Here is a 144179-nt window from a genome sequence, read left to right on the forward strand (position 1 = left end):
GAAGGAGCCCAAAAATGTAATTTGGGATTGGTGCGGTAGTTCAATGATAGTTCTCTAGTGGAATGAATTATCATTGATAAAATTAAGTTGTGTGTTCGGGGCGAACACGGGATGCTTAATTTTATCAGGAGACCAAAACCAACTCCTCCTCTCGGTCCCTATCGTAGCCTCTTATTTATAGAGTTCTATACCCACCTATACCCACCTTCTAAACCCACCCAATAGGGGCCGGCCAAGCTAGCTTGGGAACAAGCTAGGGCCGGCCTAGGTATAATATTGGGTGGCCGGCCCTAGCTTGAACCCAAGCTAGTGGGGGCCGGCCAAATTAGATTTAAAAGGGATTTTAATTTTAATTTTTATTATGTGGAAGAAATAATTTATTAAAGAGAATTAAAATTAAAATATCTCTCTTGTAAAAGATCTACAAAAGATTAAAGAAAGAGATTAGATCTCTTTCCTTATTTGTAAATTGGAGAGATGTTTTATTTTCTCTTTAAAAATTATTCACATGTTGATAAAATTAAAATTATAGAAATTTCCTTTTATCAACCATGAAGAGATTTTAAAGAGAAATTTTATTTTTTAAAATTTCCGGAAACAAATTAGGAAGTTTTAATTGTTGATTAAAACTTGTCCAATTTGTTCTCCAATGATGTGGCCGGCCATTGGTTTTAATTTGGGAAATTTTATTTTATTTTTCTCAATAAAATCATGTCAAGGAAATTGAGGAAATTTTATGGTAATTAAATTTCCTAATTTGCCTAAGCCAAGGAATATAAAAGAAGGGGTAGGGGTGCCTTCATGAGACACAACATCTATTATTTCTCTCCCTCTTTTGTTCCTTGGTGTGGCCGGCCAACCTCTCCCTCTCTTCCTCTTGTGGTGGCCGAACCCTACTCTTCCATTGGAGCTCTTGTGGTGGCCGGATACTACTCGGAGAAGAAGAAGAAGAAGGAGAGAAAGCTAGCATCTCTTGGAGCTTGGTTAGTATTTTGATTTTCTTCCTTGGTGAAGCTTCCTCTTTGTTGGCCGAACCTAGCTAGGAGGAGAAGAAGGTGATTGGTGGTTTCTCGTCTCGGAAGATCGTTGCCCACACAACGTCCGAGGTTAGAAGAGGAATACGGTAGAAGATCAAGAGGTTTTTCTACAAGGTATAACTAGTAATTTTTATTTCCGCATCATGCTAGTTATTTATGGAAATAATACCAAATACAAGAGGCTTACGTTCTAGTATTTCGAATATGTTTTTCGATGTTGTGTTCTTTTGTTTTCTTTCTTTTCCTTGTGATTTGATTGTTCTCTTTGGTTAACCTAAAGTTATTTTAGGAAATTAAATATTAGCTTTCTATTAAAGGTTTTGTCTAGTCGGTGGTGGTTGCTCCTATATCCAAGAAGGTCATGTGCCTCGCCACGTCAGTACTGGGAACCTTTTATGGAAATTAATATTTAATGGAATTAATAACTTAAGGAGACTTGGGTCGAACGTGTTAAGTTCCGCAGGAGATCCAAGTCAAAACCTAAAAGAACAAATAGATTAAGTTTTGGATCAAACGTGTTAAGTTCAGCGATCCAAAATTTAATTTAAAAGAACACATGGTAGCTAGGAAAAGGTTCAGACCTTTGTACAAAATTTTTTGCAATGGAACCTCTAGGTTTTCCGAGTAGCAACCAACAATTGGTATCGAGCTAGGGTTTTGCCTCTGTATTTGGTATTTAGTTTAATTATGCACATGTCATACATAATTTAGGCGGTGATAATAGTAGGATGTGCTAACTTTGTGGACGCAGGATCCAACTATTATGGCTTTTAGTTAATTATGTGTGTGATTGGACCCTTGGACATGTCAAGGGCAATTTATATGTGTGTGCATGATTGTATTAAAATACAGCAGGAGCTGTATTTAGTTTTATTAGGATTTTATTTTGATCTAGATACATGTACATTCCTTTTATGGAATATAGGATCAAAATGTAAAATTCTATTTATGTCATGGATCGAATCTTGCAAAGCGTGGAACCTTCTAAGGACCAGAGGCGCAGCGGAACTAGGAGCAAGATGGATGCGACAGCTAGACCCGGAGGCGGTGGCCAAATATGGCAGCAACTTGGGATGACAACACACGGAGGACAATAATAGATAAAAATTAAATTTTCTATTTATTGCTTTTATATTGTGCTGTGTGTGCATGTTAGTTTACAAGTTTCGTAGGCTAGCATAGTTAAAATTCCTCATTTATAAATAACTAAGTGGGAGAGGGATTTTTAAATAAATCCCATGGTCTCCATTACTGGTTTGTAAGTGATGCAAACAAGCTTGCGCGTTGGCTCTGAGTGCCTTCCTCCATAACGGATGAGCTTGTTTGTGGATCACTAGAACAGACTTCCATTTTGGATGACTATAGGAAATTAATTAAGAGCGTGTGATCTTCCCCAGCAAAGGGCATAATCTTATTAATGGACTTAGTGTCAAGTAATGATATACACTTAGACACATCTAATAGTATCCTCCCCAACGGAGTCACTATTATTATTTGTGTGACCAAATAATACCAACTATTAATTTTATTTGTCAAAAAGTTAGGTTGACAAGATAATAAAATTAATGGGTTAAAACCCTCCTTTTACAAATGTTGAATTTGTATATGTCCACACTAACGTGGCATACAAAATTCACGGTGTGATGAGGTGTTGGTTAATTTAAAATAGTATTGTTTGAGGAATCAATATTATTCTAAATTTAGAGTTCTGACCAAAAGTTATTTGTGATTCTTAGGATGACTTTCAACCCACTGTCCATCATACTTCAACAAAATAGACTTACTGGACCTAATTACATAGATTGGAAAAGAAACCTGGACATTGTTCTGACTGCTGAAAGCTATAAATTTGTACTGACTGAACCTTGTCCTGATGCACCCACTCGTGAATCTACCCAAGAGGAGATTGAATATCATAAGAGATGGGTAAAGGACGATGAGATGAAGCGGTGTTACATTTTGGCTTCAATGTCAAATATATTGCAACATCAAGATTTACCAACATATTATGATATTATGAACAATCTCAAGGAGCTCTTTGTCATCGTGATAGGGCTTCTAGACAAGAAGCTATGAGAAAGATAATGACACCACCATGCAAGAGGGTACTCCGTAAGGGATCATATCCTAAAGATGATGGCTTATCCGAACGAGATATGATCCTTGGAGGAGAAATTGATGGGAAACCCAGATCGATATGATCCTCCAAACGCTACCTAGAAGTTTTGAGCTCACTGAACTATAATATGAATAAAAGGATTTATTCATTAGGGAACTACCGACGGAACAAGCAGCAGAAGGATTATTCGTCACAATTCTCAAATTCACTTTCTTTGAAAATGGTTCTACTTCTAAACCGAAGGAAAGAAGAAGAAGAAACAAGTCGGCTCAAGAAAGAAAGTGAATAAATCTCAGTACGGGATTTAAAGTCGGAGTGAAGAAGTCGAAGGGCAAGTGCTTCATCCGCAAGCAGTCAGGACAGGCGGACTGTCCTCGTAGGAACCAAAACAAAGGTATATCTCATGCTCGTTGTTGAAACATGTTTAGCGGTGTTATCTACCAAGACCTGGTGTGTAGATACGGAGCCACCGATCATGTCTGCAATTCCTTGGAGGGTCCAGGAAACCCGACGACTATCTCAAGGGGAGATTACCGTCTACATGGGCAATGCTACTAAGGTGACAAATGGGAGACGTCTAGTTGTCTTTTAGTAGAAATAGAAATTTGGTTTTAAGAAATTGTCTTTATGTACCCAGTTTTAGAAAGAATTTAATTTCAGTTTCTAAACTGTTTATAGATGGATATTCAGTTTCTTTCAGTAACGATGTAGTTATTAAAAGAAATAAAGTGATTATCTGTTAGTTGGCAATTTGTATATTTTAAATCCAATTTCTTCCACAAAGCAAAACATGGAAATTTATAACTCATCTTCTAATTCTAATAAGAGAAAAGAACCTTCAGAAATGAACCAAGCATATCTTTGGCATCTAAGACTTGGTCATATTAATTTAAGTAGGATTCAGAGGCTTAGAGCCGATGGACTTTTGAGTTCATTAGAGTTGGAAAATTTTCCAACTTGTGAATCTTGCTTAGAAGGTAAAATGACCAAGAGGCCGTTCAAGGCCAAGGGGTATAGAGCCAAAGAAGTGTTAGAGTTGGTTCACTCTGATTTGTGTGGTCCTATGTCTGTCCAGGCAAGAGGAGGTTTTGAATATTTTGTCTCTTTCATAGACGATTATTCAAGATATGGATACATTTACCTAATGCGCCGCAAGTCCGAGTGCTTTGACAAGTTCAAAGAATACAAGGCTGATGTGGAGAAACGATTAGGTAAAAGTATCAAGACACTACGATCTGATCGTGGTGGCGAATACCTCTTAGGAGAGTTTAGGAATTACTTATCAGAGGCTGGGATTCAATCCCACCTGGAACACCCCAACAGAATGGTGTAGCAGAACGAAGGAATATGACTCTTATGGAAATGGTTAGATCGATGATGAGATATTCCGAATTACCCACTTCGTTTCGGGGATATGCTCTGGAAACAGCAGTGTATGTTCCGAACTTAGTACCTTCTAAATCAGTTTCTTCTACTCCCATAGAATTGTGGAATGGGCGAAAACCCAGTCTAAGACATATTCGGATTTGGGGTAGTCCAACACATGTGCTGAAACCAGATGCTGATAAGTTAGAATCTCGTACAGAAGTTCGCGTGTTTGTAGGATATCCCAAAGGAACGAAAGGTGGTTTATTTTATAGTCCTAAAGACCAGAAGGTTATTGTTAGCACCAATGCCCAGTTTTTAGAAGAAGACTATATAATGGATCACAAGCCCAGTAGTAAAGTTGTTTTAGAAGAACTTAGAGAGGACATGTCTACTTCAGTACCAACAGTACAAGATGAAGTACCACAAGAGACTGCAACACGTGTCACACATGATACACAACCACAGACAATGCTTCGTCGTAGTGGGAGGGTTATGAGGCAGCCTGAAAGATTCATGTTTTTGGGAGAGTCTTCGGACTTGATCCCGAGTAAACATGAACCTGATCCCCAGTCATATGACGAAGCACTCCAAGATATAGATGCAACATCTTGGCAAAAGGCAATGAATTCTGAAATAGAGTCCATGTACTCTAATAAGGTTTGGGAGCTTGTAGAACCACCTGATGGTGTAAAAGCCGTTGGATGCAAGTGGATCTACAAAAGGAAAAGAGGGACAGACGGGAAGGTAGAAACCTTCAAAGCTAGGCTTGTTGCAAAAGGGTACACTCAAAAAGAGGGAATCGATTATGAGGAGACCTTTTCACCGGTAGCCATGCTTAAGTCTATCCGGATACTCTTATCCATTGCTGCTCATATGGATTATGAGATTTGGCAAATGGATGTCAAGACAGCTTTCCTTAACGGAAGTCTTGAAGAAAACATCCATATGAAGCAACCAGAGGGGTTCATTGAAAAAGGCAAAGAGCATCTAGTGTGCAAGCTTAATCCATCCATTTATGGACTGAAGCAAACTTTAAGATCTTGGAACATCCGGTTTAATGAAGTAATCCGGTCATATAGATTTATTCAGTGTCCGGATGAGTCTTGTGTATACAAGAAGTGTAACGGAAACATGGTGGTATTTCTTGTACTATACGTAGATGATATTTTGTTAATTGGCAACAATGTCAAAGTGTTATCGGACGTAAGGGTATGGTTGTCCAAACAATTTGATATGAAGGACTCAGGAGAATGCACACAGATTCTTGGGATCAAAGTCATAAGGGATCACAAGAAAAGGATGTTGTGTCTATCTCAAGCTTCATATATAGATACAATCCTTGCTCGCTTTAGCATGCAAAACTCCAAGAAAGGTTTCTTACCTTTTAGACATGGAGTAGCTCTATCTAAAGAGATGTCTCCAAAGACATCAAAAGAGATAGAGGACATGAAAGCGGTTCCTTATGCTTCTGTTGAGGGAAGCCTAATGTATGCAATGCTATATACGAGACCCGATATCCGTTTTGCCGTGGGCATGGTCACAGATATCGAGTAACCCAAGGACATTGGACTGCGAGAAGCATATATTAAAGTACCGAGAAGGACTAGAGATTATATGCTAGTTTACCAAGCTGACGATCTGCTCCCTGTGGGTTATTCAGATTTCCAATCCGATAGGGATAACAGTAAGTCTACATCAGCTATGTGTTTACTTTAGGAGGTGGAGCCATTTCATGGAGGAGTGTTAAGCAAAATTTCGGACTCAACCATGGAAGTTGAATATGTGACCTGTGCAGCGGCTAAAGAAGCAGTATGGCTCAGAACTTTCTAATGGACTTAGATGTGATTCTGGTTTGCCCAAAATCATCACAATTTATTGTGATAATAGTGGTGCAGTCTCGAAAGAACCACGAGCTCATAAGGCAAGTAAACATATAGAGCGCAAGTACCACCGATACGAGATATTGTGAAGCGAGGAGAAGTTGTCATCGCCAAGATTGCATCGGAAAACCTGGCGATCCTTTCACTAAGGCCCTTCCACAAAGCTTCGATCGGCATGTGGAGGAATGAGAATCGATGTATGGTAGAAGATATGGCAGCTTAGTCATTAGTATAAGTGGGAGATTGTTGGAGTGTATCGAAAGCCTAAGCTTTGTAAACATTTATTATGAATAAAGAATCACATTTGGTCTAATTGTCTACATTTGTTTGTAGTTGTTCATTTAATTTATATTGTAGATAACATAGTATGTGGTGTCACATACAGAAGATGATGTTATCAGTACCTTATAAATTATAAACAGTAGCTCACGACCAAAATGGAAAAGGAACAAACCATTAGAAGGTCATAGTGTAATTAGGTATTAGTTTATCTTGACTATATAATTACACTAGTACACTCAGAGTGTATTGAGTAGGACCATTTGAGGTCGTTTCTTTTATACTGATTTTATAAAGGAACAAAGACCTCAGTTATTATGGAAGTGTGTGCTCTTAATCCTAATATAATAACAAGCACATATATTTGATATTTATTTCTTTAATTTATCAATGGGTGAGATTTAGTTCGTTGAATCAATAAACCCGATAAGTTGGGAAATGGTATCACTTATAGTGTGTGTTGTTGATTATAGAAGGAAACTATGTCCTAGAGATACTAGGTTGATAATGTCCTTAAGAGGAGCTCATAAAGATTGTCATGTTAAACCCTACAGGTGGACTTAGTCCGACATGACAATAAGGTTGAGTGGTACTACTCTTGGATTTAGATATTAATTAAATGAGTTGTCAGTAACTCACTTAATTAGTGGACATTCGATATCTTAAACACAGGGAGACTAACACACTCATAATAAGAAGGAGCCCAAAAATGTAATTTGGGATTGGTGCGGTAGTTCAATGATAGTTCTCTAGTAGAATGAATTATCATTGATAAAATTAAGTTGTGTGTTCGGGGCGAACACGAGATGCTTAATTTTATCAGGAGACCAAAACCAACTCCTCCTCTCGGTCCCTATCATAGCCTCTTATTTATAGAGTTCTATACCCACCTATACCCACCTTCTAAACCCACCCAATAGGGGCCGGCCAAGCTAGCTTGGGAACAAGCTAGGGCCGGCCTAGTTAGTGGCCGGCCCTAGCTTGAACCCAAGCTAGTGGGGGCCGGCCAAATTAGATTTAAAAGGGATTTTAATTTTAATTTTTATTATGTGGAAGAAATAATTTATTAAAGAGAATTAAAATTAAAATATCTCTCTTATAAAAGATCTACAAAAGATTAAAGAAAGAGATTAGATCTCTTTCCTTATTTGTAGATTGGAGAGATGTTTTATTTTCTCTTTAAAAATTATTCACATGTTGATAAAATTAAAATTATAGAAATTTCCTTTTATCAACCATGAAGAGATTTTAAAGAGAAATTTTATTTTTTAAAATTTCCGGAAACAAATTAGGAAGTTTTAATTGTTGATTAAAACTTGTCCAATTTGTTCTCCAATGATGTGGCCGGCCATTAGTTTTAATTTGGGAAATTTTATTTTATTTTTCTCAATAAAATCATGTCAAGGAAATTGAGGAAATTTTATGGTAATTAAATTTCCTAATTTGCCTAGGCCAAGGAATATAAAAGAAGGGGTAGGGGTGCCTTCATGAGACACAACATCTATTATTTCTCTCCCTCTTTTGTTCCTTGGTGTGGCCGGCCAACCTCTCCCTCTCTTCCTCTTGTGGTGGCCGAACCCTACTCTTCCATTGGAGCTCTTGTGGTGGCCGGATACTACTCGGAGAAGAAGAAGAAGAAGGAGAGAAAGCTAGCATCTCTTGGAGCTTGGTTAGTATTTTGATTTTCTTCCTTGGTGAAGCTTCCTCTTTGTTGGCCGAACCTAGCTAGGAGGAGAAGAAGGTGATTGGTGGTTTCTCGTCTCGGAAGATCGTTGCCCACACAACATCCGAGGTTAGAAGAGGAATACGGTAGAAGATCAAGAGGTTTTTCTACAAGGTATAACTAGTAATTTTTATTTCCGCATCATGCTAGTTATTTATGGAAATAATACCAAATACAAGAGGCTTACGTTCTAGTATTTCGAATATGTTTTTCGATGTTGTGTTCTTTTGTTTTCTTTCTTTTTCTTGTGATTTGATTGTTCTCTTTGGTTAACCTAAAGTTATTTTAGGAAATTAAATATTAGCTTTCTATTAAAGGTTTTGTCTAGTCGGTGGTGGTTGCTCCCATATCTAAGAAGGCCATGTGCCTCGCCACGTCAGTACTGGGAACCTTTTATGGAAATTAATATTTAATGGAATTAATAACTTAAGGAGACTTGGGTCGAACGTGTTAAGTTCCGCAGGAGATCCAAGTCAAAACCTAAAAGAACAAATAGATTAAGTTTTGGATCAAACGTGTTAAGTTCCGCAGGCGATCCAAAATTTAATTTAAAAGAACACATGGTAGCTAGGAAAAGGTTCAGACCTTTGTACAAAATTTTTGTACAGTGGAACCTCTAGGTTTTCCGAGTAACAACCAACAATAAAATCATGTCTTCACATCAACAGTCGAACGACGACTATAACCCTTGAGTCAGAGAACATCATCAGTTGAATGACGGCTATAAAATTGTATGGGTTATGTAGGATCGAAAAGAATTTAGATATCTCCACAATTGCATGATATTGTCCACTTTGGGCTTAAGCCCTCATAGTTTTGCTCTTGGGCTCTCCCCAAAAGGCCTCATGCCAATGAAGATATCTTCTCTCTTATAAATCCATGATCTTTCTCATGCATTTTCAATGTGGGACTATGTTTGCAACTTTGCAACCCCAACAATCCCCTGTCCGATCCTCAACCCACCAAGCCTTCCTGCCCCTCGGTCTACCCGACATACTAGGACTTCCTTGCCTAGTCGCAACTAGGACTTCCTGCCTAGTTTCTGGTCCTCTTGATCCGAGCATAGGAGCCTCCACTTTTTTTGTTCGAGGTCAATATTGTACCCACATGGCTTAATCAGACCATAGCTCTTGTGCACAGTCGGCGATTAAACCTTCTAGTAGTCCGGGCTCTGATACCAATTGTAGGATCGAAAAGAATTTAGATATCTCCACAATTGCATGATATTGTCCACTTTAGGCCTAAGCCCTCATGGTTTTACTCTTGGCCTCTCTCCAAAAGGCCTCATGCCAATGGAGATATCTTTTCTCTTATAAACCCATGATCTTTCCCATGTGTTTTCAATGTGAGACTATATTTGCAACCTTGCAACCCTAACAGGTTCAACATCAGCAACCGCACGACGATTATTATTGGACCGCTGGGTCTGCTAGAAGGGGGGGTTGAATAGCCTGCAAAATCAAAAAGCAAACGACGCTTCTCGACTTTTCTTAAACTAACACTTGCAAAAATATAAAAGAAATAAAAAAAACAAAAAAGACGAGGCTCACAGAGATTTGATTTGGTTACAACCGAGGAGGTTGTTAATCCAAGGAAAGTGTAGCACTAAATACTCCTTCAGACGGAGAAGCCTCTTACAACGATGAAGCACAGAAAATAGAATCTTAACTTTAAATGAAGGCTTACAAGTGTTGGAAGTGAATTGCTTGTGTTCTGTACAAAGCTTCTGGACCAAGGCTATATTTATAGCATTGGTCGAGGCGCCTGGAAGGATTTCGGGTGCCCTGGGGGGATTAAATTTTATCCCCAACGCAACGGATCGCGTTTGACGTGATCCGGTCAAATATCCAGGTTCGGGTGCTCGGAAGCATTCAGAGCACTCGCAATGGTTTCGGGCGCTCGAACCCATAAAGTCAACACCGGTTGACTTTTTCGTCCGGGACCTCTGCTCCGGTTCAGTTCGCCTCTGTCCAGGTCTTCAACTCTGGCTTCGCTAGTTTGGGTGATCTCTGCCATCCGGAATAGGGTCACCCAAATCCAAGTGCCAACCTTCTCGAGCGGGCTTCCGCTGGCTTCTCGTCCCTTGGAATCGTCGCATGCTTCCTTCTCGTCCGCCGGTGTACTCATCCGCAGTCTTCGTCCCTCGGTCGCACCCCGTGGCAACCTTTTCGCTAGTTGCGTCTCTTGCTCCTCGAGAAATCTTCCGCTCTGGCTTCTTGTCCCTCGGAATCACCACACGCTTCCTTCTCATCCACCGGTGTACTCTTCCGCAGCGCCTCGTCCCTCGGACGCACCGCGTACCGTCCTTCTCGCTAGCTGCGTCTTCCGCTCGACTACTTGTGCTCCTAAGCTCCTGTACACTTAGACACAAGGTTAAAAACACACAGACCCTAACTTAACTTGTTGATCACACCAAAACAACCTTGGGGTTCCAACAGCTATAAACACGGGGCCAAAGGCATTACAACCAAACGACAGTTATAAGCCCTAGACCATCCTTATAGGAAGAAGGAGCTCCAAACCACACCGACTATCCAGTTAGTTGAACTTACAGCCTCCTTCGACTAGACTTGAGGTAGAGGTTTGTGATCCGATAATGACAAGGGGTCCCACCAAGGAGACGTCAAAGTAAGGAAGATTAGCTGACGTGGAAAACAAGGTCAAACGGGGTGATCAAGCATGGCCGAGCGGACCGAGTATGGTCGAGCAAATTGCACACACTTCCCAACCGGGTAAAGATATCCCTTCGAACCACGGAGAAAGTTAAGCAGTGGCTGGTCTTGCTGATCATGCTCCACATTTGGCCAGACGAAGATAACAGATGATGGTCAGGAAGCAAGGAGAATGACGAGCTGGTAGGTCCGAGGGACACTGTCGATCGGGAGCAGAGCAACTGGACGGACTCCAGTCGGTCACGCATAGCTATACCAAATATCTTAACATATCATTTTGGGAGTTTGTGCCGCTAACAGCAGGGCATGTCCAGCAGACAAATCGTACTTTAGAAGTTTCCAGGTTGTCACATCAGAAGGTTGCGTGGTTGATTAAGGAATGATATTAGGGATTTTTTTTGACTTATCTTTTCCTAAGATACCTAGGAAAACGTGTCTACACTTTGAGATGTGTGTATGAACACTACACTACACTACACTACAGTGCTGCTATAAAAGGAGGGGTTCCTATCTACAGGGGAGATATGCGCAACTTTGTTCACTACATGCTCTTGCTACAGTTCTTTATTTCTCTACTTACCGGAAATTGACTTGAGCGTCGGAGGGTCATCGTCGGGAATCTCTTCCTAGCCCGACACTAATGACTTTGCGTTGCAGGCTTGCGTGGAGTCTTCGCTTTGTTAACTTCTCAGCCACATCCCCAATTTGCCGCCATCTCTAATTTCAGAAAAGACCATCTGCAATGAAATAGTATTTGTTCCAAATCTGCAAAAAAAAAAGAGATTTGTTGTAAATTTGCAACGGAAATGGATTCATTACCAAATCTACAATGAATCCATTTTTATTGCAAATTTGTGATGAAAACGTGATTCATCGTTAAATCTGGGATGAAAATTAATATTGTTGTAAAATTGCGTTGGGTGAATTGTTCGATGAATTTTATTTTCATTGTAAAATTACAAAGAATTTGATGGTACCAATAATATTTATTACAAAATTAGTGATGAATTTACTTATTTTTATCGTAGAATTTTATGATGTCTTATTTGTGATGAAAAAATTTTCATTGCAAATTATTTTTGCCACAATTTTTTTTAAAATTCGTTACAAAATGTCTGTTTTTTTTTTTTTTTTTTTGTCGTGGTGCTAAAGATGGTCAAACAAAAGGTTCTCACAAATAATATATTTCACCAAGAGTTTAGGGGAATTGATCCTCTAACTAAAACTAACTTTTGGTGCCAAAAGATTTTATTGAGGATTCAAAAGCCTCCATGGGTGTGTGATGCAATGATAAAATAGTTAGGCTATTTTTGCTGGGAAATAATTAGTCTCCTAATTATATGATTATATTATAAGATTGATTATTTTATTTGAAATAATTTTAAATTTATAATATAATTGATATAGATTGCAAAAGATTTTAAACTTTTACAATTGGGATTATAACACTAATAATATATAGTCTCAATTATATTCTAATTCTAAGATTTAATATACCAAATATATTTCTAATCCATTTCCTGTACCAATCGATCGTCGTCATCGTCGTCGGCCATCGTTGCGATCGAGCCGGCGCCATTGTCAGCGACCTCTCGTCATTCGCCGCCTACCGCTCGCCCGCCAGGTGTCGCCCGTCACCTCCGTCGCTTGCTGCCATCCGTCAATCGCCTACCGCTGTCGGGGGTGCTGCTACCACCGGTCGCGACTGGCAACCGCTCTCCCGCCAGGTGTCGCCCGTCACCTCCATCGCTTGCTGCCACTCATCAATGGCCTACCACTATCGGGGGCGCCGCTACCACAGGCCGCGACCACCAATTTCTATGCGATTTAGATATAAAGTCTAGGAGTTCTTTTAATCTTTGCCCAATTTCTAAAGTGTAAAACATGTTAACAGCAATTCTATTTTGTTAAATTGAATTTATTATTTTTCCCCTATTTTAATATATCGAGAATGAAATTATATATAATAACAAATATAGACTTTATTTATTTGTTAGGAAATAATTTATTTATAATTTTTTTTTTTAAAAATATCAATAAATTTATATCAGATTTAGTGAGTACTATCACAAATCAACACCTATTAGTTTTAAGTCAATTCTCGAGGCTTAATCCTAAATACCAAGAACTAACTACAATCAATATGGAGTGTTGGATCAATATTTTGAGCTTGAATAAAAGAAATTTTTAGTGCTAGAGAAGTTTAGGGGCTTTAAGAATGTCAAAAGGTCGTCTCAAGGTTTAGATTTGACCTTTGAATTTCGAAGGATCGATGGAAATTGCGATGAACTTGGAAACCAACTTTCTTTGAAGATGTGTCGAGAAAAAATAGTCTGTCAATCATTTTTCTTCTCTAGAACATTTTGCTGGTCAAAACTTCAAGTTGGCCGACCGCTTTGTATTGTAGAAACGTATATCAATCAAGCAAAGTTCTATTTTTGATTGACTAACAAACTCACTATTCAAGTTCATGGCCGAGTGGGGATCGCCACTATGTTGATCAGGACTCAACTCGTGTCCAAAGGACATCTAAACATACCATGGGAATAGCAAGGGCTTGTTCAATACCAAAAATAAATTGGGCAGTGTTTGAAAATATTGTTGCCATTTTCTTTGATTGATCCACTAAACTAGGTGCAAGATGCATGGAAAGATTCAAGTATATATATATATATATATATATATATATATATATATATATATATATATATATATATATATATATATATAATCTTGTGAGGTGTTGGTGGTCTTGGCCAAGATTGACTAAGCTCAAGTTAGTTCGAATTACATTTTGATGTTTAATCAATATGCTTGATGCATGGGAGAATGAGATGTTAAGAAAAATGTAGATTGTTGGAGAGGGAGATTGTTAGTACAATTAACTAAGGGTCAAGTTGACCAAGATTGATTTGGGTGTTAGATGATGGATGATTGAGTAAAAAATTAAGTAGGTCAAGATTGAAAGATATTTAATAATGAAAAAAAATCTAAATGAATCACAGTTGACTGAATATTTACGGTTGAAAGTTTAACAAAGAGTTAATAAGGACGAAGACCAAGTGGATTAAGAGGATTAGACACGTGCTATGAGAGGCGAAGTCTAAATGATTTACGAAGGACCAGACACTTGACATGAGATATAAAGTACAAGTAAGTCAAGATTGATTAGACATTTGATAATGATGTAAACCCTAATATGTCATGAGAAATCAGATGTTAGGTGTAAAAATGAAGTCTTGAGGATGTTGGATATAAGAAGGAAAATCAAAACATGTTAAGAGACTTGATGTTTGATAGTGGTATAATTTGACAAGTCAATGTTGACCAAATGCAAGACAATGATAGTCTTGGTAATTAGATGATAGATAATGATAAAGTCCCAGTAAATCAAAATTGACCGATGCCAGACAAACTAGGAATACTATCAAAGTGAATCATTATTCATTTCTCTAATGATGTCATCAATCCAAACAGTGAGAACCTCATCTCATGTGGAAGATCTCTCTGATGCCCCCTCTTAATCCCCACTAGGGATCCTCTGGTCCGCAAATTGCGGACCAAGGGATGATCCACTGCCTGGGAACCATTGATTTGGATGAATCCCACTTTTAAATAGATAGAGTCCATTTAAATCAACGGTGTAAAAAAATGGACCATCCTCTGGTCCGTAATTTATGGACCAGAGGATCCGTGCTCCTTTATCCCCTCCACCCCATCCTTACCTCTAACTGAATAGCCAATTTCGACCTTTCTTCGTATTAGATCTTCATGTACAATTGCTGTTGGAAAATAATGATATAATTCTAACAAATTATTCGAAATGTACTAAGTTTAAAATATTTAATGAAGCAATAATTGCGACTACAAGTATACAATTGAATACCTAAGATAATCTAATACAAATAATAATTAGCCATGCAAAACATTCTAAAACATATTATGACTACATAATCCTATTTTAGATTGTTTATGAGGTCTAATTTTAGTACCAATTTCTCGTTTAATGAGTGGACGCCCTAATCTCAAGAGAAGACCTTTGCCCTTCCCTAAATTCTTTTCCATGGTGCTCAAACAATGCCACTTCAATCTATGCTTTCGGTGCGTTCTTCTTTCATAGACTTTATTCTCTCATATGTATCTTCAATCGTTTACGTATACTTTTGTTTTCGAATCAATTTCTTTGGCATGACATTATGATTTCTTGCTTTCCTATAGAGAGGAGGTTGGTAGATTTTGCATCGAGTACTAGTAGAAATATTCTTCATTCAATTGATGATTATGTTCTTCGATGAGGAAATTTGTTTGTTATTTGATGCTATCAACTTGTCAATCAATGTGTTGCTACTTTGGCATATATGAAGAAAAAAGAGGAAGCTGCTTTTGTATGAAAAAGGTTTCAACTTGACTTGCAAGAGAAGCGAAAAAAGAACGACAAGGGAGACGAAAGGAAATGTCACAACCTATTGAATCTCCCAATAGTTCAAGTTATACCTTGCCAAGCACATCTAAACATTCACCCCCATTTACACCAATTTCACCACCATCCCCAATTGACGAAACTCCACCACCTCCCGCCGGAACCTCTCCACCACCACCACCACCACCATCAGCATCACCACCTCAACCTCTTACCTCACCTCCACCATTGTTATCTCCACCACCACCACCACCACCACCATCACCATCACCACCACCACCACCACCATCACCATCACCATCTCAACCTTTTATCTCACCTCCACCATTGTTATCTCCACCACCACCAACACTACCTTACATATCAAATTCACCACCTCCACCTAACTTATCGACACCCCCTCCTATAGCATCATCCTCATTGCAGCCACCACCACCGCCATTGCCACCGCCGCCACCGCCACCATCCAATTCAAATGCAACTCCTCCACCTCCCTCTACTTCTCCTCCTCCTCCTCCTCCTCCTCAAGCTACAAATCCAAATCCCTCGCCATTGTCAAATGATTCAACTATATCAATTCCACCACCTCCACCTCCTCCAAATCCATCCCCTCCACCTAGCTCACCTTCATACTCAATACCTCCTCCTCCATTAATACCTCCTCCTCCATCAATACCTCCTCCAATGTTTGTTCAACCGCCTCCCATAAATCCAAATATAGCCCCTCCTATCAATAACAAAGAATCGCCGCCGCCGCCACCACCTCCACCTCCACCAACTCGAACACTTACTCCAATTTCTCCATCTCCCCATCATGTGCCTCCACCTTATCCACCAACCATTCATAGTCCTCCTCATATTCATCCTAATGGCACTACAAAATCTAACTCTTCTTCTAGTATTTTTCCTCATTCGAGACATTCAAAGAGTTCAAATGTAACTGAAACTACTGGAACCGGGACTTTAGTTGGAATAACCGTTGCCGGAGTGCTAGTTTTCATTGCAATTTTCTTTATAGTCCTCAGGAAGAAGAAGGGAAGAACATATGGCTCTACAAGTCCATATGATCAATCTCTCAGTCAACCCACTCTACCAAGTAAGTCATAATTAGTTACTGATATTTCTCATCTTTTTCCATATTTTCAGTCACTAACTACATAACCTTCACATCCAGATAACAGCGGTTCGAATAAGATAGCATTATCACCTACAATGCAAGCCTCATACAATCGTCAAGGTCATACATCGGATACCATTGAGCCACCAGGATCTAGGCATTGGTTCACATACGACGAGTTAAAATCCATAACAAATGGATTTTCTCATGAAAATCACATCGGTCAAGGTGGATTTGGGTCTGTATATAAGGGTACAATGTCTGATGGGAGGCAAATTGCTGTCAAACAACTTAGGGCTGGTAGTGGACAAGGCGATAAGGAATTTAAGGCAGAAGTGGAGATCATTAGTCGCGTACACCATCGCCATCTTGTTTCTTTGGTGGGCTACTGCATAGCTGAACATCATCGCCTTTTGGTTTACGAATATGTTTCTAACAAAACTTTGCAGCATCATTTGCATGGTAAATACATGAATAAAGAGTTTCCTTCTCATGGAGATGATAGGTATCTAACAGAATGCCCCTTTAACTATTAGGAGAAGGTCTACCGGTTCTCGATTGGGCAAAGAGAATGAAAATTTCTCTAGGATCGGCTCGTGGACTAGCATATCTCCATGAAGACTGTAAGTGAAATTTAATGATTTTTCTTCGATTTTAAACTATTTTAGCATAATTTATGATTACTTTGATAGGTCATCCTCGTATCATCCACAGAGACATCAAATCGGCTAATATCCTCTTAGATGAATCTTTTGAAGCTCAGGCAATATTATATCTTCATGATCATTTCGAATGAATGAACTAAATTCTTAAATAGTTTTTTTATCATGATTTCTAAGGCTTTGATAGTTTAACAGGTTGCAGATTTTGGCTTGGCAAAACTAACAAATGATGCTAATTCTCATGTGTCAACTAGAGTCATGGGGACATTTGGGTAAACTTTTTTTTTTGTTTACTCATGAAACTTCCCATATCGTCTCATTTTTTCCCCCTTGAATTCTATGCCAATGGGGAAAGTTTATGTTTTCTATTTTACGATCTTAAGTAACTAACACATTGTATGATTTTATTCTCATTTTAGATACTTGGCACCTGAATACGCTTCTAGTGGAAAATTGACAGACAGGTCCGATGTGTATTCATTTGGTGTTGTGCTTCTAGAGTTAATAACTGGGCGTAAACCAGTAGACACATCTCGTCCTCTAGGAGATGAGAGCTTAGTTGAATGGGTATGTTTAATTTTACTATTCAATTTACTGTTGTCAAGTCCAAAATTAGTTGTTGTTTCTAGACGAGATTAGCTTTAATCAAGGCATCTTAAATAAAATACCAATTTCCTTTATCTATCCTTCAAAATTTTGATCAATTCAACTTTTCTAATATAAAACTAAGGGTAACTCATATGCACACCAATTGTAGTTATTATTTGTATTCTAGCTACATCACAACACAAGTTCACTTAATGTACCCTAAACCCTAACCCCGATCACTTAACAACACCACAACACAACTTCACAATCATCACAATAATACCATAAGCAAAATAATAACTTTGTCAGTCTATTACAAACATTCTTTCCCAATAGCATGATTGTTAGGACCAAAAGAATTCACATATCTCCACAATGATATGATATTGTCCACCTTGAGCCTAAGTCATCATAGTTTTGTATTTAGGTTCTACCCAAAATGTCTCATATCAATGAAAATATCTTTCATCTTTTAAGTCTATGTTATTTTCTATGTATTTCCAATGTAAGACTTTGATTGTAACCCAACAACAATATCTCTCCTCTAAGCCTCTTGTGGTCTCGCACTCCTTCCCGTTAATATAAAAAATGACGAGTATTACTCCATGTCATCATACAATTTTTCACACAATGCACATAGCTTTTATGCATATGTATAGATGTCCTATCTAGTGATCAAGACAATAATTAGAGTTGTTTTGGCAATTTATTAGTAGACAATAATAAGTGTTCAAAGTGTAAAAGAAATAAATTGGAAAAGTGATAAAGTGTAATAAATATAATTGTTGGTGTGTGAGTGAAATTGTCTTATCTAGGTAGATTGCCTTTTGTGCATAAACTATATTGAATATCAAAATATTTAATTGAGGTTATTTTTATTGTTCATTTATCCTTATAATCACTATTACATTATCAAATGGAAAGGTTAAAGATTTCTCTATGTATTATTATGATTTTAACTTTATTATACAATTCAAATTGTCAATCCACCAAATCCTTAGCATTACAATGTGTGTAATATATATCTTATATATAGAGTTTGTAGTACAATTTTTCATGTGTATCTATTAAATTATTCATTTCAATCATTTTGCAGGCTCGACCACTCTTGATTCATGCCCTTGAGACAGGTAATTTTGATGAATTAGTGGATCCTAGATTGGAGAACAAGTTTCCCAAAGTTGGAATGCTACGTATGATTGAAGCAGCTGCTGCTTGTGTTCGTCATTCTGCTCCCAAGCGGCCAAGAATGGTGCAAGTATGTACATAAACTCAATTTTTATCAAGCACCTCTTGTTTTAATATTTTTCACATGAGTTTGATCATTTCTAATGTTCAAGTATGGATATTTAGTTGTTAGATAGTTATGATGAAGAAACTTATTGATCATTATATCGAATTATATATGTATTTAAATTTCATTAATTAGAATTTGTGCATGATTTTAAAAGGTATATCACCTATTGTTTTAGGTAATGAGAGCATTGGATAACGACGAAAGCTTGAGTGATCTCTCCAACGGCATAAAATTTGGACAAAGTATGATCTACAACTCTGGCCAATACTCTGCTGAAATTCATAACCTTCACAAAATGGCATTCTCTAATGGAAGCTTTAGCATTGACCATGATAATTCCAATGAGTTTAATCATTGAAGTTTTGGATACAATGAAAGCGATCATTAGATTGATCTATTAGGTGTTATTTTTTATTTTTTTTACTTTGGGTGTAGGGCAATTAGCTTGTTGTGACAATTTTGTCAATTTTATATATAAAAAATCTAGAGTTTTATTTTAGTTTTTTTTACCTAAACATTTCTTTTTGTATTATGTACAGTTGTTTGTGACTATATTGTTTTATTTTGGAACAAAATTTAATTAATTGTATAAAGATCAAAGCCTTTCTAGATAGTCGATTTATCTATTTTCTTTGGTTGAATGAAATTGGGATAAGCCACCAAATTTCTTTAGAATTATGGATTTGAAGAACCAATTTTTGGTTAACTAGCGACCTTTTGTTGATTAAAAACTCAAAAATATGACCATTAGACTACTTTTTAAAGCCATGTTTGAGATTCTTTGGGTACAAGTTAAGAATACGAACACTCTCGTATTTCCTCTCATTATTGAAGTGCTAAAAGATTATCAAGTGGTTTTGTTCTTGCCATTAAAGCTCTCTATGGTAACACCTCTCTTCACTTGTGATTGATTTCTTCTCTTTGGATTTATTCATCGTATCATCGAAGAGAGAGTTGTTCAACAATTTCATTGGTTGGGTCAAGGTTTCATACTCATAAGGTCGTAACCTCGAATTGCTAAGACTTGCTCCATTGCCTCAATGCCAAGGATTGATTTAAATTTTGGGTTTCGACGATTAGTTTTTTGGTCGTCTAATAACCTTTTGGTCAACCAAAAACATAAAAGCATAATCGTTATACCACACTTTAGATCTATTTATGGTGATTCTTTTGATACAATATTAAGTACGAAAATATTCTCACTTTCTTCTATCATTGTTGAAGTGTTAAAATTGTTAGGACCAAAAGTAGCTAGAGGGGGGGGGTGAATAGCTCGTCGCGCTTGCTCGGTGCTCGGCGTTGCTTGTTCCTTCAACGATGTGCAGCGGAAAATACAGAAACAAACACACAACGCTAACACGGTTGGTTTTACTTGGTATCCACGTCACAAGATGTGACTAATCCAAGGATCCACACCAACACACACACCCTCCACTAAATAAAACTTTCCTTTGTGGTAACTACCAAGGGCGGAGAAGCCCTACAATACTCAATACAAGAAGAGAGGGAAAGGATACAAGAAATACAAGCTTACAAGCTTACAATGAGTACAAAACCCTAACCCTAGCTTCTCTTCTTGGCTTTGATCCGCCTCTTGACTTGGAGAGCTTTCAAGATTCTTCAAGAACTGGCGATCTGAGCTTTTGTGAGCGCTGTGGAGGAGTTGGCGAGAGCTCTTGAGTGAATCGGAGAAGAACTTGCCGCAGCCATCGAACGCCTGCAGCTATAAACGACGCCAACGGTCGGATCCCGATCGATTCGAATGTTCCCAATCGATCGGGGAGGCTTTGGATCGATCCACGGATCGATCCAGAGCGTCTCTGTGCTCTGGATCGATCCAGCGCTTATCGCGCGAAGCAACCGCGTCCCAATCGATCCACTGATCGATTGGGACCTCTGGATCGATCCACGGATCGATCCAGAAGCTCTCTGTTCGCTGGGACAGATCTGGATCGATCCACTGATCGATCTAGAGCCTGGATCGATCCACTGATCGATCCAGCACTTGGTTTTTGTCCAAAACCAAGTCCTAAACCTCCCAAACCAACATCCGGTCAACCTTGACCTGTTGGTATGTCATGCCTAGCATCTAGTCACTCCCTTGACCTGCTAGGACTCCCTTACCAAGTGTCCGGTCAATCCCTTTGACCCACTTGGACTTTTCTCTGTGCCAAGTATCCGGTCAATCCCTTTGACCTACTTGGACTTTTCTTTCATGCCAAGTATCCAGTCAATCCTTTGACCTACTTGGACTTCCCAGCACCAGATGTCCGATCATCCTTGATCCATCTGGATTTTCCCTTGCCTGGCTTCACTCACCAGGGCTTTCACCTAGCTTCACTCACTAGGGTTTTCCATCTGCCTAGCTTCACTCACTAGGGCTTTCACCTGGCTTCACTCACCAGGATTTCCATCTGCCTAGCTTCACTCACTAGGGCTTTCACCTGGCTTCACTCACCAGGATTTCCATCTGCCTAGCTTCACTCACTAGGACTTTCACCTGGCTTCACTCACCAGGATTTTCATCTGCCTAGCTTCACTCATCAGGACTTTTCTTCTGCCTGGCTTCACTCACCAGGACTTTCATTTTGCCTAACATCCCAGTTAGGACTTCCCAGTCAAGTATCCAGTCAACCTTGACCTACTTGACTCTTCTTCAATCAATATCTTATTGTCAAACATCTAAACCCAAACCAAGACTCAGCTTGGTTACCTAGGTCAACCTTGACCTGAGGGATATTGCACCAACAATCTCCCCCTTTTTGATGTTTGACAATACCACAATAACACTTACAATCCCATATGTAAGTTAGGCTAATCCCATAGCCTCCTTCTTCATGCCACTAGGTAATGAAAGCATAAATTAAGCTCTTCATTCTCCCCCTAAGAGGGCAAACTCCCTCTAGGTACTGAAAGCCTAACTTACTCCCTTTCATGAGTCCTTTCATTCTCCCCCTATGACCTTCCCATAGGTAATGAAGGACTAAGCTTAACCATACATTCTCCCCCTATTGGCACACATCAACCCATCGTTGGACACACATCAACCTATGCTCCAATTCTGGGCACACTTCAACAAATCCATTTGTTGAAGACTCTCCCCCTGAAGAGTTGCTCATCGTTGTTCACAACATCACTCGTTGTGATCAACACGATAATGAAGGTCCCACACCCTTCATTTATTCTTAACTTCTCCCTCAATGTAGACAACTACCCAACCTTGAGCATTATCTACCACTTGAGTGTCCACTTGAAATAATGAGGATATCCACTCCCCATTTCTCCCCATTTCAAGTTTAAATGCTCAACCTTGAGCAAGTTCACAACAGAAGGTTAACCACCTTCCAAGGTTCATGAAAAATAATTTTCATGTCTTTAAAGAGTCCCTCCCCCTAAAGACATGGTGGTAACTTGTCATTCCACCAACAATGACTTGGAATCCCTAAAACATTAGGAAACCCAAATTTAGAAGTTTTGAGGTTCAAATATTCAAAATTTGAAACAACCTCAACCTAAACTTCTACTTAGTCTTCGTTAACCAATCCATCCTTGTTTTCAACATGAAAACACCCTTTGTATGTATACAAATGTATTTAAGGGGTTTGGAATGGTTACCTAGACTCAAAGAGGTTCAAGGATGCTGACATCGGCCTTCCCACCAAAATCAGCAACTTGGATCGATTGGAGTTGGGTTCAATCGATTGAACCTTTCGAATCGATCCACGGATCGATTCAGACTCCTGATCGATCGGCTGATCGATCCAGCGAGCTTCGCTCACGAATGCCGTTGAATCGATTCATGGATCGATTCAGAACTCAATCGATCCATGGATCGATCGGAGCTCTGATAGTTGCTGAAATTCCATTTCAGTCAACTTCAGAAACCCCTAGAAAATTCTACAAAAATCTAAAAATTATGAAATTTCGTGTAGACATTATTTAGGGCATACTTAATCATGGAAAAATAGCTTTCTATGAAAATACATCATATTTTCAAAGATTGACACAAACTTGAAAACTTGCAAAAACTTTAGTGTTTTTCTTCAAGTTTGTGTCTAACTATTCAATGGTGATTACCATCAAAAGATAGCCTTCACCAAGGTTTTCCAAAAACATTTTTAACAACATTTTCAAAACCAATATCCCATCACATTCCTTGGACTTAATGCACATGACTTGTACATTAGCTTTCCCAATGATGGGAAAACACATAACTATGTGTTTTGATGAACCTAAAACTCAAAAGAATGCACTAAATCAACATCTTGAGTTTTGTTCATCATCCCAACATCTCACTTGTATATAATATGCACTAAAACACATACAAGTCACCTTATAGTCTTTGTGAGATGTAGATTTTGGTTTTTGCCCTAATCTAGGGATCATGCATATCTATCTAGGCATTTTAGAGATGTTAGACATCCACCTAGGATGTCACTTGTCAATAAGTGCCGTTAAATGCCATTTGTCCTTAATTACAAGGAATTAAACTTAATGCATGATTATGTTATGGCATACATCAACAGAAAATAATTTTCAAAAGAAAATACCCTATTACTACATGATGTATGAATGTCATGACATGGTATTTTTGGATTTTTCATAATAAAACATGAATGCAAAAATAGACATGATGTCATGGCATATGATGGGCAAACAATCATGGCAAGGTTTAGCATAAATAAAATATACCTAGATTAACTATCTAAGTATCCTTAAAGTCTTAGCTAAACTTACAACTTAAACCTAGATTGCCCCAAAGTGCTTCAAGAAAATGTCAAAGCCTAAGTTTGCATTTCTTATTCCCTTGATTAATTTATGCCAATTAAAATTAAGCATATTCCTCAAATGTTGGCATATTCCATTTTTCCACAAGAGTAGCACTTTTAAATTAAGGCTCGGATTGCCTTAAATTGCCTAAGAACATACCAAAATCCCAACTTGATAGTTCTTATGAATTTCCCAATATGTGCCATTTAAGATTAAAATCAATTCTTCCACCATTAGGCACATTTTACTCTTTCAAAGAGTAAGTAATAATTCCATTTCATTTTCAAAGGTTAACAAAAACCTTGAAAATGCTCCTTGAGTGTCAATTTCCTCAAAGTTGGGTTAACTACCCTTCTAATCGGAGTTGACACTCTCTAACCCATCTATGGGGTAGAGAAGATGCTCCTAGGTACCCAACACCTATTGGTGCTCCTTGGATGCTCTAGGTACTCACTAGGGATAACTTCCCTAGATACCTTCCTAGTGACCTTGTTGGGCTTCTTAGAAGCCTTGGTCACATTTTCTAGGTCAACTCTAGGGATAGCCTCCCTTGTGACCTTGTTTGTGACTTTCTTAGACTTCTTAGAAGTCTTAGTCACATTTGTTGCAAAAGTACTCTTAGGGATGACTTCCCTAGTATTTTTGGCTTGACCACTAGACCTAGGGTTTGTTCCATAACTATATGGAACTCTATGGTAAGAGGACACTGTTAGAGTGTATACTAAAAGCCTAGCTTTTGGTATAAACATTTATCTAGAGATAAGAATCACATTGGTCAAATGTCTACATTTGTGATAAATGTAGTTGTTCAATTAATTTATATTGTAGATAACATAGTGTGTGGTGTCACACACAGAGGATCATGTTATCAGTACCTTATAAATTATAAACAGTAGCTCACGACCAAAATGGAAAGGAACAAACCATTAGAAGGTCGTAGTGTAATTAGGTATCAGTTTATCTTGACTGTATAATTACACTAGTACACTTAGAGTGTATTGAGTAGGACCATTTGAGGTCGTTTCTTTTATACTGATTTTATAAAGAAACAAAGACCTCGGTTATTATGGAAGTGTGTGCTCTTAATCCTGATATAATAACAAGCACATATATTTGATATTTATTTCTTTAATTTATCAATGGGTGAGATTTAGTTCGATGAATCAATAAACCCGATAAGTTGGGAAATGGTATCACTTATAGTGTGTGTTGTTGATTATAGAAGGAAACTGTGTCCTAGAGATACTAGGTTGATAATGTCCCCAAGAGGAGCTCATAAGGATTGTCATGTTAAACCCTGCAGGTGGACTTAGTCCGACATGACGATAAGGTTGAGTGGTACTACTCTTGGACTTAGATATTAATTAAATGAGTTGTCAGTAACTCACTTAATTAGTGGACATTCGATATCTTAAACATAGGGAGACTAACACACTCATAATAAGAAGGAGCCCAAAAATGTAATTTGGGATTGGTGCGGTAGTTCAATGATAGTTCTCTAGTGGAATGAATTATCATTGATAAAATTAAGTTGTGTGTTCGGGGCGAACACGGGATGCTTAATTTTATCGGGAGACCAAAACCAATTCCTCCTCTCGGTCCCTATCGTAGCCTCTTATTTATAGAGTTCTATACCCACCTATACCCACCTTCTAAACCTACCCAATAGGGGCCGGCCAAGCTAGCTTGGGAACAAGCTAGGGCCGGCCTAGGTATAAAATTGGGTGGCCGGCCCTAGCTTGAACCCAAGCTAGTAGGGCCGGCCAAAATAAATTAAAAAGAAATTTAATTTTAATTTTTATTATTATGTGGAAGATATAATTTAAAGAGAATTAAAATTAAAATATCTCTCTTGTAATAGATCTACAAAAGATTAAAGAAAAAGATTAGATCTCTTTCCTTATTTGTAGATTGTAGAGATGTTTTATTTTCTCTTTAAATATTATCCACATGTTGATAAAATTAAAATTATAGAAATTTCCTTTTATCAACCATGAAGGGATTTTGAAGAGAAATTAAATTTACAAGAACAAATAAGGAAATTTTTGTTGATTGGAAATTTTTCTTCTCTTTAAATTGTGGTCGGCCATATGAATTTAATGGGGAGTTTTTATTTTATTAATTCCTCATTAATTCATATTAAGGAAAGCTATTGATATTATTTTTAATAAGTTTCCTTAATTGTCAAGGCCAAGGCTTATAAAAGAGGGGTTAAGGTGCCTTGAAGAGAGACAATATTTTATTTTTCTCTCCCTCTTTTCTTCTTCTTGTGGCCGGCCCTAGCCTTTCTCCTTTCTTCTCTTTTGGTGGCCGAACCATACATCTCTTGGAGCTCTTGTTGGTGGCCGGACCTAGGAAGGAGAAGAAGAAGAGGAGGAAGCCTCATCTTGAAGATCCTTTGGAGCATTGGTGGTGATCAAGTTCTTCTTCCTTGGAGGTGGTTCTTCTTGTGGCCGAACCTTGCTTGGAGAAGAAGAAGGTGCGTGGTGGTTCTCATCTCGGAAGATCGTCGCCCACACGACGTCCGGGATAAGAAGAGGAATACGGTAGAAGATCAAGAGGTTTTTCTACAAGGTATAACTAGTAATTTCTATTTCCGCATCATGCTAGTTATTTTTGGAAATAATACCAAATACAAGAGGCTTACGTTCTAGTGTTTCGAATATGGTTTTTCGAAGTTGTGTTCTTTTGTTTCTTTCTTTTCCTTGTGATTTGATTGTTCTCTTTGGTTAACCTAAAGTTATTTTAGGAAATTAAATATTAGCTTTCTATTAAAGGTTTTGTCTAGTCGGTGGTGGTTGCTCCCATATCCAAGAAGGCCATGTGCCTCGCCACGTCAGTACTGGGAACCTTTTATGGAAATTAATATTTAATGGAATTAATAACTTAAGGAGACTTGGGTCGAACGTGTTAAGTTCCGCAGGAGATCCAAGTCAAAACCTAAAAGAACAAATAGATTAAGTTTTGGATCAAACGTGTTAAGTTCCGCAGGCGATCCAAAATTTAATTTAAAAGAACACATGGTAGCTAGGAAAAAGTTCAGACCTTTGTACAAAATTTTTGTACAGTGGAACCTATAGGTTTTCCGAGTAGCAACCAACAATTGGTATCAGAGCTAGGGTTTTGCCTCTGTGTATTTGGTATTAGTTTAATTATGCACATGTCATACATAATTTAGGCAGGTTAATAGTAGGATGTGCTAACTTTGTGGATGCAGGATCCAACTATTATGGCTTTTAGTTATTATGTGTGTGATTGGACCCTTGGACATGTCAAGGGCATTTATATGTGTGTGCATGATTGTATTATAAAATACAGCAGGAGCTGTATTTAGTTTTTAGTTTTGATCTAGATACATGTACATTCCTTTTATGGAATATAGGATCAAAAATGTAAAATTCTATTTATGTCGCGGATCGAATCTTGCAAAGCGTGGAACCTTCTAAGGACCAGAGGCGCAGCGGAACTAGGAGCAAGATGGATGCGACAGCTAGACCCGGTGGCGGTGGCCAAATATGGCAGCAGCTTGGGATGACAACACACGGAGGACAACTAGAGATAAAAGCCATAATAGTTGAAAATTAGATTTTCTATTTATTGCTTTTATATTGTGCTGTGTGTGTATGTTAGTTTACAAGTTTAGTAGGCTAGCATAGTTAAAATTCCTCATTCATAAATAACTAAGTGGGAGAGGTATTTTTAAGTAAATCCAATGGTCTCCATTACTGGTTTGTAAGAGATGCAAACAAGCTTGCGCGTTGGCTCTGAGTGCCTTCCTCCATAACGGATGAGCTTGTTTGTGGATCACTAGAACAGACTTCCATTTTTGGATGACTATAGGAAGTTAATTAAGAGCGTGTGATCTTCCCCAACGGAAGGGGCATAATCTTATTAATGGACTTAGTGTCAAGTAATGGTATACACTTAGACACATCTAATAGTATCCTCCCCATCGGAGTCACTGCTATTATTTGTGTGACCAAATGAAACCAACTATTAATTTGTCATAAAACTAGGTTGACAAGATAATAAAATTAAAGGGTTAAAACCCCTCTTACAAATGATTGATTTTGTATACGTCCACACTAACGTGGCATACAAAATTAACGGTGTTTGAGATAATTTTATTTGTCATAAAGTTACGTTGACAAGATAATTAATGGGTAAAACCTTCCTCTTACAAATGTTGATTTTGTATACGTCCACACTAACGTGGCATGCAAAATTCACGGTGTTTTGAGGTGTTGGTAAATTTAAATAGTATTGTTAGAGGAATCAATATTATTTTAAATTTAGAGTCTTGACCAAATATTTGATTAAAGATAGATCAACTATTAATTTTATTCGTCATAAAGTAAAGTTGACGAGATAATAAAATTAATGAAATCTCCTCTTCAATTTTGTATACGCAAAATTTATGGAGATTTTAATAAGTTGATCCTGACCAAATATTTTTGTGATTCTTAGGATGTTTGTCAATCCCTAGTAGTCATACTATAGAAAAAGACTTATTAGTCCCAAATTGTAATGATTGGAAATAGGACTTGGACATTAAGGTAGACTGTCTTCTTAGAACTAAGAACAATTTAGGTGTATTTAATTCATTAGTTGAAACATGTCTAGTGGTGTTATCTACCAGAACCTGGAGTGTAGATACAAGATGCCATTAATCATGTCTGCAATTCATTGCAGGGTTCCAGGAAACTCGACAACTAAATGAAAGGTAAATCACCGTCCACATGGGCACTACTGTAAAAGTGGTAGCTATTGCAGTGGGAGATGTTTATCCTTTGATAACAATAAAATATGGATTTTAAGTAATTGTCTTTACGTACCAAGTTTAGAAAGAACCTGACTTCAGTTTCTAAACTATTATAGATATTGTGTCTATTTTGATAACAAAGTTGTTATCAAGAAAAAAAAAAAGGGAAGTTATCTATTCTGGTATGGTGGTTGACAATTTATAATCCAATAACTCCCACGATGCAACAAATGGAAATTAGTAACACATCTTCTAATTTTAAGAGAAAGTAACCTTCGGAAATGAACCAATTATATCTTTGACATCTAAAAGCTAGGTTATACTTGAGTAGGATTCATTGGTAGCTGATGAACTTTTGGGTTCATTAGTAGTGGAAATCTTTCCAACCTGCGAGTCTTACTTGGAAGGAAAATAACCAAGGAGCTTTTAAGTCTAAGGAGTATGGAACCAAAGATATATAGGAATTGGTTCATTCTGATTTGTGTGATCCTATGAGCATCCAGGCAAGAGGTTGTTTCAAATATTTCATCTATTTTATAGATAACTATTTGAGATACGGATATATTTACTTAATGTGCCGCAAGTCTAAGTGCTTTGATTAGTTCAAAGAGTACGAGGCTGATGTGGAAAAATATCAAGACACTACGGTAAGATCGTAGTGGCAAGTACCTCTTGGGAAAATTTAGGAGTCATTTATCAGAAGTAGGGATTCAATCCCAACTAACTACATCTGGTACACTCCAACAGAATGGTGTAGTAGAAAGAAGGTAAAGGACTCTTATGGAATAATTAGATAGATGATGAGTTATTCAGAAAATTACCAAATTTGTTTTAAGGATAAACTCTGAAAACGAAAGTGAACATAGTACCTTCCAAAGTTAGAACTCTCTACTCATATAGAATTGCTGAATAGGTGAAAACCTATTTTGAAGCATATTCGGATTCGGGTAATCTAGCACATATGAGAGACAATGATAAGTTGGATAGGAGTTCACTTGTTTGTAAGTTATCCTAGATAAACAAAAGTAGGTTTATAGTCTTAAAATCAGAAAGTCATTGTTAGCATCAATGACTGATTTTTAGAAAAGGACTATATAATGAACCACGTGCTCATAAGTAAATTTGTTCTTAAGGAAATAATAAAGGACATGTCTAACCTAGTACCAACTGTACAAGATGAGATACCACAAGAAAACTGCAACACGTATCACAAATGATACACAATTGCAGAAAGTGCCTTGTCGTAGTGGGAGGGTTGTTAGGCAACCTAAATAGGTCATGTTTTGAGAGAGTTTTTGGACTCGATCCCTGAAGGACATAAACCTGATCTCCGGACATATGACGAAGCACTCCAAGATAAATATGCAGCATCTTGGCAAAGAGTAATGAATAATAGAATTAGAATATATGCATTCTAATAAAATCTGGAAGCTTGTAGAACCACCAAGCGGTGTAAAAGCCTTTGGGTGTAAAAGGTCTATAATAGGAAAAGAGGGATAGACAGGAAGGTAGAAACCTTCAAAGCAAGGCTAGATGAAAAAGGAAACTTTTTCACTGGTAGCCATGCTTAAGTCTATTCGGATTCTTTTATCTATTTGGCAAGTGGATGTCAAGACAACATTCCTTAATGGAAGTCTTGAAGAAAACATCTATATAAAGCAACCAGAAGGGTTCATTGCAAAGGGCTAAGAGCATCTTGTGTGCAAGCTCAATCAGTCTATGGACTGATACAAAGCTTCAAGGTCTTGGAATATCCGGTTTATCAAAGTAATCCAGACCTTTGGATTTATTGAGTAAACGGATAAGTCTTGTGTATACAAAAGATGTGATGGAAACGTGGTGGTATTTCTTGTACTATACGTAGATAGCATTTTTGGTAGTTGGAAACAATATCAAAATGTTGTCAGAAGTAGGGGTATGGTTGTCCAAATAATTCGATATAAAGGACTTGGAAGAATATATATATTCTTGAGATCAAAGTAATAAGGGATCACAAGAAAAGAATATTTTACTTATCCCAAGCTTCATACATCGAAAAAATCCTTGCTCGTTTTAAGCATACAAAAGTCCAAGAAAGGTTTCTTACCTTTTCAGGACGCAGTAACTTTATCTAAAGATATGTCTCTGTAGACATCAAAGGAGATAAAGGAAATAAAGGCAGTTCTTTATGCTTCGGCTGTCAGAAGCCTAATGTATGCTATGCATGAGATCAGAAATCTGTTTTGCCAAGGGCATAGTTAGCAGATATCAAAGTAACCCTAGACAAGGAGATTGGACTGCAGTAAAGCATATATTAAAGTACCTTAGAGGCGCTAGAGATTATATGCTAGCTTACAAGGCAGTTAATTTGGTCCCTGTGGGTTACACGGATTTTGACTTCCAATCGGATAGGGACAATAATAAGTCAACCTCGGGGTTTTGTGTTTACTTTAGGAGGTAAAGTCATAACTATGGAAGAGTGATAAGCATAGGTGTTTTTCTGGACTCCACCATAGAAGCTTAGTATATGGCAAACCTCTGAGGTAGCCATAAAAGCTGAATGACTCAATAACCTCAAGATAGACTTAGATATGATTTCTGGTTTGTCCAAAGATTATTACAATTTATTGTAATAATGTTGGTGCAGTAGCAAACTCGAAGAAACCATAAGTCTATAAGGCAAGTAAACACAATAGAGCGCAAGTACCACCCAATACAAGAAATTGTATAAACGAGGAGAAGTTGTTGCCGCCTAGATTGCATCAGGTGATGAGCTATAGATCATTTCACTAAGGTCCTTAAGGCAAGAGCTTTTGATGGGCATGTTGAAGGGTTGGGAATCAGATGTATGGCAGCTGATATGACAACTTAGTCTTTTAGTATAAGTGGGAGATTGTTAGAGTGTATACTAAAAGCCTAGCTTTTGGTATAAACATTTATCTAGAGATAAGAATCACATTGGTCAAATGTCTACATTTGTGATAAATGTAGTTGTTCAATTAATTTATATTGTAGATAACATAGTGTGTGGTGTCACACACAGAGGATCATGTTATCAGTACCTTATAAATTATAAACAGTAGCTCACGACCAAAATGGAAAGGAACAAACCATTAGAAGGTCGTAGTGTAATTAGGTATCAGTTTATCTTGACTGTATAATTACACTAGTACACTTAGAGTGTATTGAGTAGGACCATTTGAGGTCGTTTCTTTTATACTGATTTTATAAAGAAACAAAGACCTCGGTTATTATGGAAGTGTGTGCTCTTAATCCTGATATAATAACAAGCACATATATTTGATATTTATTTCTTTAATTTATCAATGAGTGAGATTTAGTTCGATGAATCAATAAACCCGATAAGTTGGGAAATGGTATCACTTATAGTGTGTGTTGTTGATTATAGAAGGAAACTGTGTCCTAGAGATACTAGGTTGATAATGTCCCCAAGAGGAGCTCATAAGGATTGTCATGTTAAACCCTGCAGGTGGACTTAGTCCGACATGACGATAAGGTTGAGTGGTACTACTCTTGGACTTAGATATTAATTAAATGAGTTGTCAGTAACTCACTTAATTAGTGGACATTCGATATCTTAAACATAGGGAGACTAACACACTCATAATAAGAAGGAGCCCAAAAATGTAATTTGGGATTGGTGCGGTAGTTCAATGATAGTTCTCTAGTGGAATGAATTATCATTGATAAAATTAAGTTGTGTGTTCGGGGCGAACACGGGATGCTTAATTTTATCGGGAGACCAAAACCAATTCCTCCTCTCGGTCCCTATCGTAGCCTCTTATTTATAGAGTTCTATACCCACCTATACCCACCTTCTAAACCTACCCAATAGGGGCCGGCCAAGCTAGCTTAGGAACAAGCTAGGGCCGGCCTAGGTATAAAATTGGGTGGCCGGCCCTAGCTTGAACCCAAGCTAGTAGGGCCGGCCAAAATAAATTAAAAAAGAAATTTAATTTTAATTTTTATTATTATGTGGAAGATATAATTTAAAGAGAATTAAAATTAAAATATCTCTCTTGTAATAGATCTACAAAAGATTAAAGAAAAAGATTAGATCTCTTTCCTTATTTGTAGATTGTAGAGATGTTTTATTTTCTCTTTAAATATTATCCACATGTTGATAAAATTAAAATTATAGAAATTTCCTTTTTATCAACCATGAAGGGATTTTGAAGAGAAATTAAATTTACAAGAACAAATAAGGAAATTTTTGTTGATTGGAAATTTTTTCTTCTCTTTAAATTGTGGCCGGCCATATGAATTTAATGGGGAGTTTTTATTTTATTAATTCCTCATTAATTCATATTAAGGAAAGCTATTGATATTATTTTTAATAAGTTTCCTTAATTGTCAAGGCCAAGGATTATAAAAGAGGGGGTTAAGGTGCCTTGAAGAGAGACAATATTTTTATTTTTCTCTCCCTCTTTTCTTCTTCTTGTGGCCGGCCCTAGCCTTTCTTCTTTCTTCTCTTTTGGTGGCCGAACCATACATCTCTTGGAGCTCTTGTTGGTGGCCGGACCTAGGAAGGAGAAGAAGAAGAGGAGGAAGCCTCATCTTGAAGATCCTTTGGAGCATTGGTGGTGATCAAGTTCTTCTTCCTTGGAGGTGGTTCTTCTTGTGGCCGAACCTTGCTTGGAGAAGAAGAAGGTGCGTGGTGGTTCTCATCTCGGAAGATCGTCGCCCACACGACGTCCGGGATAAGAAGAGGAATACGGTAGAAGATCAAGAGGTTTTTCTACAAGGTATAACTAGTAATTTCTATTTCCGCATCATGCTAGTTATTTTGGAAATAATACCAAATACAAGAGGCTTACGTTCTAGTGTTTCGAATATGGTTTTTCGAAGTTGTGTTCTTTTGTTTCTTTCTTTTCCTTGTGATTTGATTGTTCTCTTTGGTTAACCTAAAGTTATTTTAGGAAATTAAATATTAGCTTTCTATTAAAGGTTTTGTCTAGTCGGTGGTGGTTGCTCCCATATCCAAGAAGGCCATGTGCCTCGCCACGTCAGTACTGGGAACCTTTTATGGAAATTAATATTTAATGGAATTAATAACTTAAGGAGACTTGGGTCAAACATGTTAAGTTCCGCAGGAGATCCAAGTCAAAACCTAAAAGAACAAATAGATTAAGTTTTGGATCAAACGTGTAAAGTTCCGCAGGCGATCCAAAATTTAATTTAAAAGAACACATGGTAGCTAGGAAAAGGTTCAGACCTTTGTACAAAATTTTTGTACAGTGGAACCTATAGGTTTTCCGAGTAGCAACCAACAGACACATCCTTCTTAGCCTTTGGTTTGTATCCCAAACCTCTATGGCCATTGGATGGCTTTTGTACCCCTAAACCTAGGTTATGCTCATTTTGCCCTAATAGGATATTTTCCATCCTTTTTAGGGTCTTTTCCATTTTATCAAGTCTTGACCTCAAGACTTGATTTTCTATCACTAAGTCCTTAGTTTTAGGTTTTTCATTTGATCCATGAGCATTTTTGTTTCTAGGCTTGTATCTTACATCCTTAGGGTTATTGCCTAGGTTTTTACCTACATTCCTAGCCTTAGGGATAGTAGTTTTGGCATGTAGGGCCACATGCTTTTCCTTAAAGCCCTCATGTTTCCTAGTCTTATGGTAAATCGCATTAAAATGATAAAAATTTGACTTAGCATGCTTTTTACCATTTTGCAAGGGAATAGGCTCAATGAAAGTTACCTTCCTTTTTACCTTGGAGGTTCCCCCTTGACTAGTGCCTCCTTGAGCCTTGACCATCTTCTTCCCCTTGGGGCATTGACTTCGGTAATGCCCTTTTTGTTGACACAAAAAGCACACAATGTGCTCCTTGCTCTTCTTTGTCCCGGGGGTGGTCTCCTTGGGCTTCTCCTTGCCCTTTTGTGCCACTTGGCCCTTCTTCTTGGCCAAGTTGGGACACTTGCTCTTATAGTGCCCATGTTCCCTACACTCAAAACATATTATATGATTTTTATTATTAATTGAAATATTTATACCTTTGCTTGTAGGGGTGACATCTTTTTCTTTGGATCCGGAGGTAGAAGCTTCCTCTTTATCGGACCTTGATTCTCCTCCATTTGATTTTTCTTGACTTGTGGAGGTAGAATCTACTTCCTCCTCTTCGTCTCTTGACCCGGATGTAGAAGCTTCTCCTTCCTCTTGATCCGGCGTCACCAAGGATTGCTCCCCCTCAATCCTAGAGGTGGAGGCTTCACCATCTTGAATATGAAACAAGGAGTATGCTCCCTCCTTGTTCCCTTCGTTGCATTCCCTTGAGGATGAAGCTTCTTGGATTTCCTCTTCTTCGAAGGTTGAGCATCTATCAACCTCGGAATCCTCCTTTTGGTCTTGCTCCAAAGAGTCACCCTCTTTGGATTCTTCATGATCTTGTACAGTGGAGGGGATCTCTTCATGAAGCTTGGCCAATTTGCTCCAAAGCTCCTTGGCATCTTCGAATTCTCCAACTCGAGCCAAGATGTGGCTAGGCAATAAGTTGACCAGAAGCTTGGTCACTTTGTCATTTGCCTCGCCCCTTTAAATTTGCTCTGAGCTCCATCTGCTTTTCTTTAGAAGCTTGCCCTTGGAGTTCGTTGGAGCTTTGAAGCCTTCCATTAGAGCAAACCATTGCTCTATCTCCATCATAAGAAAGTTTTCGATTCTTGATCTCCAAGAATCGAAGCTTGCCGATGTGTATGGTGGAGCCACCCTTGTGTCAAATCCAAGTCCATCTTGGAATTGCATCTTGAAGTTGAGCTTGATAGAATCTTGAACTTGAAGAATTTGCTCCAACTTCTTCACCCTCTAGCTTTTCTTGATATGTTTGCCCCTTCCGGCGGTGATTCCGGTGAAGAGCAACCTTGCTCTGATACCACTTGTTAGGACCAAAAGTAGCTAGAGGGGGGGGGGTGAATAGCTCGTCGCGCTTGCTCGGTGCTCGGCGTTGCTTGTTCCTTCAACGATGTGCAGCGGAAAATACAGAAACAAACACACAACGCTAACACGGTTGGTTTTACTTGGTATCCACCTCACAAGAGGTGACTAATCCAAGGATCCACACCAACACACACACCCTCCACTAAATAAAACTCTCCTTTGTGATAACTACCAAGGGCGGAGAAGCCCTACAATACTCAATACAAGAAGAGAGGGAAAGGATACAAGAAATACAAGCTTACAAGCTTACAATGAGTACAAAACCCTAACCCTAGCTTCTCTTCTTGGCTTTGATCCGCCTCTTGACTTGGAGAGCTTCCAAGATTCTTCAAGAACTGGCGATCTGAGCTTTTGTGAGCGCTGTGGAGGAGTTGGCGAGAGCTCTTGAGTGAATCGGAGAAGAACTTGCCGCAGCCATCGAACGCCTGCAGCTATAAACAACGCCAACGGTCGGATCCCGATCGATTCGAATGTTCCCAATCGATCGGGGAGGCTTTGGATCGATCCACGGATCGATCCAGAGCGCCTATGTGCTCTGGAAACGCGCCTGGATCGATCCACGGATCGATCCAGCGCTTATCGCGCGAAGCAGCCGCGTCCCAATCGATCCATTGATCGATTGGGACCTCTGGATCGATCCACGGATCGATCCAGAAGCTCTCTGTTCGCTGGGACAGGTCTGGATCGATCCATGGATCGATCCAGCACTTGATTTTTGTCCAAAACCAAGTCCCAAACCTCCCAAACCAACATCCGGTCAACCTTGACCTGTTGGTATGTCATGCCTAGCATCTAGTCACTCCCTTGACCTGCTAGGACTCCCTTACCAAGTGTCCGGTCAATCCCTTTGACCCACTTGGACTTTTCTCTGTGCCAAGTATCCGGTCAATCCCTTTGACCTACTTGGACTTTTCTTTCATGCCAAGTATCCAGTCAATCCTTTGACCTACTTGGACTTCCCAGCACCAGATGTCCGATCATCCTTGATCCATCTGGATTTTCCCTTGCCTGGCTTCACTCACCAGGGCTTTCACCTAGCTTCACTCACTAGGGTTTTCCATCTGCCTAGCTTCACTCACTAGGGCTTTCACCTGGCTTCACTCACCAGGATTTCCATCTGCCTAGCTTCACTCACTAGAGCTTTCACCTGGCTTCACTCACCAGGATTTCCATCTGCCTAGCTTCACTCACTAGGACTTTCACCTGGCTTCACTCACCAGGATTTTCATCTGCCTAGCTTCACTCATCAGGACTTTTCTTCTGCCTGGCTTCACTCACCAGGACTTTCATTTTGCCTAACATCCCAGTTAGGACTTCCCAGTCAAGTATCCAGTCAACCTTGACCTACTTGACTCTTCTTCAATCAATATCTTATTGTCAAACATCTAAACCCAAACCAAGACTCAGCTTGGTTACCCAGGTCAACCTTGACCTGAGGGATATTGCACCAACAAAAACAATACCAAGGGACTCGAAGGTAAAAGATAAGGTTTCATCCTTGCAACTAAAGATCACATAGTAATATATGCCTTCACCTATGGTATTTTTTGTTAGACAATTTTGTTACCGGAGATAGAGGGGGAATTGCTGAATTGAAATTCAAATGCAACTTCAATTTATCTGTTGAGTGGTCTGAGTGGATAATTTCAGGCTACTAAGCAGGGATGAATGAGTTGCTTGGGTGACTGAATTGCCTTGAAGACTTGGCTGAGACTCGAGGCCGAGATGTCTGCCGAAACACAAGGCCGAGATGTCCACTAAAACACGAGGTCGAGATGTCTGCTAAGACCTAAGGCCAAGATGTCTGCCGAGACTTGAGGCCAAGATTCTGCTGAGATGACTATCGAGACCCAAGGCCGAGATGTCCATTGAGATGTCCACCGAGATACAAGGCTGAGATATCGAAAAAGAAGATATCTAGGCATGCATTTGATGCAGTTATCTTAAAACAGATTTGCCCCTCTCTGACAGTGCTTCGAGATTATGATGAATGTATGTTTACCAGGATACAACGAAGAAACTACGATTGCAATATAACACAAATTGTTCATGGCGAACTGAGAATGCACATGAGTGCTATCACCGAATAACTACCAATCAAAATGAATGGGCAAAGAAGAAAGATTGGTGGATGATTCTCTTTTTCTATTGCATTTATCTGCTCTCAAGGTCATGGTCTCCTCTTATAGGAGCTCTATGCTTTTTCTGCATTGAACGATTGAATAATGATCATTCATTGATTTCGGCCGCTTGGTCATCAATAGTGACCGTTTCAAATCGGGTGTTACAGATTCTCCATTAATCATGGATCTATGCATCCATTACATTTAAGCAGTAAATAAAAAAATTTGCAGCATGAGAAAGAACATCTCCCCATGCATTTGCTTACAGCATCAATGTATGTGATACAATATAAACCAACAAAATTATCTTGAAACTTCCAATATAGGACTAAAGTCTTATTCACAATGGAGCATCTTTCCTCTACATCACTTTTTCATTCACTTATATCTAACAATCCTCCATATGAATGAAAACATGATATGTGATAGAATTCAACAGTTGAGTCTAGTATAGGAAAGGTAGGTTTTACCCTATGAACATTCCCTTGCAAAAATTTGTTTGCTTACTAGCTAACAGTAGATACGATGTCTTTGAATTGTTCTGCCATTTGTATAAGGATTGGCATATCTCACCCATGACTCTTCCTAATACAACTCAGTGTTCATGAGTGTGTTCGTTCTTGGCCATAAACACGCTTGATTGTGTGAGAAGTTTTAAGAATTGTGCCTCCAATTTTTTTTCAAAGCAGCTCCACTTCTTTCTCACATAGGTGATTTTTGAAGAGTATTCCATATTACTCAACTAGATCATTAAAAGAACACAAGCCATGTGCTTAACATCTAGTCTTCACTAATCCATTGGATCATTCCCCTATAGTGAATAACATTGTCGGTGCAGTCAGGTTGTTTCATTGGACCTAGTTCTAGGAATTTCCAGTCTACATAGGTTGGGTTTCCTTTGCACAAATATTTCTCATTGGCATCAAGCCCATCTCTCACGATGAGTTTGTATCTAACTCTCGATTTAATCCTTTGGTTAGTAGATCTACTAGGTTATCCTTTAACTTCACATAATTAACAGTGATAACTCCGTTGAGAGTAATTGTTTAATAGTATTGTATATATGATGTATATGTTTAGACTTACCATTATACAGATGGCTCTGTACCTGACCAATTGTTGATTGACTATTGCAATATATACAAATTGATAGCATAGGTTTTGGCCATCCAAGAACATCAGCTAAGAATTGTCGTAACCTTTTAGCCTCTTCTCTATATCCGTCAAGAGCTACAAACTCATATTCCATTGTGGGTCTGGTTATTACAGTTTACTTAGAAGATTTCCAAGAAATAACTGCACATCCCAAAGTGAATACATATCCACTCATAAACTTCAAGTCTTTCATGCCAGATATCCAATTCGCATTGATATATTGTTCGATCATAGCAGGATATCTCATATAATACGGTCCATATTCATAAATATATTTCAAGTACCTTAGTACTTTTGTTATGCCTTTCCAATGCTCAACACCGGAATTACTCATGTGTTTGTTCAGTTTACTTACTGCGTAGGCTAAGTCTATTCATGTATAACTCATCAGGTACATTAGACTTCTAATTACTCAAGAGTATTCTATCTGAGAGATACTTTCTCTTCGATTCTTTGATAGATATTGACATGTATCTATCGGTATCCATGCCAATACAGTATTACCCGTGGTGAATTTTTCATGAATCTTGTTAACATAATAGAACTGACTAAGAACTAGTCTTTTTGCGATTCTAAAAATTTTGATTCGTAGAATCACATCAACTAAGTTTATCTCTTTCATATCAAATCTCAAGTTCAACATGTCTTTAATGGATTTGATTATCTTATCATTACTCCAATGATAAGTATGTCATCTATATATAGGCACAAGATGACATAGTCATTTTCTGTGACTTTCATAAGACACATTTATCACATTCGTTAATTTTGAATTCACTTTCCTTCATGACATTATCAAATTTATCATGTCACTGCTTTGATGCTTGTTTCAAGCGATATAACAACTTCACCAATCTATAAATTTTAATTTTCTTTCCTGACATAGAACTCAATGTAGATATTTTCTTCTAAATCCTTATTTAGAAAGGTTGTATTTACATTCATCTAATGTAAATACAACACTTCTTCTCCATGCCATCACACAAGGAACCACAATGACAACTTCATGCAGTGTTAGGAGAAGAGAACCTTAGTGACAAGCTTAGTCTTGAAGAGCTGGGAATGCCCAAGAAACCTCCCAAGCGAGCAAAGACCAATCAAGACTGTCAATGAATGAAAATATGGAATTCTTCAATCCAGAATCGCTGAACTTTGATTTAGGCTGTGGAAGATGGATTGTTGTCGGAGGAAGCTTAGTAACATTGGAAGAACGTCGCCTGCATTGCTGAGGTGAAGACGAACCACTAGATCAGAGGAATGCCTCCAATCTGCGATGGAACAGGGAATCATAGAAACGGAATTACCGTCGGGAAACCTCTTGCCGACGGCTCATGATGATCGGAAGCTGCTCGCCGGTGGCTGGAGACCTCAACACTGATGAAGTAGTGCTGGAATGCAGATATGGGAGACGGGATGGGGTTGTGCGATTGCGCGAAGAAGAAGATGACAAGGTGAATAGTAGCGCAAGCCACTGTTCACCATGTCAGAACCTGAGTTAAATACTGTGGTTTGGTTCGGTCCGACATAGTGGACTTGGGTTGGGTTCAAGTGAGATATTTGATGAGAAATTAGACTTAGGTTGAGTTCAATGGGTTGGAATTGAATTGAACACAACTAGAGTTTACGCTTCTTCATTTGGTTGAATAAACCAAGCCTCCCCTTGAATTGGTTTGCTTTCTCTTGAGTTGGCTTGACTCCACTTGAATTATGTATCAATTGAATGTCCTACAAGACCAAATTCAAATTAAGATAAATATATCATGAATTAAGAGGAAAAATACATTTAAACTCAAAATAATTCTTAATTTGTAAATATCTAAAATGCGGCAATTAGAAAATGCAATTAGCTTAAAATCACACAACATCAACCAAAAAGATGTGTCAAATAAATGAATTATCAGCGTGCACTACGGTTAATATCAATCAACAGCATTCACAGTGTGCATCGCATGTTGCGATTAAGAGCATGCGCTGTGATTAACAGCAATCGACAACATTCATAGCATGCACCACATAATGTGATTAAGAGCATTCGTAGCACATGCTGTGGTTAAGAGCAATCGACAACATTCATAGCACGCACCACATGTTGCGATTAAGAGCATTCTTAGTGTGCAGCGCATGTTCTGGTTAAGAGCATTCGACAACATTCACAGGGCACGTCGCATGATGTGATTAAGAGTATTCGCAGCACGCGACACACGCTATGGTTACGATCATTGAAATACCACATATAGATACCACACACAAATTATAATACCATATATAGTACCACACACAAATTATAATACCACATACATATACCATATACAATTATAATACCACACACACACAATTATAAAATCAAAACTCAAAAAAATTATAATATCACATTCAACCATAAAAATCACACTTAAATAAAAAAAAATCCAAACTAGTAATAAAAAAATTCACATAGTAACCTAATTTTTTTTCCTACAAGAGAGTATATGATTTTAAAATAAGTAAAATCTATATCAATCATACAAAACTATAAGCTTAGATAATTGCATCCTCGAAAAAAGAATTTCATCATTTGGTTGAATTAGGTCTGATACAAAACAATTCATGATTTGCAACGAATTTTTATGTCAAATTCATTACAAAAATTTTCTAGGACAAACTAGCGAAGAAATTAGTCTCGTTGCTAATAGCTTGTTGCAAATTTTTTGTGATGGAAAAACAAATTTCGTCCCAAATTTAGCAACAAATAATAACTTTATCGCAAAATTCGTCCCTAATCAAGGACAATTAATGTGTTTTCATGTTGATAAGGAAAATCCTTGACCAATGACGACGTTGATTAGGTACAAAAGGTGGTTTTCACAATCACAGATCTACAATTCTTATCATATACATATATAATACATGTAAACTCAATCCACACAATCCATACAAAGATACATATCAACCACAACAAAGATTCATACAAAATCCATACAATCCAAGTATTGCTACTCATCACAAAGATCAAATCCACATAACATCAATTTACATAATAGTGGCTACAAACTTGCCTCTAAACTTAAGCTTCAATCCCCTGCTTTAATGACTTTGAAAATGGCTAAACCAACAACATACTTGCCTCCGTAAGATGTTGGTGTTTAATTGTTCGACACACAACGAAAGTTGTGAAAAAATAGATTAAATGGATTTTTAATTTTTTTCACAATAAAACAGTTTTGTTTAGATCGAACAAATGATCTTGTTTAATTATAATTTTTTTTACAAATTCTCTTATAATTCAATGTGAAAACATTATAATATTTTATCTACAATTCTACAAAAGAGATTAGAATAATTACTGGATATCTTTTGGATCTTGAGTTTGTGTCTAAGATTCGTAGGTCGCTGAAATTCTTTCAATATCATGATCTTCCTCACCAATTCTTTGAATCAATCGATAAACAAAACTATGAGCTAACTCTCCTAATTTTTCTCACAAATCAACTATAGAATTTTTCACAAAATTTCTTATCGAGAGAGAGAGAGAGTGAGAGAGAGAGAGTAATGGTACTTTAAGTTGGTTTGGTGACCATTGATCCATAATTTTAAGTTCTAATAAATTTAGATAAAATTAATTAAAGTTCTTTAATTAATCATCTAATTTATTAACTCCATGATTATTCTACTAAAATTCAGAATTGAACTCTTGAGAATTATGGAGCGTATTTACTGAAAAGATTTGAATAGTCCATTGATATAATCATTATATGTTGATCAACTCTTCGTTTATGGTTCACAAATAGAGTTGGGTAATGTCCCCTCGGGACAGTTTAGTGGCTAGCACATGAGGTGTTGCCACCATGAGGTCTGGGGTTCGAATCTCGGTAAAGCAAAGATAAATGTCTCCCTTATGTGTTAGTCACTATTCCAAAGAATAGTAGCTGCCTGTGATTTACCTCATCCATGTTTACCTTGGGATGGGTTGGCAGGGCCGCTGGGGGTGAGCGTATTCGCCTTTTGCCACCACAAATAAAATTGGGTAAAATTACTATTTTACCTCTATTTGTATCTAAAACCTCATGTACAATTGAATCTCCAGTGAATAGTTAATTCATAATCTAATTATAAATTAGAACGCTCAAATTGTTCAGTGATAGAATCAACACTCAAGAAAACTATTTTGGTATCCTTTCAGAAGTTACAGATTTTGTATCTATAAATCATATTTCCTGCTGAATATATAACCGAGTCTCCAAAATGTAAGTGTTATGCCTATTATTAAAATAAGGTTTAACAAATAAATTAAGAGACTTGCTAATACAAACAAGGAGTCTATGACTACTCAGAATTTAGATTGATCTACATATGATCATCTAAGTGATGTTGATTCGAGTTTTTGTAATGGTACATTAAAAATAGACTCTTAAACCACATCGGGTTCTTGTCATATATAATCATATTGTATAAAATGCCTTTGCTTAATGTCACTACACTGACTATCTGGATAAGACTATCATAGTCATAATCTCAATAAATTGCATTAATAATTACCAATTAAAGATCCATACTTAATCAATTATGAACATTTTAAATATATTATCTATGATTTTAAACCTCTTGTATATAACAATCTTATATACTAAAATCATAGTTAAAATGGCATATTATGAATTATATATATATATATATATATATATATATATATATATATATATATATATATATAATTCATAATATGTTATTTTAACTATGATTTTAGTATATATATATATATTCTTTTTTATATAAGTAAGCATAAAACAATCAAACAAATAAAATAAATACTTTTTTTATTTGATTAAGCAATTAATAATAAATATCTATTTTATGGGCATATTCCTAACATAAGAATTTTCCACTAAGGGTGAGCAAAAAGTCGGTTAAATCGAATTAACCGACTGAACTGACCTAAATTACAAATTCGGTTCGGTTAATTCAGAAATTTGATTTTTTTTTTTTTAAATATCGGCTATTTACGTTTAATCAGTTCAGTTTCATTTTTAAAAATCCAAAATCGATTCTATTGAATTGAATTGGAGTTTAAAAAATAAAATCCCTAATTCCTTCACAATCTCACTCGTCAGCCTCCTCTCTCCCAACTCGCTCTCGCCGAAGCCCCTCCCTCTCCCATCCTTACTCTCTCTGAAGCCCCTCACTCCCCTCTTGTTGCTCTCACCATTGGTGAGACCGTCGCCGGTAGCCTCTCCCTCACGGCCAGCGAGCGACCAACACTCTAGAAGAAAGATGGGATTGTGCTTGCTTGTTTCAGGGTTCCAAAGAGTTGGGATCAGTCGGAAGGGATTATGAGGGAATGTTGGTTGAGAAGAAGACTGCAAGAGCTTAGTGGTAACGACCGAGCGGAAGCGATGTCTTTATTTGGTACTTTGTCCACTTTCTCTTCAAGCTTCCTCTTCAAGGAGGAGTTTGGAGTGTCCTCTTGAAAAGAGTTTTGAATTTTCTCTTTAAAGAGCAAACTTCCTCAAGAGCTCTGAATTTCCTCTTAGAAAATAGTTCAAACTCCGAGTTCTGAATTTCCTCTTTAAACAGTCTTGGAAAAAAATGTGAATGGAAAGTGGTGGAGTGGATGAAGGAGGCTTCATTGTGCATAGGACTTTAATCCCACATTGGAAGTTTCAAGGCTTAATGGTTGGTTTATATTGTTTCTCAAGCATGTATATTGTGAACAAATGCTTGAGTAGAAGCTTTTTCTTGTGTGTGGGTGCGCAAGGGGATGTAGATCCAGGGCCTGGATTGCATCGAACCAAGTTGGCTTGTGTGCGAGCACACCCAAACAAATTAACTGACATTTTTGCCACCTAAATTATTCTTTTTGCCTTAACGCTTAAATAAGAAATGCACATTAATATAATGCATGTGACGTTTCTTTAGCAACTAAAAAGTAACCTTATGCAAAGCATCCTATAAAATGCCTTGAGCATGAGAGGAAAATGAATAAGGAGAAAACGAAAAATACTCCATCCACCTTCCCCCCTCTCTCTTCCTCTCTGTTGGGCATCTCTCGCTTGGCAGAATACTGGTGATAGCATTCGGGTATTTTTTAGTTCACCGTGACCACCTGTGCTTGGTGGAGATTGTGGTTTACCCGTTGTATCCTGGGAAATGGACAACCCACAAAAACATCAAAGCATCGTGGAGGCGGGACGAATCTATTTTAAGGAATCTGTGTTAAACGCAGACCTCGACTCCTCAATTCCTGTGCACTCTACACGAGCACTCTATTTGGAATCCCGACTACTCAGCGGACATTTGATCGACTTGGCTACGTGCTTCCCTACTCGGTTGACTTGTTTCCCTGACTCGGCCACTTGGCAGTTGGACTCAGTCACTAGGTACTCAGGATTCTTGACAGCGGACTCACCAAAAAGGACTCGGCCCTCAGCCGACAGCTTGAAATTATCAGTTCAAGTCTCTCAACAGATAAGTTTAAATTTAGTTTATAAATTCAGTGTTTTCCCAAAATCTCCGACAACTTCTTTTGTAACAATCTTAAAACAGAAGGCCCCCTCCACCCGGATTGGAACTGTGCCAATCAACCATGGGGAAAGGCCAGAGAAGTTCACTGGAGTGAACTTCAAGAGGTGGCAGCAGAAGATGCTCTTCTACTTGACCACACTCAATCTGGCTCGGTTCTTGACCGACGACCCTCCCAAGCATGTTGAAGATGCTAATGCGCAGATCAGTGCAGTGGAGGCATAGACTCATTCTGAGTTTCTTTGCCGAAACTACATCCTCAACTTCCTTACCGACTCGTTGTACGTTGTGTATAGCATGAAGAGAACGGCTAAGGAGCGCGTGGGACTCCGTGGATAAGAAGTACAAAACGGAGGATGCAGGGGCCAAGAAGTTCATCGTGGGTCTATTCCAGGATTACAAGATGGTTGACTCCAAGACAATGATCAGCCAAGTCTAGGAGCTTCAGGTGATCTTACACGAGATCCACTCAGAAGGGATGACTCTAAGTGAAACCTTCCAGGTGGCTGCTATCATTGAGAAGCTGCCTCCCAACTAGAAGAACTTCAAGAACTACTTGAAGTACAAGCGAAAGGAGATGAATATGGAAGAACTCATTGTTAGACTTCATATCGAAGAAGACAACAAGAGTTCAGAGAGAAAGTTGTTCTCTCCGGCTACTGTGAAAGCCAACATGGTCGAGCACGCTCAAAGCTCGAAACGGAAGAACCCCAAATCTTTCAAAATGGGATCTAGAGGAGGCATCAACAAGAAGAAGTTCTCTGGGAAGTGCTTCAACTATGACCGAGTGGGTTACAACTCTTCGGAGTGCAGGAAGCCGAAAAAGAAGAAGGAGGCCAACCTGAACGAGGGACCAGAAATGAACAACCTCTGCGCTGTAGTCTCTGAGCTGAACATGATCGGTTCAAATCCGCGACAATGGTGGATCGATACTAGAGCCACTAGACATGTATGTTGCAATAAGGAGTTGCTCCACAACTTTGAAGAAGCCACTGGAGACAAGCTGTTCATGGGGAACTCAACAACCTCGGACATCTTGGACCAAGGAAAGGTGGTGCTGAAGATGACCTAGGGCAAGGATCTTACTCTGAACAATGTGTTGTATGTTCCAGAGATTCGGAAGAATCTAGTATTCGGATCACTGCTAAGTAAACATGACTTTCGCATTATATTTGAGTCAGACATAGTTGTATTGTCCAAGAATGGAATATTTGTAGGAAGGGGCTATGTATTTGATGGGCTATTCAAGCTCAATGTAATGACCATTAGACCCAAGATAAATAAAAATGAAAGCTCTTCCACTTATATGCTTGAATCTTCGTGTTTATGGCATGGTAGACTAGGATATGTTAACTACGAAGTATCGCATAGATTAATAAACATGCAAAGCATACCTACATTCCACCTTGACCCAAAATACAACTGTGAGATTTGTGTTGAAGGTAAAATAACAAGGATATCCTTTCAACATATTGAAAGAAGCAACAAACCACTCGGGCTAATTCACACTGACGTGTGCGACCTCAAAGGTACACCAACACATGGTGGGAATAAATACTTTATCACTTTTGTAGATGATAACACAAAATATTGTTATGTGTATCTTCTCAAAAGTAAGGCTAAAGCTATAGAGAAATTTGCTCTCTATAAAAATGAGGTTGAAAACCAACTTAATAGAAAGATTAAGGTAGTTCACAGTGACCGAGGCGGTGAATATGTATCACCGTTCGCTGAGTTGTGTGCTGAACATGAGATCATACACGAAATTATAGCTCCTTATACTCCTCGACAAAATGGAGTTGCTGAGTGAAAGAGTCGAACTCTAAAGGAGATGATGAACGCTCTTCTATTGAGCTCTGGGCTGCCAGAGTTCATGTGGGTGGGGGGGGGGGGGGGGGGCTGTGTTAATAGCTAATTACCTTTTAAATAAGGTGCCCCGGAAGAAAATAGATAAGAGCCCTTATGAGTTATGGAATGGAAGATAACCGTCTTAAAAATATTAACGAATGTGGGGGTGTCTTGCCAAAGTGTTGGTGCCTGATCCAAAAAGGATTAAGATAGGACCAAAGACTGTTAATTGTATATTTATTGAATATGCACACAACAACACTACGTATCGATTTTGTGTGTATGAGTCACACATACTGGAGATACATAAGAACTCGATAATATAATCCAGAAATGCCTCGTTCTTTGAGCATGTATTTTCGTATAAGACCCGAGAGGATGCTAGCTCCTCAAAACGAGTAAATGAAACACAAGGCAAAGAAGAAGATGATGAACCAGTCGAGGGTGAGTTGAGACGGAGTAAAAGAGCTTGGATAGAAAAATCCTACAGATAAGATTTTATCACTTTCATGTTGGAAAGTGAGCCCCAGTGTTTCTCAGAGGCAGTAAGCTCATCTGATGGACCTCACTGGAGAGAGACAATTGCATCTGAGATAGAGTCTATCTTACAAAATCACACTTTGGAACTTACGGATCTTCCTCCGGGAAGTAAACCACTAGGTTGCAAGTGGATCTTTAAGAAGAAAATGAAGTCAAATGACACAATTGATAAGTACAAGGCCAGATTAGTTATCAAAGGCTACCGATAATAACATCCATTAGAGTGTTGTTGGCTATTGCCGCTCTATAGAATTTGAAAATACATCAAATGGATGTAAAAACAGCTTTTCTAAATGGGATTTAGAAGAGAAAATCTATATGGAGCAACTTGAGGGGTTTTCTATGGCAGGATAGAAAAACAAGGTTTGTAGATTGGTGAAGTCATTATATGGCTTGAAACAAGTACCAAAGCAGTGGCATGAGAAATTTGATAATGCCATGAAGAAATGTGGATTCAAGATTAATGAATGTGATAAATGTGTCTACATGAAAGCCACAAAGAATGACTATGTCATCTTGTGTCTATATGTAGATGACATACTTATCATTGAGAGTAATGATAAGATAATCAAATCCACTAAAGATATGTTGAACTCAAGATTTGACATGAAAGACATGGGCCTAGCTGATGTGATTCTAGGAATCAAAATCTTAGAATGATAGAAGGACTTGTTCTTAATCAGTCTCTTTACGTGGACAAGATTCTTGAGAAATTTATCAAGGGTGATACTGCGTTGACACGAACGCCGATAGATATAAGTAAATATCTATCAAAAAATCGAGGTGAAAGTATCTCTCAAATAGAGTATTCTCGAGTGATTGAAAGTCTGATGTACTTGATCAGTTGTACACGACCAGATTTGACCTACGCAGTAAGCAAACTGAGTGGATACATGAGTAATTTCGGTATTGAACACTGAAAAAGGATAACAAGAGTACTGAGGTACTTGAGATATACTCATGCATATAGACTGCACTATACAAGATATCCTGCTGTAATCGAAGGATATAACGATGCTAGTTGGATATCTGACATAAAAGACTCTAAGTCTACGAGTGGGCACTACAAGAAAATTGAGCTTTTACAACACTTAAAAGACAACGCTTTTTTTAAAAAGCGTTGTCATTTTTTTTTAACAACGCTTTTAGTGAAAAGCGTTGTCTATTTCTTTATTTTCTTACTAATAGACAACATTTTTTTAAAAATCGTTATCTTTTAGTGATTTTTATGGGTCAACGACAACACTTCTTGAAAAGCGTTGTCTATTATTATTTTTTTAGTGTTGTCTATTGTTAAGTTCTTATCTAAATTAAATCTAAAATAATACAAACCGTTGGATCAAGTAAGGGGGTGAAAAACCCCTAGGTTTCACTCACTCACTTTTTAAAATCAAATCGATGAAGTTCACTCGTCGCACCTCTCCGCTTCCCTTCCTCCGTTGGCCGCTTAATCCTTCTCCGAACCATCCAAATCCTCGTCGGGGGCAGCGATCGATCGATTCATGGGCGGATTCGGGAGAAAGGCGTACGAGTTCCTCTCCGAGCTCGGTCTCGGCCCCCGCAACCCCGGATGCTTCGTGAACGGCGCCTAGAGAGGCAGTGGCCCTGTCGTCGGCTCCCGCAACCCCACCAACAACCAGGCGAGTACCTTCTCCCCTTCGATGAGAAAGGGGGTTCCTTTTTCCCGATTGATCTTATTTGTTCATGTGATTTGGGGGTACTTAATTCAGGTTATTGCGGAGGTGATGGAGGCGTCCATTGAGGATTATAAGGAGGGTCTGGGGGCTTGCGCTAATGCTGCTAAGATCTAGATGCAGGTTAGGGGCCTTCTAGTAAAGGAAGAACTAGATTTAGCTTCTTACTTGCATGAGAGACGAGATCGGTTAAAAGCTGCGATTTTTGGAGTTTTTTTAATCATATTAAAATGGTTGTGGTTAGAGAGATAGCTGCGGCTAGATATTTCGGCTTGCTTATTGTTATGCACTTTTTGTAGTTACAAATCCCTCAGACAAAGATTTTATTAATTTTTATTGGTACTTAGGACTTGTTAAGACACTGTTCACGCACTCGAATTCACTGTTCATCTCGGGTATGATTTTTAGCCATCTAATTTAGCCGTTAAGACGTGATAAATTGTGTAGGTTTACTGTCACATGTAATTGTTTGCAGATGGTATTTACTTTTTATCAATCTATTATGGCACTAGTCTGAGTTCTCATTTCTTAGCTTGTTTTTTCTGTTTTGAGCTGAAGCGTTTGATTTATAATGTTTAACCAAATTCCAGCACCTAAAAGAGGAGAGATTGTTAGACAGATTGGCGAAGCACTAAGAACAAAGTTGTACTACATTGGTAGACTTTGTTAGTTAGAACCCTAGAGTCAATCATTTGATGATTGTATTATGGACTTGTTGTATCATATTCTTATATAAATAAAGGCATGTGTTTTGGTTATTATACTTATTTGTATTGGTGCCAAATAAACTAAGTATAATAGCGTCCTTAAGTAGAAGGTTCTCACCTATATCAATCGGTTAGTTGAACCGATAGTGAGATGATATAGGGAACACTACTCTTAATCATTCCTAGTCGAGTATTAACATTCAGGGACAATGTTAATGCAATAAGACTAGCATGTAGCTCAACTCGATGACTTGATCTCACAAGTCATGGATATAGAGATATCAAGTTGACACATGGGTATGTATTGGAGAATGTATACTGAATGACCCACCATGAGAAAGTATCATGGATCGTTATATGAGTGTCATATACTTTCTCATGTGGCTATTAGTATGACTACTAGTCCTTAGACCTGAAGTCACCATGGTTCCCTACATAAGAAGTTATGTACTTTGGTTTCGTCAAACGTCACCCGTAACTGGGTGGACTATAAAGGAGATTATTGGGTATGTAACGAATTATGCAGAGGGATGTGAGTGATGTAGATGGGATCTATCCCTCCTATATGACGGGAGAGACATCGGTATTCTTGATAGAGTGAGACCACGAAGTGCATGACCATGCCCAAATGAGTCAATATAAGATATTGAGCTCATTTGTTTTAGTGAGTCTAACTTGGAGTTCAAGATTTAGATTGATCAGAGGATGACACGGTCTATGCCTCACATTGATTAATCTAGATGTCTAGGATAGAAGGGCACTTGCCATATATTGTGAGGAGTCACAATTAGTAGTCACAAGGTGATGTTGGATCTCAACAGTCTTGTAACTTGGGTAGTAATGATGTATTGCTAGATACCGCTCATTACTTATGGTCCTAAATGGGTTTAGGGGCATTGCCAATGTTACAAGAACATATTGGGTCACACACAAAGAACAAGTGGATGGAGATTAGGTTCATATGATGAACCAAGAGGATTAGATTCATGTGATGAATCAAATTGGATTAAGAGTAATCCTAATTGGGCTAATTGAGTTGGACTCAAGTTGATTCATGTGTTCAATGAGTCTAATTTAGATTATGACTCATTGAATCAATTTAATTAAATAAATTAGATTCATTATATTAAATTGGCTTGAATTAAATGGTTGGATTAGATCAACCATGAGAGAGATTAAGTCAAGTTTGACTTGACTTGAGAGGAAGATGAAGAGTCAAGTTTGACTTGACTATTTGCCACATCATTAGTGATTTGGCATTAGGAGGACTAATGATGATATGCCACATCATCAAAGTGTGCCACCTCATGGGGGTTACAAATCTATTATCTTTAATGAACACATTTAATTAGAATGGGGTTTACCTTTTTGGTTTTGACTGAGAATGAATTTTTCATTCACTCACATTCACATCATCTTCTTCCTCAAGCTCTCTTTTTGCTCCTTCTCTTCTCTTGGTCGTGGGTTTCAAGCAAGGGAGAAGAAAGGAGAGTGAATCTAATCCAAGAAGAAAGGTTAGTGAAAGTCACATAGAGATTTTAGAGGAGCGTGTTCTCTTCTTTTCCTTTCTTCTTCTTCCAATCCCATCCGAGAGCATCAAGAAGTGCTAGCACACTTGTGGTGCTCTCTTCTCCATCCTTGTGTGTTAGAGAACACATCTTGTTCGTGTGGATACTTCTAGAGAGTTGTCTACTTTGACAACTAGAGATCCGACATCTCCTTGGATAAGCGGGACTCGCGAAGGGCACGCATCGAAGGTATAAGATTTTCTCCATGTAGATCTAAATGTAGATCTAGGTAAACTCATACTCGTAGTTTTTCGAAAATTTTTCTTTGCACGGATCCGTTGGCTAGGGAGTTTCGGGGTTTTCGCGATGCGAAAAAGCGATTTTCGCGGTCCGAAAAACCCAACAGACTTGTCTCCCTTGAGATGGGGAAGATACTTCCTAAAGGGATCGGGGAAGTTCAAGTAAGGCATATTCTGTTACTATACTATTTTCCTCATGTGTCGCAGAGTTCTAACATAGTTGCCACATGGATTTATAGTATCATCATCAGCTCTAACTGCATCATTGTATGCTAACAAGCATGTTGTACTCCTTGCCGAGAACTAGTTGACAATTGCCACTCTTTTGAATACTCATTATACTGATCTCTCATATGTTAGGGAAACTAAGCATTGGCCTCCGAGCTTAATCAATTCCTTGTAGCATTTCATCACACTTTCCTAACAAGCTCTAATATCTTGCTTGGTTGATAAATGGTGATGCATTAAGTCTTTTTCAATGCAGATGTTAATGGGTCAGAAACAAATTTTGTGTATCACTTCTAAAGGGCATCATATCACAGGTAAATTCTAAAGGATACGTTTGATATGCTTGTTTAAGTTGATTACATATGATTTGTCTTCTTCATTGCAAGTAACTTTTATGTGAGATATAAATTTTCAGTAATATATATATATATATTCTACATTGATGATAACACACATGCCAAACATACAATTTTTACTTTAAGCCTCTTCTCAAGTGCAACGAGAAAGCCACATATAAACATAGCTAAGTGATGCTCAAAATTGCTTGCATGATGCTCTTTGAGGAGACATTGATAAGAGAAGAGGAGGAAGAAGCACTACTTGATCAAAATATGGAGGATTAAGATGTAGAATATAGAAAAATAAAAGTCCATGGCTGCATATATCAAGAGAGAGGTCCGTCATCATTTATCTTCATTCTCTTAGAAAATTGCATGGGTCTAATAACTTTTCTTTTTTGTTAAAATTTGTTTGAAAGCGGAGAGTTCTTAAATAAATCTAATAACTTTGAGTGATTGGTAAGGATGTTGGATATGTATCTATGAGAAAAAAGAGTTCTTTAATGAATCCAAACTTACGTGTTGCTCAAGTATTTTTACCTTAAGCTTTTTGATCTTTCACCGATCTATGTTTGTTTTCTTTGATACACAGGTTTGTTCTACCTTGGTGCAACTTATAGAAGTTCGACCATCATTCCTAGAGGTATGTAAAAAAAATTATTTGGTTTTTAGGTAAATTTGTTCATATTTCTATTGATTGCCCATATTGGTTGTGTGCTTTTGCCATTCTATCTTAGACGAACATCACAATGGGAAGATGTTGTGGAATTCTAAAATAGTAGCATCAACATTTCTGCTAGCACAACCATGACATGGTAGCACATAGTGAAATGTGGATGTTGATTATATAAGATATTGTACATTAAGCCATGAATTTGTTCTCCTTTTTTGGTTTATTAGTTATGTTGTTTGTTGATTTAATGGTAAGTAAATTGTCTTGATTCCTACTTCAGAATCTTAGAGTTTATATAATCCACTAGAGATATTGTTGTTGTTCTATTTTTGTGGGTCATCAAGGCTAACTTATACTTTGTCTTGAATTTTTCATGTGTAGTGCCTTTTCAGATATTTTGAAGGTGAATGGAGGTATTAAAAAACTCGAGCCAAATAACTCGGGTATGGATGATTACAGGAGCAACAACTACATGCTATGTGGCACTGCATCCGAACCTCATGGGTGTGACTGGGAAGTACTTCGACGAAGAACTATCAAGAAGACTTTGAGATTTAAGTGAAAAGATGGTTAAAGTCAATGAGTAAAGAACATTCAAGTCAAGAGGATAAGTAGCATCTATAAAGATCCTTTAAGTTCATGCAATAAGATGTAGATGATAGAAGTAGTTTTCAGTGTCTCCTAATTAAAATTTCTTTGTATGCAAGTAATTATGCTTGTTATAAAGTGTATGGATGATAATTTATATATTTATCTTAGTTGTTTATTTAATAATATGTCGATGATTGAAGTAGATTCATTTTCATTTATCTTTTATTTGTCTTTGGTATTAAAAGATAATAGTTTAAAACCTCTTGGATAATGTTTTTTTATGTGTTGTGAAACTGTTGTCTTTGCTAAAGAGGACAACGCTTTTTATACGTTGTCTTTAAAAAAGACAACGCTTTTTATGCATTGTCTTTGTAAAAAATAACAACGCTTTTAAATAGTTGCAAAAGCGTTGTCTTTTCTACAAATGACAACGCTTTGAAAGCGTTGTCTTTGAGTAGACTTTTAACAACAGTGCTTTTAACAACGCTTTTTCAAGCACATAGACAACGCTTTTAAAGCGTTGTCTATTAGCTTTTTTCTTATAGTGGGATATGTATTCACTCTGGGAGGTGCAGCCATTTCTTGGAAATCTTCTAAGCAAATGGTAATAGCCCGATTCACGATGGAATCTAAGTTTGTAGCTCTTGACAAATGCAGTGAAAAGGTTGAATGCATAAGATAATTCTTAGAAGATATTCCGAGATGGCCGAAACCTGTGCTAGCAATTTGCATGTATTGCGATAATCAATCAGCAATTGGTCGAGCACAGAGTCATCTGTATAATGGTAAGTCTAGACATATACGTCGTAAACATAATACCATTAGACAACTACTCTCAACAGGAGTTATCGCTATTGACTATGTGAAGTCAAAGGATAACCTTACGGATCCACTAACCAAAGGGTTAAACAGAGAGTTAGTTACAAACTCATCACGTGGAATGAGCTTGATGTCGTTGTCAGCGATCAGTGCATAGGATACCCAACCTATGCTGACTGGAGATCTCAAGAAATAGGTTCAAAGGGACAACTAATTTGCATTGACTAGACACACTGTAGGAGGTACCCCAATAAAACAGTGACTAAATCAGGGTAAGTCAATGGGCTTTTAATGATCAAGAAGAGTAGATGGTTACTCTCGAGGGATCACCTATGTGAGAAAGAAGTAGGGTCGCTTCGAAGAGAATTGGAGACACAATTCTTAGAGTTATTCACAAAACCAGGCGTGTTCATGGCCAAGAACGGACACACTCATGAGAACTAAGATATATCAGGGAGAGTCATGGGTGAGATATATTAATGCTTACACAACGACAGAACAGTTCAAGGGTATCATGTCTACTGTCAGCCAGTAAGCAAACATATCTTCACAAGATAAGGTTCAAAGGATAAAACCTACCTATCCTATATTGGCTCAACTACTGAAAGCAATCACATACCCTGTTTCCATTCATGTGGGGGATTGTTGGAAAAAAAAATGTGAATGGAAAGTGGTGGAGTGGATGAAGGAGGTTTCATTGTGCATGGGACTTTAGTCCCACATTGGAAGTTTCAAGGCTTAATGGTTGGTTTATATTGTTTCTCAAGCATGTATATTGTGAACAAATGCTTGAGTAGAAGCTTTCTCTTGTGTGTGGGTGTGCAAGGGGATGTAGATCTAGGGCCCGGATTGCACCGGACCAAGTTGGCTCGTGTGCCAGCACGACTTATGCGCACCCAAACAAATTAACTGATATTTTTGCCACCTAAATTATTCTTTTTGCCTTAACGCCTAAATAAGAAACGTACATTAATATAATGCATGTGACGCTTCTTTAGCAAATGAAAAGTAACCTCATACAAGGCATCCTATAAAAGGCCTTAAGCATGAGAGGAAAATGAATAAGGAGAAAAGGAAAAAATACTCCATCCACCTTCCCCCCTCTCTCTTCCTCTCTGTCGAGCATCTCTCTCTTGGCAGAATACTGGTGATACCATTCGGATATTTTTCAGTTCGCCGTGACCACCTGTATTTGGTGGAGATTGTGGTTTAGCCGTTGTATCCTGGGAAATGGATGACCCACAAAAACCTCAAAGCAACGTGGAGGTGGGACAAATCTGTTTTAAGGAATCTGTGTTAAACGCAGACCTCGACTCCTCAATTCCTGTGCACTCTACACGGGCACTCTATTTGGAACCCCGACTACTCAGCGGACATTTGATCGACTCGACTACATGCTTCCCTACTCAGTCGACTTGTTTTCCCGACTCGGCCACTTGGCAGTTGAACTTGGTCACTAGATACTCAGGATTCTTGAAAGAGGACTCGCCAAAAAGGACTCGGCCCTCAGCCAACAGCTTGAAATTATTAGTTCAAGTCTCTCAACAGATAAGTTTGAATTTAGTTTATAAATTCAGTATTTTCCTAAAATCTCCAACAACTTCTTTTGTAACAAAGAACAAATAGTTCAAGCTTCCTCTTAGGAGGAGTTCAGAATTACCTCAAATAGGTAATACCAATTTTTTTGGGGGAAAACTTTTGTTAACCCGATCGAAAACTAAATTAATCGATATTTTATCAGTTCAGTTTCTTCAATTTTTGGTAAAAAATTTAATCAGTTCAATTGATTTTAAAAAAAATTAGTTTATTCAATTTTGATTTGTTTAATTCAGTTGATTCAGTTTTCAAATAAATGTTTGGCGCTAGTGGCCACCTCCACGTCGCTCTTCACAAAAAGGCTCTCATCCTACATGTAGCTGAACCCTGTGCTTGCCAGGTTGTCCTGACAAATCCAATTTGTTTTTCCCCTTTCTCATCAAGATGATTAAGATCATTAAAGAAAATTGTAGGAACTGATGGATTGCAATCAAGTGAATCACCGTAAAATGGAGGTGGGATTTTTGCAACCCATGTCGATTTCCGAGGCCTGAGATTGGCGTTTAGCAGCTTGACTTCTTGGAAGTTCCTGATGGCTCTACTAGTAGGGAAATATATTATTATGTCCCTCTTATTTTTTATTTTCCCCACTTATGTCTCTAAAACATTTTCGCTTCTATTTATATTCCTTTTCTTTTATTTTTGTTCATGATAATATCTATATCGTTAATTGCTACGTGAATATCAAACAGAAATGACATGTTGTGTAAACATGACTCTATTCTCCCCTGTCATGCGTTTAGCACCCATTGGACCATAGAAGATAGAGATGCTGCCGTTCATGGAGAAGAGCTGGTCGTCGTGCATCGGAGGTTTGGGGTAGCAACTCTCTTCGTTGGGAGCTTTCCAATTTGTGAGATTGCTCCTCGAACTCCACCACACGCTGCTGGCATGGCTCCTCGAGTCTATGAAGTTGAGGTCGTCGTATTGGTTGACAAAGCAAATGGAGTGGGTCTCTTCGATGATGTTGGCGTGGAGGGCGTGCTTCTTGTCTAGGGAGGTTGAAACCGTTGTGTTGGTGTCGGATCATGACCACACCACACCCTTGGCTCTGAAGTCTAAGAGGTCGATGAAACTGGTGTCTCTTCTCATGAACAATATCGCCACCATCAAACACTTGTCGGCGTTGAGAAGTTACCCTATTTGTCGGTGTCTTGGTCACATACCTTGATGTTGTACTCGTTGCAGCGCCCTTCGCAGCTGACGAAGATCTTTCGGTCAGTGTTGATTAAGTTGAGTGCGTCAATAGTGAAGCTCTTGACTTGGTTGTAGTGGGCGATGCGGAAATGGTGACGGAGCTCACTAGTGGAGGTTGAGAAAAATGCCCATGCAGCATCCCCCTTGCCCAGTTACTCGCGGGTAGTGATCATGATGTTGTCGGTGTCAAAGTAGGGGATGCCGTTGACCTACTGGAAGCTGAGGATGATGGGATCCAATCGTAGACGTGGACCATGCTGTCATGGGAGACACATTAGTCATCGTCAGGGCCAACATAGATGGTTGTCCCATCTCCAGGAGTGCAACCGGAGATTGAGCTGGCAAGTTGGAGGTAGTTCCCGTCGAAGGCACCTCATCGGCCGTCGCGAACCTTGTTGAGGAGGCCATAAAAGAGGGCCTCATGGAAGAGTAACTTCTCAGTCATGTTGGGCTGGATGTGGAGTTTGCCGGTGAGGAGGAGATTGAGGAGCCTAGCAAAGCAGGTAGGATTGCAATTAATAAAGTACTCAGCCTCCTCCGGCTGTTGGACATTCCACGAATCATCGAGGGCTCTGAGTCCGAATTTCCAGACATTCCGTTTGATATTCATGGAGCAATTAACCTTGACGTGGTGGAAGTCATTAGTTCAAGCTTGGTTATCCCTAAATCCAATGTAAGTGTTTCTATTTTGACTTGCTCCCCTACCGTGATCGAACGAGAATGCATAAGAGGCTTGTGGGATTGACGTGATAGGGTAGGGATGACTATATTGATGGGAGCGAACTCCAGGCTAATATGAAGCGCATGGATACAAGTTATGCCTTAGAATGAAAGAGAATTCCGAATCCGCTTTATCTACGAACAAGGAAGCTATAAGTAATGCAACTATGAATCTCATGGAGAATTCAATCTAGGCTCAAGATGAATGTTGGTGGTAAGCTTAACAAATGCAAGTCGGACGGGCAGTGATGTTTCCAGTGGTGAACGGGTGAGTAACGCATAAGAACCTGCCCTCGGGAGGGGAACAACAACTGGAAACAATTGCTAATACCCCGTAGGCTGAGGAGCAAAAGCAGGAATCTGCCTAGGAGGGTCTCGCGTTTGATTAGCTGAGCAATTAACGGTAAGGATATTATCAAGAACAAAAATAAAAGAGGAGGGATAAAAATGAGAATGAAAACGTTTTAGGGATATAAGTGGGAAAACCCAAAAAATAAGAGGGACATCATAATGTATTTTCCCAGATAGGGAAAATAGAACTTTCGATCAGAATTGAAGATGTCGAATTCAATCATCCGAAGAGGAGGAGCATGAACTTACAGGTCCACCCTGGAGCCAGAGCACAGTCGGTCATGGAGTTGGGCCGACGTCCGTCCTTTGTGGACTATGATACAACCACTAGAACAAATGTGTCTCTACATCAAAACAACAACAGCGATTGAGGCGCTCGCCGATAGTGTTGACCCTATAGAAAATCACTGAAGGGAGATCTACAAGCGTGCTTCTTGGCCAATCGCGAGCAGGGGAAGGGGAGGGTAGGAGGAAAGGAGATTAAGGAGATCAGTTGCGTGCTTCGCGAGTTAGAGAAAACTGGCGTTGGCAGACGTTTGTGAGTTGGGATCAAGATGGAAAATTAGGGATTAGGGTTGTGAGAGGGACTTATAATAGATCCCTAAAATTAGCGATGAAACTTGGATTCGTCGCTAAATTCAGGGATGAAACCAGGTTTCATCCTTGATTTCAGCTACAAAACCTTGTTTCGTCCCTGAATTCAGTGACGAATCTAAGTTTTGTCGAAAATTTATTAACTCGTTCGTCCAATATTTGTCACGCCCCGGGGGAGTCCCTGTCCGAAGAAATTTCGGCAGCATCTCCCCTGTACGGCGGACAATCTGAAACTTTCTACATCGCCCTCTGGGCCACATATACCTCGGCCAACACGACCGGAACAATAATAGATAATAAAACAATCACCCATGCAGTTAATAATTTAACAAACTGTAACAGTGATAATATGTATCAAAAACAACCCTACTCAACTACACCCATAAAGCTCAAAACATATTCCTACTCCACTACACTCATAAAGCTCAAAACATATTCCTACTCCGCTACACTCATAAAGCTCAAATCCGACAATAAGATCAACTTACCTCTTCTGCCGTCCAGGCAGACATGTATTAAAACAAATCCAAATAAAAACTCATCGATAATGTCCATATAAGATCCAAGTGTATCAAAATAGAACAAGTCTCAACATAGTCTAGTAAATAACACCAAAAGATAAATAAACATCCTCGTGGACTGCAGGGGACTAGCGACTGGAACTCTCTGGACAGCATCAACCTGAAAATAACAACGGAGGAGGGTGTGAGTCCAACACTCGGCGGGTAACAACTGATATGCATAATAAAGAAAATAACAGGCAGCACTAATCATGCGTACAGTCTCCTGATACAAGAAGGATAAACGCAACTGAAACAAACAGGAGAAAACTGTACTAACCAGGACCAAGGTATAAATGCAAGGTCGTCGGCGAGAGTGTCGTAATCACATAAGTATCGATCGTATGCATCAGTAAATCACGAGTAAATCGTGAAACCTGAGCAATAAATGCATCGTGCGTATGATGCGAATGTCATGATCACCCACGGCCGATGAAGTCGTATCACGCTGATGGTGAGACCAAGGTGGGTAAGGTTGTGACAAGTGCACTCCGCCATCACTGCTCACGATGGTGGCCGAGTGGGCGGGATCTTTGTCGGATACACCTATCCTCTACCCCAAATCATAAATGGGGAGCCTGATACTCTAATCTCCGTTACGATGGCGGGGAGGAATCTCTGCCTACCAGCTGCGTCACTACCCGTGGCGGACCAGCGGGCAAGCAGAGTCAACCGCTGGCTACCTGCTACACTAAACTAGCGGGCGAATAGAGTAGAACCATCTGGCTGAGTCACCCGGACAGCCAGCGAAGCAATGAGCTGTCACACACACGATCTACCACTAATCCATGAGTGATGGTGTGTACGGATACATGTAACTGGCAATGTGCTCAACAATAATGGAGCAGACTATCGCACAGCATGCAATCATGCAATATGATGTATGACACTAAACATGGCAATATCCTGAACAATCCATATATAACTATAAAATGTGTACCACAGGACAATGAATCAAAACAAAGGTACACAGATCAGATAAGGTATCAAAAACCCTAGGTCCTGAATATAATATACAATATGGTTGTGTCACTACTTCTATAAGCATGTATGATCAGGTAAATACTAACATGATGTGCATAAAAAAAATAAACAAACAACATGTAACAGGTCGGGTAGTGATCAACCGAAGTAAATGAGAAACATAATCGTTGATATATGTTAAAAACATTATTATGCATATCAAAAGACATAAAGTCAAAGTACCCGCCTCCAATCGAAATGGTCCAATCCGATAATCGAGATACTCGTCTCGTGTCAAAATCCTGTAGTAAATCGTACAGTTTAGCTAAGTTAATTAAACAATTAGCTAAACAACTTCCTAATCCACCAAACATCTAGGGTTAGTTTCATTAACCCCAAAATTACACCATTAGATAAATTCTAAACCTAAGTTAACAATTATTGCTAACATAACTAGCAAATCACCTACAACGAAAAATCAATTCCTACACTATACCTCAACCACAGTCGTTGTGACTCAATAGCAAGGATCGTTGCTGCTGGACCTAATATGAGCAGCTGTTGGATTAAAGCTTTGCTGCTAAAAAACAAACATAGATTCCATATTACAAACGAAACAACTCATAGCTGGGAACAAACTACACTGTTCGGATCAAGAACAGAAGATCCAAAACCAACAACCCAAACTTACCTCAATCGTGACCTAAATCCACCGCAAGGAAGGGATGATCAAGGATCCAGCGACAGTGCCAGGGCACGGGTGTGTCGGGGGTGGAAGAACTCGCTGTGGGGAAAAAGGCAGTGGCGTCGGCTATGGCAAGTGGCGGTAATGCAGAGAAGCGGCACCGTGCAGTTTCAGCGTTGCTCCCTTCGGCCTCAAGGGGTGGCGCCGTCCGGTGCGGCTTGGAAAGGAAGAGAAGGAGAGGCCAGCTTTAGGACTGAGGAGGAGCGACACCCGGCGGTGCTAGGGCACAGGCGTCGACGACACTGGTCGGACTTGGTGGCCGGCAGAGGTGGATCAAGGGTTGGTGTCGCATCAACTAGAGGAGCGGAATCTGGGCAAAGTCGAGAAGACGAAGAGGAGTGGGGATCGGTTTGGCTTTAATTCGTGAAGCAGGGAACTGTCATCGCAAGAGAGAACGACAGTTAGGGCTTCGGCGTCGCAGGGGGAATCGGGAGGAAAGGCACGGGTTCGGCGTGAGGAGGCATCGAGGGAAGGAAACAGTGGGGGAAAACAGAAAATAAGGAAAAGAAATAGAAAAAGAAAAATAAATCCAACTTTTCCTCGCTTAAATGGGTATCCTAAATATGCTTTTCCCGGACCCCGTTTTTGTCTCCATAAACTCGTCCCTACGAGCTCTGAAAAATTCCTGAAAAATTTCTAAAAATTCTGAAAAATTCCCTTATTATTATTCGCCATTTTTTTCCGATATTTTACAATATTAATCTGTCCAACAAAATCATAATTTGTTCTAAAATTCATCTATGATCCGCTAAGAAAATTAATTTATCTCAAAATTAACGATAAATTTCAATTTCATCTCAAATTAGCGACCAAATATGTGACATATTCTTGTTGCAAAGTTTGCTACTAAACTTAATTTGTTGCTAAATTCGTTGCTATTTTGAGACAAATACATTTTCGTTACTAATTTACGACGAATTATTTTTGTCGTTAAATTACTATTTTTTTTTTTTTTGTAATATTCACATTCTCCAAAAAAACCCTACCAACACAAAACTTGCCAACAAGATCTACAAAAGAATGTGGATACTCTTTTACATTATGTTATTATAGATGATATGATTATTATAGGAATTGATCAAAATACTATCAATGATTTAAAAGCTTTTCTTGCTACTTGCTTTAGTTTAAAGATCTTGGATAATTAAAGTATTCTCTTGGAATTGACATAACACGTTCTAAAAGGGATATTTTTATCAATCAACACAAGTATTCACCTGATATTCTACAAGAAGCAGGATTACTTGGTGCTAAGCCGCCAAGTTTTCCATGAAATAATCTTTGAAACTCAATTCTTTTACGACGACTTACTCAAAAATTCAATACATTATCAAGGTCTAGTTGGAAAATTAATTTACTTAACCATCACAGGACTGAAAATCTCATTTTAATCAACACCATTAGTTAATTCATGCATGAGCCTGAACGACCTTATCTTGATATAGTTCATTACTTACTCAAATACTTAAAGGGTTCATTGTCCATCTATTTTTCCTTAGAAAATAATTTAAACTTAATTGGATTTTGTGATACGAATGGGGCTTGTGATATTACTACATGGTGATTGGTTATTGTGTTTTTCTTAGAAAGACCCTCATTTTCTAGAAAAATAAGTAGACTACTATTGTGTGAATGACTTCAATCAAAGTAAAGTATAGATTTATGGTCTCAATCATTTGTGAAATAATTTGGTTAAACTATTTATTACAAGATTTGTGTTGATCATCCTTAGTAACCTTATATTGTATGTATTGTGACAATCAAACAACCATGCATACAGAGTGCTGCCAATTCTGTCTTTCAAGAGAATGAAAAAAATTGAAATTGATTGTTATACTCTTAGAGAAAGAATTGATAAAGGAGAAATTAAAACAGTTTATATATCAAGCGTATATCAAATCATAGGCATATTCTCTAAAGCATTAGGCACAATAGCATTTCATCAATTTTGTTTTTCTATTTGTTTTTATGCTATACCATAATATCTAAATTTTAAAGGTAAAATTTTAAATGGTATAACTGCAAGTTATAATATATATATATATATATACTTTGTTCATCACTAATGGTTATGTTAATTTTACTTGTTCATCACATTGATTTTGAATTCCCGAATTAAAAGAAAGGGGCCTTTAGCTCGGGATCCATTGGGAGGTCATTTTTAGCTTGGATGAGCTATAATTCTTGGCTCCGTCATTGTTAAATACTATACCCTACATCTTAAGATGTGTTGTATAACAAAATTCTATATATAGGATTTTACTATGCTGCACACCTTATGTGGTATACTCTATAAGCACCTAGTGTAATTTTTTTTAATCATAAAAGTGCCCATCTCAAACTATGAATGAGTCTAGAACAACTCTTACGGTCCAAATCGCAAGAATAATGACATGAATGTGTATCATATAACATTACTTGCAAGGATTTCAATTGATGAGAACTGACAATCCATTCTAAGGGATTCAATGACCTATAAAACATTTCCACCTTAAAAAAAAATGTTGCTGTTAGTTTATTGAAAACAATGAAGTCGTCTCCCCACTCAACTGCTATGCATTTGTAGGTCACTATATATCCAATTGTTACACCTAACCCTATCTTAAGATTATCCTTTAGAGAGGTTGTATAGATTTTTAGTCGACCCAATGCTCATCAAACTAGCTAGTGGTCTCCTACAAGGGCAATATAAAATTAGCTTAGAGCCACAATTGACCTTTGGAGTTAACCTTGACTCATGATAACTCTCCACGTTGAGAAAATTACATTTATTTTCTTCAAAAGTTTAGGTTTTAGGATTATTGCAAATGACCGAATTTGATTTAGGATAAGGTCATTAACTTGGGAATGAAGGGGAAGAATGCAGTAAAAAAGTGATTTTGTTCACCTAAAACGTCCTTAATCGCTGCCTCGATAGTGAGTTGAAGACATGTAAATCACATAGGAATGAAGGGGAAGATAAAAATTTGATAATCCCAGTTAGTCTCAATGACTATCTCTGGGATAATCGGTTCGGTCCCATGGAAGTTTTTCATCGGTCACTAGGGTAAATCGAGAAGCGCATACGGTGACCAACCCAGAAGCCCAACATTCTTTGATTACGCCCCTTATTTGGAGGAAATTTTTTTACAAATACATCGTAATTAAGGTTCAAATCGTGAATACTAGGAAAGGAATGAAGGGGAAGAAGAAACCTAGAGAGAGAAATAATTTTATTTTATTTTCTATTCCTCCATTTCAGTTATCCATTTTACGTATAGTAGAGAAAGTAATATATATATATATATATATATATATATATATATATATATATATATATATATATATGATCCGGCAGTAAGAATGGGGGACCCACTTCCTGAAGGGTCTCAGCTTGAGAACCGATGAAGGGCTGACTAAGCGGTTAATGGCCGAGCCGATCAGCCGGGTAGGTCCGAGCGGAGTTAGAGATAACCCATCCATGGGTTTGGGTTTCCGACGCCAAGGCAGGAGGATCGAAGGGCCGACCGGGAGCCCGAACGGCAGGGGCCAAAGAGCCGAGCGGGCAACCCGCCCGGACAAAATAAGGGCGAGGGGACAAAAAGGTGGCCGAGCGGCCTATGCGCTCGGCTCGGGATATGGGATATCGGTAAAAGCATGTCTGATGATTAGACCGTACACAAGATCGCACGATGGAGGATCTTGCCGTCACATCATGGAAAGGTTGATCTGATGCGTGATATGGCCTCATGGGCGCCTTTTCGGCGGATCAATATCTGGCATGGCCCTTGACAAACTCATGCACAGGCATGGTCAAATCTGGTGGTTGCTTTGATTGGCGCCCAGGCTTCTCGAGGGGTCTATATAAGGCCTCCATTTCTTCACCGGGTATGACGTCTTCATCTTGAGGCCACCTTTTGTCATTCCTCGCGACTTGGCGTTGGAGGACCGTCATGGGACACCCTCCGGCTCGGTTTTGTTGCGGATTCGCGGAGCACTCGAGGATCAATGAGCGCCACGTGCCTAGCGTCCGTGACTCTTGATTCGGACGGGATCAAATTGGCGCCGTCTGTGGGAACGCTCCTGCATCCGATCGGAGACAATGGACGAGGCTGGACGACAACACGGTGGCGCTTTCAGCGGAAGAACTCGATGCTACGGTCGAGATGAGGGCATGACTCATGGAGCAAAACAAAAGCATCCGGCGGGCGGAGCAACAAGCAACATCTGCGTCGGTGGCGGCGGAAGCACCTCCGACCACCGTCGCATTCCATCGGGCCTTATTCGCACCCCTGAAGCCATACCGGCCCGAAGAGATAGAGGATCTTCCTCGGATGAAATGCCAAGGCGGGATGACGGGGGAAAGCCTCCCAGGCGGACTCCTCCCCAGCGGATCAATCGCCAATTTTGGAGGCTATCCTACGAGACCCTCCGCCCAAGCACTACGTGCCTCCGACGATCGGCGAATACAATGGAACAGAGACCGGATGATCATCCAGGTAAGTTCGATAATCTGACCACGCTCCATCGGTACAGATGGAGTAAAGTGTAAGTCTTCCTTACCACCCTCTCGGGATCGGCTCAACGATGGTTTCGGAGGTTCTTGGGGACGGATCCATCACGAGCTTAAGGAATTCGAGCGGCCTTCCTCCACCGCCGCGATGGTCGGCGTTATCAAAAGACAAGTGTCGACATTCGCCATCAAGCAAGGCCGAGAGAATCGCTTGAGGTTATATTCGGTGATTCAACCAAGTGGCGATGGATATCCCCACAGCCGGAGACGATGATGAATGCCTTCACGCAAGGCCTTGTGGATGGGGACTTCTTCCGGTCGAAAGCCGCCCCGAGATTATGATCACATGCTACATCGGGCCGCGAATATATAAATGTGGAAGAAGCGCAAGCCGCTCGGAAAAACTCGGTAGGCACTGTTCATCTAGGCGGAAGCGACCGCGCTCGTGACCACCCGGAGGACCGAGGCGAGCAATTCGATCCTCACGCCCGGATCGCCGCGTACAAAGTGGTGCCGCTTCAGCCAAAGAAGAGGTGGACCCTATGTTGCACCTTCCACGGTAATCGCATAACACGAGGATTGCGAAGTCTTCCCTTTGTGTCAATCCATTCCCGGAAAGCCGAGCAGCGGTCGCCTCCCATCGACGGAGGCGTGGGACTCATGAAGGTGGCCGGACTGCAGGGCGACATCGTGAACACCGATCGGCACCGATCTCGGCGGGAGAATCGCGAGCGTCAGGAAGCGGTCACGACCGTCCGCTCGGGAGGAGGAAAATAGAGCAATACTTCCGGGCGAGATCAGCGTTATTCTTGGTGGGCCGGCCGGGGCGACTCGAGCCAAGGCAGCGGGCGTCCGTGCGAGATCCAGCGGTCGTTGCGGCCAAGGCGGGCAAGTGGACGAAATCACTTTCGGACCGGGGACTTAGAAGGAGTAGAAGTGCCCCTCGACGATGCTGCTCATTAAAGCGGTAATAGCAAATTACACCATTCACCGTATTTGTTGACACAGGGAGCTCGGTCAACATCATATTCAAGCGTTCGATCGGTGCAAATTGATCGGTGAAATTCTTGCCATGCGACCCGCTCTGGGTTCTGACAGAAGTTGGTGGTCGGACAAATCAGTAGCCACCTCACTGGGAGAAGAACCGCTCGGAGGACCGGGACAATAAACTTCGTGGTGGTCGACTCTCCCTCATCCTACAACGTCATTTTGGGACGACCAGCGCTCGGCGAATTCCGAGCGGTTGTCTCAACCTTCCACCGGAAGATAAAGTTCCCCATGGAGGACAAAGTAGGAGAAGTGCGGGGAGATCTAGCTGCTCGGCGGTGCTATATAGAGATGATCCGAGCAGATTGTTGCTCGGAAGGCCCGAATTGAGGTACACGCCATAACCGAAACCTCCTGCTTTAATTTATGATGAAAGGAGAAGTCCATCCATCAAACCGATCGGAGGCCACGACTTTTATCGCCTCGATCGGGAAGAAGAGAGGAGAAGCGATCCAATGCCTCCAACGAAATCATGATGTCTTCGTCAGGTCGACACATGAGTTACACGGAATTCCATGAGCCTAGCGCATGGTGCATGTCGGCCGGGACCTCGGCGGTGAAGCGGAGAAAAAGGGACTTGACGTCGGCGAGAATGCCATTATCGGCGGAGGTGGAAAAACTTGAAGGCCGCCACATCGCAGTCAGGTTCCGGTGGGCGTAGCGTAGTCTTGGTCTCAAGCCGGGCGGCAAGTGGAGGTGCATCGACTTTCGAGATTTAAACAAGGCATGCCCCAAGGATTTTTCTCTGCCCCGGATAGATCATTTGGTGGACTCTACGGCCGGCTATTTGCATGCTTGACGCCTACCAAGGATATCATCAAGTGCTCGCTTGGGAAGATCAAGAAAAAGTAAGCTTCGTAGCGGTAGGCGACACATATTGCTAATGTGATCCGGTTCGGATTGAAGAATCTGGGGCCACCTATCAACGCTTGATGAACAAGGTGTTCAAGGAGCAGATCGGGCTGAATCTGGAAGTTTATGTGGGCGACATTCTTATCAAATCCGTCCGAGCGGCCGATCTTTTCAAGGATATGGAAAAAACCTTCCAAACGAAGCTAAATATGGAGTCAAGCTAAATCCCAAAAGTGCTGTTCGGAGCAAGGAGGCGTTTCTTGGTACATAGTAACCAAGCGGGGAATCAAGCAAATCCAAGCAAGGTTAAAGCACTGCAAGACATGCCGCCCCAGAAATACAAGAGAAGTGCAAAGGTTGACCGGTCGGATAACCGCTCTATCGAGATTCATCTCGAGAACCGCCGGCCGAACTGCCATTCTTCAAGATCTGCTGAGCCACTAAGTTCGATGGGATGAAGAATGTGACCAGAGCATTTGAAGAGTTGAAGACATATCTTAATTCTCTGCCAATGTTAGCCGATCTGGGGTGAGTCACTTTATATGTATCTATAAATCGTAAGAGCATGTTGTAGGCTCGGCACTTGTGAAGGCGAGCGAAGAGCAGTGGTGTATTTTCTAAGCCACATTTTAAAGATGTTGAATCTCGTTACACTGGGCTCGAGAAGTTGGCCTTTGCTTTGGTTCTAGCCGCTCGGCGCTTCCGTATTTCTTGGCTCACACCATTATTGTCCGGACGAACAATCCACTCGGAAGAGTCTTGTTGAATCCGAAGCGTCCGGACGGCTTATCAAGTGGACAGAATTAAGTGAATTTGACATCAATATCAGCCCGCTCGGCGATTAAAGCCCAATCCTTGGTGATTTTGTGACCAAAGTGCAAAGGCGAGCCGAAGCTATGTGGAGAATATATGTGGATGGATCCTCCACTCGGCTCGGAGTGGGATCGGAATATTACTACTCTCACCTCGGGAAGAAAAGATGCACCTATCCGTTCGGCTAGATTACAAAGCTACTAACAATGAAGCGGTATGAGGCCCTCATGGCGGATTGCAGGCGACACGACATGTGGGAGGCGGTCGGGTGACACTCTATTCGATTCACAATTGGCGCTCGGCAACTTTCGGCACCTTTGAAATCAGCGTGTTCGGCTCAAACTCTGTTGAGGCCTTTGAAAACTCAAAGCTACTTTCCGAGAGGTGCTTATTCAGAAGATCCCGAGCGGAGAACCAGGCTGCCGATGAGTTAGCCAAACTCGCGAGCTCAATAACGCCGGTCGCCATTCAGCAACCAATTGAAAAAACGCTGTGGTGGCGCATGTCGACCGGATGCAAGGCCTCGCGTTTCAAGTGATTGGAGGACACCTATTATAGAATTCCTCCGTTCGGGCACCACACCATCCGATGAATATGCGGCCCGGCTCCTCGGAAGAAGAGCCGGTCGGTTTACACTCATCGGAGATCAGCTTTACAAGCTTTCTCGCGCCCTTTGCTGAAATGTGTAAGCTCGGAGGACTCGGCCTACATCCTCCGAAGTGCATCAAGGATCATGCGGGGGTCATCAGGCGGGCGCTCATTGGCCAAGAAGATCCTCTTGGCGGGATACTTTGGCCAACTTTACAAGCAGATGTTGCTCGGACAAGATCTACATGCCTTTCATGCGAAGTATCACAACTTCTTCCACCGAGGAGATGAAGGCATCAACCATCTCATGTCCGATTCGATCAATGGGGAATGGATATTGTGGGTCCATTTCCGATGGCGACCGGCAGAAAATTTTACTAGTGGCGGTAGACTATTTTTCCAAGTGGGTGGAGGCCTAGCGAGGATCATGAACAAATGGTTAAAAATTCATCCGCAACACATCATTTGTCGGTTCGGCATCCCTCGCCGACTAGTGTCCAACAACGGCAATTCACAGGGAAGATGTTAGAGGATTGGTGCAAAGCTATGGCATTGAGCAACATTTCACGTCCGTGGCCTATCCTCGAGCAACGGTCAAGCTGAAGTCGCCAATCGGGAAATTCATTCTGCGCGCTCGGCTCGACCATTTGGGAGGAGTTGGCGGATGAAGTGCCAGGCGTCTTGTGGGCCATCCGAACGGCGCAAGGGACGGAGTCACACCGTTCCATTTGGTATATGGCGGTGAGGCTATCTGGTCGAAGTCGGCGTTGAGTCAGCCGGATCCGGAGCTATGATGATGACAATGCCGAACGAAGAAACATAGAGCTGGACTTGGTAGAAGAGGAGAGGGCAAAGGCGTCGTTCGGTGATGGCATACCGTCAGTGGATGAAGCAAAACTACAACCGGAGCGTAATTCCCGGATCGTTCAAGTCGGCGATCTTGTCTGGAAGAGTCAAGCCGGTCGGCGACGTCGACAAGCTTGAAGCTCCATGGGCCCTTTCAAAATCATCGAAAAGCTCGGCTCGGGCGCTATTACTGGAGGACGAGGACGGACGGCGGCTAGATAGGCTGGAGCGCGAACCACCTCCGGCCTTACCGGCGGGGTGAAAGGTGTATCATCGTAAATCACCTTGTGTATTTCATTTTTCGACTAAATACTTGAAATGCGAGATGAAAAGTCAAAGGAAGCGAATATAAGGCATTATCATCGAAGGCCCCCGAGCCGGCCGCGAGGTTTATATGGTTAGACTTGTAAGCAAATAACCCGGCTTCGGTAGGAGATAAATAATGGTCGAGCCAGCTCGGGATCGAAGGCCCGTCTGGTTCGGTGGGAGGTAAATTGGTCGAGCCAAGCGCGGGATCGAAGGCCCCGCACCATTCGGACGGAGGTATATTATCCGAGCCAAAATGCTCGGAGTAGACCACGAGCCGTTCGGCCGGAGGGCATTATCAGCCGGGTGAAGGCAAAGAGCTACGGCGGACGGGCGTCAAGTGTATAACGGTAGGCAGCACCGTCGTTAAAATCGAGACGCCGATCGGCTATAAACATCACCGACGAGCACCGTCGTTAAAATCGAGCCGCCCGATCGCTATAAACATCCAGCCGGCGAGCAGTCGTTAAAAATCGAGCAGCGCCGATCGGCTATAAACATCCGTGCTCGACGAGCACCGTCGTTAAAAATCGAAGCCGCGCGATCGGCTATAAACATCCGCGAGCACCGTCGTTAAAAATCGAGAGCCGGCGATCGGCTATAAACATCCGCGCCGACGAGCACCGTCGAGAGCCGCCCCGATCGGCTATAAACATCCGCCGACGAGCACCGTCGTTAAAAATCGAGCCGCGCCGATCGGCTATAAACATCCGCGCCGACGAGCACCGTCGTTAAAAATCGAGCGCCGATCGGCTATAAACATCCGGCGGAAGCACCGTCGAAATCGAGAGCCGCCCGATCGGCTATAAACATCCGCGCCGACGAGCACCGTCGTTAAAATCGAGAGCCGCGCCGATCGGCTATAAACATCCGTCGACGAGCACCGTCGTTAAAATCGAGCCGCCCCGATCGGCTATAAACATCCGGGCCGACAAGCACCGTAAAAATCGAGAGTCGCGCCGATCGGCTATAAACATCCGCGCCCGAGCACCGTCGTTAAAATCGAGTCGCGCCGATCGGCTATAAACATCCGCGCCGAGCACCGTCGTTAAAATCGAGAGCCGGCCGATCGGCTATAAACATCCGCGCCGACAAGCACCGTCGTTAAAAATCGAGAGCCGCCTATAAACATCCGCGCCGACGAGCACCGTCGTTAAAATCGAGGCCGCGCCGATCGGCTATAAACATCCGCCGACGAGCACCGTCGTTAAAAATCGAGAGCGCCGATCGGCTATAAACATCGGCGCCGACGAGCATCGTAAAAATCGAGAGCCGCGCCGATCGGCTATAAACATCCGTGCCGACGAGGAGAGCAGCGCCGATCGGCTATAAACATCCGAGCGGAAGAACGAATATCAAAGTAAGAAACCGTGGAAACTACAAATATTAAAAAATTCAGGCCCGATTGGGAGTTGGTCCTTCGATACTCGGCTTTGTGGACTTCACGCAGGCAGGATATGTGCAAAGTGAGTAGGCTACCTCGCTCGGACTCTATGCAATGTGCCAAGCCGATCGGACGCGTGAAAGAGAACCCTTAAGAGCAGGACTGACTCTAAGTATCAACGTTAAGCAAACAGAAGAATATTATGGACAATGAGTAGGAAAACAAGCAAAGGAGCAGCGTTTCTTTAGAAGAAGAATTATGCCGAACGACACGCACAAAAATTTTACATCCGCCGAGCGGATGAAATACAGAAGGTACTCGAAATAACCCGCCTCACTCAGGGTCTTCAAAGCTGAAGAAAGCGTCAGGAATATCATCAATCATGGCCGCCAGGTCGGAGGCGGGAATATGCATTCCCTCGGGAAGGTGGCCCCCTTTCTTCAAGTATGTCACGGTGACCTTGACCGCTTCGGCGAAAGTGGAAGAGACGTTGCCACCGAATTTTAGGCCGAACCTCTCCGAGTTGAGGTATTCCTGGCGCGCGGCTGCTAGGCGACTCGGCTCTCCCTCTTTATATTTTCTGAGTGCCGCTCGGGAAGCGGTTAAGGTGTCTTGAACAGCCTTCAAGTCGACCTCGACCTTTGTGCGCTCTGCCGAACGGATCTCTCGCTCGGCATTCAGCTCGGCCTCTAGCTTCTTAGACTGCTGATCTAGGGCCGGGACTTCGACTTTCATTTTATCCAGATCAGCAATCGCTCGCCTCTTCCGGCCACTGGCTCGCTTCGCGTCCCCGTCCCGAAGTCGGGCCACCTCCGCAGCCAGATCGGCAGCCTTCTTCTGTTCGGCCTCGAGGGTTTGTTTCTCCCGCTCGGCCGACGGACCCCCCGACAATTGAAGTTTTTCCAGGAGACCCTCCAGCTCGGCTAGCCGACGGCTAGTGGCGATTTGCTCAGCCCAGCGCTGTAAAGGAAATAATGAAATCAGGAATCAAATAGTGGCATGGAACAGGAAGAAAAATGAATACCTGAGTGGCCTGCTGCATGTTGTTGTCGCCAAGCTGCTTGGGCGTCATGAGGGCCGCTTGAATCTGCGCGTCCTCAAAAAGCTTGGCAAGCGGGCCCGTCAAGGTTATTTCGTGAACGGGGCTTGAGGGCCGATCGGCGGACAGTAAATATTCCTCCGATGGGAATCGGAGGGTGGTCTTGATGGTTGGGTGGCCGGTCGGCGCTTCTTCAGCTGCAGTCGCCTGGCCAGAGGACTCCCCTATGGTGGAAGTTTCGCCCAACCGATGTAAGCGGCGACGAGTCCGGGGAGGAGAGTCGGTGGGCTGCGCAGGAGGCGATGTCACAGGAGTCCCGATCTGCGACGGCGTGCGATCGGGCGAAGTTACGCCGATCGGCTCATGTGGTTCCCCCTCTTGGGGTGGCGGAGGACCGGAGTCTCTTCGACGTTTTCGACGAAGTTCTAGCGGTGGATCCCCGGACGGGGGAATTCCCAGCTCGGCGGGAGCCGAGGAAACAGGATCCGCCTCAACCTCCGTTGAAGCGGATGGGGCAACTTCTGTTTCAGGGGCGGACTGCGTCCCCCCTTCTCCTGCGTCGGCCGGTCGGCTGGGGATGAGGCCCCGCTCGGCGAGCTCTTTTTTCGTAGCCGCTTCGATTTCCACGGCTTTCAACTTCAGGTGGGCGGTAGCCTTGGATCGCCACATGACTTCAGCTGCAATAAACGAAATTAAAATCAATTAGACAAAAAAGACTAAGAGAGTAAAGAATCCTTACTCATGCGGAAGGGGAGATTTGCCCGAACGGGAGACAATCCGAAAATATATAACACCCCCTTGAGCAGCAACTGGTCGATCTTGTATCGCTGACCAGACAACCAGTTCGCCGCATGAAGATAGGCTGGATTGCTTCTGAACTTGCCGAGCTCCGGCTGAGTCGGCACAGCGGTCTGCCACCTAGTTCGGAATGCTGGCCGCTCGGGAAGTCGGATATAAAAGAAAAACTCCTTCCAGTGTTTGTTGGAGGTCGGCATGTTATCAAAAAATTTAAAGCCTATTCTACTTTGGAAAATGAAAGTGCCCGGCTCGGATTGTTTGGGATAGAAGAAGAAGTGGAATATTTTGGGGTCAAGAGGGATACTGTGCAGCTTGAAGAGGACGACCACCCCGCTCAGCAGCCTAAAGGAATTCGGCACAAGTTGGTCGAGCGGGATGTGAAAATAGTTACAAACCTCTACAATAAAGGGATGGGTAGGAAATCTAAGGCCACCCTGGAATTGGTCTAAAAAGAAACAGATTGTGCCGATCGGCGGATCATGTGGTCGGTCAGTCAGGTCGGCTATAATTATTTCATAGTTATTGGGAATCCCATACGTCCGAACAAGGCGCTGAGCACCCTCCTCATCAAACCGACTCTCCATGGTCATATACCAGGGACCGTGAACGTTGGTGGTGGGTTCAGAGGAACTTGCCATCTCGGAGGGGCAAGAGGATAGCAAGAAATCGAAAGAAGGGGAGCGAAAGAGGCGAAATGGGCAGGGAAAACCTAGTAAGTGAAGGAAGAAGACTCACTGAGAAGGAAACGGGCGGAAAAGATCACCGGGGAAAAGGTAGCAGCCGGAAACTGGGACTGGATCGTCGAAGGCTACAGCGGCAGAGGAGGCAGACGGAGGAAGCACGAGCAAGCATGCGGCGAAGGGAGAAGACGGAGGCTTTATACTGCCGAGGTTGGTCGGCCTCCGCCGTCGGATGCAGGTCACGAAAGACGAGGCCATCATCCGACCGTCTATTTCAAAGCAATCGCGTCCCATCGTACTAAGCATCGCCGCCACGTGAGAAGAGCCACGTGGCGCCTTGCCACTAGGCGCAATTAATGTGCGTCATACCGCGCATGCTGCGACTTAATGGGAAGGATTTGCGCGATTTTCGAGAAGATTTAGGCAAGCAAACGTCCACGTTGAACAACAAGGCATCCGAAACGAAGAGCCGAGCGGCTGAATCCGGCATAAGGGCCGAACGGCTAAAAGGAAGATTATGGAAGCGGCGACCGCCCGCTCGGACACATATAGTCCAGTCAGTCGGACTCACTACCTCCTTCGACTAGACTTGAAGGGAAGGCAAGTGATCCGGCAGTAAGAATGGGGGACCCACTTCCTGAAGGGTCTCAGCTTGAGAACCGATGAAGGGCTGACTAAGCGGTTAATGGCCGAGCCGATCAGCCGGGTAGGTCCGAGCGGAGTTAGAGATAACCCATCCATGGGTTTGGGTTTCCGACGCCAAGGCGGGAGGATCGAAGGGCCGGGAGCCCGAACGGCAGGGCCAAAGAGCCGAGCGGGCAACCCGCCCGGACAAAATAAGGGCGAGGGGACAAAAAGGTGGCCGAGCGGCCTATGCGCTCGGCTCGGGATATGGGATATCGGTAGAAGCATGTCTGATGATTAGGCCGTACACAAGATCGCACGATGGAGGATCTTGCCGTCACATCATGGAAAGGTTGATACAGTAGCAGTATGGCCTCATGGACGCCTTTTCTGACGGATCCATATCTAGGCATGACCCTTCTGACAGACCCATGCCTGGGCATGGTCAAATGCAGGTGGTTGCTTTGATTGGCGCGCCCAGGCTTCTTCGAGGGGTCTATATAAGGCCTCCATTTCTTCACCGGAGGTATGCACGTCTTCATCTTGAGGCCACCTTTTTGTCATTCCTCGCCTGACTTGAGCGTCGGAGGACTGTCGCCGGGACACCCCTCCCGGCTCGGTTTTGTTGCAGGTTCGCCGGAGCACTCGAGGATCCAGCAGAAAGCGTCACGTGCCTAGCGTCCGCTGACTCTTGATTCGGACAGGATCAATATATATGACTAAACTCGACCACAATATTTTGTAATTGTCTTAAACTCTAAATTTTATTTTTATTTTTTAAAAAAAGATTGAAGACTTAGTAAATTTGGGGGATTGACATTTATAAATAAGACATATGAGCAATTCAGAATTTTTTTTTAGCATTGCATCTATAAAGGCCAAGTTGTATTCAATATAAAGACGAAAGTCGATCAATAGATTAAAATTAATTTGATAAAAAAATAAAGAAGTCTGGATCCGCTCTTTACGGCGTCGAGCAAGCCAAACTAAATTAAACCAAACCGGTTTTGCTAAAAAAACCAAGCGGTGCGGTTCAGTTGCGGTCCGTCCGTTCTTTGGACCGCCAACCGGCGACAGCCTGGCTCACGTTGTCCTGTTTGCGGAGACTAGGTCCGGAATCATCGCCAGCCACCAGCCCGTTCCCCTTCTTTTGTTGCTGTCCCTCCGCGGGATCCCAGCGCGGCGGATACGGCGGGGGCGGCTGACGGCCTTTTTCCAGCACTTCTTCGCCTTCCAGTCCGCGGCTACACGGAGGAGACTGTGGGAGACGGCGGCTCTTCCTTCTACGAAAACCTTGTCGACGAGCCCAGCGGGGTTTCTTGGCGACTATTCTGTTCCTATTAAGAAAAAGTCAGCGACGTGCATATAACGGGGGGTGATAGGAGAAAGCCATTGAAAGAAAGAGGGAGGGACTGAGATCTTAGCGAAGGTGGGAGGATGAAGGGAGGAGGAGCATCGAAGGAGGTCGGCGAGCAGGCGCCGCTGCCTGCACGGCGGGAGAGCCGGCGCTTGCCGGACTTCTTGCAGAGCGTGAACCTTAAATACGTTAAGCTGGGCTACCACTACCTTATCACCCACCTGCTGACCCTGCTGTTGATACCTCTGATGGTGGTGGTCCTCCTGGAGGCGGCGCAGACTGACCCGGATGACCTCCGGCAGCTATGGCGCCATCTTCAGTACAATCTCATCAGCGTCCTCGCCTGCTCCTCTTTCTTCGTCGTCGGCGCCACCGTGTACATCATGAGGCGGCCCCGCCCCGTGTACCTCGTAGACTACTCCTGCTATCGCCCGCCGGTGAAACTTGAGGTGCCCTTCCAGGTGTTCATGTCGCATTCGCAGCTCTGCGGGGCATTCAACGAGTCGGCCCTTGAGTTCCAGCGCCGGATCCTCGAGCGCTCCGGACTCGGTCAGGAGACCTACCTGCCCGCCGCGTTGCACGACCTCCCGCCCCGCCCTTCCATGGCCACCGCCCGCGAGGAGGCGGAGCAGGTCATGTTCGGCGCTTTGGACAATCTCTTCAAGAGCACCGGCGTCAAGCCCAAGGACGTCGGCATCCTCGTCGTCAATTGCAGTCTTTTCAATCCCACTCCGTCCCTCTCCGCCATGATCGTCAACCGCTACAAGCTCCGCGGCAACATCAAGAGCTTCAACCTCGGCGGCATGGGTTGCAGCGCTGGCGTCATCTCTCTCGACCTCGCTCGCGACCTCCTCCAGGTCCACCGCGCCACCTACGCGGTCGTGGTCAGCACCGAGAACATCACGCAAAATTGGTATTTTGGGAACCGCAAGTCAATGCTCATCCCCAATTGCCTTTTCCGTGTCGGAGCCGCCGCCGTGTTGCTCTCCAACCGTTCGGCCGACCGACGTCGCGCCAAGTACAAGCTCCTCCACGTGGTCCGCACCCACCACGGCGCCGATGACAGGGCCTTCCGTTGCGTCTACCAGGAGCAGGACGAGAACAGCAAGGTCGGCGTGTCCCTCTCCAAGGACCTCATGGCCATCGCCGGGGAGGCACTCAAGATCAACATCACCACCCTCGGTCCTCTTGTCCTTCCAATTAGCGAACAACTCCTCTTCTTCGCGACTCTCGTTGCCAAGAAGCTCTTCAATGGCAAGGTGAAGCCCTATATCCCGGACTTCAAGCTCGCCTTTGACCATTTCTGCATCCATGCCGGAGGCAGGGCTGTGATCGACGAGCTAGAGAAGAATCTGCAACTCCGACCTGAGCATGTGGAAGCTTCACGGATGACACTGCACCGGTTTGGCAACACCTCCTCAAGTTCTATCTGGTACGAGCTCGCATACACTGAGGCCAAGGGGAGGATGCGCAAGGGACATCGAGTGTGGCAGATTGCTTTTGGAAGCGGCTTCAAATGCAACAGTGCAGTGTGGCAGGCTCTCCGCAACGTGAAAGCTACTCCAGATAACAGTCCATGGCAGGATTGCATCCATATATACCCTGTTGAAATCATTGATGGGTTTCCAACTCAGCCATCAGAACACCAACAGTGATTCATTGGAAGCTTGGCAAAATGATAAAGCTTGATATAGTCAACCAGTTGCTTTGTGGATTTGTCAGGTTATTCTCACTCAGATATCATATTGCAATTGTTCATCATCTCATCAGCTAACTCAGTATATCGGCTGCCTTTGTACTGTATTTGAGGGCCATGCTACTTAGACAGCAGTTAACATGCTATGATTGGTTTCGGTTTTACTACTCTTTTGTGTCACATCCGTTCTCGTCTGGTTCGTAAATTGGGTCTGTTTATCTATGATTTATGTTCTTAGTCTTACTCTTTGAGTAGCTCAGCCTGGTTATTTTGAAGTAATGGTGCACGCTATTAAACCTTAGTCCTTTTGTCTTTACTGATCACATATACTTGCATCTATAGAAAGTTCATTTTTTTGGTTGTTGCTACAATATAGAAAGTTCATTTTGTTAAGATACTGAAATTCTGATTGTGTTAAATGAACTTTTAATTACTCTTTTGTTAAGATACTGAATTCATCAACTTAAGAGATATAATGGAATTAACAACTGGGTGTTGTCGTCTTGATAAACTGCTTAAGTACTCATACTTCTATTGTGCTTTTGCTGTTCAAGTGGTAGCTGATTTGCTTGAAGATTTACAGCAAATCTGAAGCTCAGTGTGTATCTTCTGTCGTATGGCATCTGAATTCCAGAGGGTTTTCAGTTTGCAATCTAGTTAATTTCGATTAAAAAAACAAGACTTATTGATAACTATAGTACAGGCCTCTTAAATAGGGGAAGACCAATGCAAAACTTCCTATTACATTGTACACTGTCGAAACTTGGAATCACAATACTTGCACGAGTATTTCTGAAGGCTCTGAATGCTTGCTAATGTCTCTAATTCTTCTAATAGCAATGGCATCCATAACATTGCCATGCATCACTAACATATCATCTTAACATATGAGGTAGTATGGTAATTGTTTCTTGTGCCTTTACTTACGACATGGGATTATGGAATTTTGGATGCATTTGAGTTACTATATCTTGATTAATGTGAAGAAATAATGCAAAAAAGAGTATTTACTAGGACTCCCCTAAAGCATGCAGAGCCTAGAGTTAAAAATCTCATCCTAATTCGGAGTTTTGATCTCCTACTGCAATGAAATAGAACCAGTTTGTTGGTGTGCGAATTTGTAATTTAGGTGTGATGATAAGGAGGTGGATGGAATTGAAGAAGAAAAAAAAAGAAGAAAAAAGGCTTACCTTTATATGCACTACCAGCTGCCTAAACAAAAAGTAATTTCATTGGAGTTTTCATCTCTTTGATCCTGATCTGCTGCAGCCACGACAAGCCGTGGCAGTCGGTGAGTGGCTATGAAAGGAGGGGTTGATGTACATATCATCTGTGTTACTAGCTTCCTGTTGGATTTCTATCAGAATGGTAACTTTTCAGTCATACTGCCCATCACCGGCGTGATACTGAATTACAATCGTGTTAGGATATTCATGTTATTATTGGTTTATAATTGTTCGAAGGGCAACGGAAGATGTGAAAAATAATAAACATTTTTTAAATTTTTTTCATAACAAAATAATTTTGTTTAGAACGAACAAGTGAATCTTATTTAATTATAAGAATTTTTATAAATTCTCTTATAATTTAACATATAAATATTATAATATTTTATTTACAATTCTCTAAAAAAAATTAGAATCATTACCTTGAGTTTGTGTTTAAGATTTGCAGGTCGCCAACGTTCTTTCAACTCCACGATCTTCCTCACCAATTTTTCGAATCAACCGATGGACAAAAGTGCCAACGTTCTTTCAACTCCACGATCTTCCTTACCAATTTTTCGAATCAACCGATGGAGTGTGAGCTAACTTTCCTAACTTTTCTCACAAAAATCAACTATAAAATTTTTTATCAAAAATTCTCTTCCACTTTAAGGGAGAGAGAGAGAGAGAGATGTATTATATAGCATAGGAGGGAGGGGAACGTGTATATAAAAATGGAAGAAAAAGAGAGGAACATGTATTGTAAAGTGGGAGGGAAAAAAGGGAACGTGTATTATATTTTGTGAGAATATTTATAATATTGTCAAATATTTGATTTATCTCTTTTATATTTTATTTGTAATCAAATTACAAATAGAATATCTAAATATTTGATTTCTCTCTCGTATATATTTTATTTGTAATCAAATTACAAATAGAATATCCAAACATTTGATTTCTCTATTTTATATTTTATTTGAAATCAAATTACAAATAGAATATTCCCTTTAGTTAAAATAATAAACAATTTTATTAGTTAATAAATTTTGTGAGAATAAATAATTAATCAAATTAATTATTTAAGAGTATCCATAATGATTGTACGAAGATGGTTTGGGGACTATAGACCCATAATTTCAAGCTCCAATAAATTTAGATAAAATTAATTAAAATTCTTTAATTAATTATCTACTTTATTAACTCCAACATTATTCCACTAAAATCCGGAATTGCACTCTTCAGAATTATGGAACATATTTACTCAAAAGATTTGAACAGTCCATTGATATAATCATTACATGTCGATCAACCCTCCGTTCATGGTTCACAAATAGAGTTGGGTGAAATTACCGTTTTACTTCTCTGTTCGTATCTAAAACCTTAAGTACCATTGATTCACTAGTGAACAGTTAATTCATAATCTAATTATGAATTAGAGCGTACAAACTATTCAGTGCTAGAATCAACACTCAAGAGAATCATTTTAGCATCCTTTCGGAAATTATGGATTCCGTATCTATAAATCATATTCCCAGCTGAATGTATAACTGAGTTTTCAAAATGTAAGTGTTACACCTATTATTTAAAATAGGTTTTAACAAACAAATCAAGAGACCTGTTAATACAAACAAAGAGTCTACGACAATTCAGGATTTAGATTGATCTACATATGATTATCTTAGCGATGTTGATTCGAGTCTTTGTTGTTAGGACCTTCGGATGCGGCTAGAGAGGGGGGGTGTGAATAGCCGACCTTAAATTATCGTTTCTTCCTACAATTTAGGTTAGCGCAGTGGAAATACAATGTAGAAACGAAAGTGGAGAAGATCAAACCTCAAACACGATGATGTAACGAGGTTCGGAGATGATACTCCTACTCCTCGGCGTGTCCGTAAGGTGGAAGAAGCCTATCAATCCGTCGGTGGATGAGACCCCGGACAACCGGCTAATATGAACTCCTTCTGGGTGGAGAAACCTCGCCACAATCTCTCTTGCAACAGCAAGAATGGAGTACAACCAATAGAGAAAGAAAACAAGAACAATATAAATGTAAAAACACTTTGCTTGCCTTCTCTTCGACTGGAGTTCGATGAAGCAGCAACTTCACGATGTCAACAGCAGCTGATCACCCAGTCGAGGAAGCTCACACGAAGCTTCAGGAATAGGGAGCTCAGCAAAGCTCAGATCGCAAGAGTGAGGAAGAGGCAAGCATCGTTACTGTAGAGGCCCTCGACCTTGATATATATCCTGCACCTACTGCACCTGTGAAGAAGACAAAGAGCAACACAGAAATCTAGCCGTTGTGTCGCAACGGCTAGGCCTGGACCGATCAGGCTCCACCCTGATCGGTCTGTGGACCGATCAGGCCCTAGGCTGATCGGTCCCCAGACCGATCCCCATACTTGTTCTCGTTTCTGATCGCTTCCTGATCAGTCTGTGGACCGATTAGTAGGCTTCCTGATCGGTCTACAGACCGATCAGATAACTCACAGTGACCTCTGTTTGGTTACTGATCGGTCACCAGACCGATCAGATAAACCTGAGTATCACTGGATCGGTCACCAGACCGATCCAATGCCTTAGAGCTTCCCTGCCCTAAATCCTAAAGCCTTTCCGGTTTAGAGAACGAGCTACCGAGCCCTCTCTGACCTAGTCTGGAGAAACGAGCTACCGAGCCCTCTTCGACTTCCATGTCCGGTTTAGAGAACGAGCTACCGAGCCTCCCTGACCTAGTCCGGAGAACGAGCTACCGAGCCCTCTCCGACTTCCACGTCCGGTCCAGAGAACGAGCTACCGAGCCCTCTCTGACCTACTCCGGAGAACGAGCTACCGAGCCCTCTCCGACTTCATCTGCTCCAGAGAACGAGCTACCGAGCTCTCTCTGACCTAGTCCGGAGAATGAGCTACCGAGCCCTCTCCGACTTCATCCGGTCCATAGAACGAGCTACCGAGCCCTCTCTGACCACAACTCGGAGAACGAGCTCCCAAGCCCTCTCCGACTTCCCATGCCAAGTTTCCATACTTGGACTTTTCCGTGCCAAGTCTCCATACTTGGACTTTTCCCGTGCCAAGCTCCCTGCTTGGACTTTTCCGTGCCAAGTCTCCATACTTGGACTTTTCTCGTGCCAAGCTCCCTGCTTGGGCTTTTCACCAGATGTCTGGTCAACCTTGACCTATCTGGATTTCCCTTGCCTGGCTTCACTCACCAGGACTTTCCAACTGCTTGGCTTCATTCACCAGGACTTTCCCTTGCCTGGCTTCACTCACCAGGACTTTCACCTGGCTTCACTCACCAAGATTTCCCGAATCAAGTCGACTCACCTCGGGTTAACCAGGTCAACCTTGACCAAAGATTGCACCCACAATCTCCCAAGTTTGTATTCTGTCAAACATCAGAATACAACTTTTTTTACTCTCGTCAAACATCAAAATAGAGCTTTTCTGTTCTCGTCAAACATCAAAATACAACTCGAGTCAGGTCAACTCGAGTCAGGTCAACCAGGTCAACCTTGACCTAAGGTTGCACCAACAATCTCCCCCTTTTTGATGTTTGACAAAACCATAAACAAGTTAGGTTAACCTGATAACCTAACTTAGATTTCCCAATAGTCCAATGTTCTCTCTGAACATTCTCCGGACACTCTCCCCCTTTTTGACACACATCAAAAAGAGTGAATCAAGGTCAAGAGTTTCTTCCCAATGAAAGTCCCATACCTTTCATTGAAACTCTTAATTTCCCCCTTGATACTAAGGTCAACAATCAACTTAGTGATAATCTCATATCACTCAAATTTTGGCGAGTAAAAACTCCCCCTAAAAGTCAACTCCCTCTTGACTAATAGGTAAAACTCCCCCTAAAGGTCAACTCACCCTTGACCATTGCACCAACAATGTCTTGGAGAGTTTCAAACCTTTAGAAATCCAAAACACAAACTGTGTTTTAACTTTCAGCTGAAATTTCAGACAACACAGTCGAAAATCAGCATTTTGGCACACTCTGATCGGTCACCAGACCAGTCAGACCTCACTGGATCGGTCACCAGACCGATCCACACTTCTCTGGATTTGTCCAGTGACCGATCTAGACTTCCCTGGACCGATCAGCATCCCCTCTGATCGGTCCACAAAGCTCTGATAGGAATTTCTGATTTTTCTCCCGAAATTCAGAAACCCCTAAAAAATCACAGAAAATTCCAAAAATTGTAAAATTTTGAGGATACATTCCTCATAATATATATTATCATGGAAAAATAGTTTTATATGAAAATAACTTCCATTTTCAAATCTTGATACAAAGTTTAAAAACTTTGAAATAGTTCAAGTTTACCTCAACTTTGTATCAACTTGCTCAATGATGAATGCTATCACTAGAAAAGCTTCATCAAGGTTTTTCAAATCAATTTTGAAATGATTTTAAACCATTCAATTTAGGACCACAATCTTAAGGCTAAGTGTACATGACTTGTACGCAAGCTTTCCCTATGATCCTCCATTTTGAATTAGGCTCATCTAGGTACAAGAACTATGCACCTTGATCCTAACTCATGATCCTAATATCTCACACACATCTAAGGTGTATCAAACACATCCAAGTTAATTTTGATGCGAGATATGGTTTAGGTCATCTTAATCTAAGTTCTCATGCATTTTCTAAACAACAATTTGATCTCCATATCAAATTGTGTTTTTATCCTTAAATCAAATTAATTGATAAATGCAAGAGATGATGACATGACATAAAATAATATCATAAGTAAAAACATGTGCTAATGTCATGATGTCATGCCATAAAGTATGAAACTTAAATAAGGCATGACATATAGCTAACCTAAGTATTATCATGATATTTCAAATGATAATAAATTAAATATGATGTCATGACATGGCATATGGCAAACAATACATGGCAAATAATATATAAAGGTATAGAAAATACCTAATTCTAGCCTTAGTTGTCATTTTTGATAATTTTGACCATTTTGCCATAAATTCCATATTCCTAAGTGTAATAGACCTAAAATCATATACTAAAGATTTTTAGATCACTATGTGCCAATTAGATTGACCCTAGAGAATTCCTCGAATATGGTTGGCACATGCTAATCACCGTAGGAATAATTTTTTAATCTCATTTTCAAGGCTTGATTACACCTTGAACATTCCTAAAGTGCCACCTTTTTCCATGATTAGGTTAACTACCTATTCAATTAAGGTTGGCACACCTTAATTCATCTAGCGTGATGGAATCACGCTCCTAGGAACCCAATACCTATTGGAGCTCATTGGGTTCACTAAATATTCACTAGGGATGACTTCCCTAGCAACCCTCCTAATGACCCTCCTAGGCTTTAAAGCCTTGGTCATTTGGGACTCATCAAGATCAACTCTAGGGGTGACTCCCCTTGTGACCTTGGTGATGGTCTTTCTAGCCCTAGGTCTTGTTCCATAATCGAATGGAACATTATGATAAGTGGGCTTGACCACTTGAGTCTTAGGTTTGTGACCCAAACCTCTCATGTTCTTGGGCTTTGATTTTTGACCCTTAGACCCTTGAGTTGACTTCTCTAAATTCTTAAGGGTCTTTTCTAAATTGTCAAGTCTTGACCTCAAGACTAGATTTTCCTTTTCTAATACCTCAAGTTTTAATTTGTCATTTATCTTTGAGGTATTCCTAGGCATATGTCTAGTTGTTTTGGGATTTCTACCTAGGTTCTCCTTAGCCTTAGATGAGTTAATTCAAGGGTTAGCATTTCTAGAATTGTCCTTACCTAGACTAACATGTTTGGCATCTAAGCACATGTATTGATTTCTATTGTTATCATGCCTATCTTTATTGACAATTGCAACAAAACTACTATTAACATGTGTCTTATTCAACTTGCAAGAAGGTGCCTTAAAGGTTACCTTAGGGTTTGCCTTAGCTCCCCCTATCGATGTGCTCGATCTCTTGTCCTTGTGAGATTGCCTCCCCCTCGGACACTGGCTCCTATAGTGTCCCCTTTGCTTGCATTGGAAACACACCACGTGCTCCTTGCCCTTATGTATCGGGACTCCGACTTCCTTGACCTTTGGCGCCGGTGGAGTCTTCCTAATCCTCTTTGAACATTTACTCTTGTAATGCCCAAATTCCCTACACTCAAAGCACATTATATGTAATTTACTTGAAAGTAAATTGCTTGAGTTACCTAGGGTTGAGGATGGTTGTATGCTTTCTTCTTCATCCCTTCCGGAAGTAGAGGCTTCTTCTTCTTGCTCCAATCTTAAAGAAGAACTCTCCTCCTCTTCTTCCTTAGATGTTGAGTAGCCCTCAACTTCTAATTCCATACCTCCATGAAGTGAGCTACTTGACTCACTTGACTCCTCTTCATGACTTGAATTGGAGCTTCCCTCATGGAACTTGGCCAAGTTGTTCCACAATTCCTTGGCATTGTTGTAACCACCTATCTTACACAAGATATCGTTAGGTAATGAGAATTCAAAAATTTTCATTACCTCGTCGTTGATTACGGATTGGTGGATTTGTTCCTTCGTCCACCTCTTCTTCTCAAGAATTTCTCCTTCTTCATCTCTTGGAGGAACAAAACCTACTTGTACACAATTCCAATTAGCTAAGTTAGTCATAAGAAAGTACTTCATTTTTACCTTCCAAAACGCGAAGTCGTCGCGATCGTAGAAGGGTGGAATCGTGACGTCTTCTCCAAGTCCATCCATTCTCTAGCTTGTGCTCCCTCGGGTGTTAATCCGACGAAGAGCAACCTGGCTCTGATACCACTTGTTAGGACCTTCGGATGCGGCTAGAGAGGGGGGTGTGAATAGCCGACCTCAAATTATCGTTTCTTCCTACAATTTAGGTTAGCGCAGTGGAAATACAATGTAGAAACGAAAGTGGAGAAGATCAAACCTCAAACACGATGATGTAACGAGGTTCGGAGATGATACTCCTACTCCTCGGCGTGTCCGTAAGGTGGACGAAGCCTATCAATCCGTCGATGGATGAGACCCCGGACAACCGGCTAATATGAACTCCTTCTGGGTGGAGAAACCTCGCCACAATCTCTCTTGCAACAGCAAGAATGGAGTACAACCAATAGAGAAAGAAAACAAGAACAATATAAATGTAAAAACACTTTGCTTGCCTTCTCTTCAACTGGAGTTCGATGAAGCAGCAACTTCACGATGTCAACAGCAGCTGATCACCCAGTCGAGGAAGCTCACACGAAGCTTCAGGAATAGGGAGCTCAGCAAAGCTCAGATCGCAAGAGTGAGGAAGAGGCAAGCATCGTTACTGTAGAGGCCCTCGACCTTGATATATATCCTGCACCTACTGCACCTGTGAAGAAGACAAAGAGCAACACAGAAATCTAGCCGTTGTGTCGCAACGGCTAGGCCTGGACCGATCAGGCTCCACCCTGATCGGTCTGGGTGCCATCTGATCGGTCTGTGGACCGATCAGGCCCTAGGCTGATCGGTCCCCAGACCGATCCCCATACTTGTTCTCGTTTCTGATCGCTTCCTGATCGGTCTGTGGACCGATCAGTAGGCTTCCTAATCGGTCTACAGACCGATCAGATAACTCACAGTGACCTCTGTTTGGTTACTGATCAGTCACCAGACCAATCAGATAAACCTGAGTATCACTGGATCGGTCACCAGACCGATCCAATGCCTTAGAGCTTCCCTGCCCTAAATCCTAAAGCCTTTCCGGTTTAGAGAACGAGCTACCGAGCCCTCTCTGACCTAGTCTGGAGAAACGAGCTACCGAGCTCTCTCCGACTTCCATGTCCGGTTTAGAGAACTAGCTACCGAGCCCTCTCTGACCTAGTCCGGAGAACGAGCTATCGAGCCCTCTCCGACTTCCACGTCCGGTCCAGAGAACGAGCTACCGAGCCCTCTCCGACTTCATCTGCTCCAGAGAACGAGCTATCGAGCCCTCTCTGACCTAGTCCGGAGAACGAGCTACCGAGCCCTCTCTGACCACAGCTCGGAGAACGAGCTCCCAAGCCCTCTCCGACTTCCCATGCCAAGTTTCCATACTTGGACTTTTCCGTGCCAAGTCTCCATACTTGGACTTTTCCCGTGCCAAGCTCCCTGCTTGGACTTTTCCGTGCCAAGTCTCCATACTTGGACTTTTCTCGTGCCAAGCTCCCTGCTTGGGCTTTTCACCAAATGTCTGGTCAACCTTGACCTATCTGGATTTCCCTTGCCTGGCTTCACTCACCAGGACTTTCCAACTATCTGGCTTCACTCACCAGGACTTTCCCTTGCCTGACTTCACTCACCAGGACTTTCACCTGGCTTCACTCACCAGGATTTCCCGAATCAGGTCGACTCACCACGGGTCAACCAGGTCAACCTTGACCAAAGATTGCACCCACAATCTCCCAAGTTTGTATTCTGTCAAACATCAGAATATAACTTTTTTTACTCTCGTCAAACATCAGAATAGAGCTTTTCTATTCTCGTCAAACATCAAAATACAACTCGAGTCAGGTCAACTCGAGTCAGGTCAACCTTGACCTAAGGTTGCACCAACATTTGTAACGGTACTTAAACATAGACACTTAAATCACATCTGGTCGTTGTCCTATATAATCATATTATATAAAATGTCTCTGCTTAGTGTCATTACACTGACTGTCCGGATAAGATTATCATATTCACAATGTCAGCAAGCTGCATTTATGATTATCAATTAAAGATCCATACTTTAATTAATCATGGACATTTTAAATATATTATCTATGATTTTAATCCTCTTGTATATAACAATCTTATATACTAAAATCATAGTTACAACAATATATTATGGATTTTATATAGATATTCATTTTTATATAAGTAAGCATAAAGCAATCAAACAATAAAATAAATGCTTCTTTTATTTAATTCAGCAATTAATAATAAATATCTCTTTTATGGGCATATTCCCAGTAGTTATCTCTCAGGTACCCACGGTTCGAACCCTAGCTACGACATATTTGCAGGAATTTTTTCTCCAAACGGGAGGCGTAATCAAAGGATGCTAGGATTCTAGGTTTGCCGCCACGTGCGCTTCCCGATTTACCCTGGTGGTCGGTGGAAAACTTCCGCGGGATCGGATCGGTCATCCCAGATTCGACGTTACCCAACCTGATTAATTTTTTTTTTATTTTTTCAACAACTGATGCAGTATTGTACATCATTATGTAAACAGTGTGCGAATTTAAGTTTTTGTGTTTCTTCATACTTCACAACTGATTATTACTACGATTCAACTGCATCAAAGATTATGACAAGTATATAGCATCTTTGATCTGGTGGTAAGGATCAGGGGCCACATAGGAAGAAGTCAACGACACGGGAGAGTCAAAGTTCTGGCTTAGTGGGGAGGAAGTCTCCTGACCAACCGGCCTGAGTAGATTCCAGGCCGGCGCGAAGACAGCTCGACCTCGGGTCGAGCTTCCGACGCTCACAAGCTCTTATAGAGGAACCACTAGGCCGAGTGGCCAACCTGCTCGGCCAGACTGCAGAACAGCTAGCTTGTACCCCGTCTGAGCGCCTTGGAGGCCGAGCGGCCAACCCGTCCGGCCCGAGTAGAGACAAAAGGCTTAGAAGAGGACAAAAGGGGCAGCTAGTAATATCATTCTCGAGACATCTGCCGCCGACAAACAGCATGGTCGGCGGCCGGGCCGTACCGAGGATCGTACGGAGGAAGTTTCTGATGCCGTGGTAGAGATATGCTCGGTCAATTGCGGTATGGCTTCAGGCATGCTTTTCTGACACAACCATTCTGAGGTATGCTTTGAGGAACGTGCACGCCTTGGGAAGCATGCACGCGCCTCTCCGGGGTCCTATATAAAGACCCCCGGACTTCGACGGAGGTATGTTTTTTCCTCGTCATCTATTGTAGCCACAGTCTCTCTATTCCGCCTGTTTTCATTTCGCCGTCGTCTGACTTGAGCGTCGGAGGGTCGTCGCCGGGAATCCCTTCCCGGCTTGGCTTTGTTGCAGGTTCATCGGAGGCCCACGTCACTGCGGAGATCACCCGGAGGCAGCAGAGAGCGCCACGTCCCCAGTTTCCATCGACTCAGCGCATGGACAGGATCAAATTGGCTCCGTCTGTGGGAACGCACCTGAATCCAAGCCGAGAAGATAGAAGAAGTTGGACGCCAACTCATGGTAACGCTCTCTCCCGAGGAGCTCGAGGCACTTATCCAAGTGCGAGCCGCGAAGATGGTCGAGCAACAGCAGAAGGCCCAAGTCGAGAGGATAACGCAGCAGGCTGCCTCGATTTCTGGAGGCCGAGTGGCAATGGAGGACCGACCGGAACAATATTCTACCTGGGCTCATAACAAGGGGCAGACCGACACACCAGGAGATGCACCGGCCGCCCCTATTCCATTTCATCGGGCACTGTTCCAGACTCCGTCGGAGCTGGCCCTAGCCAACCAGGGATTGTTCGATGAAGCACCCGAGCGAGCCAAAAAGGGGAAAACGCCACGTGCAGAGTCATCCCCGAGCGGGTCAATCGCCAATTCTCTGAGGCGATCTTACAAGACCCTCTCCCAAAGCATTACGCTCCAATATCGATTGGGGAGTATAGTGGTGCAACCGATCCGGACGACCATCTCGGTAAGTTCGATAATGCTGCTACTCTTCATCAGTACACCGACGGAGTCAAATGCAAAGTCTTCCTCACTACACTGTCCGGTTCGGCTCAACGCTGGTTCCGGAGGTTGCCGGACGGATCAATTAAAAGCTTCAGAGACTTCCGAACGGCATTCCTCCATCACTTTGCCAGCAACCGACGCTATCATAAGACTAGCATCAGCCTCTTTTCCATGAAGCAAGGGCCAAGAGAAACTCTCCGAGCCCACATCCAGCGCTTCAACCAAGCAGCTATGGACATCCCCACGGTCTCGTCTGAGACAATGATGCATGCTTTTACACAAGGCTTGGTCGACGGAGACTTCTTTCGCTCGCTCTTCAGGAAGCCACCTCGCAACTACGACCACATGCTGAAAAAAGTGAGAGTACATTAACGCGGAGGAAGCCCAAGTGGCCCGAAAGAAGGAAGCGCCGGGTGAGCCCCCAGCCCAAACCAAACGGAGAACACACATTAACCAGCAACCGCCAAGAGGACCACATGCCGAGGGGATGAGGCCACCTCAAGATTTCAGGTCGCTCGCCATTCAGCACATTGTGGCTGAGCGGCCTCGACAAAAAGGTAAGTTATGAACGCCCAATTTTTGCAAAATCCATCAATCAGCCACTCATAACACTCGGGACTGCCGGAGTCTCCCCCCGATCAGCCAACTTGAGCCGAGGATCTATCGCCGCTGGTCACCTTCACCGGACAAGCGAGCTCATCATCAGCATGTCGAGCGACGACGTTAAATCCCAGAGTCGGACCGGTGACTATAAATCCCCCCGGTCCGAAGACCGTCGAGCGACGACGTTAAATCCCAGAGTTGAACCGGCGACTATAAATCTCCCGGCCCGAATATCGTCGAGCGGCGACGTTAAATCCCAGAGTCGGACCGGCGACTATAAACCCCCCGGCCAAAAGACTGTCGAGCAGTGACGTTAAATCCCAGAGTCGGACCGACGACTATAAACCCCCCAGCACGAAAACCGTCAAGCGGCGACGTTAAATCCCAAAGTTGGACCGACGACTATAAACCCCCCGGCCCAAAGACCGTCGAGCGGCAACGTTAAATCCTAGAGTCGGACCGGCGACTATAAACCCCCCGGCCCGAAGACTGCCAAATGCCGCTCGGAAAGAATGCGTTCGAAGAAGTAACATTAACAGAATCGGAATTTTATATTGACTTGTCGTGTAAAAATACACAGATAAGTGGGCTAAAAGTCAGGCAAAAGCGGATAATATTAACTCGCGGAATGGCGAGCATACAAATGAAACTTCAAAATATAAAGACATACAATCTAAAGACACTCCTCACTCCAGGACATCAAAGATGGGCTTGGGGATGGTTTCCAGCAGTCCGGCCAGATCTTTGGGAGGGATAGAGGCCGTCTCCGGGAGATGACCCATAGCCTTCAGATAAACAGTTGTAGCCCGGATTGCTTCCTCAGAGGCCAGAACTAGCCGATCGCTGAACTTCTCGCCAAATTCGTCCGAGCGGAAATAGTTCTGCCTCATCACTGCGAAGCGGCTTGATTCGCCGTTTTGGTACTCCTTGAGTGCAGCTCGGGGCAGCTTTGAGAGTGTCTTGAAGATCCTTCTTATCTCCGTGAAGTTTAGCTTCAGCAGCCGATCGATTTTCTTGCTCGGTGGATAGTAGGCCGGTCAATTCTTGGACGCGTTGCTCCAGCGCTCTGGCCTGCACATTCTTTGCTTCTAAATCGGCGACGACCCTATTCTTTCTATTAGTGGCCAGCTTGATCTCCTGGTCATGGGACTTAACCTGGGCTTCACGCCCAGCTACCCTGGTTTCCAGGCCAAAGGACTTGTGCTGCTCGGCCGTAAGCAGTTTCTCTGCTTTGACCAGCTCGGACCGAAGCGTGGCGTACGAGGGCCCCTGAGCCGACGCCCCTCCAGAAATTTGAAGCTTCTTCAACTCTTCCTCCAGCGCAGCCAGGCGGTTGCTGACCGTGATGTTCTCTACCCAGTTCTGCGCTCAGATGAAATAATATCAAGAGCCAAGTTAAACAGTCATGTAGTGCTGAGAAGCATACCCCGGTAGCTTGCTGCAAGTGGCTATCGGCGAGCTGATCGGGAGTTATCAAGGCAACACGGGCCCTCGCATCCTCCCATATTTTGGCGAGCGGTCCGCGGATAGTGATCTGATGCTCCGGGGCAACTGACCGATCAGCCGCCAGGAGAAATTCTTTTGTGGGGAGATGGAGGATGGCCTTAACGACCCGACGGCCGCTCGGATCCGACTGAGCTGAGACTGAGTGGCCGGACGACTCACCGAGCGAAGCGGAGATTATACCGGAGTGCCTAAGCCGAAGATGAGCTCGTGGCTAGGAACTGATGGGCTGCTCTTTAAGGGAAGCTACAGGCAGATCAAGCTGGGAGGGAGTTCGGTCCGAAGAGATGACCTCGACTGAAGCAGGGGCCAGGTTGACAGCTTCAGAGGGGGTGCCGACCTGCTTTGTCACCGACCCCACAGATGCAACTGAGTGCGTGTGAAGGTCCGTTCGACGCCATTTGTGTTGGTTGCTACTCGGAAAACCTAGAGGTTCCACTGTATAAAAATTTTGTACAAAGGTCTGAACCTTTTCCTAGCTACCATGTGTTCTTTTAAATTAAATTTTGGATCGCCTGCGGAACTTAACACGTTTGCTCCAAAACTTAATCTATTTGTTCTTTTAGGTTTAGACTTGGATCTCCTGCGGAACTTAACACGTTTGATCCAAATCACCTAAGTTATTAATTCCATTAAATATTAATTTTCATAATTGGTTCCCAGTACTGATGTGGCGAGGCACATGGCCTTCTTGGATATGGGAACAACCACCACCGACTAGACAAAACGTTTAAAGGAAAGCTAATATTTAATTTCCTAAAATAACTTTAGGTTAACCAAAAGGAACAATCAAATCACAAGGAAAAGAAGAAAACATAAGAACACTACATCGAAAATAAATTCGAAATACTAGAATCGTAAGCCTCTCGTATTTGGTATTATTTCCAAAAATAACTAGTATGATGCGGAAAGAAAAAATACTAGTTATACCTTTTACAAAGACCTCTTGATCTTCTACCGTATTCCTCTTCTAACCTCGGACGTTATGTAGGCAACGATCTTCTGAGATGAGAAACCACCAATACACCTTCTTCTCCTCCTTGCTAGGTTCGGCCAAATCAAAAGCTTCACCAAGGAAGAAGAAAAACCACCAACCAAGCTCCAAGGGATGCAAGCTTTCTCTCCTTCTTCTTCTTCTTCTCCAAGTAGTATCCGGCCACCACAAGATCTCCAAGCAAGAGAAAGTTTTCGGCCACCACAAAGAGGAAGAGAGGGAGAGAGGATGGCGGGCCACAACACCAAGGAAAAGAGGGAGAAAATAATAGAAGTTGTGTCCCATGAAGGCACCCCAACCCCCTCTTTTATATTCCTTAGCCTTGGTAAATAAGGAAATTTAATTACAATAAAATTTTCTTAACTTTCCTTGACAACAATTAATTAAGAAAAATTAAATAAAATTTCCTAATTAATTGTATGTGGCCGGCCACCTCATGTTGAGCAAATAAGATAATTTTTAATCAACAATTAAAACTTCCTTATTTGTCTTTGGAAATTTTAAAAATAAAATTTCCCTTTAAAATCCCTTCATGGTTGATAAAAAGAAATTTCTATAATTTTAATTTTTCAACATGTGAATAATTTTCAAAGAGAAAAAATAAAATATCTTTCCAATCTACAAATAAGGAAAGAGATCTAATCTCTTTCTTTAATCTTTTGTAGATCCTTTTAAGAGAGATATTTTAATTTTAATTCTCTTTAATAAATTATATCTTCCACATAATAAAAATTAAAAATTAAAATTCTTTTTAATTTAATGGGGGCCGGCCACCTAAGCTTGGGTTCAAGCTAGGGTCGGCCACCCATGAATCAAGGCTTGGCTGGCCCTAGCTTGAACCACAAGCTAGCTTGGTCGACCCCCTTATCATGGGTATGAAGGTGGGTATAGGTGGGTATATTACTCTATAAATAAGAGGCTACGATAGGGACCGAGAAGAGGAATTGGTTTTGGTCTCCTGATAAAATTAAGCATCCCGTGTTCGCCCCGAACACACAACTTAATTTTATCAATAATAATTCATTCCACTAGAGAACTATTATTGAACTACCGCACCAATCCCAAATTACATTTTTAGGCTCCTTCTTATTATGAGTGTGTTAGTCTCCCTGTATTTAAGATATCGAATGTCCACTAATTAAGTGAGTTACTGACAACTCATTTAATTAATATCTTACTCCAAAAGTAGTACCACTCAACGTTATCATCATGTCGGACTAAGTCCACCTGCAGGGTTTAACATGACAATCCTTATGAGCTCCTCTTGGGGACATTATCAATCTAGTATCTCTAGGACACAGTTTCCTTCTATAATCAACAACACACACTATAAGTGATATCATTTCCCAACTTATCGGGCTTATTGATTTATCGAACTAAATCTCACCCATTGATAAATTAAAGAAATAAATATCAAATATATGTGCTTGTTATTATATTAGGATTAAGAGCACACACTTCCATAATAATTGAGGTATTTATTTCTTTATAAAGTCAGTATAAAAGAAATGACCTCTAATGGTCCTACTCAATACACTCTAAGTGTACTAGTGTAATTATATAGTTAAGATAAACTAATTCCTAATTACACTACAACCTTCCAATGGTTTGTTCCTTTCCATTTTTGTCGTGAGCTACTGTTTATAATTTATAAGGTACTGATAACATCATCTTCTGTATGTGACACCACATACTATGTTATCTACAATATAAATTAATTGAACAACTACAAACAAATGTAGATAATTTGACCAAATGTGATTCTTTATTCAAAATAAATGTTTACAAAAGCTCAGGCTTTCAGTATACACTCCAACAATTTGCATATCACCAAGGGGGAGTCCTCGGCCGAGTGCCCCGCGTCCTCTGACGCAGGATGTCCAGCAGACAAGATGACATCGCCGACCGTTTCGGTTGCAGGGAGCCGAACGGCCAACTCTCCAACTGTAGGTGGAGCTTCCTCGCTTTCACCCTCATGCGAGCCGATGGGTGCGATACCCAGATCAGCCATCTCCTTAGCCGCCACCGCCTCTACCTCGGCAGCCTTCAACCTCATCCGCTCGGTGACCTTGGCACGCCACATAATGTCAACTGCATAAAAGAAGAATAAATCAGTAGACCAAAAGGAAGGGCGACGAGGAAAACGCTTACCCATGCTGCTCGGAAGCTTCGTTCAGATCGGGCTCAATCCGAATATGTACAGCACCCCCTCGTAAAGTAGCTTGTGGATGTTGAATCTCTGCCCGACCAACAGATTGGCTGCGTGGAGGTAATCTGGCTGGCTCTTGTATTTACCAAGGTCCAGCGAGCTCGGCACGGTAGTCTGCCATTTAGTTCGGAAAGGTGGCCACTCGGGAAAACGAAGGTAAAAGTAGTTCTCCTTCCAGTGTTTGTTTGAGGTCGGCACTTTGTCTAAGAAAACGAGACCGATCCGCGATTGGAAGAGGAAGGTGCCCCACTTGGACTGTTTGGGATAGTAGAAATAGTGGAAGGTCTTGGGGACTAAGGAGATGCCGTGCAGCTTAAAGAGGACAACTACCCCGCACAACAACCGGAAGGAGTTCGGGACGAGTTGGCCGAGCGGGAGGCGGAAGTAGTTGCACACCTCAAGGATGAACAGATGAACAGGAAAACGTAGACCGGCCACGAACTAGTCTTGGAAAAAGCAAACAGTGCCGATCTGAGGGTCGTGTGGCCGATCGGATGGGATAGCTAATATTAGTTCATGGTTAGAAGGAAGTTCGAAGGTTTGGGTGAGACTCAGTGCATCCCTCTCGTCGAACCGGCTCTCTGTGGTGGTATACTAGAGGCCGGGGTGAGGTCGGACTGGCGAGAGGAACTGGCCATTGGGGACAAACGCCGAAGCAAAAGAAGGTAAGGGTGGACGAGAAGAATGGCTGGACCAGTGTCGAATGGGGCACGAATACGACGAGAGTGCAAAGAAAAACGCAAAAGAATCGAAAGGAGAAAGACAAAGGAGCCTTACAGAAAATAGGACCGAAGGAAGAGGCGAGGGATCGCCGGAATGCTGGGAGACGAGTTTGCCGGAACACTAAACGGGATGGAATCGAAGCCTTCGGATGCGCACACGCGATAACGCGAAGTGGCTGGGGAAGAAGAGATAGCTTTATAAACATTGGGCTCGGTCGACCAGAGCCGTCCGATCCAGGTCACGGGATCCGAGGAGCAGATCTGACCGCCAAATTTGAAAGGCCAAGGGTCACATCAACCCTGACAGCTCGAGCGAACGGTGACGGCTGCGCAACCATGTGGCGCTCGCTCATGGGTCGCATTTAATGAGCACCATTATGTGAGCGTGGTCGTGTGTTCAGACTTAATTGCGGGGATTTGCACGAATTCTGAGGAGATTCTAGGGATATCAGCGTTGACCAATACTGGAGCGGTGGGACAACCGCTGGCAAACAAAATTTTACAAGTGCCAGCCGGCGTCGCGCCGATCGGCATCACCCTCTTGCGCCGTTTCTGAGCGGATAGACGCTAAAATTGGTAGCCGAGCGGCAGACGTGTCACCAAACTAACAGTCCAGTCAATCGGACTTGCCGCCTCCTTCGACTAGACTTGAAGGAGAGGCACGTGATCCGGTGGTAAGGATCAGGGGCCCGCATAGGAAGGGGTCAACGACACGGGAGAGTCAAAGTTCCGGCTGAGTGGGGAGGAAGTCTCCTGGCCGACCGACCTGAGTAGATCCCGGGCCGGCGCGAAGACAGCTCGACCTCGGGTCGAGCTTCCAACACTCACAAGCTCTTACAGAGGAACCGCTAGGCCGAGTGACCAACCTGCTCGGCCAGACTGCAGAATAGCTAGCTTGTACCCCGTCCGAGCGCCCTGGAGGCCGAGCGGCCAGCCCGTCCGGCCTGAGTAGAGACAAAAGGCTTAGAAGAGGACAAAAGGGGCAGCTAGTGATATCATTCTCGAGACATTTGCCGTCGACAAACAGCATGGTCGACGGCCGGACTGTACCGAGGATCGTACGGAGGAAGTTTCCGATGCCGTGGCAGCGATATGCTCGGTCAGTTGTGGTATGGCGTCAGACATGCTTTTCTGACATAAGCATTCTGAGGTATGCTTTGAGGAACGTGCACACCTTGGGAAGCATGCACGCGCCTCTCCGGGGTCCTATATAAAGACCCCCGGACTTCGACGGAGGTATGTTTTTTCCTTGTCATCTATTGTAGCCACAGTCTCTTTATTCCGCCTGTTTTCATTTCGCCGTCGTCTGACTTGAGCGTCGGAGGGTCAGCGTCGGGAACCCCTTCCCGACCTGGCTTTGTTGCAGGTTCATCGGAGGCCCACGTCACTGCGGAGATCACCCGGAGGCAGCAGAGAATGTCACGTCCCCAATTTCTATCGACTCAGCGTATGAACAAGATCAATATTCCTAATGAAAAGGTTATCTAAGTGAATCTTCTGTTTGTATGATACTTCGTTCATCTGATTTAGGTTCATTGATATCCACTTCGAATTTTTTTTCCTTCTCTTACTTTGTCCCAGGTATCGAGAGATGTACAGCCAAAGAAAAGATCAACTGAGGATCTCTGACATGGTTCTTAGTCTCTGTACAATCTCTTCGCTTCAGTTAATATATACTCAACTGTTTTCGGGTACATAGGATTTAACCTTTTTTTGTTGAATATTATGGAGGCTGATAGGGTCTGAGATCAAGAATGGGCTCGCTTTGCAAAGTAATCATGACCGATTGCTTCTGTCCGGCTGGGTACTCGCCTGGTCAACTTCGAATGGGTCAGCCTTTTTGTTGGATCGGCTTTATCGATGATGCGATGATAAAGAGGGGTCCACTAAATACCAGTCAAAGGATCGATAGCAGCTGACGTAAAGGTCAAAGTTAAGTTGATCAACGTCAGGATATCAAAGGGCTCACCTATGGTGGCCGAGCGAAGGTCGACTACAATGGCTGATCGGTGCAGGTAGTGTCCGATCGACAAGAGGTTTGTCTGAGCGTACCCTTGTCCAACTCGGAATAATAGGATAATATCGCCAAACGCTCACTACAGATCGGCAAAATGCTAAGATCACCAAAGCGCTTGTCTGAACAGAAGGAGATAAGATATTATATCCAATCATCACAAGGAAGAAAAGCCGACGCTAACTGAGCGGAGGAGTTTCAGTCGAGCGATTATCTCGCTCGGTCAAACAACGGGATCATTGTCGTATTTCTCAATATTCTTCTAAGAGATAGTACGATGAAAACTTCTACTATTTGTCAGGGATATATATGTCTTGTTAAGGTATGGTGTTAGAAGTATTTTCTTGACATATCCTTTCAAGGACAAATCGAAGAATGTGTCCATGACTAGTTGGAGAACGTGCCCACGTCTCAAGAGAAATGCGCACGTTGCACACCAGGATACTATATAAAGGGGGTTCATACATTGGCGGAGGTACACTTTATTCACTATTCATGTCTGTGTCTATTGTTGCTCTATTTTTTTTCCTTTTTTCAGTGGCTCACTTGAGTATTGGAAGGCTGATACCGGAAACCTCTTCCCTTATTCGGCATTGACATTTCTTGTGTTGCAGAATGGAGTGGAGTCTACATTTAGTCAACGTGATAGTTATATTCCCAACTTGCCATTTTTATAACTTTCGGACCGGATCAATCGAGTTAGCTCTCCATGGATCGGCTTCATTGGGTCGGCTCTTGAGACTCCGAATGCCATCAAGATTCAAGAGAAAATTCCTAGTGATAATGATCGGAAAGACTTGGCGAAAATGTTAGAAGGTTCTAAGAGTAACCTTGATGGACTCCTCTCGAAGTCAGATCTCATGGAAATGGTGGACGAAGAAAACAATAGAGTGAACACAAACAGAATAAAAAAGTGATCATTAATTTAATAAATAATTAAAGTTGAGTTAAACATGTGATTTGCCCAATTAATCCACAGATTTCACATCATATCATTCAATAGATTTAATTAAAAAATTAAATAGAGATGAAATGTAATTGAAGAGAATTAAAAAGAGAACAAAGTTATTTTATTTATTTATTTTTAATTTTAGTGTTAATTAGCTCGTATTAAATCGCTTAATTAGCACTAACTAATTCAGTTTAATTCTATTTGGTTTGTAGCGAATTTCTCTCTTCCGTTATTCCTACTCTATTTAAACTCTGACAATCACTTCAATTGCTATTCCACCTCCAAATCGCCCAACCAACGTCTCTTCTCCCTCCACTCCCTCCATATTTGAATTCGATCGAATTATCATGGAGGTGACTGCAGCTGTGCCTGTGAACGGCAGCATGCTAATTTCCTCTGCCTCTGCCTCTGCCTCTGCCAGCAGAGTCGAGGTTCGCTCCGTGTGGGCTCACAACCTCGACCAGGAGTTCGCCCTCATCCGCTCCGCCCTCCCCTTTCATCCCTTCGTCGCGTTGGACACTGAGTACCCTGGCGTCGTTCTCACCTCCAAGAATCCCTATTGCACCCTCACTATCCCTCAGCGTTACGACTTGATCCGCGCCAACGTCGATGTCCTCTGCATAGTCCAGGTCGGCCTCACCCTCTCAGATACTGCCGGTAACCTCCCCTGCTTCCTCTACAATGACGGCACTTTTGTGCGCTAAGTGTGGGAATTTAATTTTTGTGACTTCGACATTGATCGCGATCGCTATGCCCCTTCCTCTGTCGAGCTACTCAAGGCTAATGGCATCGACTTCCAAAAGAATAAAGCGTGGGGCATAGACTCTCATCGGTTCGGCATGCACCTCGTGGCCTCCGGTTTGCTTTCCTTGGGCCAATTTTCTATTGTATCCTGGGTTACATTCCAAGGGGCTTACGACTTCGCCTTCCTAGTGAAGATGCTCACCCGCGGCAATAAGTTACCACAAACCCTCCATGAGTTCTTGGGCCTTGTTCGTTTCTTCTTCGGGGGGAGGGTGTTCGATGTGAAGCACCTGAGTAAGCATTGTCATGGGCTTTATGGTGGATTGGAGCGGGTGGCTTCCGCCGTCCAAGTTGAGCGGGCATTGGGTTGTCGACATCAGTCTGGCTCCGACAGTTTACTAACATGGCAAGTGTTTTTTCAAATCGCTTCTCGTGTGAATCCGGAACTTATCAACCGTCCAGAGCATATTGGAACACTTTTCGGACTCGAACTAATATCATGATTATGAGCCACTTTTGCTCCTTTTTCTTTACTGGCAGTTAGGTTAGAGGAAGAAGAAACGTTTATGACAATTTTTTTTAGTTGTATATATTTTCAAATTTTTTGATCATTTATTTGGTTAATTCCGAAGACGCTTTATTAGTTATAACAAGAGTGGCAAAATAAATTAATTTGGACCATGCACTTAATTTGCCAACCGAAATAATATTTTTTTAAAATATATATATAATAATTTTAATTCTTACATGAATTAAAGTTTATTAATCCATAATATTTTAATCACGTATTAAAATATTTATTGTAAAAAATAAATTCATAATAATTTTTTTACATTCAAGAATGCACTTGTGTAATAAGAAACGTCAGATATACATACGCTAAGTTGAATAACATAATTAATGTTCAAGTTCAAAATTTTTCATTTATTTGATAAATTAAATCAATCAATAAATAAAAGTAAATTGAATTCAATCACAAACGCAAACTATAGTGTTTTCATTTTTATTTTCTTACAATGAATATTAAAAATCTAAATTTGCATTTATTAAATTGTCAAATAAAAATGTTATTCAATATTGGAATGATAACTTAAAGATCTCTTATTTACTAGTGACACTTTAAGTTGTGGGAAAGAAATCAATGTTATTACTAATTTATTATTATTGTGGTATTTTATTAAAGTATGCGCTTAAGTTTCACGGATATCCAAGGAGTGCACTATAGTTCAGAATTTGGTATTTACTAAAGGATGAAGATGGGCTTTGCTTAGGTGAGTTTCTCACGATGGCACTCCTCACAACCCACATCGCCCAACCTATTTCCAAGTCGAATCATTCTTCACCCCTCCTCTTGAATCACCGAGCACCCTTCCTGTATCCAGAACTGATAGGGATCTATCCATTATCCATTGTGTCGTCAAACTCCTAAAAATCCTAGGAAACAAGTCTATACAGCCATGTTCATATAGAGGTATTTAGACCAAAAAACTGCCCTATATTATTCACATCCCAAATCACACAACGTTTCTAGAAATAAAACACGGTCAGGCCATGTCTGAGAACACGCGACCATGTACTATTCACCATAGAATTCCAACACGAAACAAGTCGTGCTTATTGGAATACAATCAAAGTCTCACTTAATCTAATTGGATCTTAAACTTGTTGGATTAATAGTTAGTCTAATATTTATTTGGGTTTTTCAAATAAACCTAAACCAAATAAAGCTCACATTATTAGAAAATATTTTAGTATATAAGAATTGGTCACGTTTTATAAATTCTTATTAGATAAGACTTAATGGCGATGAATATATCTTATCTGAAAAGATAACCCTAAAAGTTAGGATTTTATCTAATTTATATATATGCATGGTAGCTAGCGCAACGTGCATAATATATCATGATTCTCCAATTAAGTTTGTGAGATGGGTGACGGCTGTGCTCGTATGCATATCGTTAGAGGTGCGAATGTTCTAATCGCGCTTAAATTGACCAGACTCTAAATACGGAAAAGGATTTTACGCATCTAGAGGTAACATCTTTACAAAATCTACGATGTAATTAGAATTCGCTTGGATCTGTAGTGGATTCCCTTTTTACGCTTCATTTATTTTATTTTTAAATTATTGCACGGAACCCAACAGTGCTTCCTCCCACGACTGTCACAGTGTTGGTCGTGTATTTCCTACTCACTCCAAAATAGAGGACGACCTGGTCATGCTCCTCACCATTATTGTGTTTGATATGAGCCACATATACTTGAGAAAACATTGAGTTGGGATGCATCCCCTCTAGCAACTAGCTAGAGAAATTGATTAAGTTTAAGCAATGCTTGATCATTTCTTCAATAACTGACTTGTCAACATGTCTGCAATATTGTTAGAAATGTGAGCATTTTCAAATCATATTTCACCCGAAGAAATCAATTCCATGAGCTTGTGAAATCTAATATCTATATGCTTGGTTCTCACATGACACAACTAATTTTTCGCTAAATAGATGACACTCTGACTATCACAATATAACTTAGCTCTACCTTATTGAACATCCAGTTCTTTGACCAGTCATGTAAGCCACAACACTTCCTTGGTGACTTTTGCTATTGTCATGCACCACTCCAACTCAGTAGGGGATAATGTAACTATAGGTATACCATGAACTTCAATTAAATAGGTTCTCCCACGACAGTAAACACATATATCCTATAGTAGACTATCTATCATCCAAATCCTCTGTATAGTCTACATTTATATATATTACAATTAAAAGATTATTATATTATCTGTTGAACATGATGTCATAATCTATAGTATTTTTCAAGTATATGAAAATTCACTTGACTGCATTGCAATGTCGTTGACTAGATTTGAAAGAAACTTACCACATTGACAGCTTGTGCTAAATTTGGTCTTGTGCAACCCATAACATACATCAAATACGCCACGACTCTTGAATATGGAACCTTTAATATGTCTTGAATCTTATCATCTATCCTTGGGCACTGTGCAATGGACTATTTGAAATGATACGCCAATGGTGTACTAACAAATTTTGCATTACACATGATAAATTTGTCTTACACCTTCTCAACATACCTGCGCTGAGATAGTCATAATCTTCCATCAGTTATTTACATCTTAAGAATTTTCTTGACCCCACTCAAATCCTTTATGTCAAATTTTGTAGTCAATAAATTTTTTAATTTATTAGTGTCGTCCATACCTCTTGCAACAATCAGCACATCATCAACATAAAGTAACAAGAAAATAAATGAATCATCATCAAGACCTTTCACAAAAATGCAACAATCATACACACATCTTGTATAGCTATTATGAATCATGTAGGAGTCAAATTGCTTGTACCATTGCCTTGGAGACTGCTTCAGCTTATAGAGTGACTTCTTGAACTTATAGACTAAGTGCTCCTGCCCATGCTGACTAAACCCCTTTGGTTGTGTCACATAAATCTGTTCCTCTAACTCACCACGGAGAAAAGCTATTTTGACATCTATTTGCTTCAATGACATATCATGATATACTACCAAAGCCAACATTGCCCTGATGAAAGTATATCTGACTATAGGAGCAAAAATTTTCATAATAATCAATCTATTTTCTCTATGAGTAGTCCTTTGCTATTAGCCAAGCCTTGAATTTTTCATCCTCATTTTCTGAGATGACCTTTTTTTTCTCTTAAACACTCATTTACATCATATAGCTCTCTTCCCTTCTGGAAGTTCCACCAGATCCCATGTTTAATTCTTATGTAGAGGCTCTATCTCTTTCGCCATAGTACTCACTCACTGATTTTTTCCATAAGTATTGCCTCGTGAAAAGTAGTAGGATCTCCACTACTAGTGATAAGTGCATATGAAATCAAATCCTCAAAATAATACTTGGTTGGTGATTTGATGATACATATGGTCCTATCTATGGCTATAGTCTTATGCTCCTTGTTCTTTGAGCTAGGATCATCAAGATCATGAGTCTCTAGCTCCACCTACACTAGATTTTATCTTTGAGTAGTTTTCTAATAATAGTTTCTCATCCCCTTGAGTATGTTGTAACATGGTCTTTTCATAAATAAATATTCCTATTGATCACCACTTTATTTTCCTTAGGATCCCAAAGCTGGCCTTTCACCCCTTTTTGATAGCCCCAAAAAACATAGTGTTTTGACTTTGCATCCAGCTTCAATCTATCCTCACTAGAAACATGCACGTAGGATGGACATCTAAACACTCTCAATTTAGGGTAATCAATCGAACTACTTGTCTACACCTCCTCTATCACTTTATCATCTAGCTCTGCCCTTGGCGATCTATTAATTAAGAAACATGCCATGTTCATTGTCTCTGTCTAGAAGTTCTTCGTAAGTGCTGCATTCAGTCTGAGACATCAAACTTTCTTGATTATCATCCTGTTTATTCTTTCTACTATACTTTTTTGCTGTGGTATAATGTGAACTGTAAAATGTCTTTAATCCCATGTTGCTCGTAAAATTCTTGAAACTTTGAATTTGTGTTTTCAATATCACTATCTTATCTATGACATTTAATCTTTCTTCGGTCTAATCTATTTCAGTTTTTCATATCATAAATTTTGAAAAAGTTTCTAACACATGAAGTACACTCAGACCTTTCGTGAGTAGTCATTAATGAAACTCATAAAATACATATGTCCTCCACGTGATACTATGTTGGCTAGCTCCCTAGAGATCTATATGAATATGATCAAGAATTTCATCTGTCTTGTGTGTGGTTATTTTGAACCACACTCTATTTTATTTTCCAACAACAGAAGACTTACAGAATTTGAATTTGCATGTCTTCATAATCTTCAATAAATTTCTTTTACTAAGTTCCATCATCTCACACTCACTCATATGACCCAACTGCATATTCCACATGACTATATTATTTGATTTTAGTTCTATAATGGTAGCTCCACCTACAATTATGGTATCTAGAAATTTATAAATGTTACTTGTTAATTTTTTATACTTTTATCACTGTCAGAGCTCCTTTACATACTTTCATCACTTCAATTATAGATTTGTAACTACAACCATTAAAATTTAAAGTGTCCCAATGAAATTAGATCGTTCCTCAGATTCGGTACATGTCTGGCATCACATAATGTTCTAACCACACTATCAAATATTTTAATTTTGATATTTCTTATTCCAACAGACCTATAAGTTGCGTTGTTACCCATCAAAATAGAACTAAAATTAACTGACAACTAGGTGTCAAACCAACTTTGTTAAGTGTTATGTGATAGGAACATGTTAAATCCAGAATCTAAGAATCTATCAATTGCTTAGAACCATATAAAATAGAAAGCACATCATCGTCACCACTATTTGAATTTTCTTTTTCCACTATATTTGGAGATTTTGATGATCCACCATTATTCTTTGCATTCACTTTCTTTTTTTATGGATAATCTTGTTGGGACCGCTGTTGGCCGGCTAGAAGGGGGTTGAATAGCCTTACACAAATAAAAGAATTCCCTTCTTAAAGTTAAAGAAACACTTGCATAAATAATTAAAGACAGAACTTAAAAGAAAAGAGATGCCGGAATTTACTTGGTTACAACCGGGGAGGTTGTTAATCCAAGAAAGATGACCGTACTAAATTCTCCTTCAGGTAGAGAAGCCTCTTTTATAGCAGTGTAAGCATAGAAAGAAGGAAGCTAAACAAAACAAGAAAGTGTTGGATCGAGACCACGCTAGAGGGGGGGGTGAATAGCGTTCGTGGCTATTTCTTTCGATTCGTAAAACAAACGAGTAAAAACTCAGCGGAGATGAAAGAAACACAAGCAGATGAACACAGTGGATTTACTTCGCTCGGAGCCTTGATCGACTCCTACTCGAAGGCCCGCGATCCTTGATCGCTTCCGGTGGGCAACAACTATAATTCGTAAAAGTTACAATCTGAATTACAATTAAAGCAGTAAGTAAACTAATACCGACAACAACAGATCGAAGAGTCTGAGCTTTGGGTTGTCGACGTCGAGTAGTAGCACTTCAAGGTCGTCTCGTATGCAGTACTTCACAAAAGAAAGCTTAGAAGATTATTGTTGAAGCTGCACCTCGACCCTCTTTTTATATGACATTCAGGGCGCCTGGATCCTTTCCGAGCGCCTGGAGTGTGACGTGGCCAACCAACCAGGATGCTCCACGTGGCGAAGTCGCGGCAGGGATAAAGTTTGGTCCCGGGCGCCCGGACCTCCGGGCGCCCGGATCCATCCCGGGCGCCCGGACCACCTTTTTCCAAGAGCTCCTTCTCCTGCAAAACAAGGTTAGTCCGAGCAATTGCATACCCTGCAAGACAACGTTAGAAACTGATATTCCATACTAAAAAAAGAGCTGACAGTCTTCGAACTGTCCGAGTCTGACTTCGGATTTCCAACCGGAAATCCTAGGTCGACCCGACGCCTACTGTTCCCTCTACAGGGAACGCGTCCTCACCTACTCCACTCAGGAGATTTACCTGTTGCCAGTCGATCCTCCAGATTGACTGGACTTTTGCTCAGCACTCGACACTTCCGGACTTCCTGCTGGACATCCGCTTCCCGGCTAGTCCAATCTTTCACCTGGTTCGCGACACCAGGACTTTCCACCTAGGGTTACCACCCCCTAGGACTTTTGCCTGAAGCCATCGACCTACCAAGACTTTCCGCATAGGGTTACCACCCCCTATGACCTAGGGTTACCGCCCCCTAGGGTTTTCCCTTGCCTAACCGCAGCTAGGACTTTCCTGAAACACTCAGCAGAAGCTGTCAGATCACAAAGCACCTTAACTTTGAATCCTTTGTCATTATCAAAACTCGGGTTCGATCGTCGGATGCTTCCCGCACCAACAATCTCCCCCTTTTTGATTATGGAAACACGTAATTCAAAGTTAAGTTAAAATTATGCAGCACAAGAAACAAGATAAGCAAGATAAGCAAGATAAGCATGATAGCAAAAATAGGCATAAACATAGCTCCCCCTTAATACAAGCTCCCTTTAAGAATACGCATAAACAAGCTCCCTTTAAAATATTTTCTTTGAATTTATTTCTTTCTTTGAATTTCTCTACTCTCCCCCTTTGCCATACATAAAAAATGAGCCAGTTTTGAAAAACTTAATTTTCAACTTCAGAAATTTGTTAACAGAGTTTTCAACTTCAGAAATTTGTAAAAACAATGTTTAACTTCAGAAATTTGTAAACAATGTTTTTAAGAAAAAAAATTTTAACTTCAGAAATTTTAAAAAAATTTTAACTTCAGAAATTTTCTAATAAAATTTTCAATTTTAAAGATTTTCGAATTTCCAAATTTTGAAGAGGTTTCAGCTTAAATAAGGTATCAGAGCCCTACAGTCCAAGCATGAGTAAAGATTTGTTTTGATCAGGTATCAGATCCCTTAAGTACAGACATGCTTAAACTTATTATTTCCTTCATCAACTGTCTAACCGTTTAGCTACTTGCTGATTGCCTAGAGGGCAACAGTGTTCACTTGGTTAGTCAAGTCAATTGATCCAGTTAGATTGTACTTAGGCTGGAAGACTTGATTTGATTACTATTAATCATGTATTTAACGCCCAGACTCATATTGATGCACAGAAATAAGCATTCTTGAGTCCAGGCTGTACCCTATGCATCTCACACCGTTCTATGTTTTACATACACAATCAGGGTAACTCTAGGTGTTTGTGAGATGCTCTGGCTGAGTCCTGGGGGAGCATGATTTCTAGGGTAAAATCCTAGACTACATCCAATTTTTGAAAGTCTAGTAAAGTGGGGATTTTGGAAAATCAGTTTTGCCTAGAAGTTATATAAAAAAATAAGTAAGAATATAAGTTATAGTATCTATTCTACCCAACACATACCTATTTGTCTTCTAAGAGAGCTGAACTCAAGTTCAGGTAAGGGTTTTGTGAAAATGTCAGCTAGGTTTGACTTTAACTCAACATAGTTGAGTATAATATCACCCTTAGCTACATGATCCCTTACAAAATGATGCTTCACCTCTATATGTTTAGTCCTTGAGTGATGAATTGGGTTTTTTGTTAGATTTATTGAACTTATATTATCAATTGAAAATTTTGTTTTATGATATTCTAGTTGATAGTCTTTAAGAGTATGCATCATCCATAGCAATTGAGATGCGTATTCACCTAAGGCTATATATTCAGCTTCAGTGGTAGATAAAGCAACACAATGTTTCTTTCTACTTGACCAACTTACAAGGCATTGCCCTAGAAATTGACAACTGCCACTTGTGCTTTTTCTATCTAACTTGCATCCAGCGTAATCTGAGTCAGAATAGCCATGAAGGTCAAGAGTGCAAGTTCTAGGGTACCAGAGTCCTATATTTAGTGTACCTTTAATGTACCTAAGTATTCTTTTAACATAGGTTAAGTGTGACTCTTTTGCACAGGATTGGTATCTTGTGCACATACCTACAGCAAACAATATATCAGGTCGGCTTGCAGTTAGGTACAGTAAACTACCTATTACACTTCTATAATATTTTGGGTCTACTGGTTTTCCTACTGGGTCAAAGTCAATATTGATGTTGGTTGCCATTGGAGTATTTATTATTTTTGAATTTTCCATACAGAATTTTTTAATTAACTCCTTAGCATATTTAGTTTGATAAATGTAAATTCCATCTTTAGTTTGTTTTATTTGTAAGCCTAAGAAAAAATTAAGTTCACCAACCATACTCATTTCGAATTCATTTTCCATTAATCTAACAAATTCTTTTAGAAATTTAGAGTTAGTGGATCCAAAAATTATATCATCAACATAGATTTGGGCTATGAAGATGTCTTTTTCTACAGTTTTTACAAATAGAGTTGGATCTATTTGACCTTGGTTGAAGCCTTTGGATATTAAGTGATTGGATAACCGTTCATACCATGCCCTAGGGGCTTGTTTAAGTCCATACAAGGCCTTTTTAAACTTAAATACATGATTAGGATTGTTTAAGTCTTCAAATCCTGGGGGTTGGCTTACATAGACCTCTTCTTTGATGAAACCATTTAAAAAGGCTGACTTAACATCCATTTGGTATAATTTAAACCCTTTATTTGCTGCATAAGCTAATAGCATTCGAATGGATTCGAGTCTAGCTACCGGTGCATAGGTTTCATCATAGTCTAATCCTTCAACTTGACTAAACCCTTTGGCTACTAGTCTGGCTTTGTTTCTTATGATATCACCCTGATCATCCAACTTATTTCTAAAAATCCATTTGGTGTCTATTATTGATTTATCTATGGGTTTAGGTACAAGGTCCCAGACTTGGTTTCTCTCAAATTGGGCTAATTCTTCCTGCATAGCTATGATCCAGTCCGGATCAGGTAGTGCTTCTTCTATTGTTTTAGGTTTGATTTTAGAAATTAGGGCAATCTGACTATGGATTCTATAGGAAGATCTAGTTCTGACTCCTAGGTTTGGATCACCCAAAATTTGGTCAGGCGGGTGAGAAGTACTGGCCCGAGTTGGTCTTATAATTGGGTCAGGGGCTGGTTCCTCTGGTTTATTAAGATTTGGTTGAATTTCATCATCTTCTATATTTCTTGGATCAAGATTCTCATTTATATTTGGTAGATTATTTTCTTCATCAAATATTATATTAGTTGTTTCTTCAACTTTTAGGGTGTTTTGATTGTAGACTCTATAGGCTCTACTATTTGAGGAGTATCCTAAAAATATTCCTGGGTTAGATTTGGGTGTGAATTTTCCTAAATAATCTTTAGTATTTAAAATGTGAACTTTACACCCAAATATTTTTAAATAATTTAAGTTAGGAATTTTATGATAATATAGTTCATAAGGGGTTTTCTTGTGATATTTGTTGATTAAAATTCTGTTTTGAATATGATTTGCAGTATTTATTGCTTCAGCCCAAAATTGGTGATTTAAATTATATTCATTTAACATAGTTCTAGCGGCTTCTTGTAGTGTTCTATTTTTACGTTCCACTAGACCATTTTGCTGAGGGGTTCTAGGACATGAAATTTCATGTAGGTATCCATTTATTTTACAAAATTGAGTAAATCTATGATTTTCAAATTCTCCCCCGTGATCACTTCTTATTCTTTTAATTTTAGTATCTTTTTCATTTTCTTTGTATACTAAATATTTCATAGGTTTCATCTTTGTTTTAGGAATCTTACCCATGTAAACCTAGAGTAGTCATCAATTATTACTAAGCAATACTGGTTCTTGCTTAGTGACTTGGCTCCATGTGAATCAAATAGGTCAAGGTGAAGGAGCTCAAGTAACGAGTTGGTTCTTTCTAGATTTGTTGATTTGTGTGTTGACTTAGTTTGTTTTCCTTGTTGACAAGCATTACAGATTGAGTTTTCAATGAATTTTAGTTTGGGCAAACCTCTAACTAGACCATTATGACTCATTTTTGAAATGAGTCTAGTGTGAGTGTGACCCAGTCTTCTGTGCCACAAGTCAGTTTCCTCTTCCTGTGTTATAAAACACTTTATTGAGGATGTGGGTAGATTAATTGAGTACATATTATTTTTCCTAAGTCCCTTAAGTGTAATTTCAGGATTTTCAATATTTTTGATTAAACACCTAGCTTTGTCAAAAGTGACTAAGTATCCGCTATCACACAATTGGCTTATACTTAGTAAGTTGAAATTGAAATTTTCAACTAACAAAACTTTTCTAATAATAAAATCGGAGTTGAGTTCGATATTACCTCTTCCGATTACCTTAAGTTGACCATTGTTGCCGAATGCAACTGATCCTAAATTTTTTAGTTTGAGCTTTGAAAACTTCAATTTATCTCCAGTCATATGTCTGGAACATCCACTATCCAACATCCATTGATCCAACTCCTACACATAAAGTGAATGAATTGGTTTCTTGTTAATGGATAGAAAGATAGTTTGACTGAAGTAGACTCCTTAGAATTTTATCTTACCCAGGCTAAGTTAACAATAATATTGTTATAATTGTTTTGAAAAGTGTTTTAAAGTTTAATTTAAAAGATTTTTGAAAGATGAGATATCACAACAAGTCTAAGGGTAATAACTTTGAAAACTTTGAAAAATTCGAAGATTATTTTTGATATCACTAAAAAATTATAATCATTTTTGAAAAAGAATTTTAAGTAGAAAAAAATTCTAAGTTAGTTAAACTTTGGAAAATATTTAAATTTTTTCAAAAAAATGTTTGAATAATTATTTAAATCAAAAAAAATATTTTTGTAAAAATTTTTAAGTAAAATTCAAGCAGAAAGAAAATTTTTAAGTTAAAAACTTTACAAAAGAAATTTCTAAGTTTAGAGAACTTTGTAAAAAATATTTTACAAGCAAAAATATTTTTGAGAATTTTCAAAGAAAATTGAGTAACCCTTTAAAACATTATCTAATTTCAATTTAATGTTTTATCAGTTAGTCAATTAAATACTTTATTTCAATATTTGGCTTTCCGACTGTGGTGAGACATTATGCCTTCTTGGTTATTGGATCATCAATCACTTCTAGACAAAGCCTCATAAGGAAATTAAATGTTTAATTTTCTCACTGAAAGTGATAAGTCTAAATTAATGTTCAAGTAAGACAAGACTTAGGAACCCAGAATATGTTCTAGTTAACTTGATTAATTAGATATTTCTTAGGAATATATTTCTTTGAAATATTTCTAATTTGTCCCTTATGGTATCTAAGGTACCAATATAATTCATAAAATTTTCTAATATGTTGATTATTTGAACATGCATGATTTTTCAAAATATCTACTTGCATTTTCAAATTATCATTTTCTAATTTTAATTTATCATTTCTACTTCTAATCTTTTAAGATCTTCTGGTATATCAGATTTATCTAAAGTTAATTTCAGCTTTTTATTTTCTTTTTCTAGTAGGCAACAATATTTAGTTAATAATTTAACAAATTTAAACATTTAGTCAGGTGGTAGAGACCGTACCTGACTTATTTCGTCGATCTCTGATCCTCCCCCATAGAGCTGCTTTCCTCTGAAGACTCTCCCCCTTCATCGATGCTCATCTGGGATGAGCTTTCTGTGTCCTCGGGAAGGAATTCGACTATAAGAGTTGTCCCTGCAATTTCTTCGATCTCGGATTCTTCTTGACTTTGTGTCCATCGAGGAGTCGGATTCGGCCGGTTCTTTGTGGAGCTTCAAGAACTTTTTCCAAAGTTTTTTTGCACTTTGGTAGTTGCTGATTCTGTTGAGATCCTCCACCGGTAGTACACTTATGAGATGATATTCAGCCTTACCGTTTTACATGAAATCGTCGTGCTACTTTTTGGTCCAGAGTGTTGGGGATCGAACGGCCGGCTTGAAGGGGGGGTAGGATAGACAGCGCCCCCAAATACTTGCTTCTTTCTACAACATTAGTGCGCAAGCGGAAATGCAAACAAAGCAAGTAGAAAGCTAAATACTAAAGGAAAGAGTGCAAACCAAGCTACACGATCATTTACGTGGTTCGGAGATAAAGCTCCTACTCCACGGCGTGCCCGTAAGGTGGACGATCCCTATCCGTCGGTGGATTACTCCCAGGAAGACCTCTGGCTAGCTCACGTAGCTCCTTGTGGGTGGAGAAACCTCACCACAACTCTCACAAGAACTTCTTACAAGCTAGGGCACAGGTAGACTACTAATAGGGGTTAACCACCTCTATTTCGTCAACCTCAACCAAGCTCTCAAGGCTTGGTTATATAGGCCACGGGTTGGAAAACCCCGCCTACCAGTCGACTGATAAAACATGCAGTCAACTGCCCTCTGTGGAAATTCGACCGTTACATCCCAACGACTCGATTCCACACTAACCGAGCGAACAGAGATATTCTGTTCGCTGCCAGTCGACTACCCCAGTCGACTGCTAAAACATGCAGTCGACTGCTACAGTACTGCTACAGTAGCGCTACAGTACTGCTACAATAAAACCCTAAAACTAGGATTTTACTCCGAGTATAATCTCTCATGTACTCGTACCCTCACCCTTAATTATGACTCATTTGACGCTTCATTTGCAGCTTTGATCTCTTGCCTTCAAGCCTACTTCCTTTGGCTCTCGTCCCTCGGATGTATTCAAGCCCGAGGCTTGTCCCCAATGTCATCCTTCGCGTATGCCTCGAAGTCGCTTCCCTCGGCCCTTGTCCTCGCTGCCTTGTCCACGGTCCCTCGGATGCTCCATTCTTCACCGTACCCGAAGCCATCAACCTGAGTCACATGTGTATCCTGCAAAACTGCACAACTCAAATACACATATCAAATACAAGGGTGAACCTAACTTAAACCCTTTGCCCAAACACCAAAACACATGGTCGCACGGACCATTGGGATTGCTCCAACAATCTCCCCCTTTTTGATGTTTGGCAATACGTCTAAGTTAGGGAAAACAAATAGCAAATAACAATGCTAATAACGAAACAATGGACTTACGTTGCCAAGGCTACACACTTGGACTTACACCGCCGAATGGACTTACGATGCCAAGGCTACACACTTGGACTTACAACGCCGAATAAATGCATCATGCATTTGAACCTATCCCAAGGCTCCCCCTACACCTACGCTCCCCAATGAGCTAGGATTTTTACAACGGGCTTTTTAAGAACATATCCCAAGGCTCCCCCTACACAAAGGTACTTTCAGGTTTTCTCAACTAGACCTTACTTCTCCCCCTTTGCCTAACATCCAAAAAGTTCTCCAACAATATCCTAATTGTTGACAACTTGTCATCCAAATTGACCCTAAACTCATTTATTAATCCCCCATGGATTTCATACATCTATACGAGCTGACCCGGTCAAAATCCAGTGTTGAAAACACTTTCAGACTGGTATCAGTCGACTACAAAAGTACCAGTCGACTGCCCCCATGAAAATGAGCTTACAGAGATATTTTGTGCTCGTGAACAGTGTTACCAGTCGACTGGTAACTGTACCAGTCGACTGGTACACTATTCATGAAAAAATCAGCCTTTTCTGACCAACTTCAGAAATGCGCCAGAAATTCCACAGACCTCCAAAAATCCCCAAATTTTGTGGAGAGGTCTGTTTTACCCATGTCTACTTGGGAAAAATACATTCAAAAATGTGTCTATCACCAATCCCAAGATTGACACAAAATCCAAAACTAGCTTAAATGGTTCAATAGATCCTTGACCTAAAGTCCTAGTTTTGACTTCCTCTTGATGTATTTGCCTATACTAATCCACAATGCATCCCTAGCATTTGTTTATATGGCATCTATACATCCAAAACCAATTATCATGCTATATGACCCCAATGTCATATTTCCAAGCATGAAACACAATCTATGTGTGCCAATTCCCTAGGTTTGAGACTCAAGTCTGTCTCCAAACCACTTGACACAATCCATGACCCAACCTAAACTCCCAAGTAAAACCCACCTGAGATCCATTGGCCATGTGTCCCAAATTGACTCTTAGAGCTCCCCCTAGAGCTCTTTGCCTTAGCCACCTCTCTAGGTGACTCATCCACAATGGCTAGGCCACATCGGTCCACCCCCGGTGACACTTGGCCTACAAATCTAGCTTTTTTAACCTTGGACACTTTGTCCTTGGTTAATTTCTCCTTACCATTAAATGACTTTCCCTTGACATTTATTGGCTTCTCCTTGCTATAGTCATATGCAACCCTAGCATAAGACTTTCCCTTAGCTTTGGAGGACTCTCCCTTGCCATGATCATTTGCCACCCTAGCACATGATCTCTCATTAGCCTTGGAGGAACTAGATCGGTATCCCAAACCCGATCTATCATGGTTGGGTCTTTGACTACCCAACACCATATTTAATTCCTTAGCTCCAACATTGAATCTCTTAAGGAATTGTTCTAACTTATCAAGCTTTCCCCTTAAGGCTTGATTCTCCTTCTTTAGGTTCCTAATCTTAGAGTTAATTTGTCCAAATTTGACATTTCTAGACCTACCCTTTCTAGGCATATGTCTCCCCTTTTTGGGATTAATGCCTTGGGTCTCCTTAGGTCTACCATTTCTAGATTTTTCATGAATGAGCCTCCTAGGGTTTTGATCTACAATTACCCTACTCCTATCATGGTATTTGAAACCAAAATTTTGTATAGGCATATAAGGATTAACATTATTTTTCCTAACATGCATGGGAACATAAGAATTTGAATTTGAATTACACTTCAAATTAGGGTATACCTCCCTTACCCTTGAAGCTCCCCTTTGACTTGAGCTCCTCTTCTTCTTCTCCCACTTCTTTAGATGCTCCAACTTCTTGAACTCTCCCTTCCTTGAGCATCTTGTGTGGTAGTGTCCAAGTTCTCCACATGTGAAGCATCTAATGTGCTTCTTCTCCTTCTTCTTCCTACAACTCAAATTAGATTCTAAAGAGATTGAATTGAGTTTAGGAGATACCTCTTTCTTACCCATAGGACATCTACTCTTGTAGTGCCCCTTCTCATTGCACTCGAAACAAATAATGTGATCTTTTGACTTTGCTTCGGTGGAGGTGCTCACTAGGTTGACTTCTTCCAAGATTTCTTCTTCTTCTTCTTCACTTGTCTTGGATTCTTCTTCAACCTTTGAGGATGTAGATGCTATATCTTTCTCATCCACACTTGTGGATGACCTTTCTTCATCCTTTTTCTCAAATGTGACCAAATTTACTTCCTCTTCTTCTTTTGATGTTGAATTGGTCTCCACATCCGATTAGTCCTTCTTTTCCTCCTGGACCACTTCATCACTTTCTTCGGATTTTTCTTCTTCTTCTTGTGTAGGCAAAAATTTCTCCCATGGTAATTTCTTCACTTTGCTCCACAATTCATGGGCGTTCTCATATTTACCTACACCACTTATCACATTAGGAGGCAATAAATTAATTAAAATTGCTATTACCTTTGAGTTTGCCTCCGATCGTGATGTTTGCTCCTCCATCCAATGTCGTGTTCGGAGCTTCTTTCCTTTCTTGTCCTTTGGGACTTTGAATGGCTCCTTTACCACCATCATGGTGTCCCAATCCGTGTTGAAGAAGATCTCCATCTTCATCATCCAATAGGTGATGTCCCCAAGGCTTCCTCCTTCAAACTTTGGAGGTTCAATCAAGCCGGTCATCTTTTGCCTCCTTGGCGGTTAGTCCAATAGCGAGCTTCCTCGCTCTGATACCACTTGTTGGGAATCGGACGGTCGGCTTGAAGGGGGGGGTTGGATAGACGGCGCCCCCAAATACTTGCTTCTTTCTACAACGTTAGTGCGCAAGCGAAAATGCAAACAAAGCAAGTAGAAAGCTAAACACTAAAGGAAAGAGTGCAAACCAAGCTACACGATCATTTACGTGGTTCAGAGACAAAGCTCCTACTCCACGGCGTGTCCATAAGGTGGATGATCCCTATCCGTCGGTGGATTACTCCCTGGAAGACCTCCGGCTAGCTCACGTAGCTCCTTGTGGGTGGAGAAACCTCACCACAACTCTCACAAGAACTTCTTACAAGCTAGGGCACAGGTAGACTACTAATAGGGGTTAACCACCTCTATTTCGTCAACCTCAACCAAGCTCTCAAGGCTTGGTTATATAGGCCACGGGTTGGAAAACCCCGTCTACCAGTCGACTGATAAAACATGCAGTCGACTGCCCTCTGTGGAAATTCGACCGTTACATCCCAACGGCTCGATTCCACACTAACCGAGCGAACAGAGATATTCTGTTCGCTGCCAGTCGACTGCCAAAACATGCAGTCAACTGCTACAGTACTGCTACAGTAAAACCCTAAAACTAGGATTTTACTCTGAGTACAATCTCTCATGCACTCGTACCCTCACCCTTATGACTCATTTGACGCTTCATTTGCAGCTTTGACCTCTTGCCTTCAAGCCTACTTCCTTTGGCTCTCGTCCCTCGGATGTATTCAAGCCTGCGGCTCGTCTCCAATGTCATTATTCGCGTATGTCTCGAAGTCGCTTCCCTCGGCCCTTGTCCTCGCTGCCTTGTCCACGGTCCATCGGATGCTCCATCCTTCACCGAACCCGAAGCCATCAACCTGAGTCACATATGTATCCTGCAAAACTGCACAACTCAAATACACATATCAAATACAAGGGTGAATCTAACTTAAACCCTTTGCCCAAACACCAAAACGCATGGTCGCACGGACCATTGGGATTGCTCCAACACAGAGGAGTTTTTCAATTTCTTCTCCGTTCACACTCTTTGGTGCTTTATAATCATATTTCATTATTAGTAAAATACTGAAATCTATTTTAAGAAATATCTCTATTCGTCGCTTCCAAAACACGAACTCCCACTCGAATGTCGGTGGATAGATGTTAGCTCCGATCATCTCGTTGCTTCAGTCAGCAGTTAGTCCTTCTGAGGCGTCCTAGCTCTGATACCACTTGTTGGGACTGCTATTGGCCGGCTAGAAGGGAGTTAAATAGCCCTACACAAATAAAAAATACCCTTTTCAAACTTAAAGAAACACTTGCATAAATAATTAAAGACTAAACTTAAAAGGAAAGAGACACCATAATTTACTTGGTTACAACCGGATAGGTTGTTAATCCAAGGAAGATAATCGCACTAAATTCTCCTTCAGACGGAGAAGCCTCTTTTATAGCAGTGTAAGCACAGAAAGAAGGAAGCTAAACAAAATAGGGAAGCGCACAAGTGTTGTTATAATTGCTTGTTGAAATTGAAAAGCTTCTGGACCAAGGCTGTATTTATAGCCTTAGTCGGGGCATCTGGAGGGTTCCAGGCGCCTGAAAGGGGATAAAACTTTATCTCATTCGCAATGGATCACAGTCAAACGTGATCTGATCAAGAGTCAGGTTCCAGGCGCCCGGAATCGCTCTAGGCGCCCGAACCACTAAAGTCAACACAGTTGGTTTTTTCTGGCCCGGGCCCTTTGCTCTGGTGCTGCTCGTCTCAGTTCGAGTCTTCCGCTCCAGCTCCGCTAGCTTGGGTGATTTCTGCCAACTGAAATAAGGCTCACCTGAACCCAATTTCGACCTTCTTGAGCAACCTTCCGCTCTGGCTTCTCATCCCTTGGAAACGTCGCGCGCTTCCTTCTCGTCCGCCAGCGTACTCATCCGTAGCTCTTTGTCCCTCGGACGCACTGAACCTGTCGTCTCTCTCCCATGCCAACCTTCTCGATGGATGAGTCTCTTGCTCCCCGAGCAATCTTCCGCTCTGGCTTCTCGTCCCTCGGAAACACCGCACGCTTCCTTCTCGTCCGTCGATGTACTCTTCCGCAACGCCTCATCCCTTAGACACACCGAGCCCGTTGGCTCTCTCCCGTGCCGTCCTTCTCACTAGCTGTGTCTTCCGCTTGACTTCCTGTGCTCCTAAGTTCCTGCACACTCAAACACAAGGTCAAAACACCACAGGACGTAACTTAACTTATTTGATCACATCAAAACAACCTGGGGTTCCAACAAATCTCACTTGATATAACCCTTTATCCCATACTTATAACACGTGATCTCCTTCTTCCAAGATTTAGACTGGGTTTTATTGTTACCCAACCTATACTGAAACTTGCTTCTTCCACTTTCTCGGTTACCTCTCACCATGAGCCCTTCACCTTGAGAAACATCATCACTTGCTTTTTTTCGCTGATAAAATCTCAATAGAGCACTTGTGACCTCCAACTTGAGAGTTTCCTTCCCCCATATAAGAGTTGTAACTAAATTCTCATACATAAGAGATGATGGTAGAGAGTTTAGCAACATCAATGTCTTATCTTCTTCTTCTTCTTCTTCAATCTTTACATCAACCCATTTCAGATCGTTAATGATATAATTGAATACGTTGATGTGCTAATTCAGATATGTGCACTTTGACATCTTAAGCCCAAAATTTTTTGCTTAAGATAATACTTGTTTGTTAATGACTTGGACATATATCGACTATACAGTTTCTGTCAAACTGTCATCGGTGATTCCTCATCTATGACATAATACATCACATCATCTGTTAAACATAATCTTATCTTTGTCACTGCTTGCGCTTATAGTTCTTCCCAATTTGACTTCTTTATCCCTTCCAATTTCTTTTCGCCTAACACTTTCATCATGCCTTGTTGCACTAATAGATCTTTAACCCTTCTCTGCTATAATCTAAAATTACCTATTTCGTCGAACTTTGTTAGATCAAATTTTGCAGAAGAAATTTCAAATATGATAGCCTATAGCTCTAATACTAGTTGTTGAGATCACAAGAACAATTGAGAATAAATTGCAAAAGAAAAACGAGAGAAGAGAAAAGAACAAAAAGATTTAACATGGTTCAACGATTTTCCTACTCCATGAAAGCAACAATAATAATTCTCCATTAAAACTATGGATTAGGGCTACATATGTTTGATTTATACAATCCTAGCTATATAGAGGTATTTAAACTAAAATATGCTATATTATTTGCATCCAAAATCACCCAGTGTTTCCAAAAATAAAAACACGGGTTATGTTCACCATGAAATATCAGCATGAAGCACGCCCGTGCTTCCTCCCATAATTTTGCCATAGTGTTCGTCGCACATTCCTTGCTCGCACCAGAATGGAGCACGACCTAATCATGTTCCTCACCACAGCCTTGTTCGATATGAGCCACATATGCTTCAACATGTGGCAAAAAGGTTGACCTTGATGAGAGGATCACATATGCTTCAACATAACCCCAAGACCTCATGTGATAATACCTCATGTTTTAACCATCACACTGTCCCGAGAGGATCACATATGCTTCAATATGGTTGACCTTGATGAGGCATTCAATGCTAAAATTAATCATGATCTAGGGAAAATAGTCAAGGTTGACCAAGCCTAATCGACTAATAATGAATATAGTTGATTGATGCTATAGTAAGGTAATGTCAATAAGTTGGCTCTATTGGATCGAATGATTTTAGTGGATGAGCCAACTAACGGTACAAAATTAGTTGATTAATGGGTATCAGGTCAACAAAATTGTGTTAACCAAGTTATATTAAAGGTTCTAGAAGTCATGAATTTAACTTAGATCATATTTTTATGCTAGCATGTTGTCTTTATTTAGTGTTTTTTTAAAAAAATTCCAAATATTAAATTCTTACCATCTCACTAATTTTAGAGGCCGAAATTTTCTATCAACTGTCAGGATAAATCAGATAAATTAAAAAGATAATCGTAGATGGTCCATCATTATAAGTTTTTCAAATTTTCCACATATAAGATCACTACAAAAAATACAATGTTTTGGGATGGATTATGGGAGGAATTTATAAAAAAAAATTCGTCACAAAAATTTTTGGGATGAATTCTGCGACGAAAACATTTTTGTCCCAAAATTCTCGTTGGCAACTTGGCGACGAATTTGGGGACGAATTTATGACTAATAATATTTTTGTCGCCAAATTCATCGCTAATTTTGCAACAAAAACAATATTCGTCGCAAAATGGTCATAGCTAACTCCGCGACAAAAACTACTTTTGCGATGAATATTTTTTTTTTGTAAAATTTGGGACGAATTTGGCGATAAATTTGGCAATGAATTAGAATTTCGTTGTCAAATTTATCGTGAATTCTGTAATAAAAATAATATTCATCGCAAAATTGGCATAGCTAACAGTTCGACAAAAATAACTTTTGCAACAAATATTTTTTTTTGTTGTAAGATTTGGGACGAATTTAGCGATAAAATTGGCAATGAATTAGAATTTCGCTGTCAAATTTATCGTGAATTCTGTAATAAAAATAATATTCATAGCAAAATTGGCATAGCTAACTCTTTGACAAAAATAACTTTTGCAATGAATATTATTTTTGTTACAGAATTTGTGACTAATTTGATGACAAAAATAATAATTTAAAAAATTTATGATCTACGACAAATTAATTTTCTTCCAAAATTTTGGAACAAATCCATAGATTTGTTCCAAAATTGGGATGAAAATTAATTTGTCACAAAATTATCAATACATAGTAATTTACAAGAATTTGGCAATAAATTATTTTTGTCGCCAAATTCGTCACTAAATCCAACATTTTAAGAAGTTATACAAGTCCAACACTCCTAGAAGTCAAATAAGCTTTTTCAAAATAAACTATACATACACCAACTCATCTTCTTTTTTCACAAAAACTTTCTTCCCTATCAAATCTTTTTTTCTTGTTTAAAACCAAACAAACATACCATTTCTAACAAGAAAGATAATTATTTAAATTATAAAGTTAGAGTGATATTAGAGGTTAACGATTGGCTTAAATGTCAATATATATGGCTTACTATTTACAAATAATGTAGCACGATGAATTTGAATGCATTTGTCATTACCTAAAGAGTTCGTCTCATCTCTTACCATCATACAATAAGCTCAGGTGCTTTCATGCTTTCTTATTAATTGTAGATTGGTGTTGTAAGCATAGTCCATTATATTTTTTTAGCAAGCACAAAGTATTCATTCTTCGGCCCGATTAATCTTGGAATTATCGGTTCAGTCCCACAGAAGTTTATCATCATCCATTAATTAAGATAAATCCAGAAATACTCACAACGAGACCTAGCAATCCAATATCTTAGATTTATCATTTTAATTACTAAAGGAAAATACCGTAATATATTGTAATTGGAAATCTAATATAATAATGATACTTGAGAGATTACGTGGACGTTCTACTGATGCAAGGGACCTTAATCCTTTATCTTTGGACGATTTCTATGATGCTTTTGCACCTCTAATATTTGTTGAAGAGAAAAAAAATAGGGATCCAATAGATGGATCATAAGTCATTGACTGAGAGGCTAGAGATGTGAACCACGTCTTAATGGCTTATAATTATATAAATAACTAAATAAGTAGTGTATAAATAAAATTAATTGATTTGATTTAACAATTAATTAGAGGTTAAAAATAATTAAAGAGAATTAAAAAGAAAATGATTTGTTGCGTCGTGATTTTAATTTGAATTAATTCCTTCTTAAGCTCGCTCGCTAATTGCAGTTGAATTTAGCAGCCATTTATTAATTAATTAATCCTTACTTAATTCTGGGCTTAACATCATTAATTAATTACTTAATTAGTTGATTAATTTCATTTATCCCTGTTACTAATTCGCTTAGCACTAACAAATTCAGTTTAATTCTATTTGGTTTCTAGCAAATTTCTCTCTTATTAATTCAATAGATTTTAATTAAAAATTTAATTTGAGATGAAATATAATTAAAGAGAATTAAAAAGAGAACAAAGTGATTTTATTTTTTTATTTTTAATTTTATTTAATCCCACGAATTGATCGCAACAACCTTGTGAATTCATTTTATTGATTGATTTTGCAGTTGGATCTGGTGGCTCCTACTAATTCGCTTAGTTAACACTAACTAATTCAGTTTAATTCTATTTGGTTTGTAGCGAATTTCTCTCTTCCGTTTTTCCTCCTCTATTTAAACTCTGAAATCACTTCAATTGCTATTCCACCTCCAAATAGCCCAACCAACGTCTCCACTCCCTCCCCTCCCTCCATCTTTGAATTCGATCGCATTATCATGGTGGTGACTGCAGCTGTGCCTGTGAATGGCAGCATGCTAAGTTCCTCTGCCTCTGCCAGCAGAGTCGAGGTTCGCTCCGTGTGGGCTCACAACCTCGACCAGGAGTTCGCCCTCATCCGCTCCGCCCTTCCCTTTCATCCCTTCGTCGCGTTGGACACGGAGTACCCTGGCGTCGTTCTCACCTCCAAGAATCCCTATTGCACCCTCACTGCCCCTCAATGTTACGACTTGATCCGCGCCAACGTCGATGTCCTCAGCATAGTCCAGGTCGGCCTCACCCTCTCCGATGCTGCCGGTAACCTCCCTGCTTCCTCTACAATGACGGCACTTTTGTGCGCTACGTGTGGGAATTTAATTTTTGTGACTTCGACATCGATCGCGATCGCTATGCCCCTTCCTCTGTCAAGCTACTCGAGGCTAATGGCATCGACTTTCAAAAGAACAAAGCGTGGGGCATAGACTCTCATCGGTTCGCCACGCACCTCGTGGCCTCCGGTTTGCTTTCCTTGGGTCAATTTTCGGTTGTATCCTGGGTTACCTTCCAAGGTGCTTACGACTTCGCCTTCCTAGTGAAGATGCTCACCGGCGGCAATAAGTTACCACAATCCCTCCATGAGTTCTTGGGCCTTGTTCGTTTCTTCTTCGGGGAGAGGGTGTTTGATGTTAAGCACCTGAGTAAGCATTGTCGTGGGCTTTATGGTGGATTGGAGCGGGTGGCTTCCGCCGTCCAAGTTGAGCGGGCAGTGGGCTGCCGACATCAGTCTGGCTCCGATAGTTTACTAACATGGCAAGTGTTTTTCCAAATCGCTTCTCGTGTGAATCCGGAACTCATCAATCGTCCAGAGCATATTGGAACACTTTTCGGACTCGAACTACTACCATGATGAGGAATGACTTTGTCTTTGTTGAGAAATTAAACATATTTAATTTTTTTAGCTAGTTTTTAAAGTGTTGGTCATGCTTTATTAGTTATAATAAGAGTGGTAAAACAGCAAAACAAATTAATTTGGATCATGCAATTATTAGTCAACCGGAATCAAAGTTTACACAAATATAATAATTTTAATTCAGTAAAGTTCATTAATCCATAATATTAATCACATAGTAGAATATATATTTAAAAAATAATCCATAATTATTTTTCTCATTTAAGAATGCAGTACTTTTGTAAAAATTAAGAAAAATACAGTGAAAAGCCCCACATGGGATCACAATAATTGCATCTTGCTTATTATTTTAAAAGTCCTAATTATTTATCAGCTTAGATACACATATGTTAAATTGAATAAAATAATTAATTTTAAAGCTCAAAATTTTCCTTTCTTTGTTAAATTAAATCATCACATAAATAAAAGTGCAATAAATTCTATCACAAAGTCAAACTATATAGTTTTCATTTTTATTTTCTCACAAAAAAAATAAAGAATCTATTGTACACAGTCTTATCAAGAGGTTATTTTCAGGATTCAAATCCGTAACCTTTTGATCACATGACAATAATTTTATCGTTGCACTAAGTCTCTCCTTCAATTTTTTTATTTTCTCACAAAGGATATTAAAAATTTAAATTATAATTTATTAAATTATCAAATAAAAAAAATTTAGTATTGGAATGACAAAGATCTCTTATTTACTAATGACACATTAAATTGTGTCAAAGAAATCAATGCCATTACTTTAAAGTGTGCACTTTATTGTTAATGTGGTATTTTACTAAAGTATGCACTTAAGTTTTACTTGGAGTCCCCTATAATCTGGTATTTACTAAAGGATGTGGATGCACTTTGCTCAAGTGAATTTCACACAATACAACTCCTCCCAACCCACATTGTCCAACCCGTTTCCAAGTCGAGTCAATCTTCGCCCCATCCTCTTGAAGCACTGAGTGCCCTTCCCAATCTCCTGAACCGTTAAGACTGCTCATTATGTCGCAAACTTCTAAAAACCTTAGAGTACTTTCACAAGAGCCTCAACACTTCAAATTGAACATCAGTGGCTACCAATGAGTCTAGTGTTGGGATGTATGTTGAATAAATGTGAATAGAGAAGAGGTGGAAGAGAAGAAGTTCCATTGTGAATGGGACTTTAGTCTCACATTGAAAGTTTCAAAGCAAGTTTGTTGATTTATATTGATTCACATGCATTGAGGATGTGAATAAATGCATAGGGAGATATTCTCTTTCATGTGTGGGTGCGCAAGGGGGTGCAAATATATGGCTTGGATTGTACTGAACCAAGTTGACTCGAGTGTGACTTGCCACTCGAATGTCGAACCGGTCGAGGCAAAATTTGCCCAAGCGGAACAATTAACATTTTGCCACATATATTTTTTTGCTGCTTGTGTAACGGATGCATTAAAAAAAGATTAATGCATAATCAAAACGGGCAAGTGAAAAGCTGGCGTTTAATATTGATCATTAATATTGTCCTTTGGTCTTGAGCTCCTATATAAGGAGGCTGCGACCACAGGCAAAAGGTTACACAGATAACACAGCGAAAGCAAGCAGAAACTCTCCTCCTCATTCCCCTTCTCTGTCGTGCAACTCCTGCTCGGTAGATTGCCCGCGGTAGCATTCGGGTACCACTCAGTTCGCCTTGACCACCGGTGCTTGGTGGAGTTCACGGTCAGACTGTTGTATCTTGGAAACAGACCACCCAAATAAGCCTCGAAGCACAGCCGGAGATGGGGGCGAATCTATTTCAAGGAAACTGCTACTTGCAGGCCTCAGTCAGCTTGCCCGGTCGGGATTTTACCCGACCTTACTGCTCTGTCAAGACCTGTTGCTTTGCAGACCTGGTCTTCTGTTCTGCAGATCTGTTCTAAATAGACCTGGTCATTCTGCTCTAAACAGACCTGGTCTTCCTTTCTGTCAAGATCTGCTCTGCTGCTCGACCGACCCGACCTGCTGCTCGACCGAACGACCCGACCGGCCGACCCCGACCGACCGACCGACCCACCGAACCGGCCGACTGACCCAACTGGCCGACCTGACCGACCGACCGACCGACCGACCGACCCGAACTGTCGATCCGACCTCATCTCGACCGATCTGCTTGGCCGATATGCCCTCTGCTCGGTCGATCCACCTGCTCGGCAACACAGACTAGTGGCTCAGCTGATCTTCTCGGCTCAGAGCATAAATCAGTCCCTGTTGGCAGCCTAAGATTATCTGCTCAGGTCATCTCTACTGTAAGTTGAATTTAATTCAGTGTAATTTAAATTCAGCTAATACTCTATAAAATCTCCGACAATAGATTGTATTGTCTGACAATGTATACTATAAACCTAACTTTTGTATGAATATCTGTTTTGAAATATTTTGAAATGAGAATCACTTTGGTCAAATGTTTACATATTATATTTATATATATGTTAATGCAGTTGTACATTTAATTTATATTATAGATAACATTGTGTGTGGTGTCACACAGAAGATCATGTTATCGGTTCCTTATAAATTATAAATAGTAGCTCACAACCAAGATGGATTGGGATAAACCATTAGAACGACTGTAGTGCAATTTGGTATTAGTCTATCTTGATTATAAAATTATACTAGTACACTATGTGTGTATTGAGCAAGACCATTTGAGATTGTTTGATTTATACTGACTATATAAAAGAACAGAACCTCTGTTATTATGGATGTGCATCCTCTTAATATATATATAATAACAAACACGTATACTTAATATTTATTTCTTTAACTTATCAATGGGTGAGATTTATTCGTTAAATCAATAGGCCCGATGAGTTGGGAAATAGTACTATTTATATGGTGTGTTGTTGATTATAAAAGGAATATGTCTTAATTATTTAGGTTGATGATGTCCTCTTAAGGAGCTCATAAGGATTATCATATAAACCCTGCAGGTGGACTTAGTCTAGCATGATAATGAAGTTGAGTGGTACTACTCTTGGAATCAGATGTTAATTAATTGAGTTATCAGTAACTCATTTAATTAACAAATATACGATATCTTAAACACAGGGAGATTAACGCACTCATAATAAGAAGGAGCCCATATTGTAATATGGGATTGGTGTGGTAGTTCAATAATAACCCTTTAGTGGTATGAGTTATTATTGATGGACTTGAGTTGGGTGTTCGGGGCGAACACGGGAAACCCAAGCCCATCGGGAGACCTAAACCAATTCCTCCTCTAGGTCCCTGTTGTAGTCTCTATATATAAAGCCTCACATCCACTCATCTATAACTTGGTTTGGTTTAACTTAACTTGGTTTGATTAAACTTGGTTTGGTTTAACATAGTTTGGTTTAGATTTTTTTTTAAATAAAATTTTGTTATTTTTTCTTTCTTTGAAACTGACAGCAAGTCTATAAAAAGGAGTAGGTGATGACCCCTAAAACCTAACTTTCTAATTTTCCACAATTCCCTTCCTCCCTGTGGCCGGCACCCCTCTTCCCTTGCTAGGGCCGGCCACATCTCCACCTAGGGCTGACCATATCTCTTCCTTGTGGTCGGCGCCCCTCCTCCTCCACAACAAGAGTTGGCACCCCCTTCCTCTTTGCTTAGAGTCGGCGCCCCCTCCTCTTTGCTTAGGGCCGGTGCCCCTTCTCCCTTGGTGGGCGACGACTTGAAGAAGAGGAAGAAGAGGAAAAAGAAGATTAGAAGGTGCCCCATCCTAGAGCCTCCTTTAGTAGCCGGCGGTTGGGAAACTAAGAAGAGAAGGAGGGTGGTGTTGTCTTGGTAGATCGTCGCCCACACGACGTCCAAGAATAGGAGAGGAATACGGCAGAAGATCAAGAGGTCTTTAGCTACAAAGAAAAGGTACAACTAGTTTTTTAATTCTGCTGCGTAACTAGTTTTGTTTTCTTCGTATCGATTTTGAATACTAATATAAGAGGTTAGCGATCTTGTACTTCGATCAAGGTGTGCTTTGATCCGTCAAGAACTTGCTTATTGATCAAACACATATCTAATCGAACATGCGGGTTGCTAGGAAAAGTTCTGTACTTGTACAATTTTTTTGTACAGGGAATTTAAGCAGAACAGAATTCCAGCGCCTTCATCTAGAATATTATCAACAATTCATAGATGGTTTCAAATTTTCAATTTGGATGTTATGACCCATCAAACACATTTGCAATGGAAGGTACTTTACAGCACTGACTGGGCGTAGAACGACCGTGAGCTCAATTGTGGCCTCAGCTGGGCTCGCGAGCTCAGCCACGACCTCAGCCTAGCCTAGCCACAAGATCAATTGTGGCCTCAACCCTGGCCGCGAGCTCAACGGCAGCCTCAGTCAGGTCACAAGATGGACTGACCGCGAGCTAGACCAATCATTGCTGTATAGAAAATCAATGCATGGTTTGAGTTCTAATTCGGAAATTTAAATTGCTAAAAGTTGTTAGTTGAGTGATTAACATACCAATGAATTGAATTTGGTAAACAAGAAATGGTGGCTAGATGTGCAGAACTTGAATGACACAAAGAATTTAAATTCTTAATTATGAAATGGAATTTTTGTTTTGTGTCAATTCTATATGCTATCTATGGACAACAACAATTAGGGTTTGATTTCTTATTGTTTCAATGCTCAATCAGATTTTTGTTAAGCTAAATTCTTTACGAATCAAGCTGAAACTTACGATTAAATTTTAGATTGTAATGTAATGTGAATGATTCATTGTAAGAGATAACTTTTTAGCTAGATTCTTTAATAAAATTGATTGCTAGATCATTGTTTCATTATTAGGTCCAAGATGAAAGTGGTATATTGAAAGAGTTTCATTAATTTTTAAGACACTATATAATGTGAATGATTTTAGCTAATTTTTAGGTATACTATATTTTTTTTTGAACTCTTACCTCTTTTAGCAATGGAGTAGAGGCAACACCATTTCTGAGCTCTTATCTATAGGTTGTTTGTTATCTTTCTTTCAGTGCTACTATGCTTCTTTTGAGATTCAAATTTAATGTTTAGTTTGAGTTTAAGTTTTATTGATAATATTAGATTTTAATGATTTACTTAAGATTAAGTTTAATCTATGTGCATGCTTAGTTTTACATCTTTGATAATGTTGTAAATTTATTTTCAATTAGTTACAATTTATATGAATAATGCACAGATGTATAATTGGTTTGAAAATTTATTTATCACTGAAGAATAATTTGATAAAGTTGAAGAGTTTGTGAACTTTACTAAATGTCATCTAAATTGTATGAATGATGTTAAGTTATGTTATCTGTGTAATCATTGCAAATGTAGAAATATAACTTTTCGCAATGAGGATACCGTGAAAGTACATCTAAGTAAAAATGATTTTGTTCCAAATTACTACAACTGTACTGACATAAAAAGACTTATTTGTTTGAGTTAATTGTTCCTTCTATTGTTTCATCATTTGGTGTTAGTGCTCAAGAGAAATCATCATCTAATGATAATGCAATACAATCAATGGTTTATTATTCAAATATAGATAAAATATTAACACCTGTAGTTCAAAAACTATATGACATATTAAAGGCTAATGAAAGAGAAGTGTGAAAACATATTTTCTTCTGGTCATTCCTAACTATCAGCTTACAAGACTATTGAACATCAAGGTAGAACATCATTTCTCAGAATAATGTTACGATGACATTTGTTAATTGATGTTAGAGTTGCTCCCTACTGATAACATAATGGTTAATGATTTCTACAGTACAATGAAATTGGTTAGGGGATTTAGATTTGCTTATGAAAAAATTTATTATTGTATGAATAACTGTATGATCTTTTAGAATGAAGGGAGTGAATTTATTGATTGCAGAATGTGTTATCACCCTAGTTATAAGCGATGTAGTCACATATTATGGAAAAAATGAAGAATTTACCTTGGAAATTTATGATTACTTCTCATTACTGCAAGACTTCAACGTCTATATACATCTGCCGTAACAACAAGCCATACGAGATAGCATCATGAGCATGTACAAAAGAAGATATAATGTCATCCTTCATACTCTCAAGCATAGAAATATTTTGATACCACATTTCAATTTTTTCACAAGCAAACCTGGGTAAGCTGAGCTTACTATAGAATTGCTACATCTTGTTCGTTTCTTTTTCGGGGAAAGGGTGTTCGATGTGAAGTGCCTAAGTAGGCATTGTCGTGGGCTTTATGGTGGATTGGAGCAAGTGGCTTCCGTCGTCCAAGATGAGCGGGCAGTGGGCTGCCGACATCAGTCTGGCTCTGATAGTTTACTAAGATGGCGAGTGTTTTTCGAAATCACTTCTCGTGTGAATCCGGAACTCATCAACCGTCCAGAGCATATTGGAACACTTTTCGGACTCGAACTATTACCATGATGAGTGACTTTGGCTTTGTTGAGAAATTAAGTATATTTTGTTGGCAGTTAAATTAGTTAGTTAGAAGAAGCTAAGTGACTATTTTTTTAGCTAGTTTTACATATTTTCAAAATTTTTTATCATTTATTTTGTTAATTAATTCTAAAGGCTGTTTAATATTTTTTTAAAGTGTTGGTCATGCTTTATTAGTTATAATAAGAGTGGTAAAATACCATAACGAACTAATTTGGATCATGCACTTAATTAGTCAACCGGAATCAAAGTTTACAGAAATATAATAATTTTAATTCAGTAAAGTTCATTAATCCATAATATTAATCACATAGTAGAATATATATTTAAAAAATAATCCATAATTATTTTTCTCATTCAATAATGCACTTTTGTAAGAAGAAAAATACAAAGAAAAGTCCCACATGGGATCAAAACTGCATCTTCCTTATTATTTTAGAAGTCATAATAATTTATCAACTTAGATATGCATATGTTAAATTGAATAAAATAATTAATTTTAAAGCTCAAAATTTTCCTTCTTTGTTAAATTAAATCATCAAATAAATAAAAGTAAATAAATTCAATCTCAAACTATAGTTTTTTATTTTTTATTACAATGAATATTAAAAATTTAAATTGGCATGCATTAAATTGTCAAATAAAAATGTTATTTAGTAATGAAATGATAAAGATCTCTTGGGGTACATCTTTTGCAAGAGCCTTCCTTCTAAAGCACCAATTAGGGCTCTCCCAACCTCTCACTTGGGTTTGGCCCATTACAACACAAAATTATGCTTGGGCATTGATGTGGTAGTAAAGAGGGAGCCCATCAAAGGTAGGTTAAAGGAAACTCGACTAACTTAGAGGCCACGGTCAAAAATGGTTAAAGGCTTCGGTCGGGTCGGATGAGCGGACGAGCTGGAAGCCTGATCGATTGAGCATGGATGTTGACTGGCTTGCCCAATGATGACAAATGGAGTAGAGAGGTAAGCAACAATCCATGATTAGCTAGTCTCACCGATCAGGTGACATGGCTAGTCAGACAAAAGTAACTAGGACAGTCGGGAAGTAAGAAAAGAGATAAGCCAACAAATCTGATGGGCACGACCGAGCGGGGGTACCCCGGCCAGCGGACGTCGATCGGCCTACAATGAGACCCGCCTATGTATCTTATCGTATCTTTTTGGGATTTGTGTCACTGACAACATAGCATATTCCGTAGGCAAATCGTACTTTGGAAGCTTCCAGCCTATCACATCAGACATATGCATGCTCGCTAAAAGAAAAATGTCATGCCACTTTTTGACTTGTCTTTTCATAGAACACTTAGGTATGCATGCTTTGAGATGCCTGTGCAAGCACTACAGTGACACTATAAAAGAGGATTTTCGTCTACAAGTGAAGGTATGCACAACTTCGTTATTCTACACGCTTTAGCTATAATTTTTCATTATTCTCTACATCACAAGAAATTGACTTGAGCATCAAAGGGTCAACGCTGGGAATCCCTTCCTGGCCCGGCACTAACAATTTTGTGTTGCGGGCCTACGTTGAGTCTTCGCTTCGTCAAATTTCTAGCCACATCCCCAGTTTGTCATCTTCTCCACTTTTAAACAAGAACATATTTGACATCATCTATGAGAATCTTCACCTGCATCTGAAATGAAAAGATGGAGGACATTGGATGACTTACCACTGTGATGCTAACACAAGAAGAGTTGGAGATGCTCATAAATGCTCGAGCTATAAAGATGGTACAATAACAACAAGAGGTAGTGGCCGAAGGTCGGGCGTCGAACGACCTCAACATGTCATCGATGAGTCAGCAAGCTGATCTCAGAGGCCGAGTGGAAAACCCTGCCATGCGCCAGCCAAACAACAAGCCCATTGGCGCCTTCAAAGAATCACTGAACGCGCCAATTCCTTACCACCGTGCATTGTTCCACACGCCATCAAAAGCGCAGGGCTGAGTGAAAAAACCACAGAGTTTCTCCTCAGAGGATGCGCCCGTCTGGGATGGATGGAAAGGAAAAGAACCACAGCTCGATGACTCTCCCGAATGGATCAATAGATAGTTCTCTCAGGAGATCCTTGATGACCAATTGTCGCGTCATTATAGACCATTGACGATCAGGAAATACACTGAGCAACTGACCTCGAGGACCATCTGATTAAATTTGATAACATGACCATGCCCCACCAGTTTACTAATGGAGTCAAGTGTTGGGTATTCCTCACCACACTGTCAAGATCAGCACAGAGGTGGTTCAGGAGGCTGCCGATCGGATCAATATGAAGCTTTAAAGGCTTCCGGACGACATTTCTCTAGCACTTCGCAAGTAGCCACAGCTATCAAAAGAAAAATGTCAACCTGTTCGCAGTGAAACAAGGGCCCAAGAAAGCATTGCGGACCTTTATTAAGAGCTTTAACCAAGTGGCCATGGAGGTTCCATCAGCCACTCTAGAAATTTTGGTAAGTTCTTTCTCACAAGGATTAGTGGTTGGCAAGTTCTTTTGCTCATTCATCCGGAAACCCCCAAGAGATTTCGATCACCTGCTAGGGCACGCTATTGAGTATATCAACATTGAGGAAGCCTAGGTAGCTCAAAAGAAGGAAGTGATCCTTGAGTCGGTCATTATCCCAAAACGTCGAGCGGCCCACACACACCAGCCGCTGAAGGGGCCTTGAGCGGGCACCGTACAACAACACCCCGATCCCCGAACCCATGTGGTTTAGTATATGGAGGCAGAGTGGATGAAGATCGTCGAGCCTAGACTGTGGACGCCACTCTTCTGTTCCTATCATCGGTCACCAATGCACAACACCAGAGATTGCTATCAGCTCAAACCAAAGCCAGGCCGATCGACACCTTCAAGATTCTGCCACGATTCTCGACGCTCGATCGCCGCTATTACAGTCGGTCAGGAGGATAGCATGAGGAAGACAGGTCGGGAGCTGAGCAACACCAACAGCAACCCCCTCGAAGAGAGTACGAGAGGCATGTGAGGACATTTGCTGAGCCGTCACGCTCATCGGCCCGAAAGGAAGAGAATTGAAGTAACGCCGCTCGGGACGACATAGAAATGATCGCGGGAGGCCTAACCGATGGTGATTCTAATCGGGCTCAGAAGTCACATGCCAACGATTAGAAATACATGTTATCGAATGTACCAAGGAGAAAGCAGAGGGGCCAGAGATCGATTTTGTCCCTTAGGACTTGGAGGGAGTGGAGGTCCCTCATGATGATGCCTTGATCATCAAGGCAACAATTGCTAATTATAATATTCACCGTACTTTCATGAATACAGGAAGTTCGATGAACATCATATTTAAGAAGGCGTTTGAACAGGTTCAGATCGAGCAGAGTGAGCTCCAGCCCATGACAACACCTTTATATGAATTCATGGGCAATGAAGTGTTGCTGATTGGCCGGGCTGGACTAGCCATATCCCTTGGAGAGGAGCTGCTCCGATGAATGAGGATGATGAACATCATTATGGTGGATGCTCCATCCGCCTATGATGTCATACTCGACAGACCAGTGTTGAACAAGTTCAGGGCGGTCGTGTCAACATTCTACTAGAAGATCAAGTTCTCACTGGATAACTTGGTCGATGAAGTTAAGGGCGACTAGCTAGCAACTCGGCGATGCTATGTCGAAATGGTCAAGACTGAATAACGGGCCACGCAGAAGGTTTAACGGCTCGAGGTAAATACAATTCTGGAAGAACCTCCTGTGATGGTCTATGATGAAAAAGAAGAAGTCCAAGTGCATCCCAGCCAATCGAAAGCCACGACTTTTATCGTAGCTGACCTAAGTCTAGAAAAGAAGGCGAAGTTGGTTACGTGTCTAAGGCAGAACCACGATGCGTTTGCGTGGACAACACACAAGCTCCAGGGCATCTCGCCAGCCATAACGCAACACGAGCTTCACGTCCGACCGGACACTGGGCTAATGAAACAGAAGAAAAGGGACTTCAGCTCAGAATAGAATCAGATCATCCAAGTAGAGGCTGAGAAGTTGCTGGAGGCCTGGCACATTCGCGAAGTATAATTTCTAAGCTGACTAGCCAACGTGGTATTGGTCTCCAAGTCGGGTAATAAATGACAGGTATATATCGACTTCTGAGACTTAAACAAAGTCTACTCGAAAGATTATTACCCGCTGCCGCGTATTTATCAAATGGTGTATTCCATGACCTGTTGTGAGCTGATTTGTATGCTAGACGTATATCAGGGCTATCACCAGGTTCCGCTTGCCAAGGAAGATCAAGAGAAGATTAGTTTCATCACGACAAATAGAACCTTTTGTTATAATGTCATGTCATTTGGGCTGAAGAACATCGAAGCCATATATTAGAGACTGATAAACAAGATGTTCCGCTGCCTGATCGACTAAAACATGAAGGTATATATAGATGATATTTTGATAAAATCCTTCCGAGTTGCTATCCTCTATGCAGACATTGAAGAAATCTGCCAAACGCTAAGGAAGTATAGAGTCAAGATCATCCCGAGCAAGTGCCTGTTCGGGGCAAAAAGTGGACGATTCCTTGGCTACATCGGGATTGAAGCAAATCCAAACAAAGTGAAAGAAATCCAGGACATGCCTCCTCTACATAACTTGAAGGAGGTCCAACGTCTGACTGGACGGATAACTACCTTGTCAAGGTTCATCTCCAAGTCATCCAATCGGAGCCACCCATTCTTTAAGATTTTGCGCTGAGCTATAAAAATTTAATGGGACGCTGAGCGCAACAAGGTGCTAGAGGAACTCAACAATTATCTAACCTCTTTACCTGTATTGGCAAAGCTCATCGCTGGTGAGCCACTCTGGATGTATTTGTCATCTATAGAGCGAGCAGTTGGTTCAGCATTGGTGCGATAGAATGACACTGAACAACAGTTGGTGTACTTTTTGAGCCATATATTGAAAGACACCGAATGCCGCTACACCTGTCTCGAGAAACTGGTGTACGGGCTGGTCCTCACTGCTCGGAGGTTAGGTTCATAGTTTTTGTCACATCCAATAATTGTGTTGACTAACAGTACTCTAGGAAGAGTTCTCCTCAACCCCGAAGTATCTGACTAGTTGATCAAATGGACCATAGACCTGAGTGAGTTCAACGTACAATACTAGCCCAGATTGGCAATCAAGGCACAAGCCTTAGCTAATTTCATGACTTAAGTACAGAACGTCGAGTCAAAGGTAACTTGGAGGATATATGTGGACGGATCGTCCATCTAGTAATACAGTAGAGTGGGGACACTTTTGATATTGTTGGTGCAATATCCCTCAGTCAGGGTTAACCAAGTTGATTAAGCTTGAGTTGGCTTAAACTTAAGTCTTGTTGTGTGACTTTCGATGTTTGATAATATATGGAGATTGCAGGTGCAATCGTTCGATTGAGGAGATTGTTGGTGTCATTCCCCTCTGGTCAAAGTTTGACCATTTTGATGTAAAGAAGAGTCAAATAGGTCAATGCTGACCAGTTACTTGACTGGGAAAGTCCTAACTGGAGGTTAGGAAAAGGCAAGTCCAACAGGAAAATTAGCAGAAAGAAAAATCTAAGTGGGTCAGTGTTGATTAGACACTTTGTGGTGAAAGTCCCAATGATCGAAGTCGGGCAGTGGGAAAATCTTGGTGAATGAAGCCAAGTGAAAATCCTAGTGAGTGAAGCTAGGTGAAAGTCCTGGTGAGTGAAGCCAGGCATGTGAAAGTCTTGGTGAGTGAAGCCAGGCAAGTGAAAGTCCTGGTGGGTGAAGCTAGGCAGGTGAAAGTCCTAGTGAGTAAAGCTAGGCAAAAGGAAAATCCTGGTGAGTGAAGCCAGGTGAAAGCCCTAGTGAGTGAAGCTAGGCAGTTGAAAAGACCTAATGAATGATGCCAGACATGTGGAAATTCAGGTGGGTCAAGGTTGACCGGACACCTAGTGTTGTGAAGTCCAAGTAGGTCAAAGGAGTGAATAAATACTTGGTACAAGAAAATCTAGATGAGTCAAGGATGACCAGATATCTGGTGGAAGAAAGTCCAAGTGGGTCATGGAGGTGATTGGACACTTGGCACTAGACAGTATGTTCAAGTAGGTCAAAGGATTGACAGGATACTTGGTACAAAGGGAAAATTCCAAGTAGGTCAAAGAATTGACTAGAAACTTGGTGAAGAAGTCCCAGCAGGTTAAGATTGACCAAATGCTAGGCAATGAGGAGTCCCAACAGGTCACGGTTGACCAAATATTGGGTAAAGGAACCCTAGACTTCAGTTTGGAAGTTAGAGTTTGGTAATCGACTAACCTAGTCGATTATTGTAGCTTAATCGATTAGACCAATCGATTAAGCTATGTTTGCAAAGTCTATAGAAAGTTTGGTAATAGACTAACCTAGTCGATTACCATAGCTTAATCGACTAAGGTAATCGATTAAGTTAGGATTTCGCAATGCACAGAGAGTTTGGTAAGCGATTAAGCAGGGAAGCTTAATAACTTACGTCTATTGTCACGTGAACAGAAAGCCTCCTAATCGATTAGCGTTATCGATTAGGAAGGCTTAATCGATTCGCCCGATCGATTAAGCTCAAAAACTAGCCGTTGTGCGACCGTTAAGAGGTGTTCGCGTGCATTGTTTCATTATCTCTCTTCTTCCACTCTTTGTGATTTCTCTCAGGTGATCTTGCCAGTTCTTGAAGTCTCTTGGAGCAAAGTGTTACTGCACTTCCAAGGTCAAGAGGCATTCCACACAAGAAGAAAAAGCAATCTAGGGTTTCATATTGTAAATCTTATAAGATTTCATTTGTATTTTGCTTTTCTTTTATTCTTATTGTATTGAGAGTTTGTGCAAGGCTTCTTCACCTTCGGTAGTTATCTAGAAGAAGTGTTTTCATAGTGGATGAGTGAGTAAGGGTCGGGTCCTTGGATTAATCATCTCTTCTTGAGGTGGATACCAAGTAAATCCATAGTGTTAGAGTTTGCTTGAGTGTCTTCGCTGCAACAACGTCATCATCAAGCGAACGGAGCTATTCACCCCCTCCCCCCATCTAGTTACAAATCAACCCTAACAAATATCCCCACACGAAGATAGAATGCAGTTGTCGGTTCGGTTAGACTATTGGGCCATGAATAATGAGGCAAATTATGAAGCATTGATTGTCGATCTGCAAGCAACTCGACACGTGGGAGATACCAAGGTTCTCATTCACTCAGACTCTCAACTGACCCCGCAGTAGCTATTAGGAACTTTTGAGATAAACAATGTTAGACTAAGGTTGTATGCTGAGGCTTTCGAAAAATTAAAGGCTAATTTTTAAGAAGTGATTATCTAAAAAATTCCCCGAGTGGAAAATCAATATTCGGACGAGCAGGTTAAGTTAGCAAGCTCTTTAACCCCTATGGTGTTAGACGAACCGATCAAGCAGGTAATGTTGGTGGCTCATATTGAGAGGTCAATTGAATGGGAGACTTCTAGCGATTGGTCGACACCTTTGATTGAATTCCTCCGATCGGGCAACATGCCAGTCGATTGGGAGCAGGCTTAGTTAATAAAAAAGATAGTTGGATGGTTTACATTAGTTGGAGACCACTTATATAAAAGGGCTTTCTCAAGACCCTTGCTAAAGTGCATCAGAGCAGAAGACATTCAGTACATCCTACAAGAAGTTCACCAAGGCTCTTGTAGTAGTCATCCAAGCGGCTATTCATTGGTAAGAAAAATCTTGTTGGCAGGCTATTTCTAGCCTACTCTGCAAGCTGATGTCGCTCGGATAGTAGCAACCTGCTTGTCTTGCCAAAAATATCAGAACATATCGCATAGACCTAAAAAAGAGCTGAAGGCATCTATTGTCTCTTGCTTGTTCGACTAGTGGAGTATGGACATTGTATGACCCTTCCCCTTGGCAATTGGACAGAGGAAATTTCTTCTTGTGTTTGTGGATTACTTCTCTAAATGGATGGAGATCGAGCCGCTCGCCAAGATAACTGAATATATGGTTATCAAGTTCTTGTGGCAGAACATTATATGTCAGTTTGGCATCCCCCACAAGCTTGTCTCCTACAATGGAAGGCAATTTCAAGGGTGGAAGCTCAAAGAGTGGTGTGCAGGTTATGGTATTACGCAGATCTTCACTTCAGTAGCCTACCCCCAAAGTAATGGCTAGATGGAAGTCATCAACAGAGAAATCCTCAAAGGGCTCTGGACTTGGCCCAACCACGTTGGGGGAAGCTAGGTAGATGAACTATCGAGCATTCTATGGGCCTACTGAACCACACCCAAAGAAGCCACCGGCATAACTCCATGTTCCACTTAGTATATCAAGGGGAGCACTAGTGTTGGTCGAGATAGGGGTCAAGTTCGATTGGGTGCATCTCTACGATCAAGAAAATCTCAAGCGGCGCATCATGGAGTTAAACTTAATAGATAAAATCAGAGATAAAGTAGTAATTTGGCAGATGACGTACCGACAGAGGATGAAGCAGAATTACAACAGAATGATGATCCCAAGATCTTTCCAGGTCGACAACTTAGTCTGGAAAAGAGTCAAGTTGGTCAATGACATCACCAAGTTGGAGGCCTCGTCTGGAGGACCATACAAATTAGTCCAAAAGCTCAACTTAGAATCCTATTATCTACAAGATGAAAATGGAAGAAATTTGGAACGACCTTATAGTACAAATCATCTATAACCCTACCAAGATGGGTAGTAAGTTTGAGATTAAATTCTTGTAAATTGTAAAAACATTTGTCCTATGAATGCAGGAATGTTTAAATGAAAATTCACCAAGTGTCCCAAACTCACGTGTCGTTCGGTTGTATTATAAGCAAGCAAAGCACTCGTGCTAGAGGTGTCAAAAACTCTCGAGCCGTTCGACCGTGTTATAAGCGAGCAAAACCCTCGCGTCTAAGTGTCAAACACTTACAAGTCGTTCAACCATGTTATAACTGAGCAAAGCCCTCACGCTAAAGGCATCAAAGACTCACGAGCCATTTGGTCGTATTATAAGCTAGCAAAGCTCTTGCACTAAAGGCGTTAAAGACTCACGAGCCGTTCGACTATGTTATAAGTGAGCAATGCCCTTGCGTCTAAGTGTCAAAGACTCACGAGCTGTTTGGCCATATTATAAGCGAGCGAAGCCCTCGCGCTGAAGGCCTCAAAGACTCACCAGTTGTTCAGCCATGTTGTAAGCGTGCTAAGCCCTCACGCCTAAGTGTCAAAGACTCATGATCCGTTTGGTCATATTATAAGCGAGCAAAGCCCTCGCGCTAAAGGCGTCAAAGACTCACGAGTCATTCAGTCATGTTATAAGTGAGCAAAGCCCTTGCGCTAAAGGTGTTAGAGACTCACAAGTCGTTCAACCATGTTATAAGCGAACAAAGCCCTTGTACCTAAGTGTCAAAGACTCACGAACCATTCGACCATGTCATAAGCGAGCACAGCCCTCGCGCTAAAGGCATCAAAGACTCACGAGCCATTTGACTGTGTTATAAGCGAGCAAAGTCATCGCGCCTAAGTGTTAAAGACTCACGAGTCGTTCAGGCTTGTTATAAGCGAGCAAAGCCCTCGCGCTAAAGTGTCAAAGACACACAAGCCGTTCAAGCCGTGTTATAAGCGAGCGAAGCCCTCATGCCTAAGTATCAAAAACTCATGAGCCTTTTGGCCATGTTATAAGTGAGCGAAGCCCTTGCGTTAAAGTGTCAAAGACTCATGAGCCGTTTGGCCGTGTTATAAGCGAGCAAAGCCCTGACGCTAAAGTGTCAAAGACTCACGTGCCGTTCGGCCATGTTATAAGCGAGCGAAGCCCTCACACCTAATTGTCAGAGATTTATGTGTCATTCGGCCATGGTGGGAGAGAGCTCAGTGTATGTTCTACATGTCCCATGAACAAATATAAAAAGCAAAATTTACTACGCTAAAGATAAGTTGAAAGACCACAAGACTCTTGAATAGAGAATTCTAAAGCACCAAACGGGAGTGTGTAGATTCATACTTAGAAAGTTATATACAAAGTTCACTTGATAGATACAAAGAACTACTGATAAACTTATAAAGGAAGCTAGACGAGGTAGTTGAGCACGTTGTCGGGGAGAGATTCTGAGATTTCCTCCCTTTTTATAATTTAGCTCGACAGGTCAGGGAGAGGTAATCACCATCCTTCAATTGTTGGAGGGTCTCGTCGATACCATAGTTAAAAAGGCGGAGAGTCCGATCGATGAACATTTCATTGAATTTCGAGGAATGAAAGTACTTCACCTGCAAAGATTCCTACTGAGCGGGCTCCTCCTCGAACTTGTCAAATGCAGCTTTATACCCCTCCAACTCAGACTTCAACGCTTTCAGCTCAGTAACCTGCTTATCTATTGTTCGTTTATGCTCTCCGAGCTGGAGCTCACTCGCCGCCTGCTCCGCTGTCTGGCTAACTTGCTTAGCCGCTAATGAAGCTTCTGCCTCTTCGAGCTTTTTGGCAAAAACCTAAGCCTCCTTATTTTTGGTCTCCAGATATTCGATGGCTTAGAGTTTCCTAGTATTGATAGAATTTATCTTTGACTCAAAGTGGTGGGCTTGTTTGGTCAGTCGGTCGAGCTAGAGTACCTGATCATGATTTTTGTTCTTTTTAACCGTGTGTGCTACCTCGGACCCCAGAAGCTACCCGGATCTTGTGTCTAGGTCTTTTTTTAAGCTTGGTCAGGTCTGCGGTAAGCTGCTCAACTCGGGCCCTTAAGGTGTCTGGCTTCTTGACCGATGAGAAAAGCTGCTGGTTCTTATGTTCCAGGAAGGCCAGTCTCTGGTACAAAGCCAGACTGTCTAGCCAGAACTGTAAGCCAAATGAAGATAGTTAGCATTGATGGAAAAAGTTAAAGAAAAGAATTCGTTAAACTTACCCTAGTTGATTTCTAGGTGAAACAGTCCGCGAGCTCCCCAGACGGGATGGTCGTCGTGCGGGTCCTAGCATCCACCTAGACTCACGCTAGAGGACCTTGGATTGTTATTTGATGTTGGGAGGAGCGTGACTCAGTGTCATTTGAACAACACCATTCATTGATCGACAAGCGAAGGATTGTCTTGATGTGCTTGCGGCCACTTGGATCGGAGGACTTTGAGATGGTTGGACCCTTGGACTTGGACATGGGGGAGGAGTGGATGATGGAAGTGTTGGTTGGTCCTAAGAAGATCGTACTAGTTCCACTGTACAAAAATTTTGAACAAGTGTCAAACCTTTCCTAATAACCTATTGTGTTCTTTAGAAATTAAATTCGGAATCGCAAACGGAACTTAACATTATTGATTCCAAATTTAACTTATTTGTTCTTAATGGTTTAGACTTGGATCGCAAACGATGGTTAACATTATTGATCCAAATCCACCTATGTTAGAAATTCAATTAAATATTAATTTCAAAAATCAGTTCCCAGGTCAAACATGGCGAGGCGCTTGGCCTTCTTGGGTATAGGAACATCCACCACTACCTCGACAAAACCTCTTAACGAAATTCAATATTTAATTTCTTTATATAACCTTAGGTTTAACCAAAAGGAACAATCAAATCACAAGATCGACAAATAAAATAAAAAAAAACACAACTTCGAACTACAAATCCAAAAATCTAGAATCTCTAGCCTCTTGTGTTTAGAATTCATATAAAGAAAAACTAGTATGATGCGAAAAACAATTACTAGTTATATCTTTCTTTGTAAGCAACGACCTCTTGATCTTCTACCGTATTCCTCTTCTTATCTCAGACGTCGTGTGGGCGACGATCTACCGAGACGAGAACCACCCAAGCTCCTTCTTCTCCAAGCTAGTTTCGGCCACCACAAAAAAACTCCAAGAGTGTGAGGTTCGGCCACCACCACCAAGCTCCAAGGGATGCTAGAAACAAAGCCTCATTTCTCTCCTTCTTCTCCAAGCAAGATTCGTCCACCTTCCAAGCTCCCAAGGATGAAGAGGTTTGGCCAAGGAGAAGAAAGAAAAAGGAGAAGGGAGAATAAGAAGGGTCAGCCACACCAAGGAAGAGAGGAGGAGAATAGAATAGAGTTGTGTCTCATGAAGTCACCCCTACCCCCTCTTTTATATTCCTTGGTCTTGGCAAATAAGGAAAATTTAAATAAAACCTTCTTTATTTTCTTTGCCATGAAAAGAAAATTTTAATTGATTAAAAATAATTTTCTTTTCTTAAATTAATATGGTCGGCCACCTAATAGCTCTAAGCAAGGAAAGTTTTAATAACACAAGAATTAAAACTTCCTAATTTGTTTTCAGAAATTTTAAATAAAAATTTCTCTATTAATTTTCCCTTCATGGTTAGTTATAAAAGGAAATTTTTATAAATTAAAATCTTTCTTTTAAACATGTGGATGATTTCCAAAAGGAAAGTTTTCTTCAAAATTAAAATCTTCCTTTCAATCTACAAATAAGGAAAGATATCAAATCTTTTCTTAATTTTTTATAGAAACTTATAAAAGGAAAAATTTATAATTTTAAAACTCTCTTTTAAATCATGAACATGGTTACAAAAAAGGAAAAAATTTTCAAAATTAAAATCTTCCTTTCAATCTACAAATAAGGAAAGATATCAAATCTTTTCTTAATCTTTTGTAGAAAGCTATAAAAGGAAGATTTAAATTTTAAATTCTCTTTTAAAACCATGGAATCCACATAAGAATTTTTTTAAAAAAAATTAAAATCCTTTTAATTTGATGTGGCCGGCCACACCAAGCTTGGGTTCAAGCTAGGGCCGGCCACACAACTTGGCTCATCCTATTTGCTTGGTCGGCCCAAGCTTGGATTCCAAGCTTGCTTGGTCGGCCACCTTAGGATGGGTATAAAGGTGGGTATAGGTGGGTATAATACTTCATAAATAAGAGGCTACGATAGGGACCGAGAGGAAGAATTGGTTTTGGTCTCCCGATGAAATTAACCTTCCCGTGTTCGCCCCGAACACCCAACTTAATTTCATCAATAATAATTCATACCACTAAAGAATTATTATTGAACTACCGCACCAATCCCAAATTACATTTTGGGCTCCTTCTTATTATGAGTGTGTTAATCTCCTTGTGTTTAAGATGTCGGATGTCCACTAATTAATTGAGTTACTGACAACTCAACTTTAATTAATATCTTAATCCAAGAGTAGTACCACTCAACCTTATTGTCATGTCGGACTAAGTCCACCTGCAGGGTTTAACATAACAATTCTTATGAGCTCCTCTTGGGGACATTATCAACCTAGATTACTGGGACACAGTTTCCTTCTATAATCAACAACACACACTATAAGTAATATCATTTCTCAATTTATCGGACCTTTTGATTTATCGAGCTAAATCTCACTGTTTAATAGGTTAAATAAATAAATACTAAATATATGTGCTTGTTATTATATTAGGATTAAGAGCACACACTTCCATAATAACTAAGGTCTTGTTCTTTTATTAAGTCAGTATAAAAAGAACTTACCTTAAATGGTCCTACTTAATACCCTCAGAGTGTACTAGTGTAATTTTATAGTTAAGATAAACTAACACCAAATTACACTATAACTATTCCAATGGGTTGTTCCTATCCATCTTAGTCGTGAGCTACTATTTATAATTGATAAAGAATGGATAACATGATCTTCTGTGTGTGACACCACACACCATGTTATCTACAATATAAATTAATTGAACAACTACACTTAGCATATAAATGTAGATATTTGACCAATGTGATTCTTTATTAAAATAACTGTTTACAAAAGCTAGACTTTTAGTATACACTATAACAGGAAGTATAGTGGCTTTCGGCCCGATCGACGAAGGGGGAAGGTAGGCGACTGGCGAAGTAATAATTATCCCAACCGACAGCGCGAGCAAAGACGAAGTTCGATCAGAAGATGGGGGAGTTGGTAAGACAGCATCTTCCTCGAGAAGCATGGAGGAAGAAGTCTCACCCCGTTCGGCAAGAGGTCGAGAAGTCGTTGCTGCAGCACAAGCCTGTAAGGATGAAGTCGACGAGCATGAATAAGACTCCACTCGGTGCCACTTCCGGCGTTGGGTCAGCGGCTCACCGAAGGTTGCCGACTAGAATGGGACCACGACCTGCACCATAGATTGGCGTTCGAGTGGCAGCTCGCCGGTGTGAGTGGTTACCTCGCTAGCCACCATCTGACTTCCATCTACTTTGTCGGTCGACTCGTTGGAATGCTTGACCTGTAAAAGGTCGCGGTTCTCCAACTCGGCCACGCCCTTGGCATTAATGTCCGCATTGGAGAACCTGTACTTGTTGCTCAACAACTCTCGGTTTATGATTCGATCTATAATAAAGAAAGAGAAATCAGTTGGATTCAAAGATGACAAGAAGAAAAGGGGGTATACCTAGAGGGATGGGCAACCATGTTTGGATCATACTTAGCCCGAACACATATAAAATACCCTTCAAGAGAAACCGGTGTATGTGATACTTCTGACCGATCAAATGTGAAGCTGTTGGGAAGTAGGTCATTGAGCCACGGTACCTCCTGAGCGGGGGATGTTTTGACTGTTTGATTTACCAGCTAATAGGAAAGTCGAGCCGAGCGAGCAAACGAACATAGAAATAATGCTCCTTCCAATGCTTATTCGAAGAGGGCATTTTATCAAAATATACAACACCAACTCGGGCTTAGAAAAGGAAGGTGCCCGGCTTAGAAAGTTTAGGGTAATAGAAGTAGTGGAAAACACAAGATACCAGGGGAATCCCGTAGAGGCGGAATAGGATGATGATCCCACACAATAGCCTAAAGAAATTAGGCACTAACTAATACAGTGTGATGTAAAAATATCTACAAACATTTGAGAAAAAAGGATGGATGGGAAAACGGAGCCTGGCCAGAAATTGGTCTTTAAAGAATGGAAGAAAGTTG

General features: G+C 40.8%; 2 protein-coding genes, 2 long non-coding RNA genes and 3 pseudogenes across 6 annotated transcripts; 5 read left to right on the forward strand and 2 right to left on the reverse strand.

Annotated features, from left to right (window-relative positions):
• Nucleotides 1-16427: 16427 nt before the first annotated feature.
• On the forward strand, nt 16428-19562 carry LOC122011575 (proline-rich receptor-like protein kinase PERK12). The gene is made up of 8 exons (XM_042567959.1): nt 16428-16594; nt 16673-17101; nt 17167-17238; nt 17308-17378; nt 17473-17549; nt 17697-17844; nt 18962-19123; nt 19338-19562. The coding sequence occupies exons 2-8, from the start codon at nt 16711-16713 to the stop codon at nt 19518-19520; spliced, it is 1104 nt and encodes a 367-aa protein (XP_042423893.1). The 5' UTR covers nt 16428-16594; nt 16673-16710; the 3' UTR covers nt 19521-19562.
• A 29956-nt stretch (nt 19563-49518) lies between these two features.
• Nucleotides 49519-54014, forward strand: LOC122008564. Of its 3 annotated transcripts, XR_006119317.1 has the most exons (5): nt 49519-49608; nt 52484-52541; nt 52794-52902; nt 53158-53208; nt 53620-54014. It is a non-coding gene; the product is annotated as an uncharacterized LOC122008564 (long non-coding RNA). The 3 variants fall into 3 exon arrangements; XR_006119315.1 differs by lacking the exon at nt 52794-52902; XR_006119316.1 differs by lacking the exon at nt 49519-49608 and having other exon boundaries at nt 52023-52541.
• A 2914-nt stretch (nt 54015-56928) lies between these two features.
• LOC122010703 lies at nt 56929-58051 on the reverse strand (annotated as a pseudogene).
• A 2829-nt stretch (nt 58052-60880) lies between these two features.
• On the reverse strand, nt 60881-61849 carry LOC122011755. Its single transcript, XR_006120025.1, has 3 exons — nt 61321-61849; nt 61126-61206; nt 60881-60931 (listed from the first exon to the last, which is right to left on the reverse strand). It is a non-coding gene; the product is annotated as an uncharacterized LOC122011755 (long non-coding RNA).
• A 14116-nt stretch (nt 61850-75965) lies between these two features.
• Nucleotides 75966-78155, forward strand: LOC122008567 (3-ketoacyl-CoA synthase 4-like). The gene has a single exon (XM_042564335.1). The coding sequence runs from the start codon at nt 76281-76283 to the stop codon at nt 77853-77855; it is 1575 nt and encodes a 524-aa protein (XP_042420269.1). The 5' UTR covers nt 75966-76280; the 3' UTR covers nt 77856-78155.
• Nucleotides 78156-99094: 20939 nt separating this feature from the next.
• Nucleotides 99095-99994, forward strand: LOC122010704 (annotated as a pseudogene).
• A 22000-nt stretch (nt 99995-121994) lies between these two features.
• Nucleotides 121995-122881, forward strand: LOC122010705 (annotated as a pseudogene).
• The last annotated feature ends 21298 nt before the right edge of the window (nt 122882-144179 follow it).

The sequence above is a fragment of the Zingiber officinale genome, chromosome 8A (genome assembly GCF_018446385.1).
Source record: "Zingiber officinale cultivar Zhangliang chromosome 8A, Zo_v1.1, whole genome shotgun sequence".
Taxonomy (NCBI): domain Eukaryota; kingdom Viridiplantae; phylum Streptophyta; class Magnoliopsida; order Zingiberales; family Zingiberaceae; genus Zingiber; species Zingiber officinale.

Coding starts and splice junctions, on each gene's coding strand:
- LOC122011575 (XM_042567959.1), top strand. CDS start 16,711: ATGCAAGCCTCATACAATCGTCAAGGTCATACATCGGATACCATTGAG. Junction 17,379..17,472: donor ATGAATCTTTTGAAGCTCAG/GCAATATTATAT, acceptor ATAGTTTAACAG/GTTGCAGATTTTGGCTTGGC. Junction 17,550..17,696: donor AGAGTCATGGGGACATTTGG/GTAAACTTTTTT, acceptor TTCTCATTTTAG/ATACTTGGCACCTGAATACG.
- LOC122008567 (XM_042564335.1), top strand. CDS start 76,281: ATGAAGGGAGGAGGAGCATCGAAGGAGGTCGGCGAGCAGGCGCCGCTG.